The sequence below is a fragment of the Lampetra planeri genome, chromosome 13 (genome assembly GCF_965212315.1).
Source record: "Lampetra planeri chromosome 13, kcLamPlan1.2.h2, whole genome shotgun sequence".
Classification (NCBI taxonomy): Eukaryota; Metazoa; Chordata; class Hyperoartia; order Petromyzontiformes; family Petromyzontidae; genus Lampetra; species Lampetra planeri.
In genome coordinates, this window is record NC_136119.1 from 14,303,536 (window position 1) to 14,436,805 (window position 133,270).

A 133,270-nucleotide genomic window follows, 5' to 3' on the forward strand; every position below is an offset into this window, starting at 1 on the left:
TTCAGCAGTGGACATTGGCTGCTGATGTATAAGGCACAACAGCAAACTATGAACAAACTTGACTAATTGTACCAGTTTGTTAAATTAGTGTGTTGATATCTATTGGCATTGAGTTATATAAATGGAGTTATAGTGCCCAATTCATTTCTGAGCAGCCAATGTTAACTTGGAAAACAGATTGGCAGAAGAATGGAAATTTGGCCATTGTATTTACCCGATATTGAAAAAATAAGTTTCTGACAACACAGTGAAGGCTTTGTCATAATCTTCTTACAATCGGATGCACATGGAATGTTTTGCATCAGTCACATTGTGAGCAGCCCATGTGCGGTCGAGCGTCAATTATTTACCTTCACACTCACTGCGCACGCACAGCTCAATGACTGGCGGCTGCATTGCAGAGGTCAGGCGCCTTGCAGCTCACCGCCCATGTAATCGTCACTGAACATTGTCATTAGCCATCAGGGCAGCCCATTTCATTGAGGTGAAGGTTACCAACAATAACACTTGACTCGCAAAAGGTGCAGTGGTCAGTTTTAATAGGGTTTTCTTTCTTGGTGAAAATAAGGTGCAAGATAAATCTGATGATGAGTTTAACTCTGCTGAGCTTGCAACCGTGATCCAGTGGGACAGTGAGCGGGGAATCCCAGGAATATCAAAACAAAACGGCGTATCGCTTCGTCTCACTTAGGGCATAGCGGTGACCCCCAGGCAGGGAACCAGGTCAGCCACCACCAACGCGTCCCCCACGCCGGCGGCTCCCAGCCGCAGGCGCTGAGACAGCGCGACTCCCCGTGGCGGAGTCCATCCGCCCCCTGCCAACACCGCACGTCCGTGACCTCGCCCCGGCGTGGAGTTCACGGCCATTGTGGACTCCACGAGACACGTGCCCTGGCGTCTCGCGTTCTCCAGGGCGAAGCACCGTAAGGACCGAGGACTCGGACCTATTCTGGTTTGTGGATTGGCGTGGCGGGTACATATACAACCGTGGGGCGTGTTGTGGGAAAGTTGTGTTGAGAGCGACTCCTAAACACTGCTTGGAGATGCCTCCAACGTGGGAGACGAAACGTCGTGGAGGAGGAGAAAGGAGCGGCGCTCGCCACGGCTATCCTGAAAACGCAGCTTTTCTGAGCGATTCTCACTCATCGAGCAGCGAAAACCTATACATCAATACAATTGTTGTTTTAATTGTTACCCTGATGCATCTTGCCATTCAAAATGAAAGAGACGTGCTTGTAGCCGAGCGTGCCGTGGCCGGCCTCCGTGTTTCGTGCGAGGCGGGGAGTCGCAGGAGCCGCGGAAGTGGAGGCTGCGGAGGGGAGAGACCGCCACCACCTCCACCACCATCTCCACCACCTCCACCATCACCACCTCCACCACCATCACCACCTCCACCACCATCACCACCTCCACCATCACCACTACCATCACCACCTCCACCACCACCATCACCACCACCACCATCACCACCATCTCCACCACCATCAACACCACCATCACCACCACCATCACCTAACGCAAATACAACCCGCTCAAACATAATTACATCATAAATTTCCACACGTGATAAGCCACTTTGTAAAGGGGCCGTCCATAAATGACGTCACACACCTACGGGGGGGGGGGGGGGTCAGACATTTATGACGATGTGACGAGGGGGGGGGGGTTGAAAAATGTGACGTCACATCAAAATGCGCAACTTTAAATATAGACAACACGTTCTACTTAATTAGACTTTTAAATAAATGTTTTATCCTACAACATCAGAGTGCAGCGCCACATTAAATACGCACTATAATGACAATAGTTTAAAGCGATTTGAAGCATGTTATATATTTTGGGGGGGGGGGGGGGGCAGAGCTATGTGACGTCATATTTGAGGGGGGGTCTGACTTTTTGTGACGCCGTGTGACGAAGGGGGGGGGGGGGGCAAAAATCATCCAAAATCGCGTGACGTCATATATGGACGGCCCCAAAGCTATCATTTGTGGCCAGGTAGCTTCTGAAAAATAAATGTTTATCTCAGTAGGCTTTAACTGGTAAGATAAAAAAATAGTTCAAATGTATTTATATATTTGCTTAAGTTATCTGTTTATCTTTCCTATACTTTGCACTCCTTTCGTGTTTGTATTGTAACTTTCTGACCCGCCCCGACTGGACATGTGACAAGGATTCATCTTCAATAAAACATAATAAAACAATTCTCACTAGAGAGAATTGTTTTATTATGTTTTATTTTTGTTATTTTATTACTTCCCTTCTACGTGACTTTACCGAAAGAACCAAGAAGATGAATCCCTGCAGTCACGAAAACTTTAAATCGAAATGTGACAAGGAGCTTCATAGCTCATCGGATTCCTGCTGCACTACCAACAAACAAGTTCATGTATTAGATGTAGCCCTGTGAGCCATTCGGCTCTTGAATCGGGTGCAACCGCAACAAACAAAAACATGAACAAAAAAAACATCTTAAAGTGAATGTGACTGAGTGCAAACAGAAAATACAAGAAAAGACAGCAAAATATTGCAGAAAAAGCACCGTACACCAACGCTGTGTGCAAAAATCCCAGTGGGATGCAAGTCAAACAACAACAATCTCAAGACAACTTAGATTAAGGCCATCAGTCTTAACTCTGTACTACAACAAACAAACATGGCTAAACCAATACACTTTTCGAAATAACCAAAATAAAGCCATGAAAGCAATGAAACAGTGATCATAGGAACTGTAACCGAATTTTCACAATAAATGGCATAAACAACATGTACCACCAAACCCTGCAGCCATAAGCTGGCTACATGAGTCACTCCACAACAGCAGGAGCATCAGTCGGAGTATTATAATTTTTCAAAACTCCGTCCTACCCACAAACTCCACTCTACCAACAAACTCCATCCTAAATTTCGATTTAAAGCTTTCGTGACTGCAGGGATTCATATTCTTGGTTCTTTCTGTAAAGGCACGTAGAAGGGAAATAATACAATAAAAATTAAACAATAAAATAAACTCCATCCCACCAACAAACTCGGCGGCCGCGTGACGTCACCGCGCGAGGGGAAGCGGAAGCGAGGCCCGAGAGGGCGTGGCCGTCTCCCAGCCCCTCCCCCCGGAGTGCGGGTCGCGCACGAGGGACCCCCCCCCCGCACCCCCCTTTAGAGCGCCCCCCCTCACCCCCCACCCCGCCGAGAAGGCGCCACGTGATCTCAGCAGCAGCGGCGCTCAGGTGAGAGGCCCCGTGTGGGCCGCTGTCACGGGCAGCCCGAGCGGTCGACGGTCCCCCAACTCTGCCGCGTGGCCCTGCGCCCTGACGCAGGGCGAGGGCTTGTAGTGGAGCGTCAATGAAAGCCGGCGTGGCACACGAGAGGAGTAGGGGGGGGGAGCGTGGCGAGCAGGACCGCGCTGATGTTTACACACCGCGCCGGGTACTCATTTAAGGCCGAGTCGACCTAGAAGCCGCTTCGAATATTCGCTGTAAGCGGGAAGCGAAGCAAGGGGTGCGGGACATGCGACCAGTGGGCTCGCACGGTTCACGCGGCTGCATCCCCGTGACGCCTGGGAGTTCGCGCCGCCGGTCCCCTCAACGATGTGGATGGGTCACCCCCCGTAACCCCCGTAGCCCGGGCTTGCGAGTCCACTCCCATTGCCGCTAGGAGGAGAGAGCTGAAGAGTTGATGATGATGATGATGACTTTTGGAACATTCCCTCACCACAACACTCGAGCGCCACTATTCAACGTTTGTAACGAGAGGCCATGGGGTATATTCGGGTGACGTTTTCACACAATGGCCTTGCGACCTGTGCTAAATATTTCTATCAAGAATCTCGCCCAGATCCGGAAGACGTCCAGAATAAACACCCCATTCGAGAGCAAAACATCGCATCTCCTCCTAGCTCTTTGCCTTTAGTCAATGACACCGCTGTAGCCGCCAATCACATCATAATATCAACAGGGCGATATGCACATCTTCATGACTGGAAATTTCAAAAAAAGACCCACAGTAGAGAGATGATGGAATTTGAACCAAAATATAGTAAACCATTGAAGTCTGCGCTCCTTCAATGGAAGAGGAACAGCAAACCTCGCCAACTCTCCTGAAGCCCTCTCGTCGTGGCTGGCAGACCTCGACATTGGCATTTCGCTGCTGAACATATTGTCACAACAGACTAGAATCAATCCTGTTCCTTGTCATAGTGTGGAACCGGCCTTACGCTGAGATGTTCGATGCATCTCGTTTAATGTGTTTCACGTTCCTTCCATGCCCAAGGTGAGTGGCCGCACTTCCACTGGCAAAGATGGAGGAGCTGAAGAAGCGCCTGGATTTCCAAAACGTGATCGTACAGGCACAGGTATTGTATGCGCCTCTGCCTCTGCATACCAACATTTGCACTGCATGGCATTTGCAGTCCCGCATGCATGAATGCCTTTGTCTGAAGCCACGGGCAGGTCTTTAATCGAATATTTACTGAGGACCTTTGTATGACAACTCCGTCACAAAGAGTCATGGATAATGAATAAATGTAATTAATATAGGTACTGTTTTAACTCTAATTTGGCGAATTAAGTTGACGATTAAAATATAGTTCTTTGCAAGATTCTTGCTAATTTATTGATTTTCAATGCAAATATTCATGCATCTGAATGAGACCGAGGCGAGGATGGGTTTTTTCTCACTTTGAAGCAGTTTTTGTCAATTTGTAATGTTTTTATTTTATTTATAACATTTCACATGCAGACATTTGAAAAAGCTTTAACAATGCTATTCATTGTATGTGCAACGTGTATTTTGTTGAAAAGTGTTTGACCTTATGTTCCCTGTTTCCATAATTGTAGGCAGTGGATAAGCTGGTGGCTGAGGTGCTGAAAGAAGTAAAGGGCACTGGTGTGATTGACAAGACATCGCATGAGGTATGATTGGCATGTGTCGAACTTGGGTCTGTACGGCTGCATACCTTGCATGCGTGTCTCATTAAGCCTGCCCCCATTGTAAGTGTGCTGCTGAGTGCGTTTGGGTCTCCAGGAAGGCCAGGCATTCATTATTTTATGAACGGTGCTTTTTGCAGTGAGATTGAAGCTGGCAGCTGGGTTCCCTTGGACTTAATCCACAGCATATGAACATCTTATAAATATCTTCACATCCTTTTTAATGTTACTACAGCCTCGCTACCAGTGCACTTGATCGTAGGCATGCACAACACGAATACGGTACTGAACATATAAAGTATTTCTGAAAATACCGATACTGGGACGTCTTCCAGCTTCTGTTGAGGCAAAATGCGTCCTCGTCCTCTTTTGTATTTTTCACATTTCATTTGTGCTTTCGCATCATGCTCATTAGAAGAATGCATTTACATTTGGATATCTCGCATGAAGCAGTGCACAACAAAATGGTATGAGAGCAGTCTTTGGAAGGTGACATCACAGAATTGTTTCCGAGGTCCCTTCACCTGCTTATTGACACTAGGTGGAACGCCACACTTGCTCTGTTGTCTTTGTCACATGATAAAAACAAATTCAAGCCATTAGCTGGATTATGCAAAATTAAGCAAAAAGAAATTCATATTTTTTGTGTGTGCAGTCATTGGTGACTGTGTTGAGACCATGAATATTTGAAAACACGGTTTTAATGATGAGTGGCTGAGACCCAAATTCGAATGCAAGATTCATCTCAGTGGAGTGGGCGCAGTGCTGTGAGCCACCAGTATATATCGCACTTTGAATTAGTTTGCCGCTGCACCCGAGGCTACTTATTGTCTTGTCGTGATTGGCGGTGCACATGCTGAATGTTCTGTGCCAGAACCCGGCCCTGCAGCTTCTGTGGGAGAGGGCCTGCGGGGGTGACGTGTTGGTACGCAGCTGCTGCTGCCAGGCCCTGGTGGCCCTGGCACGCAGCGGCGTCGCAGACCCGACCTACGTCCTCAACACCTTCCTGAACATGGTGCCCTCCGCCTCGTGAGTGCCTGGCACTGCCAACACAGCTGTCATCTGGTGGCACTAAACTGGGGATTGCTTTATTACATGTGAACTACGAAGCATAATAATTTATGTTATTATTATGCTTATTTTTATTGATGATTTTTAGACTGATCATTGTACAGTTGCAATTAAATTCCAGAAACATTAAGCTGTTACTGGGTGACTAACGAATATGTAAACACACAAGGATAAGAGTTAACACTTGTCTTGAATTGAGCAAGGTTATATTAGCTTTGGAAAAGAGATATTTGTAGGGAATTCTGAAGTGGGTCAGTGCAAGAGAAGAAGCAGAAAGAGAAGTGTTGTGAGCTGCAGTGTGGTGGTTGAATGCAGTGTGGGTGAGAAGCAACAGTCAGTCCGGTTGACCGAGTCCTCAACACGGGTGGAGGAATCAACGAGTGAAGTTCACAAGAACAGTAACCACAGTCGTAGCGATAAAAAATCAACTGCTGGTGAGCGAGCAACTGGAGTGAATCAGTGAGTGCTGGATCATCAATCAATCTGACGTTCAATGCTGTACGTTCAACACCCTTGTGGTGTGGCCGTGTTGTGTTGGCAGGCATCTGCACGGGGTGGTGAGCAGCCTTGGGGAGTTGCTGCTGCTGCCTGTGCGGCAACTCCTGGCCAAGGATCCAGGCTGCACTCACTTCAAGAGCCCCTTCACCATCAGGTGAGCGCTGGCGGGTTTTGGTTCCACGCAAGCTGCCACTATTAATACCATGATTTACAATCGGTTATTGGGTGAGGTTCATATTATGTGTATGGTCTATATGCATTGAGCATACCCAAAACGCACCAAGGATCATGAGGTAGCCAGAGTACGTGTAAATGGAGGTGCACGGCCTGCATGGACTGCAGAGAGTATCAGACCTTTTCAGATTGATTGGATGCCATGCCTATCAGCTGTAAGTTTCAACAACAGCAGAGGACTCAGGGTTGTAAATGTATCAAGGATAGTGTGGTTTTCTCAGTTATTTCTTGATGACTTCCTTTTCCACAACTCTCTACAATAGTTGTACCTCGGTGTGTGAAGATTGTAGCAAGCGTCAGCCTTGGTGTTCCACTCTTCAGAGTGGACTGCTCTCGGTAACAATGCTTTAGCCCAGAATTGCTTTTTTGGTAAGGCCACGCTGACGTCACGCGCAATGGACATGCCGCGACGCGTGTAGGCAATAACACACATGTGCATAGGGCAGTGGGGAAGCGGCGCTGTGACACGTGGTTTCAATTGGGGGCCACCATACCATATATGTTGAGAACCACTGTTGCAATGAGCATGTGTGTGATGTCTCGTAGGAGCCGACCGCACCCCTTCATTAGTGTACTCACGAACCGGCCTGACAGCTGGCCTGTCCTCCTACAAAACATCTCCACCATGCTTTGCATACAAGAAGAGAGGTATTCACTTGGCACCTGTCCCTCACACGCGCCCACGGCCAACTGCCCACACAGCCATGAGTAGAATGTCACTGATTTGTCCAGATATAAAACTGATGTTTAGAGGTTGCGAAATGTCAATAAACCAATAGAGAGCAACTTAATGTTTTTCCATTTCAATAGAGTTTAGTACAATTTAAATTTTTTTTGTCTCTTATTACTCCTGTTTGTATGTGTGTCAGGATGTGTGCATATATATAGTATTTATATATATATATATTTTAGTTCAGCCAGATGGTTAGAGCGCGCATGACTCACAATTAAAAGGTTCAGAGTTCATATTCCTGTCGGGGTTTGACTAAGCCCATAATTTCTTCAGAATCGATAAATTAACTGCTACTTAGTGGGAAGTCAATAGCGGTTGTCCTGAGGAGAGATTGGTCCCTACCATGGGAATGTGAAATATCCTCTGCTGACTCAAGACCACCAACGGAGATGAGCTTTTCATGTTTATCTTCCTTGGTTCACTTTACTCTCAGGGAGCCAGGTCACTGAGATTGCAGGGAGAAGGTAGTTGGCCTGCTGCTGTCCTGTGGCCCGGCTGTGCTTTGCTGTGCCGCGTGACGAGAGTAACTCCGCTGCGTTGCAGCCTCGCTGGCTTTGTGGTGGCCGCGCTGGAGCCGTTCGTGCGGTTCGTACTTTGCGAGCCGGACGAAGGCCACGCCAACGCCACCCTGCGGCTGGGCCTGCTGCAGGCCCTGCTGCAGACGGAAGGCATCGGCGGCGGTCGGCGCAGGCCCACGCACCGGCACGCGCTCCTGCTCCTGCACAACCTTGTGCCACACCTGCAGGTCTACAGCGACTCTGCCTTTCACCTGTTCACCTGCTCATTAAGGGACGGCTACTGCTTGCGTAGCACAAGTGATTGGTTATTGTGCCTTTTAGGAAGTGCAACCCAAAAACAAATGATTGTTAATTTGTTAAACTTTAAATCTACTCGCTTGTAAAATAGACTTATGTTATAGGAGAGATGGTGTTTTACCTCTCAAAATATAACTTTTGTGATGCCGCCCAGCGGAAGCACATTCTCCGCTTGTTGCAGAGGGTCTCGGTTTGACCTTGGCTGGCCGCCCAGGTTAATACTGCTGTGGTGTGGACTAACCTTAAAAATATGTCGTCTGCTTCACGTTGGATGGTAAAGATCCCCTCGCTGGTTCAATTTCTACACAGGGACAGCTGCTCTGAAACACCCTGTTGTGATAAAAAATAAACCATCATTATTCTAAGAACAAAGATGTTGTTTCACCTCTCAGAATAAAACTCTGTTGGTCCATGTGCATCAAGTGTACCCAATATACACCACGGATCAGAATCCAAATATGTATTTATACTGGAGGAATCCGATGAGTTATAAAGCTCTTTTTCACAGATGTCTAGTAGGGGGGCGGGTCAGAATATACGAGAGCTGGGGTACAGGAGTTCTGACTGTGTGAACGGAGGTGCAGGAACTGCAGATAGTTTCAGAGCTTTTGATGTGGACACAGTTTGAGATTGAATGGATGCTGTACCAACCAGCTATAAGTTTCAACAACAGCAGAGGGGTCGGTTGTAAATGTGTCGAGGAGAGTGTGGTTTTCTTAGTTCCCTCTCGATCACTTCCCTTTCATAAACTGTCTACAACAGTCGTACCATAGGATGCAAAGATTGTAGCAACCGTCAGCCTCGGGGTTCCACTCTCGGTAACAATGCTCAGACTTGTAATTTAATTTAGGGTTTGGCCACGTAATTATCTAGCCAAATGTGTGTCATTAATACCCTCCACCACCCGACATAGCCAAACAAATTAAGTTGCCCCGTTTACATGCATTTGATGCACAAATAATTATTTCAGCTGTTCGTAAATTTTAAGAACAATTTTCACAACTTGAACAATAGATATTACGTTTTCCTTGAAATGACATAAAACATCTTCATGAGAATCCAAAATCCTTTCAAGTCACTTCACTGCTGAGCTTGAACACGTGACAATTTAAATTGTTTGGTTATGTCAGGTGGTCGAGGGTCTTAACTATACAAATTTGGCCACACAATTCTGTGGCCTAACCCAACAATCAATTATGAATAGGAGTATTGGCTGCCAAAACCTACATGTTAGGGTAATGCTCCTACTTGAATGTCAAGGATACCAACACACAGCCCAGGCATGTGTCCAACATGGTACACACTCTTTGGGTGGTATTTCTCTTTATTGACCCTTCTACTTAACGTGGCTGTAGAGTTGACACAACACCATTTTATACGACAAATGCATTTTATGACATTCCTGTGCATTAAATGTTTGAATATAAATCTGATGTATTTTTTCACCTGAGCAACATAATTCCGCATTTATATCTCATGCCACTTTACGGCTTTGACCACATATGTGTGTGTGCTAGGCATGGGACGCAGCACGTCTCTGTGAATGTCAGCTGATCATGGAGTTTCTGGCCAGGGCCATGCTAAAGCAACCCGAGCTCTGGCAGTCCCAGCTCCCACAGATGGCCCTGCAGTTACTGTGCCTTGCCGAGTTGGTCGTGCGCATCACAGGGGACTGCCAGACCGTCGTGTCACTGCTGCAAGCCATCCAGGCCGCAGTCCCTGAGGTACCTTGCAGTGTTGTGTAGGACAGCAGACGCCTACGGTTGCTGCTGCTGCTGCGTCCACGGTTGTGACGCTGCAGCACAACCTCCGTTTGCGTCTCTTGACCGGTCTATTAAATGTACAGAATTTTGATTACATTTAGTTTTACGTGAAGCAAGCGTGGTGCATCTTGTGTAATTGCTCGCGAGCGAGTGCTGATATCCACGTGAATGCGCTGCCTTTGGCTGCCTCGTGCTGATAATGCCATCATCTACAAGCAGAATTGGGAAGCATGGTGAGTGTCGTGAGCAGTGCCCGTGCCCAAGTATGTGGGTGGGCTGGCGTGTGCTTGCCTTCGACACTTCACGTGGCCTCAATGTGCACATGGCCTGGCACAAGCGTCGTGGTGACGTCACCGCCACTTAGTTGCGAATGGCGGTTGTTGCTTGCCTTTAGAGGTACAGCAGTCACTGTCAAATCTGCTGTGTGCTCAACTGAGCATTGGGTGGTGCCGATGTCTGTTGTCCATCTTGAGCCAGTGGTGTAAATTCTGCATTTCTTTGGTGGCGACCAGCATGTCTGTAGTAGGGCTGAACGATTAATCGATTTCAAATCGAAATCGCAATTTGAAACAATGCGATTAGCAAATCGCAAAGACTGCGATTTTTAGCGATTTCAAAAGTCCCATTACTTTCTTATTGGAATTGTTACATTTTTATTATTATAACTTTATTTAACTGAACAATTGTTCTATGTTTGATTGTTCAATTTCAATTAAAACATTTTAATAAATACATGTTGGAAGCAATTCATATCTTTAAAGTTCTCATCCTTGCATTACAATATATAGAGCAGTTAATATTTTGATGGTATCATGTGGTAATGCTCCATCACATATTTTAAATCTATTACACGGTGAATATTGAACTGAAGCTTGAAATTAATCACAAATCAAATCGCAATATCTGTCAGAAAAATCGCAATGAGATATTTTCCCCAAATCGTTCAGCCCTAGTCTATAGCACAACCACTACTGAATTGGAGTTGACCCACAACTTGAGATTTGAACCTGCAGCCTTGTGATTTGTAACTATTTCTCTGACCACAGCGTCACAATGTAAAGAAAAAATCCAGTTCTGGGAATTTGCATTAGTTTCCCTTGAAGGGACATAAGTGTTAAACCATTGATACTACACTTGAAGGAATTTCATGGACTTGCACTTGTATGCCACCAACCAGGCGGATAGAGGCACAGTGACCACCTCCATTAAGATTACCATGCAATGTGCTTCAGTAGATGTGTGAGCAAGGCCACTTGAGTCGCAGCAATGAGGGAGGGCCCTGAGTAATATAAGAGGGAGGAGGAGGAGGCGCAAGGGAACTGTGGGTGTGCTGGATTTCTTTTGTGCGACAGGGCTTGTGAGAGGCTTGTACCAGTCCTCAACACAATACATTTTTACTTGTTCTTATATATATCATGCAACATAGATCCTCATTTACTGGCTGGCTTTCCTGCATTTTAGTTTGTAAATAAGCGCCGTTTTCTTTCCATAATAACTGTAAACATCTGTCTTTGTAATCTGTATCCTGCTCGTCTTCCCGTAAGAATTGGCCATTCTGATGGGATCATTGACTTTCACATGTGGGATTTATTCTGTGTTTGTGAAGAGATTTGTATGTATATTCTATGGTTCTTTCGGTAAAGTCACATACATATAACAAATAATAACAATAAAATAATTTTTAAAAAGTGAATAAAAAAATAATAAAAATATCACGACGTTTCGATGGCAACACAAGCAATCGTCATCACGAGAATTTTCTTAATTATTTTATTGTTATTTTTTTTTTCTATCTACGTGACTTTACCGAAAGGACCATAGAATAATTCCTGCAGTCACGAAAGTTAAGTCAAGATTTATGGGTATTCTCATTGTCTGTGATGCCACGCTGTGATGCCCCTTCCTAAATGCCCTCCCCTCTGGGCTGCTGTTGCTGTCTGCAGAGTTTCCCACACCAGCAGGTGCTGGCAGGCATCAGTCTGCTCCTGCTACTTTCCCCCGCCAGCCAGAGTGAGGTGGCAATGCTGTCCTTGGGTAAGCCTGGCAATCTTCATTACAAACGTTTGCGCCGGTAGTCTGCAGCCTGCGTGCTTAATTGCCTGTAATGGAGGCCTGCAATTACGTGTGTAATTAAACAAGCTTTTAACAATACATGTCTTGGTTGATCCATTGCAGTTAAGAAGTTGCTTGCAACCTGTGTTTTTATTGTTTTTCTGGATTTAAAAAAATATATATTTTCCCATTATTATAAAAGACAGAATCTCGTTTGTGTTTTATTGAAACTTGTTGAAAATGGACTGTTTTTCCATTGAAAAGTACTGGCATTCTCGTCCGCTTTCCAGGTGCTTGTGTGCGCAGTTGTTTGTTTTTTAGATACAGCTCACGGACACCACAGACGCCATGTGTTCTAACGGCACTGAACACTGAATACTGATGTGGAGTATGTTGTTACTTGTTCACCAGTGTGTGATAAGCCATCTTGTTCATAACGTCAGTTATTCTTTTACATAAACGCCTTATTGAGTCTCTTTCTGCAGAATCACTGGTTGAGATCTTTGGCCACTCCCTTTATATAGGGAGCGTTTTTCTAGACGGATAAAATGGGAGGATCCAGACGAAACTTATACAATGACACAAATGAGGGAATAACACTCAAAGGTTGGCAGAGTTGGGCTCACGAGTCAACCTGCTGTGTTGCTATCTCCTGGCCACCTTGCAGCACGGCAGCAGTTTCACTGCCCCGAAAGCGCTGGACTCCCAGGTGCGCGCACCACTGCACGGGGCACGTGATGCGCTGACCCTGACCGTGATGTCTGATCTCACAGTGGAGAGCGTGCTGTGCCGAGGAGATGCGTGCGGCCCTGTCACCGAGGTGCTGCTCATGCCGCTCCTGCACATTGCGTCGTCAGCTCCACGTGCCAGCACGGGCATCGGCTGCCAGGCTTGTGCCGCTCAGCTGCTGGACAAACTAGAGCGGCTACAGGAGGATCGCACGGAGCACACACAGGTGGGGTCGCTGTTCCCTGCATTTGTGTCCTGCTGGTGGCAGACCTGTTCTTTTGGTAGAAGATTTATTTGGGGTGGCTACATGGCCCAGCGGTAGCACGTTCACCGCTTGTCCCAGAGATTTGTGGTTTGAATGCAGCAGTCAGCCCTAGTGAATGAAATAACCGTAAAATACTACGTCCTGTTTGCTTCACAGTGGATGTTAAAGATCCCGTGCGACATTGTTGGTGTAATGTTTAAAAATTACCTACGAGTTACTCAATTGGGATTACACATAGAAACATTGCCCTCATACCGCAATACTGCAGGCTACACCTGTGAAATGTAGTGCTTTTGTGACGATAGCTTTGCGCTATAAGAATGACGTGAATACCGAACGCACCGATGATAAAACTTGATTTGTCAAGAGTGAACGTGACAATGGTAGTGCGTGCTCCATGCAGGAGGAGTGCGAGCTGGACTTCCCCCTCACGGGTTGGTACGCCGTGGTGCGCTCCGTGTGGAGGGCCGTGCTGCGCTTCTCCCTCGACGCCGGCCAGGCGGAGCGACACTGGCTGCAGGCAGTGCGGGGAGCCCTGCTAGTGCAGGACAGAGTCCCCTTGCACGTGACCTTGCTGGTGTCCTTTCTACTGGCCACCAGCGGCAAAGAGAACCTGCAGGAGGTTCTCGTAGGCTGCAGTTCACTCGCCCGAGCTGACCCCACGCAGGTGATGGCGCATTTGTTGTCGAGTTGCATAGTTACGCAGGTTACACTCGTCATGAAGATTTCAATTAAGTCATTTGCGTAAACCATGTGATAACCATATTCTAATATCCGCATGGGGCACCGTGTCAGCAGGTTGGCATAGTGGTAATATGCCTAACAACATTAAGTGCCTGGGTTTGATTCCTGATGAGAATATCTTTCTGTGTGGAGTTTGTATCTTCTCTGCATGTTCTACATGGGTTTCCTCTGGTTCTCTCCCATAGCTAAAACCTGTACAATTTAACTGGTATTGCCCAAACGTCGCTGAAAAGTTGTCTGCCAATTGCTCAATGAGTCTTGACAGTCAGTGAGGCTTCCCTGCGTTAACAAGCATAATAGTCATCATACTAACTTGCAGGGTTCTCACTGTGTGTGTCGTGTGGATGGGTGTTCTGCATGCCACAGGCCCCGTACCTCATCCCTGTGCTCATGTACAGGCTGGGCAAGCCACTGGAACCAGAGATATACCACAGCCTCCTGTACAGCCTGCCCACACTGGGGACCCACAAGGTCAAACCACTTCCTCACACATGCTCCACTCAATTCCCTTGCAAAGTGACCTCGTGTACTTGTGTGGCATTGAGTACCGGACATAAAACATCTCTGTCCTTTTGTCTGTGAAGCTTTGGACTAAATTGTTCTCTCACCACTGCCCTCTGCTGCAATCTTAAACCGACCTATTGCTGCACAAAAATTCAACACGTTTGTCAATAGCATAACGTGATGTGTGTGTGTAATATGTGTGCTGGGTGTGCTGTACGTGTGCGCTGTGTGTGCTGTGTCCTGTGCATGTGTGCTGTGCGTGCTGTGCATGCATGCGTGTGTGTGTGTTTACTATGTTGTGTGCGCTGTGCTGTGTGTGCTGTAGGCTTGCGTGGCCCAGGTCCTGCGCACTGTGCGGCTCCTCAGCACCTGTCCCATGATGCGTCCAGTTGCTCTCCGCTTGCTGTCTAAGCTGTGGCAAACACAGGTACACATTCAAACGTGCACCCATACAACAGCAACAAGCGCCATTCACCACTAAGTGGCGGTGACGAGACCACGGCGCTTGTGCCAGGCTATGTGCACGTTAAGGCCACATGAAGTGTCGAACACCCACTGGCAGGAGGTCATGGGGCAGACCCAGGTGCCATGGGTTAACTGACTGAGATGACTAGCCGATGCATCACCTGTGCCCCCTACTATGCCAACTTGCTATGATTTAGCCGCCCGGCGCTCCACTCGTTTTGAGCGACGCTCCTCTGCTCTCCGTTGTTGCTGGAGGGCGACTGCCTCCAACTGCCCAGTAGCGACCTTCATGAGCCTCCTCCACAGAGGCCGATCTTAACACCGCTGGTACCAGTCATCGACAAGTCTCCTCAGCTCCACATCCTCTCGCACCACATCAGCTCATCTCTTCTCTTCTCTAGCCTGTGCTGTGCCCGTTTAGCCCCCTCTATCCAGCGAGACAGAAGCTGCTTGGGCACACAAACGCATCCATATACACACCCATATACACACACATACCCATATGCACACACCCATACACGCCCATACAAAGGCAGCTGGGCATGGTGCTAGCCACACCACACCCCCTCGTGTGCCATGTTAGCCTTCATAGGTGCTTGTTAACAGCACTTGCCCCAGCAGTCGGTTAAAGCTATCGGGGGATCTTTGTCCTTGTGCGCGTCTATGTGGGGATGCGTGTGCAGGATCGTGTGTACCCAGAGCTTCAGAAGGCAATGGCGGCCCTCGATGGGAAGGCTGGGAGCTTGGGCTGTGAAGGGCTGTGGGACTGCGTGTTGTCCAGAGCTGCCACAGTACGCGACATATGTCGCAGCAGGTGGGTGGAGGGTCCAAATGCATTTTGGACGGCATAGTGGGGCAGTGAAAAACACTTGGCTCTCACAGCAAGAAATACCTGGGTTCTATTCCATACTCAGATGCCTTTCTGCGTGGAGTTTCTATGTTTGTGTTCTGCATAGGTACCCTCCCGGTTCTCGGGTTTCCTCTTAGGCCTTAAACAAATCACATCACATATCTGGTATTGGCCAAATATATCAATGATAAAAATGTACCTGCAAATTACTCAATTTAGATGGTGTTTAATAATAACAACATCGTCCCCTCCTGTGAAAATGTGTAAGGACCCTCCTGACAAAGAGTCCTGACATTTGGTGAGGTTTTCCTCGGTAAACAAGCATTATAATGCAATTTAATATTAATTGCCATATTCTTCGGTTCTTTCGGTAAAGTCACATAGATATAAAAATATAAATAAAGTGACTAAAAAAATAAACAAAACACTAATACTCTTTGGTTCTTTCGGTAAAGTCACGTAGGTAGAAAAACAATAGATCACGACGTTGCGATTGCAACACAAGCAATCGTCATCAGGTGGGACAACCACAGCAAAAAAAAACTATTGAAGCAGGCGAGAGATCTGCCGTGGCTCGAGGTTATATAGTAGGCCTCAGCAGTAGGGGGGGAGAGAGAAGCGGGGGGGGGGAGGAGGCGGGGAAAAAAGTGAGGATAGTTATAAACTCAGCAAGAATAAGTCTACATTATAGACTGCCAGTACACTCACTGAGGTTATAACCAGGCTACAGTCTACATTATAGACTGCCAGTACACTCACTGAGGTTAGAACCAGGCTACAGTCTACATTATAGACTGCCAGTACACTCACTCAGGTTAGAACCAGGCTACAGTCTACATTATAGACTGCCAGTACGCTCACCCAGCTTAATAACCAGGCTATTATAGACTGTCAGTACACTCACTCCGATTAAGAACCAGGCCACAGTCGACATTAATGTTTTTTTATAATTTGTATTTGCATTTTTATTTATTTATTATTTTTCTTTTCTATTCACTTTATTTTTATTTTTCTATCTATGTGACGTTACCAACAAGAACCAAATAATATGAATTCCTGCAGTCACAAACGTTTTAAGTAAAAATGTAATTGCCATACTTAGAAACAGCTATGTGTGTGCATTTATGTCTATTTACATATCAGTATGTGGAGAATTTTCAGTGACAATCCAGGAAGTAAAAATTCTGACTCGCTGGAGTTTATTTTGACTCCCTGGGTTCTCCTGTTGGATGTTTGGGCGTAGTTCCAAGTGGAAGGTCATGTCTAATTTCTGACCGCTGCTGTGTGATGAAGAGCGGGTCATGGTGTTAGCTGAGTGTGTGATCGAAGTTGGGGTCATGGAACACGACCTCGGCGACTATCCCCCAGCTCTGACGGTGATGGTGCACCCCGCAGGCCCTACCAGCACGGGGCGGACATGGTGGCGGCCGTGTCGCGCCTGCTGGACGAGTGCCGCAGCGACGAGCAGGCGTCTGCGGCGGCGCTGGCCGTGCAGGGCCTCTACGCCCTGTGCGACGCCGAGGTGACGCCGCCGCCGCTGCTGCCGCTCCTGATCTCCCGGGGCCATGGCTGGGCCCGCTGTCTCAGCAGCCGTGTTCCTTACAGATGCGCTGTGCCGGCACTAATAGGCGCTACTCGCTAATAGCACTTGCCCCAACAATTTGTTAAAGGCTGTACGGGGTGGCGAGGGGGGAAAGAGTCTTCATATTTTTGTGCATATGTCAAATTGTGTTTATGGATGTGTGTATTTGTGTCTTGTTTGTGTGTATTGCTCGATATATGTATATTTGTTTATATTTGTGTATGTCGGCATGTATTTATGTAGCTGTGTGTGTGGGTATTGCTTGGAGAGCAGAAGTGTAATGGATAGCTCACTGCGCTACAAACCCAGTGAACCAAGTTCAATTCCACCTCACTCTGCCAATATCGGTGATGTACGTATATCCGAATCGCTCCTGGACCTCCCCTAGGGTGACTTGGCCTTAAATTAGTGTTTGGTGTGGTGTGTAAACATTAGCATGAGGGAGATAAAGGCCACAGGACGTTTGTTAAATGTGTAGTGTAGCACAAGTCTGAGACGAGGTAGTTGCAGGAGGCACCTTCTTTATTAACACTGCTTAGGTTCACAGGTTCGCCTCGTTCCTTCTCGAGGTCGTGCAGCCCAGCTTAGACACAACCCTAACCGCGTTACACTGACGGCGTCGACCGAGACAGCTAACTACTGTCCAGCCGTGCAATTATCGAGTGAAGGCGGCAGCGACGAAGGCGGCGAAGACGACGGCGACGCCGAGACGAGTCCAGTCCCAGGACCGGCAGCCCTGAGCTCTCCGCTGCTTTCATCCTACTCGGTGCGGCCTGGCTCCGCCCTGGCCGCGCCTCCCTTCTCTAACCCACGAGCGGGTTCCAGGGGCTTCCCGATGAGGTCTTCCGTGACCCTTGCCCCAGTTCCTCCGCCCTGCCGGCACTCACACCGTGTATATGCTCAACGGTGTCTGCGCTCACTGTCCACCACAGTTGCCGTTGCTGGACAGCAGTCGGCGCTGCATCACTACAAATGCAATACTTTGTGTATTGCTTGGTATATATCGGTGTATGTTTGTGTATGTAGATGGGGAGCGGTAGTGTTACCAACTTGGCAATCTGAGTTCGATTTCAGCTCATGGCCACCAACATCAGTGACGATTATCTGAACCGGTCCTCGGCCTCCCCTAGGTCGACGCGGCTTCAAAATAAGTACTTTGTGCATTGGGTCAACATTGCCACTCGGGAGACAAAGACGTGGTGCTGGTCACTGACACAAACTTGTGCCGTGCCGGCATTCATAGGTACTCGCTAACAGCACTTGCCCCAAAATTCCGTGAGGGATATACAGGGGATCTTTGTTTTTGTATGTAGCTGTGTGTAGCGATGTGTTTGTTGCTTGGTATATATATGTGTGTGTGTTTGTGGATGTAGGCCATCTGTGTACAGCTGCCAGCGCTGTCTCTCTTGCAGGTGGTGGACGTGCATTCCGCATGGTCTGCGCTCTCTTCGCGGCTGCTGGCCGACCGTCGGCCGCTCGTGCTGAAGAACCTGAGCGAGCTGTTTGCTCTGGTGCCCTTCCTGGCTATCAAGACACCAGAGTATGAGGTACGCCACACAGGCCAACTCTACACCCTTTGTAACGCATTTTGGCGGCAGGCGAGGTGGCGCAGGGGAACCGCTCGTCCCTCACAGCAACAGGCGCCAGTCTTCGATTCCCACTCGGGCACCTTTCTGTGTGGAGTTTGAACGTGTTCGCCCCCCTGTTCTCTGCAGTTTGAGTGAGTGCGTGGAATGAGAAAGTGGAGTTAGAATGTTCTTCACCCTATGTTTGGCATGACTTTCCACTAGTATATGGGGTTAATGTAGACATGATTCCTTGTAAAAGGTTTCAGTTTGGTGTTTTAATATCTTAACACCTGTTTTGTTGCTAGAAAAAAGGGGAAAACCTATTCTCATATTTTGATACTGGCAAAGGAGGTTCCATGATGTAAAACTGAACTTAGGCTATTTAGGGTTCAACTTGAGACTTGGTTTATGTCAGCACTGCCCCAGGCTAGGATGTCTGCTCGGGTGTCACTGTACTTACATTTCTCGACTCTCATTGCAAGTTGCAAGTTCGAATCACCAGTCAGGGGCTAACTCAGATGATCATTCCCCAAGGGTTGATAAAATCCGTGGGAAATTAATCGTACTTGTACAGTACAAGACTAGCGCCCACTATTAGTGCGTGACATTTTACACCATTTGCTGTGAACTGCCAGTGGCGATGGCACCTTCCTTCAATTGAACGGGATGACAACTTGACCTGAATCTCGGACGGACGTGAAGATTGAAGTGACGATCAACAGTGGATCAGAGAGAGTATGGGGTTGTGGTTTCCAGCTGCGATTGGTGGAGGGCATAGATGACACTTCATGCCATGCACTGTCTGAAGGTTCTCCTGTCTCCGTGTCAGAGATTTCAGGTTGATGTGCTGAACCTTCTGTGGAGCTACAGCCAGGACCAGGTGAGAGCACAAGGCCTTGAGTGCTTGGCATTCTAATTAGAGCAATCGGTTATTGGAGGAATTCAGATTATCTTGAAAGGAACACGACGTTTTGGTGCATGAACTCCAAAATACAACTAATGACTAAAGTAGTTATATTAAAATGTCCATGTAAGTGCTAGATAAACCAGGGTAGAGGCTTTGTATCTTGCATATCGACTAATTTTGACGTGGTCATTTCAGACATATTTGAACAGTTACTAAATGTAACCTTTAACATGCTTGTACTTTTTTGAGTTGATATCGTTAGCGCTGCATCTTGAGTATTGGTGACCAATGGGAGCTTTGCTACAGGATGCGGTGACGGCGGGGGCTGCGTACAGGGCCCTGGCCGCCTTCTCCCCCACCCAGCACACAGTGCTGCACCTCCCTGAGCAGGTACCGTGTCCAGCCTCGACAATACTTCACCACTCCCACCATCAACCATACCTGGGCGGCAGGGTTGTGGCGAAGTGACAACACTTGTGCCTCGCAGCAAGAAGGGCCTCGGTTCCTTTCCTAACTCGGGTGCCTTTCTGAGTGGAGTTTGTACATTCTCCCCGTGTTCTGCATGGGTTTCCTTGGGTTCTTTGGTTTCCTCCCACAGCTAAAACACACACCCAGTGGAAATTGTATCCGACCAAACATCACAACGCTGAAAAGTTACCTGCAAATTGCTCAATTGTGTTTATAGATAGCAACATCACCTCCTCCAGGTCGACTATCGTGTTTTTGTACTGTTTGTTGTTGTAATGTTCTCTTACCCACCCCTACTGTGAAAAAGAGCTTTATAGCTCATCGGATTCCTCCAGTATAAATAAATATTCTGAATCCTATGAAACATCGCACCTCTGTGAGAGCCCTGCACTATAAGATTGGCTAGTTTGCCAAATGTACTAAATCAATATTGTTATTAAATTAGATATTCAACAGAGCAGACACATCTCGTACGTTTATGTATTGAGATCATACATTGGTCCAGCTATTAGATGGAGTGATTTTCGCTGCACTGAAGTGTGTGATTGCGTGTAACGGTGCTGGGTGTGACAACTCCCCATTCCTGCTTTGACTTTGCCAACAGGTGAGGCCAGAGCGACAAGTGGCAACCGAGGAGGAGGGGGAGCAGGAGGTGGATCTGACTGTCCCTGGAGACTCCTACATCAAGCTGCTGCTACTCGTTCCGGCACAGGTCTTGACAGGTGCCACTACTCCCCCTCCTCTCCCATCTCAGTGCAGTTTTTCTAATGCACATACACAATCCACTTGCCTTCCAGTGCTCTGCCTGCTACATTCCACATAGGTTCCATAACAGTCATTATGATGTTTCTACTTCTGTATGTTCTCTGCTCCGTATATTTCTCCCTTTGTCTCTCACTGTAATTATAAGCATTCACCATTCTTATTTGGACACTTTTAATCTCATGTTATCACATCACCACTGTCCTCACATCACCTCCACTGGCTCTCAATCTAGTCCCGCGTCATTTACAAGATCGTCCTCACAATATTCAAGATCTTCTATGCAATCGCCCTTGCCTACCTGTCCCCTCTCATCATTTTACCCGACTCCATAATTTGCCCTTCACTCGAGCAGCCACGGCCTCCTGCCAGGGCCCCCAGATGATCTCGGGAGACCCGGCGTACGCACGGCGTCGGTGCGAGTATCTGCCCGGTGTGTGTCCCTGTCCCCCAAGATGCGGGGGAGTTGCTGAAGGCGCTGGCGGAGCACGAGCTGAGCGTGATGCCGCGCGGGGTGCAGCACGCCGCCATGCGTGGCGCCGCCAGCCGCTTAGCGCACGGCAAGCCCGGCGCCGCCGTGCCGGCGTTCATGCTCAGGAGCTATGAGAAGAACAAGCAGCCAGGGCTGAGGCCGGGCCTGGCTGGTGGGGCTTGCTCACACAGGGTTCTGCACGCAGTTGTGAACTTAACCTAGTTTAGGCCACGCCTAGGCTGACTCAACCCTGATTTTGCGTGTGAACATTGGCGTTTAGGGAGACAATGCAGTGAGGTGGGGTTCTAGCCACAGCAGTCCTCTTGTATCAAATTGGTTTTATTCTCTCTCTCCCTTGTTCCTTTGGGTTCGAGGGTGACAGCGGCGATCATTGGCTGTTGGTGCTGGGTCTCCACGTGGTTCCACAGACCAACGTGGAAGCGACAGTGCTGGCCACATTCGGTGCGCGGAGTCACTCGCCTGGCTTTAATAATTGAGCTGAATGCTGATTTCCCAGCTGCGCGACGCAGTTTTTTTCTAAACCTCGTGCGCCCACTTTAACGATCGCGGTGCCATGCGCTACTGTCAGCTCTCAGGTGCTCGGAATTTGAGTCGGGGATGTTAGCTTTGTGCATATTCTCCTATTCAGGGAATCTTCATCTGGCCATTGACATTTTAGCAAGTGCTTGCTAACACCACATGCCACTGCAGTTGAAAGGGCTATAGAGAGCCTCTGTCTCCGTGTGTGCGCTCCTCTCAGCTGGGTTGCTGCTGAGCTATGACCTGCCCATGCAAGTGGACAAGGAGGGCCGCCCTGTGGCCCGCTTCCTTGTGAGCCGTGGCCGCAGTTTCCAGCAAATGCTGTCGGCACTCATACAAGAGGTGCCGTGAGTGCACGAGGAGCACCCTGACACTCACAACGATGTGCATTGCATCTACATAACCTTTCAGCCTTATCCAGAGCACCAGCTCAAAAAAACTGAATGTGGCAATTTTATAATTTAGACCACCAATCCAAAGAGTTTAGAATGTGGCCATCCAAGCAGGCAGTAGTGAAAGACACAACTGCAGACCGGTTTCATCCTCATTAGGACTCATCAGGAGAGCACACCCACACTGCGCAAAACGCCTACAACACTTTCGTCAATCTACATACATCTTGGCGACGGCCTCCCCGGGTCGTGGAGGGCTGTTTGGAGATTTTTCGCTATGGTGGTCAGTACTGATTGGTGAAGGAGGGGAGAATAGATGTTGGAGCATAGTATAGTACAACAATGAATGTTGCTGCACTGCCCTCTGCAGTCCACACCATAACGCCAAAGCAGCCTATAACACCTGTTTACTCATATGAGCACCTTTGAATGCTTCTCTAAAATAACTTAATTGTCTGGTTATACTCAACACAGTGTATATCGCGGTTGATGAAGTGAATAGCCTGTTTGGGCTTAGCAATGCATGCATCCAGTCATTGCAAGTGATTAGGTCACTTGAGGCAATTAATTGTGAAATTGATTTTATTTGGGTTCACGCTCTCCCTGCGAGGTCCTTGTGAGGGTGCGGTGTTGCTGGGTGACCGACGCGTACTGTCAGGGTGAGAAGCGTCAGTGCTGTGTCGCACGCGTCATTAACAATGGAGCGTGATTAAAGCCATGAATTCCAACCTTTTCATCTTACAGTGCCGTGTGTGATGCTCTCGTTAGTTTCCTTCGGTTTTTTTTATTCTCGTGAATAAAATGATCACGTTTTAACACGAAGTAGAGCAATTAAAAAATCAGTGGTGCAACAATTCCGCAATTATTTTGATACTTTTAACAATTTAATTACTGAAGTTTGGAGTGTTTTTGCTATATACACACATACGAATAAGACAACACAGAAATATAATGTAACCAAATGTGCAATTTGTGAGCTATTATTATTTAATTGATTCGTACGTGATTTTGGGTTCGACTCCAATGATCTGGCAGAACTTCTGTCGCATGACCCTCCACCACCTGACATAGTCAACAGATTGTCACGCGTTTAACGCGTTTAACACGCCAATTATTGTTTCAGCCCCCTGGTAAGTTAAAGAATAAAGTATATATATATGATAAATATGATTGTAAGAATTGTTCTTAAACTTCCCGGTTTATGAAGCTGAAATAACATGTATAATAATTGGTGCGTTAAACGCTCGTACACGTAAATATTCTTGTATTACTGTGGGGGCAGCAGGCTGAGGTCCTGAGGTCTCAGCCGTGCTCAGGACTTGCACGAACTGAACCTGAGCTGTGGCTGAGCTGCTCGTGCATTTTTTATAAGCAAGCTCAAGTGCGAGCTGAGGCGTGTTAGAGACCGAGCCAGAGCCGTGACTAGGACTGTGGCCCGAAGTGTGACTGTCTCTGCTGCAGGTCCCAGTGCAGCCGTCCGAGTGGCACCGCAGCGTGCTGCTGCCCCTTGGCTGGCAGGGCTTTGTGGAGCGAACGTACCACGCCGTGCTGCAGGTGAGTGCCCGGTCTCAGCACCAGCCTCGCAGCAGCAGCAGCAGCACCAGCAGCACCAGCAGCACATACCTGATCGTGTTGAGGACTCGGTGGCGAGTTGTTATCTCCCTTGCTTGGTACACAGGAGGTTGTGGGTTCGATCCCGAACCCTCACGATGCCTGTTGTATATTTGTAGTTTGCGTGTTCTCTCTCCTCTGAAACAAAGCTAATATCTCAGTGGGCTTTACCTGGTAAATTCAAATAATTTTAGTTTAGACTATGTCGTCTGATGCGCATTGTGTACAACTACCACCGTACTACTACTACACGTCACAACAACACACTCACAGACTCACTCACTCGCCCACTCACAGACTCACCCACTCACCACACTAGGCGCAACACTCCTCTTTCTGTTTCTTTCCTTGCACTACGCTCTCATCGTCTCTCTTATCAGTTCATCGCTCAACTCAAGACATTTGTGATCTCTTTTAGATCCCAACTTTGTTACTGCTCTTTGTTGGTGGTCGTTTCACGCTTTTCAGTGATGAAATGGATGCCTTCGCTATTATTTTTGTGATTACCCACAAACCACCGTGACAACATATAATAATGCAATACATCATTCGAATCTAGTTTCAACGCAGTACATTTCAGAGTGGGCGTTCCTTGCCACCAATGTGTGCGGAGCTGTGTCAGACCTGTGGGTTTGTGGTGTGATGTGGTGTGGCTCGTGCCGTTGAAGGGACGACTCGGGGAGCTGGAAATTCAGCAGAGGCAGGGAAAGGAGGACCCACAGGAGCTCCAGTACCGGCAGTTCCTGGCTTGGATCTGGTGTGGCCGGTCGGCACATTCTCACACGCCACCCTAGCCGAATCAGTCATTCGTACACTCATTCCCTTTCGTTGAGACTGATGCCAATTTCAATAAATATCCTCTGAAAATCCTTCTGTGCTATTCAGAACCGGTTAGGAGGGATACGGGGAGTAAATCTAGACTGCAACAGAAAATAAACGAAGCTCTCTTGGTCGTGCACTGTCATGTTTTATTTGTAGTTGAACAGTTGCAGACCACAGGCCTAAAGACCTAACATGCTAAGTGGCCAGCAATAAACAAGCACATTCAAAGTTGTAACAGATAAGGGTGAACATGTTTATCAATTGAGAAAGGTTATAAGACCATGGGAAAATAGGCAGAATTCTAACATTATTTCAACACAAGTTAAAATATTCCTCATTGACGCGTGCATCCCTACGTTTTCACACGGGACGCGTGTCTGTGTGCGCTACCTGTCTGTGCATCTTGTGGTTGCGTGTGACTGCCTGTGTGTGGATATTACATCTTTTCCATGCGTGACTTTATGCGTGGTGGCAACACTGTGGATGTACTGCTGTGCGCGCTTAGGTAACTAGGAGACAGCTTAATTCGATGTAAAATCTCAATCATGGGTTTTGTGGCAAGAACTGAGATGAACTTCCAATGGTGTGGTGTCAGCAAACGCATTTTAAGTATAATATGGACCTCGGGCTGTTTTACATATCAGAATGAGAATCTTTATTTGGATTGGAGGAGTTCGTAATCAGTGTGCATGAAGATGTATGTGATTGTGTGCCGCTTAAAAAGCCACCGCTGGACGGTTTGGTATGAATTATGTTTCCTCTGTGTCCCTCAGGGCACGCGACACGCTTACAGAAGTGCTGAAGTCCGCAGCCAAGTGCGTCCTCCTTTCCCATGCTCCACACATCTCTCACTTCACCAACTCACAACAGACTTGTTGGTTAAGCCTCGAAATGATTTGGCCAATTAGATACTGTTCAATAACTCACCGGTGGATGGAACAATAATAATTGGCGTATTAAAATGATCGTTCTCCCGACAACTTACCTTGTTTGGTCTGTTGGGTAGTGGAGGGTCTCACGACAGAAATTTGGTCAGATCATTCATTACGTGGCCTAACCCAAAAAAAAATTAATCATAACATTGTCTGTGAAAACCTATGCGTTAAAGATAAAAATAAATCTTCATTGCTGAAGAAGCAATACTTCTTGAACACCTTTTTATTTAATGTTATTTTTGGAATGGTTTATTTCCTTTATTTTTGTTAATGCACAGCTAATTGCCGAATGGAATGTGTACTCTATGGTGTTTGCTTTAATTTAGTTTATTTGCGTTAAGACACCGCCACGAATGTGCTGGCCTCACCTTCCCCTTGTGAACGGTGCTGGACTTGAGGCAGCTTAGCGGTTAGCGTGCTGCACAATGGACCTGGCAACGCGAGTTCGATTCCAAATCACTGCCAACACCAACGACGGATATCTGAACCAGTCCTCGGCCTCCCTACCTAATGCGATGTGTAAACATCACCTCTGGGGAGACAAAGGCGGCCAGGCGTGGTGCTGGCCACCCTCCCCCTTGTATACCGTTCCCACCTTCATAGGTGCTCACTAACAACACTTGCCTCAAGAGTTTGTTAAGGCTATATGGGGAATCTTTGTCTTTGTGGCAGGGAGAGCCCTGTTGTGCAGGCCAACACCATCCTAGCACTTGCCTCTCTCGCTGCCACCGTCGTCAAGCACGAGAGCAGCCTGCCCAGCAGGCCCGAGGGCAGCACGCAGGTGGAGCACAGTGACACATGCGGCACAACACCTCCATTGCCACAGTGGTGGTTGTCCTTTCAGATGCATTCTCTATTTGACTGCTATTCCCGCTTTGTACGTGTATATTTCCCTCAGTAAAATAAAAAAACGAGTGCCACGATGGAGCTGTTTTTGCTGGCCGCAGGGCCTCTTAAGGGGTCACCAAGAGGCTCTTGTTAATGGTGAAAGTGTTGTCTCTGATTTATGTTTGGTCCCTGGTCATGCATTCCTTTTTCTATCTCTTGGTGTATTTCTGAGCATGCAAATCTCTCCATGCTTTCTTGTATGTGCACTTTTTGGGTTTCTTTCCATTTGTCAGTATCCTTGTTTGTGATCCATATGTCATGGCTACGCAAAATATGCCACTTGATGCTCGAGGTGGCCAGGCAACCGAGGGGTGTGTGGTGATCGCAGATCGGTGCCGACGTTCTGCCGACACAAACCTGGCTGGAGATGGTCCTGGAGACGCTGCTGAGCGTGGTAGATGGAGGCTACCTCCCCAAGGGCCGCACCTACAACTGGTTCCACCAGGTATCTCTCGTGAGCATACGCAGTGTCCACCAGGGCACACGGCCTCGCCTGCCATTCTCACATTGTGCCTGTGAAATGGGGATCCCTGTGACCCGTCATGGGTTCGTGACTCACACGAGCGATATCCAAACAAGGAGATCCGTGGTGTGTGAGCACAGCAGCAACAACACAAAGAGAAAAGCGCCAATATGGCAGAGGAGTACAGAGAATGAGTACAGTGCTGGATGGTCATGGCGCGCCCACTCATGTGCACCCCACCTACCCTAGAGGACCCAGTCTCGGGAGAACACGTGCAGCGCCCTGGCGCGCAGCTGCGCCGCACTGGCCCTGTCGCTGCTGGTGCCCGCGCTGGCCATGAGTCTCAAGGACGGCGTGGCTCGGGCACTGGAGGTGCTCATCAGGGCCCTGCCGGGGGCGCCCGGGGCCGACGAGACGCCCGTGCTGCTCTTCCACTGCGGCCTAGCGCTGGGGCTGTTCCTCGCACGCCTGCACGAAGAGCGCCTCGCGTGAGCAGCCATGTCGGCACGGCCGCACGTCACACAGGGCGTCGAGACGTTACAGGGGAGTGACCACCATGGTTTATGCAGTGCCACTTGATTCGGTGGTCCCGTACCGCTGCCCCGTAATGTCCGAAACTGAAATATAGTTTTGGGCACAGCTGCAGTCCGCCTCGATCATTCCCCCAGAAAACCATTTTTTTATATTCTCTAGATCTGCTTCCCAGGTGAATATATTTCTCTGGAAGCGAATTTATGTCAGTTTGTGTTTTTCAATAATTCAAAGGTCCCAGTCAATCGGGGTTAGGACTGGGGCAGTACAGAAAGGGACGTTATAGTCCGCCTTTTATGAGATTTATCAGTGTTTGAATAGTGGTAAAGTGATTGACCACTTAATAAAAATCACCTGAGCTCACGTGAATTATTTAAACTTTATTTGTGTTACTTTGCCAATGAATGGTGTTCACTGGTGCCATCGTGTTGTTTTGTGGCTTTGTGTTCTGCATAGCGAGGTTAGTGAACAGAAGCTGTCATTGCTGCTGATGAGGGCGCTGGATAGCCTGGAGACGAGCTGCTTCCAGCCCCAGCTTGAGCACACGTATGTAACAACAACAACCGCCATTCGCCACGAAGTGCAGTGACAACACCACGGCGCTTGTGCCAGGCTTTGTGCACGTTAAAGCCGCGTCAAGTGTAGAACGCCAGCTGGCAGGAGATCATGGGACAGACCCAGGTGCCATGGGTTGACTGATTGAAATGATTGGCTAATGCACCACCTGTACGTAGCGCACGAACATGCGTACGTAGTGCACACACACACACGTGCGTAGCGTGCACGCACACGTACGTGGTGCACATACACATATGTAGCGCACGCACACATACGTAGCGCACACAGACTCGTGTACGTAGTGCGTGTACACGCACGCACCCTCTCCTCGCAGGCCATACGCACACCACACCCCATTGTGCACCACCCCATCGTGACACATCCAGCGTTCAACATTGTGTTTGATAGATGTTTTAGCACATTCATTGGTGGCAGAGCTGAGACCTTCAGCTCGTGACACTTGGGAACCTGGAACTCGGCTTACAAACTAGAATCTCGGCTGTACCGTCTCCGGGGTCTTATGAATCCCCTCTGCCTCCGGGCCACCCCAAGTAGCAGCAGCAGGACTTCATGAGTCGTGGTGTGCCGTGTGGGGGGTGCAGGGCAGGCTGTGTGCTCGGCCTGGGCCTCGTGCTGGCCGTCATGAGCCAGAGCAGTCAGACGGAGAGCCACGTGCACGTGCGTGCCACGCGAGACAAGCTCACGGCGGCGGCGGCGTGCGAGCAGACCGGCCGCCAGCAACAGGAGGTACGGGACCTGTGCTGCTGCTGCTGCTACGCTGGGACTCGAGACAGATTAAACTACAAACCAGGATAGCTAGAGAATAGGACCACTACAGGTGGACCACAATTCAAAATCTCCAGTTTGTAATTATAACACCGAATCTTGCCATTCCTTTAAATCGCGAGGGGGTGAGTTGCTCCATGCCTATGATACCTACGGTATGGGATCCTCACAATGCAGCGGCGTGTGTTAGCTCACAGTGATCCTATCCCTGTATCTATAAGGGCAATACCTATAAATATACTGCCAATTTAAACCAATTTGTGGACTACCCTGAAGCTGAAATTTGGCTTTTAACATGGTGAGAAACTGATGCATGTTCTATTCGTGCACCTACTTTGTTGGCTAACGTATGACTGCACAAATAATGGCCACAACATCTTGCCCCTGGATGTGAATGATACATTTAGGGTTAGAGGCCTATTTCATATGAGAAATGGCACGGAGTGTGCTGTGCTGTTGAAATGCCCCTCCAGTGTTATCTAACTTTTCCCTACAATGTTACATTGTTGCCATTATTTGTTTCCACAAGCATCCCACATAAAATAGCTGACCACAGGGTTGATTAGGTCACATGAATCATGGATTGTTCATTACACGTGCCTAAACGTGGAACTGTAGAATACTTCATGCCTATCACTCATAAAGTGAATACACGCTTCTAGAGAACATCATTCGTACATGGAACAACTCAAAAGTATTACGTGCCAACAGCAAATCTGCCCACCACAAGTCCCAGCAGCTGTGTCCACATCCGCGTAGCGGTCGTGCCCCGTGGCTTGAGTGTCGCCCTCGTGGGCGCCGTTGCCGTTGACCAGATCCCCCCGTGCTCGGGTGGCGTGCGTGTCCTGCCTCTCACAGGCGCTGAGCTACGCCGTGGCCTGCGTGACCGTGGCAGCATTCAACAGCGGCATCCTGCAGGCCTCAGAGGCAGAGCAGGCCATGAACCAACTACGCATCCTCGTGGAGCAGAACCAGCAGGTGTGTGTACGTGGGGAGCGGTGGCGCAATGGTTAGCGCACTGCGCTATGAACCCGGCGACACGACTTCAATTCCCGTTGATGGCCAACATTAATGAAAGATATCTGAACTGATCCTGGCCCTCCCCTAGGTCGATTCGGTATCAAATGAGTACTCGGGAGACAAATGCAGTTGAGCATGGTGCCAGGTACCCACCCCCTCATGTGCCGTGCACGCCTTCGTACGTGCTCGCTAACAGCACTTGTCCCAACAGTCTGTTAAGACTATACGGGGGGTATTTGTGGACTCTCTCCAGTGCCTTAGTTTGCGAAATTAGAAACGTGCGTGTTCCACTACTGCAAAGACCTCTTCTTTCTCGAGGCCCTGCCAGGGAAGAGTTACACTTTACTATTCGTATTATGGTACATTCATTTTTTTTTATACCTGGAATTGAAGATGCGTGACAGAGAAACGTGATATTTTAGAGCTATTGTTGGCAGTAACCTCCCAATGTCTCCATTGTCTGTGTGTCTCCTCACGTCAGAGTGCCGGCTTTGCCCTGGCGCTGGGCGTCGTGGTCTGTGGGCTGGCGTCGTGCGGGCATGGCGGCGCCGACCAACTGTGCACACGCCTCATGGCCGCTTGGACCAAAATCCTCCATGCCGAGGTCAGGGCTCCTTCCGCTGCTGTGCTGTTTCCCGTACCCTCACCTGACCCCACCCATACCCTCACCTGACCCCCCACCCTATTTCCTCACCTGTCCCACTCCATGTCCTCACTTAGTGCCACATGTGTCTGGAGTTGCGTTAAGTGGTTGCTGTCTGACTTGCACATTATCATTAAACCTTTTAATGTTCATAGAGGTGTTTTTTTTTATTCTGGCTTCCTGACCCTAGGACATTACCACTAAAACAAATAACATCGACGTGCCACTTCATCCGGCTGTCTGGACCTCGGGCATTAACAGTGAAACCACGTAATCCTCACCGTCTCTTATTTTTCGATTTAAAGCTTTCGTGACTGCAGGGATTCATCTTCTTGGTTCTTTCGGTAAAGTCACGTAGAAGGGAAGTAATAAAATAATAAAAATAAAACATAATAAAACAATTCTCACGACGTTTCGGCCACAACGCAAGCAGCCGTCCTGAGGACGGTTTTAACGACACATTTATATATATATTACTTCCCTTCTACGTGACTTTACCGAAAGAACCAAGAAGATGAGTCTCTTATTTTGCCTCTTTTGGCCTTGGGCGATACTGTGAAGCCTAGGATTCCTTTTTGTTTTTTTTTCATCTGGCTCGGAGTTCATCCATTAAACATGTAAACCTCAGAATCCTAAAGGTGCTTTATTCTGGCTTCCTACACTCTTGCCTTTTGGCTATTGAAATTAGAATAATTTAAATAAAATTATATTAATAAATATACTGCGTGTGGTGATGTCACGTGAGCTGTGACTTCACAACACCCCTCACGCCCTTTACTTTATGTTGAGATCATAACCTAATTTAACGTCCATGCGCTATGAAGAAGGGCCATTGCCTGAAACGTCGCCGAGTACCGTAAAATACGGTATGTATTTTTCCCTTTTAAGCTCACGATGTTTTTGAGGAACGTGTTGAGTTTTAGTTTCTTGGACAGCCCATGCACGAATGTGAATGTGTGTCCCGCGAATGTGAATGTGTGTCCTGCGAATGTGAATGTGTGTCCCGCGAATGTGAATGTGTGTCCCGCGAATGTGCGTAGCGATGCGCTCACGTTCACTCTGCTTGTGCTGCTGGCCCCACAGGGCTGCCCCACCACGCAGAGGCTGGCTGCAGCCAGCGGACTCGCTGCGCTGTCTGGCTCCGAAAGTCCTCTCATCGCGGTCAGTCGGCACAAGTCTCTTGCTTTATGCCTCACTAAAGATCCCTGGTATACTTTGGGTTCCGATTAGCAGGTTTTCCATTGAAATAAATGTTAAAAGCACACACCGGTGTGCTGTACTCGTGACGAATTGGCCACGTTCTGTTTACGTGACAACCCTTACTAGTTGGCTGTGTCGGGTGGTGACAGTTTTAACGACACATTTATATATTTACGCTATCGAACCCAAAAAACCTCTTATGGATGAAGCTTCTTCATATGACCTCATAGACTTCTGTGATTTGAGTCGATCTTACCACAGCATCACCGGTATCAGATAGACAAATATCCCAAAACCACCAGCCCAGCCTTATATGTTGCAGTGTGTAGACGCATCTCTCAATGCGTTTACACACAATGCGTGTTCACTGTAACACGGTTCTTTTATCACGCGGTTTCTCAGCGGTCGACGATGAACTGCTTTCGTGAGTTGCGCAGCTGAGCAGTTTGGGAATTCTGGGTATTCGGGTGGAATTCTGAAAACCGCGGCGTGCCCTCACCCTGGTTCTTTGTCCCGCCATATTACATTCCTCGCTTAACGCTTGCAGCGTCGAACCAAAGCCTCTCTTTCATCAGTGGATTAGTTAATGAGTAAAACTCTAGTTGTTCAGCCAGATGGCTGTTGGATGCATCACCAGAGCTGGTTCTGTAATGTTTACAACAACATTTTCACTTCCACAGCTGAAGACGGATGCGCTGGAGTCACCGCAGTGCCAAGCGAGGCTTGTTGGGGCCATCAAATCGCTCACTCAGGTCCGGGGATAACGGCACAGCAGTGCTACATAAAGACCACACGTATTGCCTTGTGTTTCTTCATGGTCAAGAGTTAAAGGATCAGCTCAAATGAGTATAGGGTACTCGTGTCCATTGAACGTTCCACGAGTGGAAAATTCCACATTCTTATGGCACGAAGCGATCTTCATTGTAATGCCGACAAAGGGATGGCTGATGGGTTGAGGAAACCCCTCACTGGGATTTGACCTCACAGCTTTGTGGATTGTGAGTAGATCAATCTAGCCAGTTACCTAGCCAGATCAGGGAAGCAGCATTCAATACATGTTTATGAAAACGTAAATATAGAGATGTAATTGGGAATTGTTGTTTTATTATCAACCCAAAACTCCATGACTGCCTTTTAGTGTGTGCTGTACTCGTGTTTGTGGTTATTTCCATGCATAGCGCCCTGAGAACGACTGTTTAAGGGTGCTTTATACATTTAAATTGTTATTATAGTGCCGTGCTTTGCTCGTTTTGTGTGGTTATTGTGTCTTTGCTGTGCTGTTGTGTGTGGTTATTGTGTCTCTACTGTACTCTTGTGTGGTTATTGTGTCTGTGCTGTGCTTGTGTGTAGTTATCGTGTCTGTGCTGTTTGTATGTTTGTGCTTATCGTGTCTGTACTGTCCTCGTGTGTGTGGCTAGTGTCTGTGCTTTCTAGTAGGCATCATAGGTTCTGTGACGTGTCCGTCTACAGGTGGTGAGTGCGTCTGATGCTGTGGGGCTTCAGAGCAACGCTGCGTGGCTCCTGGGTCATCTGTACCTCTCGTCTAGCGCCACCATGCACGGCCGTGCGTCTGGTACGTCCTCTCCCAGTACCTTGGGCAGGCTCTCGCTCGCAGCTCCGCGTCAGGTCAACTGTCCTCTGCGTCCCTGCTTACCAGTGGGGTTTACTTTTGTCCCCGCTGTGCATCTCTGCGTGTGCCTCTTCCATCCGCAGTGCCACCGGACTTTGACTACCTGCCCAGCAGTAGCGTCATCAAGGCTGCGACGGCGTTCCTGATTGAAGCCGGCCGTAGAGGTATGGATTGGCTGTGTGATCAGCGCTCTGCATACACAACTGCCCCGACAGCGACTCTCCTCCTCCTCACATATGACCTGTGCAGAGCACATATTAGAGATTAAGCTGTAAGTAACTTAGCTTTGTTGCTTTGTCTGAGAACTGAACAGCAGATATTTGTAAATTTGGGCAGTACAACGTTCTATGGTCCATGGAGTTGGTAGGCGCAGTCACACACAGACAGGAGCTGTGTGCGTGTGAACCAAGTGTGTGTAGCTTTGTGTGTGTAGCTTTGTGTGTGTGAGCCAGGTGTGTGTGTTTTATTCACACTCACAGTTAACATTGGTGATGCATATCTAAATCGGTTCTGGGCCTCCCCTTGGTCGACTAAGCCTTAAATGAGGTGCAGTGTTTTAACATCAGCAATGGGGATACAAAGGCGGCCAGGCGTGGTGCTTTCCACCCACCGCCTTGTGTGCTATGTCGGCCTTAATATTGTTTGCTAATAGCACTTGCCTCAACAGTCTGGAAAGGGTATATGGGGGATCTTTGTGTTTGTTTTGCCCAGGTGTGTGTAGCTGTGTGTGTGGCCTCTTGTGTGGTAGGTCCCGAGGCTGTGTCTGCTAGCTTGGTTGCTGTAGTGCTGGGGGCTCTGGCGGCTGCTGCCTCCAACCATCAGTTCCCCCCTGTGAACTGGCCGGGGCTGCTGACTCCACTGCTGCGCCTGGCCTTTGGTGAGAACCCTGTATCGCCGGTGACCCCTTAGCGACAAGCACGCGACCACTTGCCAGCATGCAGGGCACCGAGCTACATTTGGTTGTGATAATTGTTCTTTAACTTACCTTTTGAGCCAAAACAATAATTGTTAAATGCTTGTAGACATGACTACTTAATTTGTTTGGCTGTGTCGAGGGGTTGTATCTTAAAGTTGTTCAAATCATTTTGGCCTAACCCAAACATCTATTATGAATCATGTGTATGCGTGTATGATGTTTAGAGTTTATATGTGAACATGCATGTAAATATGTATGTTTGCATGTGGGGAGTGGTGGCAGAGTGGTTAGTGTCCTGCGCCTCAAACCCGGTGACCCAAATTCGATTCTCACTCACGGCTAATACCAGTGATGATTATCTGAACCGATCCTGGGCCTACCCTAGGTTGAATCGGCCTCAAATGAGTAGCTGGTGTGGTGTGTGAACATCGCCACTCGGGAAACAAAGGAGGCCAGGCGTGGTGCTGGCCACCCACCCCCTCGTGTGCCATTCCTGCCTTCATAGATGCTCGCGAACAGCACTTTCCCCAACAGTGTGTTAAGGCTATTGGAGAATGTTTGTCTTTGTGTGCGCACACCTGCGTGTGAATATTTGTGTTCACAGGAGAGGTCGTGCAGCACTTGGCCATCCAGCTGGCAGTGGCACAGGCGCACGCCTCCCAGAGTGCATCGGTGTTCCTGGCTGTGTGGGTGGCAGCTCCACTGCTGCACAGCCTTGCGGTGCGCTCGTACGACTGTGAATCATCACACGCTCACTCGCTCGCTCATTGTCTGCTTTGGGCCTTTGTCTTCCTTTTTACTTGACAATACATCAAATAATATGGTCACCTCCTGACCAGTATAATTAATGATACATTTGGTATTCGCACCATTCTTAGCGCAAGGCTATAACGAAGAAAGGTGCTGTGTTTTACAGTCTCCAGTAGTTTCACAGTACGGGCGATGTTGCTGTTTGTGGTCACATTTTAATAGTTTGTAGGTGATTTTACTAACTTGGACCACGACTCTGGCACACAATGTTTTACATTTTTACAGTTACATTTTTACACCCACAGTAAAAACCAGGACGGCCTGCCGGATTCAAACCGTGAACCCCTGCAACAAGTGGCGAACGCCCGACCGATGGGCCCCCAGTGTAGGAATCAACCGTTGTGTCCAGTTTGCTGAAAAAAAGTTGCACAGCAAAGGATATACGTCTGGGTTTGTCCTTTTGGCCACTGGCACTGCCTGGGTGACGAGCCACTCCGCTTGGCAGCGGGGCCCCTCCCCATCGCCCGTTATGGATTATCCCGGCCCAGATCAGCGTGTGGAACGTCCTCATGCAACCACCGGCAAATTATGTATTAAAACCTCTCTCTTGATGTAATGGGAATGACGCAGTCTTTAATCGCTGTTGTATTTATTTTTATTTGCCGAGTATGGCACCTTTGACGGGAGGTTGTGGGTCACTGAGCAAGAGAGGTCAGTCACTTTGACTCAACCGCCTTCCCCCAGACGTACTGCAGAGAGACTCCGGAGTCCAGGAATTGTGTTTCTCCACAAACAAATGATTTTCTGCACCCAATTTACAACGACTGCAGCCCTGCTCTCTCTTGCTGTCTGTGTGTGTCACTACAGCCTCGCTTTCACCTGGCCGTCTGTGTGTGACACTGTAGCCTCGCTCTCTCATCATGCCGCCTGTGTGTGTCACTGTAGCCTCGCTTTCACATGGCTGTCTGTGTGTGCGTGTGTCACTACAGCCCTGCACGCTGTCCTTCCTGTGCTCCTCCTTGCCGCTGTGGATGAGGCACGTGCCACAGGACAAGATGGAGGCATTCCTGGACAGTGTCTGCACGCAGGCTGGCGGAGACCAACTCGCCCTGCTGCAGGGCCTCCACGACGCCCTGCGGCTGCCCAATCTCCCACATTACTGCTGGTCGGCACTCAGTGCCGCCACCGAGAGGGCCTACGCCGGTCTCCCTGCGGAAATCCAGGTGCGGTGCCCGGCTGTGAGCTCACGTACGGCCTTCGAACAAAGCCGTAAATGGTGGAAGGTCATCGAGGTCAAGGTGAAGAGGTCATCATGGTCATGTTAACACGTGGGCTTTCACGACCAATATTATCCATAAGAAATAATTTTTTTGGGTTAGATTCCATGCTAGATCCCATGTTCAACTCGATGAGCGTCATGCACATGCATAGTCCCTCCATATTTCATGGACTCATTCTCTTGTGCCACAGCACTCTTATCAATGTATGGATGTATGTTGAACTTCTTTCGCACCATACGTAGCCAACCATGCTCATCGGAGTTGCGGGGAAAGGACAACAAACTAAACACAAAAAACTATTCTCAAGAAATGAGTTTTCAACACAAAAACAAGTCCTTATCACCACCTGAAAGTAAAGAACTGCATCAGTTGGAAAAAACCTCCATGTGCTTGAGCTGCCGCACGTATTACGAGCGTGAGAATGAATATTAACCGGCGAATCATTGCGCGGCTGTGAAAACGATGCTGGCGCACGCGCTTTCCTGCTGTGCGACGACAGGAGTGCCGGCTGGAGCAGTACCGGCTCACGGCTCACTGCCTGTCTCAGCTGCCTGACGCAGACATCGACCGCATCACTCACGTGGGCACGGTGAGCACCGCACTTGCTTCACGGGTGGCTCCGCTCCAATCGCTGCCCTCGTCTCAAGGACCCTCGCAAAAGATGTTTCGCCCCATGGCTCGTCGTGTGTTTCAGCCCAGTAAATGTTTCTGAAGTTACTATGATAACTTTTAAATGGCCTTTCCAATGCAAATGAACTCTCTCCAGATCATACGTCATTAAATCGGGAACAATTGGAGTTGTTTACTTCCTCTTCTATTCCTTCTTACATTTAAATATAATTTACATTTATTTAATCATAATTATATTTTATTAGCCCAAAAGCCCTTGCTGAGTCTCAAGGACATTTTTTTGAGCCATGCTCTCCACAGAAAGTCCATGAATTATATAGAATATAAATGATTATATATATTCCACTAGTTCACAAGAGCACTTCCTGCTTTTTTCTGATAACCGTGTAGCTCAGCAGGGATGGGAGTCTCTCACGTGCATGATGATCCTTGTGTGATTCACCAACTCTACCTCCAAGGCACTGTATCCTCAGCATGCTGACCCACACCCTGCGAAATCAGGTTATGGCTTTTGAGCCACCCTTCAGCCATTCACTTCCCCTCCCAGCCTGCCCCCTTGTTCAGCATCATTCCCGCCCCCTGCCCTGCCCTTCTGATTTCTCACTCAACCGCCCACTCGCTCGCTCACTTGGCCACTCGCTCGCCCACCCGCCGGTCCGCCCACTCCCTCACCCGCCCGCTCGCTCACTCACGTACCCACCGCTCACTTACTCAGGAGGGCCTGCTCAAGGCCACGCTGCTGCGGGTCCTGCTGGTGGCCGAGGGCCGGGTGCCTCTGGTTGGACTCAACGACAGCATCAACTGTGCCGTCGGGCACCCGCAGCACCGAGCCGTGCTGTGGCTCCTGCTTCAGGGCCTGCACCAGGCTCGCTTCACGCAACACGAGCACACGGGTACGCACACGCACATACGTGCGTACTCGTTTGTTATCGATGTTAGGGTTAGGCCACTTAATGATCTGGCCAAATGTCTGTCGTTAAGACCCTCCACCAGCCGACACAGCCAGACAGACGTGCGAGCGTTAGCGTGCCGATTCTTCTTGTTGCAGGAGTGCAGAACCGGCTGGAGTGGCTGCTGGAGCTGATGGGTCACATGAGGAACACGGCGGCTGGGCCCGGCACCGAGGACAACGCCACGCAGCAGCAGGTACCACAGTTCCCTGCGGAACTTCCCCATACCCACTCACCCATGGCACCCCAGCATACGATCACAGCCACTGTATGCCGTGGCACGCTCGTTCCCACGGAATATGGTCGCCCACGATACTCCGCCATACCCTCGCAATGCTGATACCCTGACAGCCATCATATTCTGATACCCATGGTAACTTTATGGTCTCCGAAATTCACATGGCCCTGATGCTCCTTGGTACGGTCCTGACACAAGTGGTTCTCAGAAACCCATGGAACCGGGAAACTGATGGTATCCTGACATCACAAGGTAGACAACCATGACACTTTAAGGTACCCTAATAACCACGATATCTTAACATCCACGATACCCTCACACCCATGGTACCTAACAACCACGGTACTCTGACGGTAGTGTTACCCTGACACCCACAGTCCATCGATAGTCACGGTAGCTTGACTTTGCATGGTACGCAGACACCCATTGTACGCGGGTATACGCTGCTCATGGTAAGCATCTCAACAGCCTGACATTGGAGATGGGGGGGTCCCTTTGTTGCTGTCCTGAGCGCTCACGCGAAGCCTCTCGCCCTCCGCCGCCACCGCACAGGCGGTGGAGTTGCTGCTGCGCGTGTTTGCAGCGGCGGCGCTGGCCTGGGCCGACCTCTCCTCGTGCCTCCTTGCCGCCGCGTCTCCCTCTTGGGGCCCCGACACCACCACCGAAGAGCCCCCCCCCGGCCCGGGGGCGGCCCCCTCGGGGTCGCCGGGGTCGGCTCTGGGTTCTAGGGACGAGGACGGGTGGACGGTGGAAGACTGCCTCCGGCTGTTGCCGCTCACCCTCCCGCAACTAATGCAGAAGGAACCCTGGAAGCAGCAAGCGGACACGGTGAATGGCGGCAGGGCGGCGCGGGACGATGCTCGTGCCTCGCGGCAATAAGGGCCAGCCGGTCGGCCGATGTCTCATGCAATATGCTGATCTCTTTGTGTCCACTAACCCCACCACTGAAGCGCTTGGGTAATGGAGCTCCCGACACATTAATCACAAAAGAAAGGGCCATTGTCCCAGACATCAGCCTACTGCACACACATGTCCATTACCAAGCTGTGTTATTGAGCGATGCGTTGAGTGTTCCTAGGTCGTATGTCTGAACACCACTGTCAACAGTCCCTGCACTTTTTCTGTTGATTTTGTTTTTTTGTCTGCTGGCTAATGGAGTTTGTTTAATCACTTAAGAGAAAAAAACATTGAACCCATTGGCTCATGGCTGGTGGGCCAGAGGGCCCATCTGGATGGACGTTGCCCAATGGTTCACACATTTTTATTTCAGCAGTTGAACACATTGTAAGGCGTGCTGTGCGGTGACGACGATGTTTATAGGCAGCACATGGGATCAAGTAAGGCCGCCAGTCTTTCCTCATGACAACTGGTAACTTTCGACCAAAGGGGCGTCATTTATCTTTTTAATCCCTGACGGACGGAGGGACCAAGTCAGTCTCTGATGGGATGATCACTTCTAATCTTACCAGCTCATTGCCAGCCAAGTACGCATCGTGTGACCCTTGACATTTTTCTCTTGCTGCCCTATTCTGACTTTTAAGGCGCACAGCATCCGCTCACTCTCAAAGAGAGACTGACTCACGTTGTTTGCCTTACTTTGTGAAAATATGGTAAAGAACCGGTTAATATAATTTTGCTATACATAGACAAACGTCTAGAACAATAAAGACAATGCGTCTTCGCAACTGGGAAACTAGGGCAAATGTCGCACGTGGTGACGTGAGCCACCGTGGGGTTTGTGTGTTCCAGGCATTTACTATTGTGACGTTCAACTGGGAACAGTTTCCAGTTCCTGATGTTTTTTAAGCGGTGACGAATTCATAAAATGGTTACCGGTTATCGTTGAACAAAGCTGAGTAAGAATGTATTACATTACATTTCGATATTTTACTAGGTTATTTAATTTTAGTGTGTCCTTCTCCTGATTTTCAGGCTTGCTTGCCGTGTCATCGCACTTGCAGCACCACGTTTTGTTGTCCACTCATTGATATGATAATTTTTTCTCTAACCCCCCTCCCTCTCTCTGCGTCCGCCCTCCTCTGTCTATTTAAGGCCACCCCACAGAGACGACCACCTCTCTCTGTTACCTGTGTTGCTCTCTCTATGTATCTTGGTGATATCTGTCTGCTAATATGTCTCTATAGTTTTCTGGTTAGATTTTATGTCGCTATTTCATTATACCTGATGATGATTGCTTGTGTTGCAATCGAAACGTCGTATTCTATTATTTAATTTAATTTATTATTTTATCTTTAGACGTGACTTAACCGAAAGAACCAAATAATAATTCCTGCAGTCACGAAAGTTCTAAAATTAAGATTGAAGCTCGCTTGCTCTGCTCCATTTTGACTTTCAGTTCATCGAGTGGTTGGTGGCCATAGACGAGAGCCCGGCAGGGACCATGGCAGCCGCGACGCGCACCCAGGTCACAGGTACGCCGGGCCCTCGGGGGGCGGGGCTGCCCCTGTGGTGTTGGCAACACGGCGTGAATTATCCATCCATCCATATTTGGCCGGCTGGCCGGTGTCGTTGTAACACTCGTGTCTCGCAAGTACATAACTACGTGGTAAAGTTACTTTTATTTTATCTTGGAAAGCTCCACTTAGTCAAAACACATTTGTCAACAGCATCTTGCCTGGGTTGTACGGATGGCCAAATTCCCCATTGAGAATTTAGTGTGCATGAGAAAAGTGCAATACCCAGAGAATGCACAGAACCTTGAGGAGAAAACACCCGTACATCTTTACAAATGGATTAGCAACCTACTTTGTGCTCCATCTCCTGGCCACACCTAGTCTTGCAATATGGAAGTCCCAGTAATCTCTGTGATAGCGATCAAGACCGCCTCCAGAGCACTGAATCACACGTAGATACGCACATACTCTCCATTAAATCCAGCGTTAGTTCGGCTCCACTGGGAGGAACACAGATGTCGAGCCACAGGATTCAGCACTAATCCCAAAATGTTGGAACGCGAGCTGATACTTAAAAGAGGTAAATCTGTGCAGCATTCCCATGAAAATGAACGCACGTGCAATTGCCAATTATTGTTAAAAGCAGGCGTGTGGTACCCTAAGTCATGCTTTCCATGAGGCAGGACGAGGAGTGTTTAACACGGCTCGTGTCTGGCTTCCGGCAGCGTGTCTGCTAGCGCTGCGCACCCTGCCAGCGTACCGCAAGCTCTCTGTGTGGACCAGGGCCTACCACTGGTGATGCCAAGTGACCAACTGCCGACTCGCCAACGCCGATACGAGCAGGGACGCATGGGTAATGAATGTGATGGCTTCAAACAAACTGAAACTGGCTCAATGCAGCTGGAAGACTCCAGGTGACTACCTGGCCGTGCTCAAGATATTTATTTTCAATATCAAGAAGTAGCCAGCGCTGTTGATGCCACTGCATTTATGGCAGATCTTAGAACTGTAATGCAGTCAACACCCAACATCCGAGGTCTTCTCCTGCAGTCTTCACATCTGGAAACACCTGACCTCTCCTCCTTGCTACACACGTGCGACTACAACGTCTGCTTATCATGGATGCATTGGGCTGTTTTCGCATGCACGCACGCTTTAATGCACCTACTCAGCAGTTGGTAAGTGCACAGTGCCTTAGTATCTGGCATCTATACGCATCGCATAATGCCAAAACTCAAGGTGTGAGATTGCGCAGTAACAAATGATGTACATCGGTATGGGTGACAGAAAATAAAATGCAACTACACTAAAATGCTACATATTAAGTGCATTTGTCTGCTCTGTCCACTGAGTGTTTCCAAATGACTTTTGTTTCTGTCCTGACAACCTGTCGGCACACGGGGAAGTGTCGTGTGCCAGGGGATACTCAGGGATGTTGACAAGAGGATGAAGTGTTGTTTCCTTGGGCCCCAGTTGGGGACATGTTGTTGTGTCCGAGTTCTGTGTCGTTGGCTTTGATGCCAGGAGGGACTGGGTCAAGCAAACTCCCGTGTCCCCGAGTGTATGGAGGGCAGCGGCCGAGTTGTCCGTGTGGGTTCCAGCAGCCAGGGTTTGTGTGAATACTGTACAAGACAGAAGTTATGAAAGTTGTAGAGGGAGATATCAGGTAAGAGGCCTGTGTGGCAGGAGCCAAGTATGGTGAGATATAATTAAATAAACCCCCCTTACACGCAGTGTGGGGAATCCGTTGCCCAGCGCTGGATTGCCCCAAGGCAGGGGGGTGCCGGTCCGCGGCCTGTTAGGACCCGGGCCGCACACCAACAGCAGGCGAGAGAGGTGAGTCCGCAGGTGGAACCCGCCCCCATTGTTTTATTGACCACTTCCGTCGGCGCCTCTTCCCCGCACTGCGCAGTGTCTCAGTCACAGTGTTGGTAAGCCCACAAGCTCTAACCCCTAGTAGCCACAATGAGTAAAAAAACAAACGTCGCTGGAGAGCTTCTTTGAAAAGGGGAAAAGACCCAATAATGAACACCCCCCCCCCGGTCCGTGCGCTACTGGTGCCAAAAAGGTTGGAGACCGCTGCCCTAAGGGCTGTGCATGTCCATTGGCAAAAGCGTCGCCTCGGTATGAACTGGCAATTCTGGGAAAGCAATTAATTGGAATTGGTTACCTTGAGGCGTCGCTCAACAGACCAACGACGCTATTTATGCAAGATACACTTCATGAAAGTCACAGGAATGCTCTTTGCAATTTATACATTGTAAATATGACATTTCACTCGCAGTAACAAATCCCTGCTATAATCACCCAGGAATGTCTGTCCTGAACGCTCGTGACGTCACTGCACATCGACCAGCCCCCATCATTAATAATCATGAGCAAGTGACGTCCTCCAAATGGACCCCCCCCCAATTGACCTATAATGAGCCAATGTGTGTGCAATCATTATAAGGTGACGTCCTCCAAATGTACACCCCCCCCTCCCATTAATAATAATTAGCGGCTGACGTCACCCCACATGGGGGGCCGAGGCGTCTCCTCCTCGGCGTCAACTCACAACCCTCACTACAAAGGCAGAACCCTGACGTCACACGATCTCCATAATGCTGTTGAGACATCGAAGTAAAAAGGACGTCGTTATGAACAAGGGATTATAACCTTTACATGAAATAGGTCTGCGTCACCGCGCCCTTACAAATTACACACGCATTGATGCAATGAATATATCACGTCGCGCTCTGCTTTTCGCTTGCAAGTTTCAGATTTACTGCAATACACCCGTCCTTGCACAGGCAAAAGTCAAGTTTGTAATATTTTCCAAAATTGTAAAATGAACATAATTTAATCTAAAACACATTGGTATGTACTTCAATTAACATGATATTTATTCCATTGACCTGCAAGCCAAGCTTTGGAGGTAAAAATCTCTAATGTATAATAATGCAAATGCAGACCTCTGGTGCACCCAGAGGAAACCTCTTACAATCTTCTCTATAGTTCTAGAAATTATCACCAGGCCTGCAATCATCCCCCTGACTAAGGCAAGAGTTGGGCATAGTTACAACAGTAGACTAACTTTAAAATCCACTGAGATCTGATAAATCTTCTAATCCAGCTTAAACAACAGACTCTTGTACAACAGACTCTTGTAACCTGGAGGCCTTTGAAATGAATTGCTCTGAAAAGTAGCCCTGCTTATTACGATGTGATTGCGATTGGCGGTGGTGTAGAAGCCCACGCTGTACACTATCACCGCCATCCTCACTGCCTCGAGTACAACAATGTATAATCTCATCAGTCTTTAAACTTAACATTACCCTGGCACACACATATACACCACGTTACAAGTGTGACATGTTCCCATAGGATGCCAATGGATCTTTAGTGTCCACTACACAGCAGGTGCCACACCTTGGTAATTCCCTGCAGGAAACGCCACACAACAGCTGCTAGTCCATCCATTGGCCTGGTTCAGTGCAGAGCACACTGACGACTGGGCTACCCAGTCACCAATAAATACATCTCAGACTCCATAAACAGAGCACACCAGCACAAGGCGGCACCATCAAGGTATCGTCTCGCAATTACGAGGCACTGTGATATCATTTACCAAAGCGGTGCTCTGGCTATAAAGTGTTTGACAATTGGATAGTTTTAAGTTAAATCCCTTCAGGGTTGATAAAATGAGTACCACTCTTTGGGAGTCAACAGTGGTTATGGGGAGACTGGTCCTCACCACAGGAATGTGGAATTACCATCACTGGCTCAGAGCTTCCCCACCTTCATGAAAAAAATCATCCGTTTGGGCTGCCTGGATGCTTTTTGACTGCAGTAGCGCCGCTGCGTCACATTGCGCAAGAGAAGCGCAGCCCGTGCAGCGCGATCACCAATCCTGCATGGGCAAGCGATCCATTCCACGTGGAGGGTCCCACGGAGCCAGCCGGGCCACAAACAAATCACGGTTGTAGCCCACGGCGCTGCTCGCGGGGCGCATTTGTGCTGCTGCTGCTGCAGGACGCGGCTCACTCATCGAGATCCTTCACGCAGTTCTCCACAATTTCACGCAGGTTGGGGTTCTCCATGGCGGCTGCGATCCGCTCCTTGTCGTTGATCTGTTTGTTAACTGCGCAGAGACCACAAGGGGACACAGGATTTACTCGTTCCACCGGGGCCCTACAGTAGCGCATCCAAAGCTGAGTGTGTCAAAGACTTAAGAGAGCGTTCTTTGCATTTGGAGATTTGTGCATTCCTCAGTGTGGATAGGAGTTCCGCTATGGGAACATTTTAACTCATTGACTTTCCCATGGGAAGATCGGACTCACTCTCGTGTTCCGTGGCGTGCGTTCCCTTTGCAATGTAGATCTCCAGCTGGAAAAATAATAAACATCACAGGTGACTTCCAAAATCTATAAACACTACAACAGTGCTTTAACATTAAACTACACGTATGCAACAATTACATTCTTAGTGATTTTTTCCCCAGGATTAGCTCCACATGTGAGTCTAAGCACAGGTGACACTTCACACGTCGATGGGTCTGCACTGAAGCCCCACCTTGTGTTTGAACGGTAAGCATCTTTCCAGCTTCACGCGTAAACAGAGACCTGAAAATACAACATACACATGTAAGCACGAGACAATGATATGTCGCAAAGTCTTTTACATAAAAACACGATGACACTGCATACACAGTATTAAATCATCTCAAGCAGTACATGCGCAGCTATTAGATTTGATGGGCATGTGTGCATTATTTTGTCATGCAATTTTGACCAGTTTGTCCTGGGTGTGCGATTCACATTGTCCTGAACGTTTTTATAAATAGACATTAACGTTTTTGTAACAGCCCTGATGAAAATCATCCTGAGAAGGAGAACACGAGACGTTGCCACCACATACACCCTCAGCAGCCGCTTGCCATTGTAGATTCCACCGCACAATTCACGCAGCTGAACTTCTCAGCCTCCAAATAATCGAACCACTGCATGCCCACCTCGATCCTTGCCACGCCCTCCTGCTCCACAAGGCATGCTGGGACATTGCCAGACACTACACAGCCACACGCAGTTCACGCTACAGAAGTAGGACTGCACACTCCTCGGCACGTCCGTCAGCATTTAAATGCGGTCACATTTACGTTCACATTGTACGTCTAGCAAGAGGAGTTTTACACAAAAAAACTCTTTCATGCAACACCGAATGCCACCATCCCATGTAACACCCACAAGCATCAAGTGAGTAAGCACAGCTGGCACCACTCTACCAGCTGTAGCCGTTTCTCAGTCTCAGTGTGGAAACCCTCCGATTGCGAGTCAAGTTGCACTGAATACAGCAACCCGGCCAGATGATGTTCTTTATTCGGTGTGAATTTCCAATGCAAGTGCTCTCGCTGCAATGTACTTTGCACCACTAATCGCTGTAGCCCGGATGGCCGCATCTTAACAAGGTAGCCATTCATGAATCGGGAGAAGAACACTCCTCCTCCTCCTCGAGGCTCTTCGTGGTGCCCTCAGTGTCTTCGTGAATGCTTCAAGAGCCATGGACAATCCACCAGGCAAGGATCACGAACCACAAACGCCAGTTGCCACTCGCAAATCTCCGACTCTTGGGATGAGCTCGAAACGTCGAAACGGTGGTTGTAGAGATTTGTGTCATGGGCGCAACCCTCTGATCTCTTGCTCTGCCCACGTGCACAAGGCTTGTATTTAGCCTGAAGTTGTGATGCTTACGTGAGCAATAATGGCCGCTGGCTAAAGCACTGGCCGCTGTATAACCCGAGATGCACCGGCCAGATGGATTCACACCAGGCCAGGTGCACACGGCGGACAGATGGCCAAGTCTTTAAAGAGAGAGAGAAGGTTATCATCGGGGCCTTGACGGGGGCAACACTGTGGCAGTAACTGCAAACCCACAGCTCGGGACTGACGATAGAGTTATTTATTATTTCCAAAACACACAACCTAACAAAACCCCCATTTCCAACTCACAAATGCGTACACAGCTTATTTAGCGTCCACACGCTGTTACCCCGTGTACTTTTATTAAAAACATCTCTTACGTGCGGTTTTGTCCATAAATTAGATCTCGTATTACAGTGTTTTTAACGTGGTTGTTTTTTGCGAACACAGCAGTTACGGAGGTGTCACCTTGAAACCGTTAAATAGACCGGAGCTTCTGATACCACGCGATGTCAGGTGGCGCACGACAGACACACCGTGTCCCGGAGTTGACGTCAGTCCAGCCCTCGCTGGCAGAAGCTCTCTGGCCACACGGCCCACACGGCAACATGCTGCCACCGCAGTTCAGGAACTTCCTTTTCTACGGGCTGTTGGCGCTGGGCGGTTTGTTGGGGAACACAACCGTCATGGCAGTGACTCTGCAGAGCCTCTCCAAGCTACCCACGGCCGACCTGCTCTTCGTGCTGCTCGCCACGTGCAACCTCGTCAACAACCTCCTGCGCCTCGGCACCTCCCTGTCGGAGGCGACGGGAACGTGCCTGCTGACGCGCGCCGGCTGCCCGCTCTACTACTTCACCGTCCGCTTCACCGAGGTGCTGGCCATCTGGATCACGCTGCTCGTCAGCGTGTTCCGCCTCGCCAAGGTGCGCAGCCCCTTCGGCGTCAACGCCGTCCTGAGCCGCATGATGGAGCAGCGCCGCTGCGCCGCGGCTATCGGTTCCGTGTCCGCCGTGCTTGGCGCGCTGCTGCACCCGCTGCTCCAGTTCACGAGACCGTCTGACGGAAACGGCAGCGTGCCCTGGTGCCAGTGCATCATAGAACCCTCCAGCTACTACATCAGATACTCCATGTCCACCGTCCTGCTGATCTTTCTGGAGGTTTTGCCCACGGTCTTGATGGTGGTCACCAACGTGAGGACCATCTGCTTCCTGCGTGCCACCAAAGTGCAGTGGCAGCAGGGCGGCTGGGCCACGAGCCGGCCGTTCTGTCAGGAGGTGCGAGCCGTGAAGCTGCTCTCCGCCCTGGTCTGCGTCTTCTTGTTCAGCTGGGGCAGCCACGCCACCAGCATCGTGTTAGTCACAAGCAACCCGGCCCAAGTGAACCCCCAGTTGGTGCAAGCAGTCCGCATTCTCTCCACCATGTACGCTTCCCTGAGCCCGTACATCATCGGCTTGGGCAACCAGAAGTTTCGAGATCGAGTTTTTGGCTGCACCCAAAACTGCCTCAAGTGTCGCGCTCCGAAGCGCACGGTTGCTGCCGTCCAGTACGACCTAACTCACCTCTGATGCGGTCTTTCGCGCAGCGAAAAGGAATACAATGATGGTAACTAATGCAGCGTCGGTGCATTGTGGACCTCTGTTAAACTGTGTTGATGGTGATCAACCTCACTTGGCGGATGCGGCAGCGACATGACACGATAAGTTAAGGAAAAAAATATTTTCTGTTACCGACACATCAGTTTGCTGACAATGAAATGGGAGTTATGAAGCCTCTCGCTGTGACCGACAGGTTTCCTGAACAGTGCTTAGAATGTGACTGCAGACTATAAGCATGACGTGTTTGGCACACTGTCGAGCATGCTGGCTAACCGAGGTCACACTTGCCAATAAGACAATCCTTGTCTCTTTATGCTCTCACCTGGTTAAACAAAATCAACAGAAACACCTTCGAGTGGTCCACAATATTACGGACTACAGGAAGATTCCATGCTACAGATGTGTATGGATAACATCGCTTCATATAATCTACAAGTGACATGCTGTGGTTTTTCCGCATAAGGATACAGTTATCACAGTTTTTGCAGAGTGACTGCTCAGCCAAAGAAATTACAGCAATTTCAGCCCAGGTGCTGCTCCAAGCTCAAGCTGGGTTCAATCTGCGAAGGATATTTAAGTGGTGTCCCTTTGTCAATAAACCTGAAGATTCACTTCTGAACAGTGCTTTGTGTCAATGTAACACACTTTAACATGAATAGTAAAGTATTTGGGTTCAAATAAAAGAGTCTCCCTGCTCCGTTGGTAGTCCTGGGTAGAAATGTAACATTTCCATGGTGGGACCAGTCTCTCTAATTGATGACCATTTGTGGCCTCCCACAAGGTACGACTTTCTTTACTCACCCGCATGGATTTTAGGCTGGATCACAATATTCATATTATAAGTTAGGTTACCCTTGTAAAAAAATTGTGTTTCACTTGTATAAGAAGCATGCACTGCTGGTGTTATGTTGTGTAACTGGTAGTGATAATTAAAGAGTGGCGACATGCATTCTGGTTCAATATGTGATACTGCATCGCTGTACGTTCCGAACAGCACCGGCTCCACCCTTCATGAGTGCGCAGTGAACCCCCTTAATCGTGCATGAGACACCTACCCTAACGATATCATGGCAGCAGTTTGCAGTTTGAAACTTGCGTAGCACTTGAGCGGTTCTAGTCTGGTCGATGTTTCACAATCACTCATTCACTGAGAATTACGAGACTGTTGACCCTTGTGGTAGCTAACTTGTGGTGTGGACTGTGCAAAATGAGTTTGATTGTTAGTGAGACAGTCCGTGGGGTACATTATGGGACCTCCTTTGCCAGTACCAAAATATGAGAATAGGTTTTCTCCTTTTTTCTGGCAACAAAACAGTTGTGTTAAGATGTTAAAACACCAAAATGAAACCTTTTACAAGGAATCATGTCTGCATTCACCACAAATACTACGTAAAAGTACGCCTTTTGGCATCCTCTGGTCTAACACCGTTTGAGACAAGGCTCAAAGGAAAGCTGTCTGGTGTGGACCAATCAGTTTCAAAGACAATGCATATACTACCAGAGTGTGTTTTTGTTTGCATTCTGACCACTAGTATATGTGGTTAATGCAGACATGATTCCTTGTAAAAGGTTTCAGTTTGGTGTTTTAACATCTTAATACCTGTTTTGTTGCCAGAAAAAAGGGGAAACCCTATTCTCAGTCCGTAGGGGTTCAGGAGGCTTTATTCCTGCCACAGCCGATAAAAAGAACCACAACGCCCTCTAACAAGTGGGAATCAAAGGTCGTGTCAGGTCACCCACAAGACGAGGCCGGTGTTACCCGTGCTTGAATTAAACTGAGCGTCTCCCTGCTCCAATTTGTGTGGCAACACTCACCTCTGTTGGTAGCCCTTACCAAGTGGTAGAAATTCCACATTTGTGTGGAAGGGGCCATTCCATCTACAGTGCAATCTCGAGTGGTATAAGTGTTTATCAACTCCAGTGATGATGGCCCGAGTTGATTCCCAACCAGAATTCAACTGAAAAAAAAATCTCCCGTTAGCTTGGGAGTTGCTTCAAAAATAAATTCCCAAGCTGATGATTGCAAGTGTTTCATCAGTGCCACGCAGCCAGATTGACAGATTGGTAGGGGCTGGTGGCCACGTGTACGCAACCCTGCCGCTCCTAGGACTGCGTTTGCTTTCCGTACCTATGAGCGTGGCGAGAGAGCAGTGCGGCACGGTTGGCGTGAAGCGGATGACGACCAGATGCTCCTCCTCGTCCTCCCCGCGCCGCGCCTCCGTGAGGGCCTGCACCTCCACACAGCCCTCGCTCACCACGCCCAGCTCCTCCAGCGAGCTCGGCTTCTCGGGGTCTTGGATGGTGCGGATGACGTCTGCAGGAGCGTGTCAGGGTCACACGGATATCATGGCTTAGTAGGCCTCTATGCATATATTACCACTCCAGCCTTACATCCACAATGCAGGCATCCAATCGTCGTTCAAACTTAAAATGAAATTTGTATAAATAATTTTTGGTTTCGGCCACATAAATTATTTGGGCAGAATTCTGGTGGTGGAGGGTCAGGGTGTTAGAACATGAATTTGGTCAGATCATTCTGTGGCCCAATACAAAAATACTTTATGGATCGTGTTGGCTGCAAAATCTTCTTTGATCCATAATAATTGTGCATGTCTATGTTCTTTTACAAATGTGGTTTATTTCCTTGTGAATGCACAGATAATTACAGAATGAAAAATGTACTCGTTATATTGTTTGCTTGAATCCGATTTATTAAGAGTTAAAACATCTCCACTAAAGTTTCCCTCAAGGAAAATCTCTACAATTTTAAGTCCACATATGCAGACACCATTCCCTCAATCTTACACTGAACCTGTCACCCAACTCTTCGTTTTACGAATCAGAAAACTGTGCACAACGCGACGTGATATTGCAGTTTTCTCTCCCAGAATCTGATATGCCTGCGGTCAATGGTAGAAACCATGTTTCCGAATACAACTAGCAGGGTGATGGTCAGTGGGAGGAGGGCCAGTAGTAGTGGCTGGGTGGCTCGTATCGTGAAGGGCGACTTATCTCGCAAGCGTCACTCGACATCTGCGTGCCGCAGCTCCTCATTGAGACACGCTGCCCCTTGTCTCTGTGGCCACGTTTCTCTCTTTGCTTTGAGAATCAATACTGCCCCAAACACAACCAACCGCATTGTGTGCCAGGCCAGGTTCGCCTGCACCAGGGGGCACAGCCGTCGCGGGCAGCGGGGATGGAAGGGGGCAACGCAAGAGGAGCGGAGAGGAGCCCACGGCGGGAGGGGCAGGAGGCCGAGCGTCCTCCTGGCAGTGAGAGCTCGAACCCGCAGCCAGGCAGGGCCTGCTCCTTTCTAGAAGCGTCACGCATTTAAACGCGAGTTTGTGCTTTTTGCACAGTGAGACAGCGACTCCCGATGATGGTGACAGTGAAGATGCCGGTGGTGGTGTAAGTGTGATGACGGTGATGTGGTGTTATTGTGATGACGGTGTGGTGACGGTGGCGGCTCGTCAAAGACGCTGCTACAGGTCAGATGGGGGCAGTCGCCCTCCAACAACAACAGAGCAGAGGAGCGATGCTCACAACAAGGAACGATCGCCGGGCGACTAAAATGAAGCGAGTTGGCACAGTCGGGGAACAGCCGGTGGCGCATCTGGCGGTCATCTCAGTCATCTCAGTCAGTCATCTCAGTCAGTCATCTCAGTCAGTCATCTCAGTCAGTCATCTCAGTCAATCATCTGAGTCAATCATCTGAGTCAATCATCTCAGTCAATCATCTCAGTCAATCATCTCAGTCAGTCATCTCAGTCAGTCATCTCAGTCAATAATCTGAGTCAATCATCTCAGTCAATCATCTCGGTCAGTCATCTCGGTCATCTCAGTCAGTCATCTCAGTCATCTCAGTAAGTCATCTCAGTCAATCATCTCAGTCAATCATCTCAGTCAATCATCTCGGTCAGTCATCTCGGTCATCTCAGTCAGTCATCTCAGTCAGTCATCTCAGTCAATCATCTCAGTCAATCATCTCAGTCAATCATCTCAGTCAATCATCTCAGTCAAGTCATCTCGGTCATCTCAGTCAGTCATCTCAGTCATCTCAGTAAGTCATCTCATGGCACCTGCTGGGTCTGCCCCGTGCCCATGACCTTGAGGCGGCGCTAGACTCTTCACGTGGCCTCGAAGCGTACGTCGCCTGGTACAGGCGCCGTGATAACATCACCGGCACTTGGTGGCGAATGGCGGTTGTTGTTTTTGTGTTGTGTGGTAGTGTAGGTGTGGTAGTGTGGTTGTGATAGTGTAGTTGTGATAGTTAGTTGTGGTAGTGTAGTTGTGGTAGTGTAGTTGTGGTAGTGTGATAGTGTAGCTGTGGTTGTGTGATAGTGTAGCTGTGGTTGTGGTAGTGTGGTTGTGTAGTTGTGGTAGTGTGATAGTGTAGTTGTGGTAGTGTAGCTGTGGTAGTTAGTTGTGGTACTGTGATAGTGTGCTTGTGGCAGCGTGGTTGTGATAGTGTGGTTGTGATAGTGTGGTTGTGGTACTGTGGTTGTGGTAGTGTGGTTGTGGTACTGTGGTTGTGGTACTGTGGTTGTGGTACTGTGGTAGTGGTTGTGTGGTTGTGGTACTGTGGTTGTGGTGTTGTAGTTGTGGTAGTGTGGTTGTGGTACTGGTAGTGTGGTTGTGGTGTTGTGGTAGTGTGGTACTGTGGTTGTGGTACTGTGGTTGTGGTGTTGTAGTTGTGGTAGTGTGGTTGTGGTACTGCTAGTGTGGTTGTGGTGTTGTGGTAGTGGTGTTGTGGTAGTGTGGTGGTGGTGTTGTGGTAGTGTGGTACTGTGGTTGTGGTACTGTGGTTGTGGTGTTGTAGTTGTGGTAGTGTGGTTGTGGTACTGCTAGTGTGGTAGTGGTGTTGTGGTAGTGTGGTGGTGGTGTTGTGGTAGTGTGGTACTGTGGTTGTGGTACTGTGGTTGTGGTGTTGTAGTTGTGGTAGTGTGGTTGTGGTACTGCTAGTGTGGTTGTGGTGTTGTGGTAGTGGTGTTGTGGTAGTGTGGTGGTGGTGTTGTGGCTGTGGTGTTGTGGTAGTGGTTGTGGTGTTGTGGTGTTGTGGTTGTGGTGTTGTGGTGTTGTGGTTGTGGTGTTGTGGTAGTGTGGTTGTGGTGTTGTGGCTGTGGTGTTGTGGTAGTGGTTGTGGTGTTGTGGTTGTGGTGTTGTGGTTGTGGTGTTGTGGTTGTGGTGTTGTGGTAGTGGTTGTGGTTGTGGTAGTGGTTGTGGTGTTGTGGTGTTGTGGTAGTGGTGTGGTTGTGGTAGTGGTGTTGTGGTTGTGGTGTTGTGGTTGTGGTGTTGTGGTTGTGGTGTTGTGGTTGTGGTGTTGTGGTGTTGTGGTAGTGGTTGTGGTGTTGTGGTGTTGTGGTTGTGTTGTGGTGGTGTTGTGGTAGTGGTGTTGTGGTAGTGGTGTTGTGGTAGTGGTGTTGTGGTTGTGGTGTTGTGGTAGTGGTTGTGGTAGTGGTGTTGTGGTTGTGGTGTTGTGGTAGTGTGGTTGTGGTGTTGTGGTAGTGGTTGTGGTAGTGGTGTTGTGGTGTTGTGGTCGTGGTTGTGGTGTTGTGGTGTTGTGGTTGTGGTGGTGGTTGTGGTGTTGTGGTAGTGGTTGTGGTAGTGGTGTTGTGGTAGTGTGGTTGTGGTGTTGTGGTAGTGGTTGTGGTGTTGTGGTAGTGGTTGTGGTGTTGTGGTTGTGGTGTTGTAGCTGTGGTGTTGTGGTAGTGGTTGTGGTGTTGTGGTGTTGTGGTAGTGGTGTTGTGGTAGTGGTGTTGTGGTAGTGGTGTTGTGGTAGTGGTTGTGGTGTTGTGGTTGTGGTGTTGTGGTTGTGGTGTTGTGGTGGTGTTGTGGTAGTGGTGTTGTGGTAGTGGTGTTGTGGTTGTGGTGTTGTGGTAGTGGTTGTGGTAGTGGTGTTGTGGTAGTGTGGTTGTGGTGTTGTGGTAGTGGTGTTGTGGTAGTGGTTGTGGTAGTGGTTGTGGTGTTGTGGTAGTGGTTGTGGTAGTGGTTGTGGTGTTGTGGTAGTGTGGTAGTGGTGTTGTGGTAGTGGTTGTGGTGTTGTGGTAGTGGCTGTGGTGTTGTGGTAGTGTGGTTGTGGTAGTGGTTGTGGTGGTGTTGTGGTAGTGGTTGTGGTGTTGTGGTAGTGGTTGTGGTGTTGTGGTAGTGGTTGTGGTGTTGTGGTAGTGGTTTTGGTGTTGTGGTAGTGTGGTTGTGGTAGTGGTTGTGGTAGTGGTGTTGTGGTAGTGTGGTTGTGGTGTTGTGGTAGTGGTTGTGGTGTTGTGGTAGTGGTTGTGGTGTTGTGGTAGTGGTGTTGTGGTAGTGGTTGTGGTAGTGGTTGTGGTGGTGTTGTGGTTGTGGTGGTGTTGTGGTAGTGGTTGTGGTGTTGTGGTAGTGGTTGTGGTGTTGTGGTTGAGGTCACTGCCGGGCGATTTACCGTAGACCTCCAGCGCCTTCTCGCCGTCCATGCCGCGACCCCTGACCCCCGCCCCTCTCACTCCGATCCCGCCCCTTTATGACGTCATCCTCCAGCCCCGCCCTCACTGCGTCATCCTCAGCCCCCGCCCATCGTATATGGTCCCTCCCACTCCGTACTAACCCCGCCCCTCGACCTCATAAGCCCCGCCCCCTCGGCGCCCCCGGCGACTGAACACAACGTGCGGTTCTTCTCCATTTCCATCGCGCGTGGCGGCAGCAGCGAGCGACTTGTCAGGAGATCGACACCGACCCCTGTCGGGGGCGTGCTCGTCACGGCGTCAGGAGAGAGGGCGCACACTGCGATATGGTTCATAGTTTTGGGTGCATGGCCACAATCGCACTTTTCATAAAATGTTCCATTTATGAAGATGTTCCCATCGGCCTGTTGACGTTCTGATGCGGTTGATGGTCAAATCAGTGTGTTCGAGGAGGAATGCCAAAGCCAGGAGGTGCGGTGACGTTTGGGTCCCCACCGAGGTCATTATTCTGGACTTCGTCAATGTGATGGGCGAGATGCTCCCGGCTCAGCAGCACCACCACCACCAAAGCCACGTGTTAAATTGAAAACTGCGAAACCTCTTTACAAGGTGGCTGTTATAAAGACTCCCAATGCTACTGAGAAATGTGGTTGTGCTGTCAACTTCCCCATTTCTCTTCAGACGTCGTAATCTGGAAGAGCCAGCGGAGCTGTGAAGCTCCTTCCAGAAGCCAGGCCGCCACCGCTCGTGTCTCGTGCTGCTTAAACCGATGCCGCTCATGACAACTCGCGGTGTGAGCCATACACAACCTTTATTTATACAACTCTGATACAGAGCCATTGGCAGAAACGTGCCTATTATTTCCTTTTAAAGCCATTAAACTGAGTAAATAATCAATCTGCCCCCTCCATAACACATCTGTCGCTGCACATACAATACAGTAAACGTTAACACATCCCATCAGTCACACGTGCCCATCTATGAGTGGATAAGGGCTCAGTTGAAGAGTTCAATTGAAAATCTGGACGTGGCACTGGTTGACCCACTCCATGTCTCTTACATGGCCCGTGTGAATACGACGACGGTCAAGTGACAAGTGGGTCATCGGCACCGATGTCAGAAACAAGCAGCCGACTGACCCGGGGTCATCCCGCTTACTTTCCACTCCAGCGAGGCCAACCAAACGGCATCCAAAACAAGGTCAGATATATGTGACATTGCCACATGTGAAGCTCAGCGAGATTATTTACGAGTTAGAATACCCGAAATCCAACAAGGCACAAATCCGCAAAAGTAAACATGGCTATAGAAGCAAATGCTGGCTGTGGGATACCACCAGGCAGGGCCCCGCACGACGAGCTGGCATAAACCACGACCAGTTAGCAGCACACAAAACAGGCTTCCAGCTGGACTTTTTAATTCGAAGGCAAAACATATAAACTTCTCAAGATCTCGTTTAAGTGGATTAAATTAGTTAATTGGAAAATTATCTAACCTCGGTATTCCAAAGCTCAAGTTTAACAATAAGTTTAACAATTTGCAATACGAACTGAAGGAGTTATGCAAACAAACGAACTCGACAGTTTTATTCATTTAATACATATTTTGATACCGTAGAATTCATATTATCTGTGATGTGGGAATGTGGGGCTTTGCTGCCCATCAGTGTTTGACCCGACTGTGCCCAGGTGGCAGGATATAATTTGTACCAAGATTTGTTACCAGTATTGTGTTGAACTTTATCACGGTACAATGCGGTTTCGATATAAATAGGCTACCGAAGACATATGTCCGGGTTTAGGCTGTGGAAGAGGTGGAAATCAGTGGGAAGTGCGTCGTGGATAAGACGGTTTGGGTAGGATGGGTCCTCCTTGCATTGAGGCCTGGCTGCCTGTGCTCTCTTGCAAGATGGCCACGTCACACGCGGAATGCACGATACTACCACATATACCATTTAATCATGAGCGGTCATTTGCCCAACTCTTGCAAGCTTCTATGGGAGATGAAAACTCAAATCTGGGGAAACCAGGGAGAGTCACGGCCTCCATTAGGCAATGCCCAACAAGGTGTGGCAGCAAACCGTGAGTTTAGGTTCCTTTCGTTTCTCCCACAAAGCCGCAAGGGGGGAGATATGTCCAGTCGTGGGCGATGCACCCGTCTTTTTAGTATTTATTTCGCCGGCATACCTGGCGCCACATGTGCAACGCGGTGCAGCGCACAGCAGAATAAAGCAGGGACCCGTGCCACAGAATGGAAAATTCAAGCTCCTTATAACATCACATTCCCAACGTTTTTTAATCCCCCATTTTCACTTTATCTGTAAATTCCCCAAGAGGAAATATGGATACGCTGCCTTTTTTTTCCCAAGAGGATTCACGGATAAAGAGGATCCACAGATAAGAGGAATCCCATAGTTAACAGTAAACAGTAGACAGGGGGGTGAGCAACGTGCATGTCTGCTGCAGGAATGGGTTGTGATACAATTAAGGCTCAGTTAAGAATCATTTGGACTCCAGCTTGACTTCCTTCAGTATGGCGACGGCGGCCTGGTACTCTTCCGTGTCCGCCAGGTCTTGCTCGTTCTCCTGCACCATGCAGAGCACACACGCACGTTTGCTCTGCCTCTCTCCGCTGGCACAATTCACCCCACAGACAGCCCATGAATTTTCACGATTCGCGGTCACAATAATCAGAATCGGTTTTTACAGTCTCACTTATATTGGGTCCCATTTTTTTTGTTTTATTTGTAGTTATACCCACTTTTGAAGTTAAACGTAATGTTAACATATTTGCATATAATCTGCCTAAATATCACAATGCTAAGCTGGTGAATCGATGATTCGTTACATGCAAAGTATCTGTGTTCTCATGTAACCAATATACGATTGAGCGGATCTGATGTAATTCTAGATTTGAAGCTTTCGTGACTGCAAGGATTCATACTCTTAGGTTTTTTCGGTAAAGTCACGTAGGTAAAAAAATGTTTTAATTAATAAAATAATAGAAATAAAATTATAAATCACGACGTTTCGGAAGCAACACAAGTCTCCGTCATCAGATGGGACCGTCACAGCTAGATGTACTGTATCAAGTGATACGTAACTTTACCGAAAAAACCTAAGAGTATCTGATGTAATGTTCACGGTTATAGAATTTAGGAGAAATTCACATGTAAATTAAATATATACAAAGACACACATTTACTAAATATATGGTGAATGGAATATATGGGTTCTGACAAAACCTTGCTCTATGCGTGCGTCCTACACGTGTGGGAGACAGTGTCATGCTGCACATATCCTATTCCGGCCAGGTGGTTCAGCGTTAGAGCGAGCGGCTTGCAAGCGTAAGGTTGCGATTACAAATCCTGGTTTGGGGTCTAACTCTGCCCATTATCCCTCTAGGGTCGTTACAATGGGAAAGTCACCCAGTGGCTGTTCTTTAGTTAGACTCACCCCCGTCATAGGAATGTGGAAGTTCCAACTTTGGCTCATGGCTATAAACATGAGATGGGCACCGCCTCAGTGCTCATTAGAGCAGGAAATAATTTTCCCTTTGACATTCCACAAGAGATTTATGCTGCAGCAACATCAACAACAACGTACCACAAGCTGAGAGAGGTCCCCGTGGGCAGCAGCCAGACGCCGCTCACAGTCAGGGATCATCATCTTGGCCTCCTGAAGAACCTCAATCTGATGACCAACACGACGCAGCCATTGGTTACTTTTCAAGCTGTCGGCGCATATACTGAATGTATGAACAGTTCTCAATGAGCACAACCCTGATGCAGCATTCTTTCCAGCCGATTTTTGCATAAAACCCACATTAATTTATATACATTTTAATGTTTGCAATGCAACCCGAGTTCTATGTGACAGGTTTCCCAATGTATTTGTCCACCTCTGTTGTCAATATTTGAACCTCCACACAGAATGCCAAGCTGCCCGTCAGACAGCTGAAGAGCAGATGTTCCGTGTTCAGCCCCCAGGAAGTCTGCTTCTTGAATTCTCTGATCAATAAGCCATTTCCCATGGTGATTCACTCAATGTAATTTAGAGTGGTATATTTCAAAGCAGCCTCCACCGTACCATGCTCTTCAGTAATTGCGCGAGCGTGTGTGGCACTAATAGTCCCCAGTGTAACAGGCCATTGATGTCAATAGTTTTCATTTCTGAATATTTTCACGTGAATTTTTTCCAGAATCGGATTGGTTATGTGGTCAATGGAAGATAAGAACCCTTTCCTAAACCTAGCTTGTGTATGTGATTGATTAGTCTTTATATGTTACATTATTCTGTTCCCAATGGCCTCCATAAACATTTTATATAAACATAAGAGGCAGTTTTGTAATCCTAGCTCAATAGAACTATGCCTTGTGTATGGTTTACACGATTTATGTGTATTCCATGGTTACATGATGATGTGTGTGTGGTCTATAGGTGCATGACTTGTCTCACTCCCTGTTTTTCACGCTCTCATGACTTGTGATTATATTTAAGTTATTGTGGATAAAAGGCAATTGCATGAACTGTGAGGTCAGTCAGCCTCCAGCAATTCACATCACCATTGATTTGATTAATTTTCATGATTTTGGGTTACACTTTGATTTAGACTATTGTTTTAAAGTGTACCGTCTCCTTTGTATTCTCTAATTTATGCCTTATTTTCCAGTTTTTTCACCCATTAATGGCATATAATTTGCGTTTATTACATAATGCAAGGAGCGTTTTGTAAATGGCATCATTCTTAATCGATAAACTGATACATCGTGGAACTGATGTGTAATAGAAAATGAGACAGCCCGACAATTGCTTTCTTACATCACTGCTGCCAAATGGGCATCCACTGGAGGAAACTCTAGAGGACATAATGTCTACTCTTACACACTGGCCAGACATGTTGGAAGAGGTGGGTGTACCCACACTTTACCCCACCATAAAATCTCTTGATTGACTGCAGTGTACTCATTTATACTGCTGGGTGGACGGAGGCAGTGGGTGGGGGGGACTTTAAAAAAAGTTCACCATTGTTTCACCTGCCGAGCCGGAAGGTGGAATCCAACCGGCAATCTCTGGATTTTAACTCCAGTGCGCTAACCATCAAACCACGGCAGCTCACACGTGCAGTGGACCATCAACGCTGCTACAGTGGGACACACACAGCATGCACACCTGCTTCTTGAGCATGTACTCGTCTCCCCCCGTCTTCATCTTTTCCACTTTCTCCTCCTGCTGCGTCAACTCCAACTTGTACATCGTCGTTTCCTTGGCAATACTACACACACACAACACACATGGGAGCACACGCCATTACAGCTCTGGTACATGGACACAATAACGCAGACTATTAATACGGCCACACCTACTGCCTACATCCTTCAGACGTGGCAACTACCACACCCCACTCGGCACCACTGGATCTGTGTGAACTTTAAATTGCATTTTCCTTCTGACAAGTGGATTTTATCTGCAGCCTTGCCACCCTGACCTATAACTTGCTCGCAATCCGACACGCCACCAAGTGTTGTGGGCAGCCATGTCAATATGGGTCGTGGCATGCTGTTCGTGCCACACCTGGATTCATTGAGGGTGTTTAGGCTGCAAAGGAAATGAGAAAATGTGGCTATACCAACAGGCAGCAGTTTGTCTACTCCTGTCTGATGGGATGGTCACATTTGAATGATTTGAATCGGTGGCATTAATCGATAAAGTGGTCACATTAAATCATTCCGAGCTGGTGGTCTGGAGAAGCTTTTGTGCATGCAATGCACAATTTCGTACGTTGTTAAATGAATTCAACAACTTCGAATAAAGATTTCGTGTAATCAGAAAATACATGTTTAGCAGGCTTCTAAGCGCAACCGAAATAGATTTCTCAACCGCAGATTTGAGTTGCTTCAGTCAGACGCATCCCATCTTGTCTGCTGTACAGAGCAGCATTGCGGACTTCACAGGGAACACCAAACAAGACCTCAGCAATGAGCTCGATGCCAATCCCAAATCCCGATTCCTCTTCTGAGATCGTGCCATCACCATCCGAGAATTTCACTCCGATTCGGAAGAACGCGGGTGAACAGTGGACCAATGCAGATGTCCAGACTAAACTCCTCATGCGAGACCTAAACATCACACCTCCTGGCTTTGACATTGCTCAAAGGCACGGCTGTAACCACCATCCCCATCAGAACATCAGCAGGACGATGCGCACATCTCCTTCATAAATGGAAACGTAAAGATAAGCCGCAATACGAGTGTGGCCATGCAGCCCAAACGATGGACTATACAGTCGAGTAAACCACGGTTATCCGCGCCCCTTCAATGGAGGAACATAAACACGACCCCAACTCTCTCCTGAAGCCCTCTCTTCGTGGCTGGCTCACTCGACATGAGCATATTGCCATATACAAGAACAGTAGTGCGACTGTGGCCATGACACATCGAGACTCAGAGATACATAGAGACCCAAAGAGATATTAAACACGAGTCACAGTACGATTATGGCCGCATAACCCACAGACTGTAGCCCACGTGGTGTAGCCTACTGCGGTCTGTGTGCTCCTACTGAGAAGGAACAACAACACGACGCCAAGTCTCTCTGTCTGCGACAGCCCTCTCGGCGTGGCTGGCACGCCTCGACATTGGCATGGAGCTGATGAATGAATCACCGCGCACGCAAGGGCGGGGAGCTGGGGGGGCGGGGGGCTGGGGGGGGAGCTGGGGGGCTGGGGGGGAGCTGGGGGGAGGGCTGGGGCGGGGAGCTGGGGGGGGGCGCTGGGGGGGGGCGCTGGGGGGGGGTCTTTTGCCGCCCCTGGCTGCCGCCACCACCACCACCACGCGGGCCCCATCGTGGCGAGCGAGCGGTTGGGTGAATGAATAGTCGCGTGATGCAATTCGTGATGAAGAAAGAGTGAAGGAATGACTGACGAGGGAAGGAGCAGACGAGTTAACCGATGAGTGTAACGAGCGGGTGTGTGAATGAGTAAAGGGTGGACAGAGTGAATAGATTACAACGTGAATAGGCGTAAAAATGGAAAGAGGATGGAGATGAATGAAAAGCTGAGTAAACGAAGAGGAATGAATGGTGGGTGAAGGAATGAGTGTAGAATGAGGTGCAATGCGATGTTTAGTGAGCGAATGAGTCTCACGCCGCAGAGGCGACGCCTCGGGCCCAGTGGGCAGGCCTCGCACAACTGGCGCAGTCCCCCCCGTCTCACTCCCCCCGTGTCTGTCTCGGTGTCTCACTCCCCGTGTCTCGGTGTCTCACTCCCCGTGTCTCGGTGTCTCACTCCCCGTGTCTCGGTGTCTCACTCCCCGTGTCTCACTCCCCGTGTCTCGGTGTCTCACTCCCCGTGTCTCGGTGTCTCACTCCCCGTGTCTCGGTGTCTCACTCCCCGTGTCTCGGTGTCTCACTCCCCGTGTCTTACTCCCCGTGTCTCGGTGTCTCACTCCCCGTGTCTCGGTGTCTCACTCCCCGTGTCTCGGTGTCTCACTCCCCGTGTCTCGGTGTCTCACTCCCCGCGTCTCACTCCCTGTGTCTCGGTGTCTCACTCCCTGGGTCTCACTCCCCGTGTCGCAGTGTTTCAACTCGCTCCCTGTGTCGCAGTGTCTCACTCCCCGTGACTCACTCCCTGTGTTTCACTCCCCGTGTCTGCGTCTCACTCCCTCTGTATCCCTCCCTGTGTATCACTCCGTGCGTCTCACGCTCTCACCGCTTGACCACCCCTGCCTTTATCTTGAGCTGCCGCTGCCGTGGGTCCGCCATCTCCGCCTCTCGTCTGGGGACGTTCGCTGCTGTCGACTCGGCGGTCTCCTCTCGACTCTCGCTCCAAGCCGCTCTCCTCGTGTCACGGGTGGGCGTGGTCTCAGCGCTGGCGACGTCGCGGGTGGGCGTGGTCTCAGCGCTGGCGACGTCACGGGTGGGCGTGGTCTCAGCGCTGGCGACGTCACGGGTGGGCGTGGTCTCAGCGGTGGTGACGTCACGGGCCGGCGTGGTCTCTGCGCTGGTGGCGTCACGGGTGGGCGTGGCTGGGGGAGGTCTCAGCTGATGCTCGTGCAGAGTTGTCTCGCTGCAATGTGGCCGTGATGCCGATGCGACGACGATGTCACGAGGACGTTGGAGATGTTGACGGGCGATGAAGCCCGGAGTAAATTGTGATAAGAGTTGAACACAGCAATACTGGTATGAGATCTCGGTACAAATCAATTCCAGCCCGTTGACACTTCTAATATTGTCACTGCCATAACATGAAGATCTGTGATATAGGCCAAACGGTGCGCAGTAATTTGCAACTTTGTTGCAGTACATTGTCAACAATAATTCTAACTTACACACAAAATTCAACCATTGTGACCAGTGCCAGATTTAGCTAGTGCGGGGCCTCTAGCATATGTTATAAGGGGGCCCTCAATTAAAAAAAAAACACTATACAGCCAGATAATACGACAAATCGCTAACCTTAAACACCCAGTTCATAAAAGTTGAAGGCGGTATAGTACTATAGTAATAGAGCAAGTGCAGAATCACTGAACCTGAATTGATAGTTTGAAAGCATTTAGCGCGGGGCCCTTGAAAGTGCGGAGCCTGTAGCATTTGCTACGTTTGCTACAATGATAATCCGGCAATGATTGTGACAAACAGGGGTCTAAACTCCCTGAGGTCGGCTTCAGTTTATAAGAGTTTGAAGAGATACATTTGTCCTCGTTTTTCAAGGACTCTATCACTTGGTAAAGACCACGGGTGTTTGACCGTACACCTTATCCACTGGCATTACACTGCCAGAGGATGCAAATCGTTGGTGGTCATTGACCCCGAGGTCTCGTTCTCTTCTAAATAATTCTAATCTATCTCAATTCTGCAGGACCTCCTACCTCCCCCATCGGCTGCAGTAAGCCATGTAGTTGTGCGTCATGTTATGCCATGGCTTCTAACAATCTTCATGTATGTTGCCGTGTTCACACAGGCTATGGCGACTCGGGGGAAATCAACTTTCTAGGACTGCAACTCAAAAAACACTTCCTTGCCACGCAGTTCGGGTTGATTTTGTTTCAACCAGTAGAGATCCCTGGAGGCGAGGAGAGTCTCAAGAGTGATCTGCAACAGCGCTGCAACAGGGTGGGCGTGAGGTCACGTTCGTCACCGTGCCAACGCAGATGAACAATCAACATGGCGGAATACTTGTTACTCGAGAGGCATGGGTATATTTAAGACGTGTCTGTGTTAAGTTAATGAGTTCACAGGAGGATGGCCTGCTGCCAGATCCTACTGCCTCAATCGGTGAGCCAGAGACCATCAGCTTACGAAATGTGTGGGCCTTGAGTGCACTACCTGATGGGACAAAGCAAATTAGGTAACAATACGATTATTACAAATGTACTTTATTGTCAAGTGTGAAGCAAAAACTATTCTGATTCCAGCCAGATCTATGCAGACCCAAGTGCCTTTCAGCAATGCCATCCTGTTTGCGCTCATACAAAAAATACGGTATGCAATAACAGCAAGTTACGTAAGCAACACCGACTGAAGAAACTCCAACACATCCGTGCTCAAATTCTCCCCCATCTTGGGTTCTTCACATCATCTTCGTATAATCTAAACTCCAAGTTCACAAATATCGTTTTGTGGCTGAGTTTGACGGCATTTGATAACAGCATCAACAAAAATAGGCACCTTATGTACGGCAGGTTTATGGACTGGCATCATTCACGCACGTGATGATCTTAAAAGAGACAATCCACCACAATACATATCGCTTCCAGTAGATCTGTACTTAGACGCTGGTCGTAACAATTTTTAAGCTTCATTAAAAATAAAATAGACGTGAAAGTGAAGGTCTAGCACTCTTGTGACACCCCCTAAACAATTTAACAGCAATAAATTCCCTTAACTATAGCACAGAAAGCCATGATTTTATTTTCTTATTGATGAAGGTTTAAACTCAGCCCATGACACACAGCATAGGTACGAATTGACAAGATACACACGGTTTTATTTTGGGCTGTCGTCTATCTGAAAAGTGTACAAGTCCGAACACGTTGCCATCTACGACTGGCCAGGCAGAGTCTCTCCACCGCCACCTTTGTGCCAACTCAGCTGCTGCTTCCTCTCCTCCCAGGCCATCTTCCTCTTCATCCCCTTATTCTTCTTTTTCTTCTTTTTCTTGCTCCCCGGGGCACCGGCTGCCGTGCTGCTCTGACTGGAAGCCTGGTGACCGCTGCTATCACCGTGGCTGCCTCCATGGGCACTGCCGGCTTTGAAGTTATTTCTCTGTTGGCACATGTGCAGCATCTTGAGTAACGTGAAGATGCCATTGTGCGTGATCGGATAAGCTCTGCACTTGGCTACATTGCACAAATAAATCCACGTAAAACTGTAACTGGCTGATGTTGCAATACTAAAAAGAAAGGTTTAGGCCTTAGCTATAAAATACAGACTCAACACAGACTCACATTTCAAAAGGCTTAGTAACTTCCACAGATTTGAAAAGCCAAAGGGGCCATCCATTTAGTACGTACGCAAAAATCTGTCAAAACTTGACTCCCCCCACCTGCGTACGTATGCTTGGCGCACCCCCCCCCCCCCCCCGAATCCTATAGAATGGCCGATATTTAATCCATGCAGAAACGATCAAGGATTAATAATATTAACGTGTTAAAGCAAACAGATAGTCTACCGCCAGACTATCTAACTAATTTGAAGGCCAATGTAGACAAATTATTATCGAGGCTTCACCCCCCCCTCCCCCCGTTTCCTATGCATACGTACATTGTCAGTAGACCCCCCATACGCAAGCGTACGCATTTGGGTTAACCCCCCTCCATGCATACGTACTAAATGGATGGCCCCAAATCAAACTACATTACAAAGGAAACTGCTCAATAATTTTACACATAAAAAAAACATTTTCATTTTTGGCAAGTTGAGCACTCATGGTCAAAACGTGAGAGTTAGAATTCACACAAATCCAGGTGAACCAGTGAGGCACCTTTTCAGGGTGTCATTCTACAAATTCCTTACTTCTTAGAAAACAGCCGACCTCCACCCTTGACATATACAATTATAAATAAACACTTTTCCAGCTAGCTCATAAAAAACAATAATTGGTCCACGTATTATCCAACTCTGTGATGTCTCCAGTGCACGGTGCTTAACATTACAGCGGCAATCCAGTGCATGAGGGTTCGTAGATCACTCTTGCAAATGAGTTCTCACCTGATTAAACAAAATAAACTTTAAAATAAAATAAATTATTTTGGCAGCTGTGTGTTACCCCTTGCACCACACCGACAGCCACCCCTCACCTTGTTTGCGGTGCCACGGCATTGAGGCGAGGGGGGGAACGTTCCCGGGACACGGCCATACTGCGAGTGGAAGGGCAGCAGTAGGCAGGTGTTGATGGGCACCCAGGGCACGCAGGGCGAGCAGGCCGCCTTGGGGAGCTGCCCGTGGGCCGAGTGCAGGTTGTACGCGCTGCGAGCGCTGGACACGCTGCCGGACAGAGCGCCGGACACGTCTCCTGCCACGTGGCTCAGCAGGTAGTGTCCTGCAGGCAGGCTGCACACACGAACAAGAAACATGAATCACTAGATTTACCATAGATCGTTGGGTTTGCTCAACACATAACAATGCTGTGCTGCTACTAGGCTTCTATATTTACCAGTAGTTATACTTAATGCAATATTAATCATTATTCTAGGTAAATGATAATTAAATTAGAATACATTTTCAGTGGTTACGAATTTTAATCTGGTTAGTAATGCCTATGAGGTCAAGATGACACCTATATCTCACGTCCCACACTCTCCCATGGGCACACTCTAAGCCTTGTCATCTCTAACACCAAGTCCATCTCGCTCACCGCCATTTCACTTGTCACTTTTAGCGACCACCAAAGCAACTTCTCGTTTTTTCTCCCTCGGCCACCACCGACCAGGTCCCAGATCTCCTTTCCCCCCACTGAACATCTCTGCTCCCACGTGCAATCGATCACTGCTTCACGGGCCCTGACGGTCCTCCTATTTATCACTATAACTAAGACTCTCTCTCTCTCTGCATCGGTGACATGAAAACAGATTAAAAATAATACATAGAGAAGTCTAGAGAACGGACCTGTACAGCCTCTTCATTATCCTGTGAAGCAACTTCAGAGGCTCAGTGGGGCTGGAAAACAAACACAGTAACTCCATGAGATCATGACCAGCAGTGTGCACTTCACACATTGCAGTGGACTAATGCAATGGAATTTTGTGTATCTCTTATCTCATAGCTTAGTGTGATGTTATCTCTTTAGCTCCTAGAGAGCTCAGAGTGGTGCTGCACTTACTTGTAGTGCAGGCTGCGGCGCAGATCGGAGGAAGAGAACTCCTCCAAGAGGAGCGGCTCAGCGGTCAGCACGTCCACTCGCCCTGCACACGGCCACATTCGCACGGCGACGTCACTCGCGCAGCAGCGCCCAGCACACGCTTCGGCAGCCACCAGCAATTCTACATTTACACCTGGAGGCCCCAAAAGTGTTTTTCATTTGAATGATGATTACAAACAACTTTACACATCAGCTGCTGCCAATTCACCTGTGCAACCCCGTTTAACGTGCCGCAAAGATTGGCATGGCCAATTCGCTTTCCAAATTCCCTTTCGAGCACCGACCTCCATTGGCCGAACGTGGCGGCTCCCAGCGAGCACCTCGCATCGCGCAAAAATACAGCGGTGCCGAGTCGTCAAGCAGTGCCAGTTAAAAATACAGTGGTGCCGAGTCGTCAAGCAGTGCCAGTTAAATCAAAGGGCCGGCGCAGCCCAGTGAAGTAAAGCGCAGGCACCGTTCGTGTCAGTCACGTTACAATCTCGTTAGCGAAGCCTTACACTCGTGCGGGAGAGCCCAACTGAGCCTGGGTGCTTATGGCATATTTATGTTTGGACTGCGTCTTCCTTTGCGCTACAGCCGTGATGTAGGGGTGTGTCTCGTGCTGCGTGCGACCTTACCCCTGTAGAACCAACTGTTACTGTTGAGCGTCGCCTCCAGCCAGAGTGCGCAGTCCTCCGCCAGGGTGTTTGCCTCGAGCCCGTAGCAGGCCTGGTACTCGGTCTTGGCAAACACGCGCACTGGCACTTGCTGTCGGCACCATGCACAGGACACACGCAATGCATACAAGGGCCTCGTGCCCACTGTGCATTTGCTGCTTTTCATGCAAACCAATACGAAGCTACAATTCCTCACTGTTCTGGTCGAGTCACAAGTGATTTGCTGCTCAAATGAGCATTTGGGCATCGGTGCTCATCTCCTGTTTACGCCCCTGCAGAACCAGTGATGAAAACTCAACATTCCTATGGCAGGGAGAAGTGTATGCAGGGTTGACTTTTGCACAAAGTGGTACTCATTTGATCGACTCTGGAGGAATGATAGGCAAAGTCAACCCCCAAGCAGGTTTTAAACTCTCAACCTTCTGATTGCGAGCCACCAGCATTAGGGTTAAGTTACTGCTGCAGTATCTTGTTTAACTTATAAAATCACTTCCTATAGACACGTGAATAGCCTTTGCACCCCGCTAAGACAGTGGATATCAAGATAGAGCATCACCATGCCTCGCTGCTGTGGTGCCACAGTGCACCGTGGTGCCCTGGGTGCCCATCGCTGACTACCGAACCGTCATCACCAACCGCACCTCGGATTAGCATGGTTGGCTACGTGCAGTGCGAAAGAAGTTCAACATACATACATCATCGTCAACTCATTCCCACACCGCTTTCCACAGCCTTCAGCACTCCCCTCCTCCACGTCCTTTCACCACTTCTTGCCGCCCTGTGTGGATGTGCAGACCGTGCGGTTGTGTGGCTCCTGTGTGAGCGCTGATGAGCCTCACCTTCTTCGTGGCTGTGCGCGAGGCCTTCCTGGGCCTGGTCTGGGCCCTGTGCACGTGCGTGCGCACCAGCAGGGGCAAGTCAGCCAGGCTGAGCAGCTTGTAGGCAACGTTCCCTGTGGCTGGAGGCACAAACTCCGACGCGTGCTCCTCCTCCTGCAGCAGTTCCTTAGAAAAGAGCTCTGTGGGACAGAATCGTCACCGCCGTGTGGGGGAGCGTGGAATGGGTGTGTAGGATCGTCGCCACCTTTTCCACAAACCAAACAAGGACGTATTCGCAGGGCTCTTATGCAAATACAAAATTTTTCCCATGACTTTTCCATGGCAAATTTCAGATTTTCCATGACCGCTACGGCAAGGGCACTGAATATGCAGTGGCAGAGTGCCGGCGTGTGGGCACCAACGTGATGGATTACACACCTCTGCTTAGAGGCGCTGTCTCTACAGCGGTGGTGACTCCGAATGGGAGCAGCGTTCTCTAGGAGCTGGAGCTCGGCTGCCCTGCCCCATGGTTTTCATGGGTAAACAAGAGTAATAATAATACATAAAGTGCACTTCTCTACTCACCGGCACCCTGCACCTCCGGTGCAGGCATCGCCTCCCCTCTTCCCAGGCAGATGTCACGGCTGCTCCCACCGGGCCAAGCACGGGGGGAGGTCGGAGGTCGCTGCTCACTGCCACCGAGCTCTATCGCCAGCGGTGCCATTGGTGCAGCAGGCACAGCCGTGCCGTGTAACGCAGGGGGCGGGGGGGGTAGCCTCCTGACGTGCGCCTCCATTAGCTTCGTTTGCATCTTGAGGATGTGTCCGAGAGGGCCCGTGTCTACAGATGCACTCCTCCTCTTCTGAGCGGCTTTGGTCGCCCTCGTGTGAGGGCTGCTCTGGGCCTTATCAGAGCCGGGCTCCTGGCACGAACCCTGTGGGGCCAAGGGTGCTGTTCGGCCAGAGCTCGCGAGGCACTCAGAAGTGAACGGCGCACATGGCCCCTCCTTATCGCCCCCCTTCTCCCCGCACACGAGCCGTTCGGGGCACCCGGCGGCGAGCAACCTTCGCTTCCTGCCGGCAGCGGTGGCGTTGTCTCCTTCATCAATGACGAGTTCTGTGTCACTCGACTCCGCGCCGCTCTCACTCGGCCGGGGCTCCGTCTCCGCTGTTCCGTCCGCGCCAGAAGAACTCAAGTTGTCGAGCTCAGTCTCCCTCGGCGACGCTTCCTCCGAGTCCAAACCAAACAAGGTCAGCGTGGACTTACTAGCAGCGGCGTGACCGCAATTGGTGGATTGAGCAGCCAGAAGGCTGGTGCTAGTTGCTGCCAGGGTCGCGGTGAGCCCCAGTGGAGGCCGCCTATGCTCCTCCGTGGCTCCGCTTGAGCCGCCGCCCTTCACACCGGCGCAATGGAACCCGCTCCGTGTTTCTCCGAGTTGCCCTACAACGGGGGACAGATCTTTGCCCGGCTGCTGGCAAGGGATGGGCATCTCATTGCCAAATGTCTCCATCTCCGTGTAGTCGCTCATTAGGTCCAGGCCAGCGTTGACCGCTCTGCTGAGTGGCATCTCCATGCGTCCGACGGGACACTCCTGCGTGGAAACACATGCACGAATTTACAACCGTACATACGCACACAGACATAAAAGCGTATGCCTGCGCTCATGCATACACACGCACACCACTATACAGCCCTGCAGATTAGCAAGTGCTGTTTGAAATATCTATAGAGGCTGGTATTGAACTCGAGGTGGTCATGGGGCTAGCATTAGGCCTAACCACATTTACCTTCTTCGTGCTGATGTTTACATAATCTGCCAGATACTTATTTAGACTGAGTTACCATACAGGATGCCAAGGTGGGACTGCTTTCCACTGAATGGGCAATACCATATTAAGGTGGGTACTGGTGATACTCCATCTCTACCCAAGGGTGTTGAGCTCACTATCTTCTGGTTTACCATCCTAGGTCTCTCATGCCTCAGATTGAAATGTGACCACCAGCCATCGACATCATTAACCAGTGACAGCCATCTCTTGAACGCATCCAGATATCGATCAGCCTCCCACTGGTATAGAATTATTTCAAAGCTTCTTGAACAATGTGGTCAAAAAAAGTTAAATATTACAGGGGCTTGAGGACATCCCAAGGTGAACTGGGAGTGATTCTGACTCCAGGTCATACAGCTTACCTGGTGCTGCCCATCATCATTAAAATCCGTAATGACTGAGATGCGGATCTGCCTGGGTGCACGATTTGTGTTCGTGACTTTATTTGCGTATGGCAGTCGGGCTCACCGGGACTGACGTCAGCTGCTCCAGCGTCATGGCCTGAAGGGCCACGTTGCTTGTGGGGTTCATCATGGCTGCCTCCAGGGCAGCCTGGAAGAATATCTCATTTCTCTTACGCACAGTCCACTCCTTGGGAGGCAGGGGCGACTCTATGAACACCAAGCTGTCCGTCTGCTGCCCTGCACGGCACGCACACACACGCACACTACGCCAGTGGCAGCAAGAATACACGCTCTACAGCTTCTCAGCACAGTGCACTCCAGCACAATTATTTACACAAATCCGCGGAGCAGTTTATAGATACAAGGATATTTTTTAAATACACAGTGTTTTGCAGCCCATTGCACAACTTGGATTATTCACTGAAAAGTAGGTTCATAATTTTTATATGAACATTTTAAGGCGCTTTTAGAGTAGCTTTCATTTAGAAACATTTTATTGGGGCTTGGTGATCTGCAAAACACGTGTGAGGGTTAATAGAGATCTGCATGTCCAGGAAGCTCGGGACCACTGCTTGGAGCAGCTGCAATGAACGGTGTTGCTTCTCTAGTCTGCCTGCACCAGGGCTACAACCTGCGCTCCGCAGAGCTCCCACAGTCTGCAAGGCTGTGGGGTAAGTGCTCCTGGGGACTCATACATATAGTACAATTTTCACAAAGCACAAGATTCCGTGGCAGTCTGCAATTTTAGTTTTCAGTGTTGACAGTGATCCGCAGCACTGGGAAGGTTGGGAATCGCCGCTGTTAGCGGTCGCATTAAAAGCGTTGTTGCTCCTCGACTACGACGACTCGCGATGCGGCGCCAGTGCTGACCTGCGCGGGCCGGCAGTTGCCGCACACACACGGGGACCTCCCACGCATCCTGGAAGCTCGGGCCGTGATTGTTAAGCAGCGTGAACAAGGCTTGAGCTGTGATGCAGACCCTCACGCCATACTTCACCGCCAGTTTCTCCACATTCACGTCTTCACTCAGCTCCTGCCGATTGCGCGCACACACACAATGCGCTTCAGCCACGTGGTGCAGAGCAGTGTTTGGCACAGTTCAGCCCACTCAGGCTGGTAGCAGCTTTGTCTATTTAAAAAAGTGCAATAATAATCATGAACCTCGTTTGATGTTTCTGTAACTCCATTTTAATTTGAATGATTTTTTAAGTAATTTGCCCAAACCATTGTTTGTAATGGGAAATGTATTGTATTTAATATTATGTTCGTGAGTCGACGTTTCGCCAGTAATTACAACTCGCTTCATCAGGCGACAGCCAGATTTGTGGCTGTCGCCTGATGAAGCTAGTTGTAATTACTGGCGAAACGTCGTACTCAGATTGCAAATGGTGTGGCTAGCGCTCTCCAACACACCGGTGTGCTGTACTAGCGACGAATTGGCACGTTCTGTTTACGTGACAACCCTTACTAGTTGGCTGTGTCGGGTGGTGGCAGGTTTTAATGACACATTTATATATGTTTACGCGATCTAACTAAAAAAATCTCTTTTATGGAGGATCCCTCATAACCATGAAGGCGAGAAGCCCGCCAGAAAAAATGTAGGCTTGAGTAACAATTATTCTTCCGCTAACGTGGCTAAACAGCTCTCTCAATCAATGGAGTGAAACACAAATTGCAAGCGTCACCGTAAAACTCATCCCTTCAGAAACCAGAGGGAGCAGAGCCTCAGCGCTGCTGGGCAATGTCAGCATGTTGACACGCAGGCCTGAAGGCACCTTTACAAACGGAACCTTTCCCTGCACACAGCGCGACACACACAGCATCACTCAAAGCACTTACACAGTATTACATGCAATATGACGCACACAAACAGAACATTACACACAGCGCCACACACGTAATACACACAGCACTCACAGCACTCGCACAACACACACACAGGCGGTGTGGCGTGAAGCAGCGTGCGATACGAGGCTGTCACGTGGTGGTGCCCACCAGGGCCAGCAGCGTTTTGTGGTGGGTGAGGGTGAGGGGTGGCAGGGATGTGGCACCCGCGCCCGTCAGCATCAGCGTCTCCATCACCGAGTAGAACGGAGGCAGGAGCTGCACTCTCCGCACGCTCGCCTCAAAATGCTTCTGTTGACACACGGCCCAACACACATTCACGCTGCTATACTTTGGAACATTTCACACTTCGCTTTTACATCTAAATTTGTAATTGCCATTGAACTCCTCCTATCCATCATCCTTCATCCACTAAGTCTGTTACCCACAGAGGCTAAGTTATCAGATTTCAACACAATTTGCAATTTTTTTCAATAAAAAACATCATCACGGATATAGAGCTTATGAACAGGGTGGCCCACACGGCTACTGCTTGCCTTTATAAAAACATATCCGGGTGGCGGTGGCGATACACGTGGTCTGTAAACCAGTGCTGTGGAGGTGAGGGTTGGTGGATTACAAAAATGTGAAACTCCCTTCCCATGGGCTTCAAGTTGCCATATCCTGGCTGGGCCAGAGAAGCAGTACAGCAAGTGGACTAATCGCTATCTGTTTTCATCCTGACGGGGATATAATGTTGTCCCCTTGCACGTACGGGGTTTCTCCGAATGCTCTGGTTTCCTTCCACAAGTATAGTCAACACTCATCGTTCATTAGCTGAAAACATTTTAACGTAAAAAAATATTCCTATTACTCTGTGTGGCTCTCCTGGATGTATTAGTAAAAGTAGGTAAAAGTAAAGATGCAATTACATTTTCTGCTGAATGTGATTGTGTTCTCTGATGGCAGCGTTCCGCAGATAGAGTGCCATGCGTAGCGAGTGCAGCGCACCTGTGTGTAGAGCGCAGCGGCCGGACTCATGTGGTCGTAGTCGCCGTGGTTCTGCTTGGCCGCATTGTGCACGAATCTCAGGAACTCCGGGACCTCCTCAGCCACGCGCTGCTTCAAGTGCTGGGTGTCCATGCCGATGGAGACCATCAACAAGACTGGCTGAACACTTCTCCACTTCGGTAACAAGGTGGGAGCTCCACAACTTAACTTTATGGTAATCTTTTTCATATTCTTTAATTTTACATCGCGTCATTTGTGCAAATTGAACCTCAAATCGCTGTAGAATTTGGAATGCGTACAGTTTTCACACGGAGGAGCGGGAAACCACATGCGGTGGGAAGGCAGCCAGAACTGGCGTAAACAATTTCCCAAGCTGTGTGATCTTATATAGGGATGTTTTAACCAACTCCTGCTGATTTTACTTGAGGCAACATACCTTTGAAGCTTCATCTTAAAGTGTTTTGAGATGTGCTTTGAGACTTAATGTGGAAGTTACTCTACGCAAAATGGTACTGACGATGACTGGTGGTAAAAATTATGCTAAAACCGAGATGGAGTGGGTAACTGGCCCACTGCACACCAACGCCTGTTAGCCCCCCACAGCAGAGCTCTCGGAGACCACGACACCCAGACACAGCACGGCTGTCATGGACCACAACGACCACTGTACCAGTGGCAAATGTGGCATCACAAAAAAAGCACAGAGGTGAAGCAGAACAGCGCTACCTTTCTGCAATGCATTTGCCCTTCAATGTTGAATTTTCCTTGTTTTGTCTCACATGGACTGCATTTGGTTTGTTACAAATTGTAAGTGATGTGAGCTGTATTTGGTTTTGTTGAAAAGCAGTTTGAATGTGATCTCAAATACACCACAGTTCTGATAGGTTGGAATTGGGTCACATGGGTTAAATGGCATTGTCAAAGACAGTCTCTCGAATGAAAAACAATGGTGGTTTACTTTTATATGGCAATGAGTTCACAAAAAAGATCTTCAATGTAATAATGTATTGGGCTTGTTACTTTTCAAAGTTATATTAATGTTGTTCTACAATGTTTGGATCTTATAACTTCACAGCTAGATAGGGGCATACAGCTCTTACTGATTTCATGAAGCAACTCAACTCTTAAGTGAATCCCCAGTGCCAGTGCATCTATTCTGGCTGAAGTCACCATCCCTCCAGTCCCTTACAGTCCTCCCCTCCGGTGTGCCCTGTCACACCTCGCTGGTGCATGTGTGTGTGTAGATGCGTCTGAAACTGGCCTTGTTGTCACCTAAACACAGAGCTGCCAGCTCTGAAGGCGTTTCCTGAAAACGGATTCAATGAAACGCACCGCAGCTTCCGCAGCCACCGATTCAGCTGGGAACGTGTTTGTGCCAATGCGACATAGCGCCCAGCACCCAGCGGGGAGCAAGACACCGACCTGGAACTCGAGTCGCTGGCTCCATCCTCCCCTGAAGCCGTCGGGCCCAGCCGCACCACCGGCGAGGCTGCACTTCAGCAGGTACAAGTATTGCTTCTGCTCAGTTTCAGTGAGGGCCGAGTAGCATGGGTAGGGGACCCTGGGCTGGGGCAGGGCCACGGCTCGCACCGCCTGTCCCTGCGGGGGACTCGCCGCCGGCCCAGCATGCGCCGCCGTCCCGGGTCGCGCGGGGCCCCGGGCCGTGTGGGCCGCGTCCTTCCGGGCGGCCGCCGGCTCCTCCGCTTTCCTCGGGCTCTGAACCGTGGCGCCGGTCACCTTTGCTCCGTGGACGTCCGTGTCCCTCCCCCGCTTGTGGGCATCTCCACTCGCTCTGCGGATTCACAGGCGGCGTAGAGGAGCACTCTTCATCAATAACACTACACGCGTTCTCGTCCAAGCTGCTGCAGAAGGAGCTCTCCTGCCTTGGCGCGATATTCAAACAACTTTACATGATATAACACTCATAATTATGAAAATAAATACTTTGCTGTGTATTACTTAAAAGTCAACTCCTTTAAAAGAGACTTCTGGTCTCAATGGAAAATCATCTAATTATAAAGGACGTTTATGCACAGTGTAGATAAGCAGCAGCTAACAGCAAGTCAGCTTTGCCTTTAAATGTTCTTGCATCAATGCATCATGACATTGCTGCTTGCCAATACTTGAACCCGTGTTTTCAAGCGCCAAGTGACAACTGTGCATCACTAGATAGTAAAGCGAATTACTACTTATCTGAGGAACTCGACTGATTAAATAGGGAGAGGCAACTCAGCCTTGCACGACGCTGTCAACACGAGGCCATCACCTGCGAACTGCCTCCCACTGCCGCTCCAACGCTGGGATGAATGAAAGCTCCTCGTAGAGGTAGTTTGAGAAGAAGACCCCGACCCCATTGCTGGGATCCACGTCCCTAGACACAGACAAAGATCCCCCGTCTAGCCTCAACAGACTGTTGGGGCAAGTGCTGTTAGCGAGCACCTATGAAGGCCGGAAGGGTACGCGAGGGGGTGGGTGGCCAGCACCACGTCCCGAGAGACCACGTGGTCACACGCACCACGAACACGGCGGTGATGAACACAAAACCGTCGTGGGCCGGGCACCGTGAGCACTTCAGCACCCACGTCTGGGTGGACAGGGGACTCGCTCTGGAGGCTGTCAGCTGTCACTCACACGCCACTCGCATCGACCTTACCCCCGTCACTCACATCACTCGCATACCACACACATCCCACTTTGTCCACAAACAGTTTTCAGTTTCATTTATTAGGTGTAGCCCTGTGAGCCATTCGGCTCTTGAATCGTGTGCAACCGCAACAAACAAAAAACATGAACAAGAAAACATCTTAAAGTGACTATGTGACTAAGTACTAACAGAAAATCCAAGAAGAGACAGAAAAATATTGCAGAAAAAGCACCGTACACCAACGCTGTGTGCAAAAATCCCAGTGGGATGCAAGTCAAACAACAACAACCACAAGCCAACTTCGGTTAAGGCCATCAGTCTAACTCCGTACTACAACAAACAAACATGGCCAAACCAAAAAACTTACCGAAACCACCAAAATAAAGCCATAATATCAATGTAACCGTTATCATAGGAACTGGCCGAATTTTCACAATAAACGACATAAACAACATGTACTACCAAACCCTGCAGCCATAAGCTGGCTACATGAGTCACTCCACAACAGCAGGAGCATCAGTCGGGAGTATTAACAATTTTCAATGCACTTGCTGGTACCGATGAGCATGGTTGGCTACGGACGGTGCGAAAGAAGTTCAATATACATACAACATAACTGAGGGGGCATAACTTTAGCAGTTACAGTACTTTACTTTGCGAGTTCAACAAAAGTGACTTATGCGATAACCACCTGAAATGAGTAACTGTCCTCAAGTAACCGTGACGAGGCGACGCGTTCAACAACCACTCACTGGCAATGTTGCCTCCACATCGCCCAGCGTGGTGAAGCTAAGCAGTGGCTGCGCCTGCATGTCGCTGGGATGCATAACAGGTGCTCTAGGCTGCTGGCTCTAGGCTGCTGGCTCTAGGCTGCTGGCTCTAGGCTGCTGGCTCTAGGCTGCTGGCTCTAGGCTGCTGGCTCTAGGCTGCTGGCTCTAGGCTGCTGGCTCTAGGCTGCTGGCTCTAGGCTGCTGGCTCTAGGCTGCTGGCTCTAGGCTGCTGGCTCTAGGCTGCTGGCTCTAGGCTGCTGGCTCTAGGCTGCTGGCTCTAGGCTGCTGGCTCTAGGCTGCTGGCTCTAGGCTGCTGGCTCTAGGCTGCTGGCTCTAGGCTGCTGGCTCTAGGCTGCTGCGACAGAGAGCCGAGCCCATGATGTCTGGACTGAACTCTTCCCCGACATCGGTGCTCACGGCCTTCACAATGCAAACCGCACTGGCTGGAGTGGTGAAGTATGGCCACACGACTCACGGGGGGCAAAACGCCACCCCCCCCCCCGGGGTCACGCGAGGTCACGGTCACGGTGACCCCGGCGCGCGACTCCACCCACCAATCAATGTCCATGCTCGTGCCTCTTCCGGGTCGTGGGTCACGCCGGCGGAAATGGCGCGGGCCCCACGTTGTCGCGTTGGGCCCACGTGGAGGCGGCAGTGGTCGCAGCAGCAGCGGTAGGAGGAGGCTCACCCAGCAACACGGAGCAGCTCCGCCTGGCCCACGACCCACACACACACAAGGGGCGGCAGCCCACCACCGTCACGCCACAGCCGGGAAGCAGTGGTTCGCGCATTGCGCTAAAAACCCGGCCACCCAAGTTGGATTCCCGTGTCTCTATCCTGCACTTGACCGTCACGGCGAAGTGCAGTACAGTCCGCTCTACAACAAACTCTGCCCATAGCCGGTAGCGCCTTTAGCAGTGGATTGACAGAATTGAATGCGACAATAAAAGCAAGTTTACAATAACAATGCAGTACCATTGTGTATTAACTCGATTGCACCACCACAAACAATAACAAGCCCGGGCTTCGGACGACAGCCGTTCCAGTTAATGGATGTTCGGCGTACTGCAAATAAATACAAAATAAAAACGTTATTCCAATTACCAGCTAACGTTTAATTCAATATTTACTGTTTTATAATGAAAGCACTCCACGTCCTGTATTTTTATCTGAGTCGGCGTGAAGCAAGATTTGGAAGGTTAAAGCTAATCCTGACGCCCTTGAAATGTCACGACTGTAGCTTCTCGAAGACGTCCGAGAAACGAGGGAACACGAGCGGCATTAACAACGTGGAGCCGTTCAAGCGCACGGCTCACCGAATTCCATAGACAAAAAGAGCATCCAGCTTCAGAGTTGCTAGTGCACATAGAATGAGAGCAGATTCCAACCCCTCTCCCCGAGCCCCCCCCACCTCCCTCCCCGCCGCTCGCATCTGCAGGGAGGCGGCAGTGCGCGTGCGCGCCCCGTGCTGCTGCTGCTGCTGCGGGAGAAGCGCCGCGCCGCGTCTCGTGTCGCCGCGCGCGCTCCGCCTGTGCGTGCGCTCGCCGAGTGGTATCTTATTAAATATCCACACGAGAGACAAAGGCGGACGGGAGTGCCGTGGTAGTGGCCGTGTTGGCCTACACCGCTCCTCTACCACCACCCCGTAACAGCACTTTCCCCGACAGCTTGCGTAGCGCTACACGGGGGACCTTTGTTTCTACACGCGAGTCCGTGCGCGCCCCCCCACCCCTCGCGATGTGCGCGCGCTTCGAGGCGGGGGACGCGCGCGCGTGGTACGCGGGGCCGCTGTCGCGGCGCGAGGCGCACGCGCGGCTCGCGGCGCGGCGCGCGGGAACCTTCCTGGTGCGCGACAGCGTCACGAGCCCCGGCGACTTCGTGCTGTCCGTGCGCGAGGCGGGCGCGCGCGTCTCGCACTACATCGTGAGCCGCCTCCCCGCCGCGCGCGCCTTCCGCATCGGGGACCGCCACTTCCGAGACCTCCCCTCGCTGCTGCTCTTCTACGCGGCGCACCACCTCGACACCACGACGCTGCGCGAGCCCGCGGGCGGCGGAGCACCGCCCCCATGTCAGCAGGTGCCGCGGGGGGTGCGCTCGGTCGAAGGGGGTTGCCGAAGGCGCGGCGAGAGACGCCGGGTAACCCAGGGGCAGGGGGGGCAAGCCAGGGGCAGCCGTGGGACAAGCCAGGGGCAGGGGGGGGCAAGCCAGGGGCAGGGGGGGCAAGCCAGGGGCAGCCGTGGGGCAAGCCAGGGGCAGGGGGGGCAAGCCAGGGGCAGGGGGGCAAGCCAGGGGCAGGGGGGGCAAGCCAGGGGCAGGGGGGGCAAGCCAGGGGCAGGGGGGGCAAGCCAGGGGCAGCCGTGGGGCAAGCCAGGGGCAGGGGGGCAAGCCAGGGGCAGGGGGGCAAGCCAGGGGCAGCCGTGGGGCAAGCCAGGGGCAGGTGGGGCAAGCCAGGGGCAGATGGGGCAAGCCAGGGGCAGGGGGGCAAGCCAGGGGCAGGGGGGGCAAGCCAGGGGCAGGTGGGGCAAGCCAGGGGCAGGTGGGGCAAGCCAGGGGCAGGGGGGGCAAGCCAGTTGGCAGGTGGGGCAAGCCAGTTGGCAGGTGGGGCAAGCCAGGGGCAGGTGGGGCAAGCCAGGGGCAGGGGGGCAAGCCAGGGCAGGGGGGGGTAAGCCAGGGGCAGGGGGGGGGCAAGCCGAGCTGAGAGTCGTGCAGGGCGAGGGGCGCAGCTGCCCCCCAACCCCGTGTTGTCAGGACGTGTGAATTCATGGACTTCATGGGCCCTGGACTGCTTCACATGAGTCCCCACGACCCCCAACTTCATTGTTCCACTCGCCTGTTGCTGCCTTCCCCACTTGGATGTTGCCCTTTGGGGGGGGGGGCGGCTGGCACGGGTTTCGAGCGGGCTGGTCTGATGTCTTCTCGTGGTTACCTTTGTTTCCACGGTGACTAATGTGGGTCATTATTCATGCTGGCAGAGATGAAGGTGGAACATCTTACCTAGCACAGTGGCTATTCGAACCTCCGATTGGCATGATTGGCTACGTACGGTGTGAAAGACGTTCAAGATTTTAGGTTGGTATAGTTGCAAATATTTACAATGGTCCTGACCAGATGTGTGATTCTATAAATGTAAAGAACAATAATGCGATGTAGCCAGGAAACCCTGATTAAGTCTAAAGACTTTCCTGCCCGAGGGTGGTTGGCAGATTCCTTTTCGAGGAGCTATTCACCTGCCGGATGATTGAGGAGTCCGTGGCGCTGAGTTTGCGGTCCGTGCCGTGTTGCGCAGGTGCCCCCGGCGTTGGCGAGCGCCCCCATGGACTACGTGCAGGCGCTGTACGACTTTGCCGGGAGCGACGCTGAGGACTTGCCGTTCCAGCGCGGGGAGGTGCTGCTGGTGCTGGACAGGCCCGAGGAGCAGTGGTGGACGGCGCGCAATCGCGCGGGGCGCGCGGGCATGATCCCCGTGCCGTACGTGGAGCGCTGGGCGCCTCCCCTGCCGCCGGCGCCCACCCCCCAGCCTCACCGGGGCGGCCGCGGGCCCCCGGAGCCGGTCCGCTGCACCCCCCCGACGCTCGCGGGCCCCCCGCCCGCCAACGGATCGCCGCCCACCTCCGCGCCGCTGGGCGACGAGGCTCCCGCGGAGCTGTCCGGGGACGCCGGGATCGGGAAGGCGGGCAACGGCGCGGTGGCGTCGCGGCTCTCGCAGGACGCTTAGCGCCAGGGCTCGGCGGGATTCGCCGGCGTGGACGCGTGCACTGGGCCGTCACGCTGGCTGTGCCCGGAGCGCGTCACTCGACCGAGAGCCTGTCCAAACGTCGGTGCTCTCTTGGAAAAAACTGTCAAAGTTATTTCCTGCTGCTCCAATGAGCCATGTTGAAGCATTGGTGCTCATTTCTTGTTTACAGGCCTGAGCCAGTGGTGGAAATTCCCTATTCCTATGGTGGGGGTGAGTCTTATCCGTAGGACAACCATTGTTGACTTCCCCACGGAGTTGTACTTGTTATAACCACCCTGAAAGAATGATGGGCTTAGTCAATTGCCCACCCAGGATATCATCTCGCGACCTTCCGCTCACTCTACCACTCCGAGCCACCGAGCTGGGGTAAAATACAAGGGAGAAAAAGTGAACAACCGTCATCGTGGAAGTGGCAAAGTATCACCGCAAAAATCGGGATTGAATATTGAAACTCGGAGCTCGGTAGCACATGCCTGTACCACGGCAGTTGTGCTGTGATGTCACAGAGCAACGGTGCCGCCACACGCGATGTACATCGTGTTGATTCAGGTTTCGCGTAAGCGTTCTCCCTGTGTGTGTGTGTAGGGTTATTGAGTTGCAATCGCAACATTCTCGAGAAAGTCACTGTCCACAGAAGGATCCTCCTGAAGAGAGTCTCGAGGCTTGGCGAGGCCTTTCCTGATTGACTTGAGGACTGTTGTCAATGCAACAATCTTAATGTTTCATATAAAACGTGTAAATTACGCAGAAACAGTGGACAGTTGTGTGCCGCAGTAATGGCCGTGAAATGTTTTGGTTGAGACCTCGGTGAATGAAGTGGTGGTTTTGGAACCCAGTTAACAGGGGCCACCAGGGGGGCCCCGCCTGCCTTGGAGTGGCACGCACATCCACACCCTCCGCGTACAGCGGCATGAGTAGGGTGAGACAGCGAAGCGCAGACCTTGGGGCCATGTGTTGACTGCAGCTGCTGCCGCTGCTGCACGATTTAGAAGGATGAAACGATGACGAGGTGTGGTGGCATCACCTACGCTGTCCGTGACGACCTGAACGTCAACTTGAGTGAATCCCAGCCACTCCGAGGGGGGCACACGGGGCCGTGTGGGGCTCTGTCGTTCATTAGCGTGGCATCGAATGCCCTTCTGGGTGTGCGCGGGTGGTTCTTGCATACACATTAGTGAATGGAAACTTAAAGATCGATGTCCAAGTTTCAAATCTACACGACGGCTTCGGGTGATGCCGAATGAATTGCTGCTGCCTCCGTTGTATTTGCGAGGTGGGTGGTGTGGAGTTGATTTGGCGTGAGAGGCACCGAAGTTGATCGTATGCGCTCACAACCACGGTCTCGCAGGGAGTGGTGGCACGAGCTCGGCTCCATGGTACAGACGGTGACGAAGCGCAACATCGCCCCGCATGAGGCCCCAGCTTAGCAAGGCATAGCCCATGCTACAGTCACCATTAAACTACAGAGGAGGGATGCACGGTAGAGGTATTTAAGAGGGGTGGTTTGGGTGTGTTTGGGATGTTGTAGTGGTGATGGTAGAGATGTAGTGATAGCAGGGTGTGGTGGTAGTGGTAGGTTGTGGTAGTGGTTGCAGGGTGTGGTAATGATGGTATGGTGTAGTGTGGTAATAGTGGTAGTGATGGTAGGATGTGGTAGTGATAGGGTGTGGTAGTGGTGGTAGCGGTGGTTAAAGAGGCTCGTGCCCTGGTGGTGAGGCGGTGTTGTGATCTATAGCACGCGGGAGTTAGTCCCTTAAAATGACTGCCTGTGAGAGAAGCTGTCGGCTACAAAGCCTGGGAGAGCCCGGTCTGTGTTGACACGGGATCGTCCCACCACAGCAGCATTCCCACACTGCCGTCTGTAACGCCGTCAGACAGCTGTCCCGATAACCTTTCGTGGACTGTGACACGCGGCCCCTCGAAGCATCGTAGTTCCAGGTGCTCTGCCTGGGGATGGTGGCCCAACCCACTTCAGCTGAATAGGGCGCAGTTGTGATTGTAGTTCTTGTATCAATAGCCGGTTCATGAGGGAGAGAGAGGGAATGCATTCCGCATCTCCTGAATCGGACCACAACGCAGCTCCTGGCATCAGCGAGCGGCGGGCGTGCGCGGTGCAGTGCGTGCAGGACACGCGGAGAGCGGGTGCAGTGCCTGGAAAGAAGCTGCACATCGCAGTCCTCGCTGGCCGGATGAGATCGGGGCGCCGTGGTTTGGCGATTTGAAGCCCGGTTCTCCCTGAGCTGCCCCTCTACCCTCCCTGTAATTTAATCTCCAACATCTCCCTTCCTCCCTCCCCACTTCCACTGCCCCCATTCACTCTGACACGAATTCCCTCCCCGCCCCCAGCCAACCCCCATGCCCTTCCTGTTGCCTTCTCTCTCCATGTCTCTCTGTTAGATCCATATCTGACAGAGAGGGTCCTTGCCTATAAACATCCGGCAATTCACCATTATTGGTTCAAGCAAGCCTATGCTGATGAAACACTGAATGTTGAAACCTGTTTGTAGTTTGTGTTGAACCAATGCTGCCGTGTGGCTGATGGGATGTTTGAGAAATACTTTTATATTTTACGTACAGGGGCAGATATTTTAAAGAGGTGAATCGTCTGCTTATTTATTCTGTTACTTATATTTAGAACAACAATGGCAAATTCTGATTTTGTGGCCTGGGTCAGGTTTAGTCTGGACCAGGTATCACATCTGTCGATGTAAGTAGCATAGAATATCTCCAGGGCGCCACACAGAGCTGTGAAGCATTCATCTTGTTTACATTATTTAGCACGTGCAATTTAACACGTGGCGCTGGAGTCTTGAGTTGGTAGCTTGTAATGCAAATGGCATTAAGAGCTGTGACTTAACATGGAGTCTCGTATTTAAGTACTTTGTGACTTGTGCAATGGAATTAGTGTGTTCCCTGCGGTTGCCATGACTTGGATTTTACTTGTGTTCGTGCTCCACCAGTTGTGGTCTCTGAAATTACGTTTAGACGCGGCTTCTCTGAGCCATAGGTTGGGCATCGTTTTGGAGGTGTGGATTCTGCGCAGGGGAGCTCAGTCTACAATGTGATTCACGTTTGAAGGGGCAACCACTTTTCATAGATTACCAGCAGCTACAAAAACATGAAAACTGGTAGAAAATTGAGGATTTTCAGTGATTGCTTTATATACGTGAATCGGCCCAAGGTTTGTGTATGAGCGGTTAGTTGTGTGTGGTTTATACAATGTTGTTGTTTTGGCGAAACATCCCGATGCAGGACCCTCCTGAAAAATAGTCTCTGACTCAGTGTGGCTTTCCTGGGTCAATCAGTAATTATATTAATTATTGTGATGGTTTGTACAAGGGTGGGGTGTGGTTTGTGTGTGGTGGAGTGCATAGTCTGTGGTTCGGAGTATTTTGTGTAGATTCAGGTTGTGGGTTTGTATGAGGATGGCATGTGGTGTGTGGTGTGTGTGGCTTGTAAGAGGGTTGTTAAACGATAACGGGTAAAACTGGTAATCGTTTTCAGAATCGGTTACAAAATCCGAAAGTCAGGATCCGATAGCCATTCCAAATGGAGTTTCAGTAATAAATGGACCGATTGGGACGCGCGAACGTTCAATCGACACGGTCGACTGAGTCACGGAGGTGTGTTGTGTGTGCCCTCGTTTTTCAGTTCAAAGTTGACCAGATTCCCTGGCCCTGCTGGTGGCAGGGCCAGGGAATTTGGTCAACTCCTCCACGCTGACTGTACGTGTTGGAATATGTGAGCGCACCGACACTTTACTCCATCGCACGTGAGCTGGCGATCGACGAATTGTGGTCTTACCCATTTATGAAACTTCAACCGCTGCACCAGGAGGTTGAATTGAACCGGCGACCTTTGGATTAAAAGTTTAGTGTGCGAACCATAACACGATGGCAGCTCTCCGTCCGTACATATGTTGTTTTTTTTCCAGGCACTCGTTTCCTACCAGAAATACAAATATTACAGGAGGAATTTGCCTGTGGGACCCTCCTTAAAAGGAATATTGAAAATCAAACATTGATGGGCAAATTAATCCCATTTTGCGACAAAAGAATATAAAGTTATTGACTTATCGATCCAAGAAAACGTCACCGTTTCTCAAGGCTCGTTTTCAGGTGGGCCCTTCATGGCAACGTTTAACCAATTCTATGATGAGGTATGCGTTTGTACGTGGGAGGAAACTGGAGTACCCAGATTAAATCCCACGTGTATAAGGGAAAACAAAGATCCACACAGATGGGTTCACAGGCTCATCTGTGCTGCAAACTCATGGCCACCATGTAGCCCAGTGAGTTTGGGAGTTTTACAAAGCTACATGACCCACCAACCCCTTCCCTCCAGAGCGCGAGATGAGAAGTAGTTGAACATAGTTTTATTTATGTATTTATTGCTTTGTGTTGAAACCGTGAGTGATTGATGTTGGATGTTCCGTGCACTGTGTAAAAACTGCTTTCACTTTTTTAATGTGGATGGAAGGATGTGTGAAAGACGACGCGGATCATCTGCTTAATTATTTTGCAATTATATTCTCCACAATGACGCTCATGATTATTTCGTGTTTCGTTTACAAATTATGGCAGTGGCCTAAGTATTATTCTAGTGTTGTCCGAAGCACTCTTTATTTTTGCAAGAGTGACTCGCACTGAATGAACCATTGCCAATTGGTCCTAAGTCGTGTCATCATTTCTCTCCCAGTGCTGCAAGAGCTGCACTGCCTCTATGACATCAAAACTTGTTTCTGAAGGTGGCAAGGGTGAACGTGTGCAGCTTCCTGGACAAACTCGCAAACAAGCCAGAGCCCTCCAGCTGTACTCCAGCCCTCCTGCACAGATCCAATGGCTGTGGTGACGTTAGGTGAAGAAGTCCCGCGTGGCCAAGAATATCGCGAGCTCGTGTGGAGCATAATGCCGAAGGGGTTTTGGACCTGAATCATTACACACAAAACATAATTCTCGACCTTGATCTTCATGACTAAACTCTTGGGACGTGGCACTGCGGTGCCAACATTCAGCACACGCTTTGCCACATGGTCGTCAAGTATCTCACAGTGAAGTCACACCAGGTGCTGCATCATAGCAATCTCTTCGTGTCTTTTCGAGAAGTGATCACATAAAAATGCGCGTGTTGTGTTCAAACCGCGATGGAAATACAGGGTTATTACCGCTCCTCTGACTTGCGTTAGTGACTCGCTGAGCGAATTTTGTGCGTTATAAATCGAACTCCTCATCACTGTATTATTATCTCAAGCACCAGCACAGGACTGGGCTCTCTAAATGCTTAATGGCATGAAGCTATGCTCGTGTTCCGGGTGCATCTCTGCTCCTTGGCTTAGAGGCCTCAGAGCCGTAGATAGCAGTAGGCAGCAGCTTCCGATATCATGGCCCAGCCCTTGGAAGATCCCATTATGACATTGTGTGAACTAAAGCCCAAGGCACAAGTGAAGCCAGAATTCCAAACCGTGGCCTCTGGTGAGGGCAGCTTCAGTGCAGACGATGTCCATGGGAGGCGAGGGCAGCGTGTACATGTGCGGTGCCGCTAATGCTGCGTCTGCAATGTTTCCAGATCTGTCCTCTGGACATGCAGTCTGGGCACCATGACTGCCAAGGATCATCGGAGCTGCTATGTACCGTGAGGTCACCGCAGGCTAGGGCGTGTAGCTGAAGCATCCACCACCTTTGTTTTTAAGAGAACTCTCCATTGTGCCGTAGGCTGCAATGATATTTTATTCAAGGGTATTGGTGTTCATGTGGATCGTGGATCTGCTAGTATGAAATGCATGCCATCTCGAGTCATGGTAAATCTGTTGTTGTAAATGAAGGGGAAAACTCCCTTGTATTTTCAATTGCAGTGTAATTTGACCGTGCATCCAAGTTTTGCGATCAATCAATTTGTCCATTTCACTTAATTTTTGCGCGTTACAAATCGTATTATGATCATGAAGATATTACACTTTGTCGTGTGGATATCCTGTGTTCACGTATAAATTGACGGCAAATAAAATGACCACATGGCAAGAAGTGCAGTTTGTGTGTTCCCCCTGAGACACGTTGACCAGCCTCAAGGCTCCTGGTGTCCCATCTCCTTCAGCCCCTCGGCGTGCGCTTCAGTCTCCCGTAGCTCCTACCGCCTCCACGATCCGTGTCACCGGTCTGCTGGTGTTCACTTTCATCTACAGACGACATCATTCGAGACCCAAACACCACATCTCCTGGCTTTGACATTCCTCCTAGAAGACAACTGATGTGTCCATCAACCGCATCAAAATATCAACAGGCCAATGCACACATCTCCTTCATAAATGGAAAAGCTCAGGGGCGGTTTCTTCATTAGGGCGATTGGGCGACGCACCACCAATGTCATTCAACCACAGTCACGCTAGCCGTCACTGTGCCTCTGGATATAGTCCAATCAGCGTCATGCTACGTTCTGTGGAGTACCGCCTCTTTTTGGGCGATTTCCCTCCAGCTGAGAATCGCCCCGAGTGGCCCCATAGACTTACATTCAAAGATGTTTTTTTTCGAACGGGGGCGCTGCAATGCATTCTCTATGGCTTCCGGGAGGGCTCGCCCTAACGTGCTTACGTCATCATACGTGCTTACGTCATCATACGTAAGCACGTTTCATCCAACAATATAATTTGTCGCCACCTAGTGGAATCTTTAATAAAAGAAACTTGAGTGGTTTGTTTTAATAGTGAGTATAGAAACAAACAAGATGTATTGTAAGAGTCACTTTATTTTCCATTAATATTAAAGAAGTGAAGTTGCCTTTACATGCTTAAGCTGTTAATTTATCCATTGCATGGGTGGACCTTATCCTTATCAATCATCCAGACATTTGCCCCCCCCTGAGAGATTTTGCAGGAGCCGCCACTGGAAAAGCCAAAGTAGTGCGGTTATAGCCGTTCCATCCAAACTGTAGACGGTAAAGTAAACCACGAGTCTGCGCGCCTTCTAGGAAGGAGGGATAGAACAGCTACCTACACAAACTCCTGAAGCCCTCTCGTCGTGGTACCAGCAGACCTCGACATTGGCATTAAACTACCGAACATATTGCTGCCATATGCAAGAATAGAACCTCGCTCTACCCCATACCTAAAACCCTTTTAAAAAACCCACCGCCCCACGATACAACACGGCCAACGCCGTTCCCGATCCGAGTTGGCGGTCTGCGGAGGCTTCCGTGGTGGGGCGCCAGGCTGGCTGGGTGTGGGAAGTGACCCACAGCTTGAAGCGGCGCCCAGGCGCGCGCGTGGCGCAGCGATCACGAGAAGTCCCCCGACAGGGGCAGCGCTGCGCTGCACGTGGAAGTGCGACGTAGAACTGTTACAGGCGCTAGGATTTAGAATCGTTTTCATTTAGAAAAATGCGTTGAACGTTTTTGAGGGTTGAGAGTGATGCGCGGGTCCAGAGACTGGTGACCTCTGAGTTGAATGCGCTGTAAGGTGGGTTCACACACACAGGGAGGGAGGAGGACCGATGCAAGTTAACATTCCGCTGGTGGGCAAAGACATCCCCAACGTTTCCACTCTGTCACCTCCATCCACCACTCCTTCAAATCGTCTCTATGGAATCCCGGCCGGGTTCTTACGGATCGGGATTCCCAGCGCGGGTCTCACGGATCGGGATCGAAAATCCTGGCGTGGAGCTCACGAATTGGGGTCAGGAATCACGGCCTGGATCTCACGGATCGAGATCGGGAATCCCAGCCTGGATTTCACGGATCGGGATCTAAAATCCCGACCTGGATTTTCCGGATTGCGATCGAAAATCACGGCCTGGATATCATGACACGGGAATCCCGGTATGGATTTCACGGATCGGGAATCCTGGTGTGGATCTCGGTTCAGGGTTATGTCGGCCTGGGTCCAATTACATAAAACAACGTAAGTAAATGTCCGCCCATAACTCACGTACTGTTAGTAGCAAACTGAAGAGAGACTTTTTACGGCACCGGTGGGCGTCTGCATTCCGGACTTCACAGATGGAATGTCACTCCGGTCCAGCTAGAAGAGACTCCACTCCACTATTTCCTGTGCCGCGTCCTCGCGCCCACAAAGAGTTTGGTGCAGAGATGGAGGCGCAGTGAGAGGGACGCGGGGAGGAGAAGCAGCACGACGACATCGGAGACACGGGGGAGACACGGGGAGGCACGGGGGAGACACGGGGAGACGGACGGCACGGGGGAGACACGGGGAGACGGACGGCACGGGGGAGACACGGGGAGACGGGCACTCGCGTCGGTACGGACAGAGGCCACTCTCTCCCCCCCTCCTCCTCCTCTGTGTCTCGTGTGTTTGTATCCCATGGTCTCGTGTTTGTGTCTCATTGTGCAAGTGTGTGTATGTGCACCTGTGTGTGCATCGTTATGTATGTACGCGTGTAAGTTTGTGGGTCTTTGTGTCCTATATGTGCGCGTGTGTGTGGGTCTCTCCGCGTGTGTTGTTGTTGTGTGGGGCACCATTCTTTGTGCCCGTGTGGGGATCGGACTGCGATTCCCGCTCACAACCAACATTGCACCGGTCCTGGGCCTCCCCTCGATCGACTCAACCTTAAATGAGTACGTCTTGGCGATATGTAAACATGGCCATTAGGGAGACAAAGGCGGCCGAGCGTGGTGCCATCCACCCCCTCGTGTGCTATTTCGATCCGGCCTTAATAGGTGCTCGCTAACAGAACTTGCCCCGACTGTGTTAAAGGCCACACGGGGGGTGGGGGGTCTTTGTGTCTCTGTGCTGCGGTGTTCTACTCTTGGACCCCTCTAATGGAACATCTGTGCCGGTCAGAATCATTCAGGCTGGCCTGCCTACGATCCATCCTGGGCTTAACCTGCAGGCTGGATTGTGTGAGGAGCTCACAAATCCTTGCAAGATGTGGACACAATCCCATCGGTGAGCTCCTCCGGCAGGCAAGGCTGCGTTGGCAGGGTCATGTAGCCCGCATGCCCAGCCACCGCATGCCCAAGTAGCTTCTGTTCGGCCGGATCGAGGGGGCTAAACGGGCGCGGCACGGGCTAGAGAAGAGATGGAGTGATGTGGTACGGGAGGACGTGGAGCTGAGTGGACTTGCCGATGACTGGTACCAGCGGTGTCAAGATCGGCCTCTGTGGAGGAGGAGGCTCGTGAAGGACGCTACTGGGCAGTTGGAGGCAGTCGCCCTCCAACAACAACGGAGGGCAGAGGAGCGATGCTCACAACAACGAGCGGAGCACCGGCAGGATAAAATAAAGCAAGTTGGTACAGCAGGGGATACAGCTGGTGCATCCGCCAATCATTTCAGTCAGCCAACCTATGGTACCTGGATCTGTCCTGTAACATGCTGTCAGGGAGCCTTCGGCACTTCACCTGGCCTCAAGGTGCACCTGGCCTGGCACAGGCGCCGTGGTGACGTCACCGTCACTTAATAGCAGGTCTTGGTCTCTTCTTGACGTGCAGCACTCGTGCTACAGCCACGGGCATCTCCACGTGCCATGGACCTCTGTGGTCATCTCGGCCTCAGCTTGGTGGTGTTAGGTGTAAACAGCCACAGTGCGGCGAGGATGATGATGTGTGTTTTCTGTGGCCAGCATCATGATCTGTGCATTTACATGGCGCTTATATAATAATTTATCTTGGAGAGCCACACTGAGTCGTGTGACCATTCTTCAGGAGGATTCGGCATTGTTTTTTTTATTTTAAGATGTTTTTAGCCAACTAATGGTGAGTGGTTATTATATAAGTCGGAGGTAACCGGAGCACCCGGAGAAAACCCACGTCTGAAGAGGCAACTCTCCCTCCCCGTACACCCACGGGAAGGGAGTTTACAACATTTGTGCCGAGATCCACCAACCCTCACCTCCACGGTGCTTATCACAGGTCACGTGCGTAGCCACCGCCGCCCGGCACAAATGCCTCGACAACTCAAAGTGACTTACGTCAACATGTTGTCTCGCACATGCTAAGGGCACGCACCCCACTTGATCTCTCCGTTTTGGTACATTATGCTGTGTGACACGCACCTGTAGTTGTGTTTCTCGATGTTGCATACATTAATAATAGGTTATAGTTGTTGTGTATTGGTCTGAGAGCTGTGTAAACATTAAACCACAGAGGTTGCGTTTCACAATTGATGTGCTGGGTGCGTCATTGCATCGCGGTGGCTGGAGATATTTTCATCCAGCGGTGGATTCACAGACGACCAAAACAATATTGCGATGTATACAGACAGCCATTATGCAACTGCACTGAGCAGAGTTGTACAGTGCTTCAACTTCTTATTTCGGTTTTAAGTTGCTGTGAAGAACAGACGCGTCCGGCTGACCTGGGCAGGCTGCTGTGTGCAGCTCCCACGGTGCTCACACTCAGGGGACTGGGATTCCTCTGGCTCGTCGTCAACAAGACGCGCCTCTCTTGTGCACGCCAGCCACACAGCCGGATCACAATCAGCACGCCCTGCTTAATTATTAATTATTAAGAGAATCTTCGTATGTTCAAATTATTTCGTTGACAACCGTGCTAATCGTAGGAAGAGCCTCCTATTTTTCTGTTTCATGTGCACAGTATTCGTGGTTTCCCTATTTGTGGTTTTCCTATTCGCGGTGAATTGGCAGATACCAACCTCACGAGCTGATCTACAGAAAACAGAATTATTTCTCACAGATTGGCCTCCTTCAATGCGCAACAAGTTGTGTTTAACATGGGCTTGACTCGCAAGACTAAGTAAGTCATAATTAATACATATACACAATACTATTACGTCATCAGTCTCTTCGTCGCCTGGTCACGTTCCACCAAAAAAACACTTGGTCTGACAATATCGTTGAGCGTTGCTGACGATGAGGCTGCGAGTAGCAGAGACGAGGGACAAGAGCCACGGTGGATCTGCAGTCGATGCCTGAGCCGGCCCATGCAGGCGTCAGCTGCTGCAGAGCAAACCTCCACACGTCGGGCCATCTCGACCTGCAACAGGGCCAGGGAACGAGCTACGTCTGCAGTGAAGTGAAAAGAGGACTATCCCTTGTCGGTCCTCTGCTCCAGTGGCATCTGGTGTAGAAACCGTGCACAGCCGACGGTGGTCTAAGCACCAACACTGAGCGTGCATAGGGAGGCCCGTGCCCCTCACAAAATTAACGCATTGGCGATGTTTGTGTCCGTGCAGGTGCCATGGCGACAGTGGTGCTGGTGCCGCTGGTGCTGCTGCTGTGCATGACGAGGGTGTGCATGGGTGCGGGGGTGGCTGAGAGGTGCGTGCGACCTGCCGCGTGCGAGTCCCTCGCCTACAACTCGTGTCTGGGCGCCGCTCTGCCCTACCCGCAAACGGCGCTCGTCCTCGCCAGCGATTCGCGCTCGCAACACGACGCACAGGCCAACCTGCAGCTCTGGGCAGGTATGTGTGTGCGGCGCCATGTACACAACGCACACAGAATGTAAATGACACGCACAACGTACACCGGTGCACGCAACAAGCACACTCGTGCGCCACACACGTGTGCCACACTAGTGTGCCACACAACGTACACCATGTAGAGAACGCACGTGCACGACGCACGTGCACGTATGCAACCCGCACGCAACTTATAAGTGCAATGTACGCAAACGACACGCGTGCGCAAAGCGCGCACGACACGCACGTGGCCGGTTGTTGCCGTGCGAGTGACGCGGCGTGGCCATGTGTTACAGAGCTGCGGAGGGTGCCGCGCTGCTGGGAGGTGGTGCAGCCGCTGCTGTGCGCCGTCTATATGCCGCGCTGCAGCGCCGGCGTCGTGGAGCTGCCGAGCCGCGCTCTCTGCCACGCGACGCGTGCGCCGTGCGCCGTGGTGGCGCGCACGCCGCACGGTTGGCCCGACTTCCTGTCCTGCCAGCCCGAGCGCTTCCCCGACGGATGCCCGGTGAGTCGCGAGCGACGAGTGCCTGACCCAACTCGCTGGCCTCCCTCTCACCCCTTGCTCCCGTCCTCACCTGCCTGCGCGCTAGTGGATGGCAACTTAAAGATCTACATCAGTGTGAATGCCCAGCGACAGCTTCAGCTGAGTGAATGGCTGCTGCTGCTGCCTCTGTGACACTGGCGGGAGAAAGCACAACTCGCTGTCGGCTCGTGCCATGGTTACTCTGCCATCTAAATCACCAGTTGATGCTGAGCTGTCAATTTTGTGCGGTAACTTGACTTGCGATTGTATTGATATATCCTCGTCTGTTTACATTTGGATGTTTCTGGAACTTAATGTCACTGTGAATAGTATCCAAATGTAATTTGTTCAATATGTATTACTTAATGTTTGTGTGAACTACTTTAGATTCCTTCTGTAATGTGATTGTTTTGCTCTAGTTGTTGCCCTCTGATTGCTCTGTTGCTCTGCTTTGTTTGCATGTTATTGCTCTTGTCATTTTGGTGACACAGGTCACTCTTCTTAAGCAGTCTCTTGAATTCTCACTTGGTCGAACAAAATTAAAGCTCACCATGTAATCTCTGCACAGTAGGGGGAGCACTTTACCATGTGCCCTGTAATGAGACTTACTTGCAAGCCTGGCTGTGTGTTGCTTCTCGGTGTTGTGCCCTTGCTAGTGACCGGGTGTTGTGTCCGTGTGTTGTGGCCGAGCGTTGTTTCCCTGTGTTGACTCTCCCTGTCTCGTTGAGTCCCCACCTGGTGAAGCAAACCAGAGTTGAACATGAGCGCGTGGTGGCGGTACCGCTGGGCGTGTCTGGCGTCTGCAGAACACGGTGCAGAGCGTGCACTTCAACACGACGTCGAGCTGCGCCGCTCCGCTCGTGCGCACCGACAACCCCGCCAGCTGGGTGCGCGACGTGGAGGGCTGCGGCCTTCCCTGCAGCAGCCCCCTGTACACGGCCGAGGAGCATGCCGCCATGCGCACGGCCACCGCGGCCATGGGCGCCCTCGCCCTCGTCTCGGAGATCTTTACCCTGGTGCGGGCGGATGCATTGCGCAGCGCACAGCACGTAGCACACAATGCACAGCATGCAGCGCACCGCACACAGCACGCAGCACACAACGTGCAGTGCAAAGGGCGCAGCACACAGCAGACAGTACGCAAACGCACAGCTGTTGTTTTCATGGAAGTTGTTCATGTTAAATAGATTAAAAAACAAATAATGCGCGAAGAATTTTTGTGGTGGAGTCCTGTGGACATTTTTTGTGGGCCCCTCTATGGCACGTGGGGCAGCATCCTGCTGAGTGAGATTTCTGAATTGATTCTCGAAACAGAGATATCGCGCCAAAAATACGCCTCGGCATAATTTGGGAAAAGACTTAAAAAAAGATACATTCCAAATACAAATTAGGGTGAAATCAATGGCAGTTTTCATAGCAATGTGAAATTTACAGGTTTGAGTTTGCAAATGGAGATGAGCACTGCCCCACACCCATGTCAGCAGGGAGACTTTGACTTAAATAAGATTGGAGTGGTCTTCACGAGTCTAGCGACTAATCAGAAACAAGAACTGAGAGATTTTGATTTAAAACTTTCGTGACTGGTTTTTTCGGTAAAGTCACGTAGAAGGGAAATAATAAAATAATATTAATATAAAACAATAAAAATTCTCACGACGTTTCGACTGCAACACAAGTAATCATCATCAGCTGTGAAATCCACAGCAAGAAAATTTGATAATTTGTGTTATATTTATATTATTTTATTATTTCCCTTCTACGTGACTTTACCGAAAGAACCAAGATTATGACTGAGAGATTGTTAGTACAGACCTTGGAGGTCACTGTTAGCATCGACTGTGCAGCAGTTGCTGGATCTGGCGGAGGTGAGAAGGCGTCGTTATCGAGGTGCGGCGGTAGCTTCAAAGGCTGTGGCCACGACGACGTCGCAGTGTTGATTAAGAATTGACTGGAGTGTTGATTAAGAATTGACTGGAGATTCACGTGAGAATGTCCCACGTCTTACACTCGAGTGCTGCGTTGTGTTGCCCCATGGACTCGGCGTTAAGGAGAGGAGTGAGATGTTGGATGCGAGTGGAGAGCGAGCGGTGCGTGGTTGCCCGCGGTTGTGGCGTGCCGAGGAGAACGAGGTGGTGGTGGTGACCGCTGTTTGCGCAGGCGACGTTTGTTGGCGACTGGCAGCGCTCACGGCGTTACCCGGCCGTCGTGATTTGCTATATCAACGCCTGCTTCCTGGTGGCGAGCGCCGGGTGGCTCGCTCAGTTCCTCAGCGACGCTCGGCAGGACATCACATGCCGGCACGACGGCACACCTCGCTTGGGAGAGCCCACGTATGGCCCGCCCCTCTCGCTTGCTCGCCACGCACACACACACGGCCATCGTCACTTGCACACTCATTAATTCTATAACGCAAGGCTCCATGCATGCATGTAGACTCATTGTATCATATCGACACAAACGCTCTCATATTATAACCGGCTGGGTGGCTAAGTGGTAGAGGGGAGCAGTCCATCATCCATCTCTCCGCGTCAAGAGTGGTTTCCCTAATGGATAGACCTGATCTACCATATTAATGTGTCATTTCTACCAAGAGATGAGCACTGCCTCAGTACTCAATTGGGCAGGATGTCACTGTGACCCGTGCGTGTGTGCGCAGGTCAAGCGAGACGCTGTCGTGCGTCATCATCTTCGTGCTCATCTACTATCCGCTCATGGCGGCCGTGTGCTGGTTCGTGTGTCTGGCGTACGCGTGGAACGCGTCGTTCCGGGCCCTGGGCACGCCGCAGCGGCCCTTGGCTCGCAAGACATCCTACTTCCACCTGGCGTGCTGGTCGCTGCCCTTCGTGTTGACGGTCGCCATACTGGCACTGCAGCAGGTGCCACCCCGATGCTCGATCTTGTCGCTGTGGCGCCCCGGGTCGCTCTTGCAAATGAGGCTCATCCTGGTCTCTGGGGTTATTGTCTGATGACGCAAAATCAACTTGAGAACTAAAACAATCCGCTGTTCTGCAGAGAGTATGTGATAGCGAGTGTGTGTGTGTGAGAGCGAGCGTGTTCGCCTGGGGAGAGGTAGTGTCGCGGTCAGCAAGCTGCGCTACGAACCCGGGGACCCGAGTTCTATTCCTGATCATGGCCAACACCAGTGACGGTTATCTGAACCGGTCCTGGGCCTCCCCTAGGTCGACTCGGCCTAAAATGAGTACCTGGTGCGGTGTGTAAACATCACCACGAGGGAGACAAAGGCGGCTGGCCATGGTGCTGGCCACCCACCCCCCTCATGTGCCGTGCCGGCCTTCATAGGAGCTAACAGCACTTTCCCTAACAGTTTGTGAAGGCTATATGGGGGATCTTTGTGTTAGCCTGCGCGAGTGAGTGGAGTTTGCATCATCTCTCTCCCGCTGGTCGCATGGATTGTTCTGTAGGTCCTCCTTGTTTTTCCCTCCATGTTTAGACACATGCGCTAAGATTTGTTGGCTGCTACTATAAATTCCCACGTGTGATGATTGAGCCACTTCGATCAACGATCATGTGCGACCAGCTTGCCTCTGAAAAAGAGCTCATATCTCAGTGGGCTTCACCTGGTAAAATAAAAGTTAGTTTAGTTAATAGTTTAGTCGAAACTGCTCCACTGGTTCAGTCGCTGGCTCGCTCACCGGCGGTCATTCGACTCCTTTTCACTCTTCTGTCGCTACTACTGTGGTTACTGTCGTCGTCAATTTCACTCATTGACTCCAACATCATTGTCGAGGACTCAGCCCGACACTGAAGGGTCACCTCACTTTGCTTAGATTTGAGATTCCCTCGCACCATCTCTTTTGCAAGCTTTCATAACAATCTTGCCCATTTCAAGAAACATGGTAACTCTTAGGTGCTTGCGAAACAGCACTTGCTCGAGCAGTCTGTTAAGGCTATGGGGGGGGGGGGGGGGGGGTTCAGAAGTGAGTGTAGCACGAGCACCTGTGAGTGCAGTGAGTCGAGGAGTGAATGTGTGTGTGGTGCGAGTCGAGGAGTGAATGTGTGTGTGGTGCGAGTCGAGGAGTGAATGTGTGTGTGGTGCAAAGTCGAGTGAGCGCATCACGAGTGCGTTGTGTGCGTGTGTTCCTACATGTTTCCATGTGCAGGTGGATGGAGACTCCATGTCTGGCGTGTGCTTCGTGGGATATCGCGACCCCCACTTTCGCGCCGGCTTTGTGCTGGCGCCGGTCGGTGTGGCCACCGTCGCCGGGGGCTACTACCTCGCGCGTGGTGAGTTGACGTCGCTCCGGCTCTCGCTGTGCAGCCAACTTTGATCAATGCGCTAATTTATCCAGGAAAGCCTCACCGATTCTCAAGGGTCCAGCTATGTTTTTTGCATTATAATAATGATCTTTGCATTTATACGGCGCTTGCTTACATGCCGCGGCAACTCGAAGCGCCATACATCGCAGTTCATCTCAAACGCTCGAAGGGGGGCACCCCGAGTGGCAGCTGTCCCCGTGCGGTACAAAGTGACTCCACACTGCCCTGCACTCAGGCATTCGCCTCCTCGTAGGGAGCGATGATCATGACACTGGTACACAATGGCCTACTCTTCTTTGAATGACATCACGGAATCTTTCATGTCCACTGTGAAGTGGACTGCACAGAGTATTTTATGGTTGATATACATCGTGGTATTAACCACGGCAGCCTTCCGAATTTGAACCATGAACCTCTTCAACAAGCGACGAATGTGCTGCCGCTGGGACAAGTCTCTTAGCTGCACGAGTCTGAAATGCCGCGTGGTTACCCGGGAGATGGGTGTTGCCAGTGTGCGGGGCGTAAAATATCACCACTGGGAAGACAAAGGGGGTCGAGTACTGTGCAGGCCTCATTTCTAAAGTGAAAACTAATTTCTTTAGAACTGCTCTGTTTAGTTTGCTGTCCTTCACCCGCACCTCCGATTAGCGCGGTTCGCTGCGTACGGAGTGAAAGAAGCTCAGCGTGCATACAGGCCTTTGCAGGTGCTCGCTAACAGCGCTTGCCGCAGCAGTCTGTTAAGGCTATACAGGGGAACTTTGTATTTTTTAAAGGTGTAGACATGTGGATGCGTTCGTGCGTCTACACTTTTTTGCACGTGGGTTGTTTCAGTTGTTTATGCACTATATTATTATGCACCCAGTTACATTCCTGGCCACTTCTAACATCAGTGGCAAATGATATTGGAACTTGTCCCCGAGTCTCCCCTGGTGGTTACAACCGTCAGTGATTATCTCACGCGGTGTATAAACATGGAAAATGGGGGCACAGGTGACTGGTTATGTATGCTGGCCACTTCACCGCCTCGTGCGCCATGCCAGCTTTACCGCATTCTCGCCAAGACCATTCGCCCCAACAGTTTGCGTGGCTACAAGGGTGATCTCTGCGCTCGTGTGTTCAGGGATGTTTACGCTGTTTCGCATAAGAAGATCCCACCCCGGGCTGCTCAGCCAGAAAGCGTCAACCAAGATCCAGGAGACGATCGTGCGGCTCGGTGAGACGATCACACAGCCTCGCCGAGCACATGCCGGGTGATGAATGTGCGATGCGGCTACGAGTCTCCGAGTCCCTGTGTCCCCTCGTCCCTTCGTCCCCATGTCCTGCAGTCCCCATGTCCCCATGTCCCCGAGTCCTCCAGTACCCGAGTCCCTGTGTCCCCTCGTCCCCATGTCCGGCAGTCCCCCAGTCTCCGTGTCCCTGAATCCTCCAGTCCGCATGTCCCCATGTCCCCGAGTCCTCCAGTACCCGAGTCCCTGTGTGCTCGAGTCTTCACCAGCTCATGTCACGGTCGGTCCGGGTGCAGTGAGGTCGTCTCATGGGTCACGCCATGAACACCAATACCTCAGTGGTCGGAGGATTGTTCTGTGAGGAGCAGGCTCATGTAAGTCACCACTGAGCAGGTGGAGGTATCGAGAATAAGACAGAAAGTTGGGTGAATGATGGTGGTGGTAATTGTGAAATGCATTAAAGAGGCTGGAACACACGATCCAGAAATACAACAATTCTACAAATAAATTGAACGCTGCTCTGTTATGCACGCACATTGATGAACTACACTGACGAGGGTGACTGTATGCTATGTCACGTGATGTTTATTCTCACGGGTAATGCAGTTTCAATATGAAATAACTGTTTTAAATTTCCTCTGCAAGCATTCATCTGGAGGGTGTAACGGTAAGTAGTGTGTATCCGCCACGGAGCCATGTGAGTATCGCATGGATGCATGACGTGCCCGCTCATGTGTGTTCTCACCAGCGTGGTGCACAGCTGTCGTGCAACTGTCAGCGTGGCTGTAGGTGCGGCTGTGAGTGTGGCTGTCAGTGTGGCTGTAGGTGTGGCTGTGAGTGTGGTTATAGTGCGGCTGTAGGTGTGGCTGTAGGTGTGGCTGTAGGTGCGGCTGTAGGTGCGGCTGTAGGTGCGGCTGTAGGTGCGGCTGTAGGTGCGGCTGTAGGTGCGACTGGGAGTGTGGTTGTCAGTGTGGCTGTAGGTGCGGCTGTGAGTGTGGCTGTAGTGCGGCTGGAGCTCGGCTGTCAGTGTGGGCTGTAATTGCGACTGGGTTTGCGCTCCACTGCTGCCCTACGTTACGCGTCGGTATCTTCCCTTTGAGACAATGGCACAAAATGAAGTCTTTCCACCGGTTACTGTCCCGTCCCAGCTGTGGAGATCGTTTTTCACCGAGCCAATTCTACACCCATGTTGAGGATTCTGTCAACCATACACAACCATTTCGTCTCGTACACCACACCGTGTTTGGCCAGCACACTGGAGGTCACAATAACTCGCTCAACCACTCACCCATCCACTCACCCAACCACTCACCCAACCACTCACCCATCCACCCACTCACCAACTCCAGGTCATATTACTTCTCTTGTTGCTTCTTTCCTTGCACTGCTGCACTGAAATTCCCTCCCACTTTCTCTTCTACCCAAGCTCTCATCATAACCTCGCTCACTTCAAGATACCTGTTGACTCTTATCAATTACAACTTTGATGGTGCTGTTTGTTGCTGGCCACTTGACGTTTTGATCCTTTGGGCCTGTGCTCGGCAACTGTCTAAAAAAGTATCCAGCGCATCTTTGGCCTTCCCCTTCTGTCTTGCTCTGTGTTAGGCTGGAGCTCTCTCTGTCGGATCTTCTTTGTCAGTGTCATGTCTTGGCTTAGTTATTTCCTTGGTGCTTCTGTTCCTGCTGCTCTTTTCTGCAGTTTCATTTGCACTGTTTATATCACGTGATTGTTTCCGTGTCCTGTCTCGTACAGACGATCAGCGTAGAGGTAACAGCATTTTACTCACCTTGCATTTTACACAAATCGTGAAGGATTGCATCCGCAGTTGGACGTGCGGCGTGAGTGGCACTGGTTGACTGTGATTGAGGAATGGTCCCGTGCCCAGTAGCACGTGTGAGCGAGTGAGCGAGTGAAGTTCTGTGCGCTGCTGCTGCTACTCAGCAGATGCCTCCATCGGAACCCAGAGCGCTGGTCCTCTGTGCCATCCCCATCGGAGCCTCTGCTCACCCGCACGGGACTCAGCAGGCGCTTCTCTACGCGCCTGTTCCCGCCGCAGTAGATTAGATTATTACTGTTGTTGTTGTTGGAGTTGCTAATCTAGTTGTTCCTGTGGTTGTTTCAAATGTGTAAATGAAGAGAATACCCACCGCAACAGATGTGATAGTGGGCAAGGCCGAGAGCTCTTGTACATGCTATACACGCCTTTGTGGTGTTAAATCCAGTTGTGGTTGATAACCCTAATTGTGGTGGTAGTTACGGTTGTTATGTTCATTGTTGTGATTGTGGTGGTGCTTATTGTTTTGATTGGTATGGAAGACGTGGTGGGTTGTTGTTGCGGCGATATTATTGTTGCGGTTGTCATGAGTGGCGCTGCGCATGTGTGCTTGCATGTGTAGGGGTGTTCGGCGTGCTGGCCTGGGGCTTCGTGCTGCTCACGTTCGGCTGCCACATCTACGACTTCCTGCACCGTGAGCAGTGGCAGCGCAGCCTCCGCGAGTACATCCTGTACGTATCTCCTCCTCGACACCTGCTGCTGCTGCCGCCGCTGACGCCACAACCGCCGTCTTGAAGAGTGACGCTGCTCCCGTGTCGTCCCACGCAGGTGCCGCTCCAACGTGGACCTGGGTTTCGTGAACGCGAGCGCGGGTTCGGGCACCGGCCCGGGCTCGCCACGTAAGTGCGAGCTGGGGGCACGGCCCGGCCTGCTGCTCGCCGTGGGGAACGTAGCGTGCGTGTTTGGCACCGGCATCACCATGAGCAGCTGGGTGTGGACGCGTGCCACGCTGCACACCTGGCGGCACACCTGGCTCCGGTACGTGGCTCAACCGGAACATGGCGCGCGCGGTGCGCGGTGCGGTGCTGCCGTGTTGTGCACGTTGTGCCGTGTAACTCCGGGCCGTGTCTGCGCCTGCCGTCCTCCGCCCTCAGGATCCTGGGCCGGAAGGACGATCGCCTGAAGCGGCTGCACCGGAGTCACATGATCGCGAAGGCGTTTGCGCGGCGTGGTGACATCCTGCACGACGCGCACGCACGCATCTCGCTCAGCCTGCAGAGCGAGCTCCCCGGGGGGGCCGTGGGTACGCACACAAACACAAAGATCCACCCTGTAGCATTTTACTGACTGTTGAGGCAGGTGCTGTAAGTGAGCACCTATGAAGGCCGGCACGGCACACGTGGGGGTGACTGGCTTTGTCTCCCCAACGCCGATGTTTACATCAGCATTGCCCTCCCTTCTCTCTACTCCTGCGAGACATGGACCTCTTTTGAAGAAACGTTTGCGCAGGCTTCAAACATTCAAGCTGGCCCTGTCGACGATCCATCCTGGGTTTAACCAGGCTGGATTTTGTGCTCATAGATGTTGGAAAGATCTGGACACAGTCCCATCGGTAAGCTTCTCTGGCAAGCAAGGCTGCACATGTCCAGCCACTACATGCCTCAAAAGCTTTTATTTGGCCGGATAGTGGGCTAAACAGGCGTGGCACAGGCTATAAAGGAGATGGACTGATGTGGTACAGAAGGATGTGGAGCTGATTGGACTCACCGATGACTGCTACCAGTGGTGTTAAGACTGGGCCCTGTGGTGAGGCTCGTGAAGGATGCTTATGGGCAGTTGGAGGCAGTCGCCCTCCAGAAACAGCAGAGCACAGAGGAGTGACGGTCACAACAACGAGCGGAGCGACGGTCGAATTAAATGCAGCGAGGTGGTACAGTGAGGGGCACAGATGGTGCGTCTGCCAGCCATCTCAGTCAGTCAACCCATAACACCTGGGTCTGTCACGTGACTTCCTGTCAGCGAGCCTTCGTCACCTCACGTGGCCTCAAAGTGCACCTAGCCTGGCACAAGCACTGTGGTGGGACTCCTGCCATTTAGTGGCGAATGGCATCTGTTGTGTATATGTGAGGTGTCTCTGTGTGTGGAATCTGTGAGTGTGTACATACTTTCTGTTTATTTTGTGGCAGTTGGGATGGATCTGGACCTGGATGATTCTGGGAGCGACTCGTCATCCTGGATCAATCACGTTACCAAGATGGTGGCACGAAGAGGAGCCATTTTACCCAACGTGTCACGCACACCCACACCCGGTACCATACACGAGACACATGCTAAGCACACACTATACACACACACTATACACACACTACACATACACGCTATGCACACACATTATACACATGTTACACATACATGCTACACACGCACATTACACACTTGCTGCGCACACATTACACACATAATACATACACACGCTACACACCTCGCACATAATACGCAGGAACACAACACACATCCCGTACACACGGTACATAGCAACACGCAATAGTTGGACCTTATTGTTGTTCGTTGTTGCTGGAACGGATACTTGGCTCTGTATCAGCGATTGCCACAGCCGCACGCGATTCCCTGTGTGCGGAGCATGGGAGTAACAGCCGAGTCTGCACGTTCATTGTCTGTGAGCAGAGCCCTCGGATGTGAAGGCGCCGGTCGCGCATTCCAAGCCACATCACCGCTCTGGCACTCACCACCACAAGAAGAAGCGACGCAAGAAGCACAGGCCCCGAGACCTCGGCTCTGACCACGACCTCCTCCCTCACGACCTCGGCGCCGACCTCCCGGCCCCCGACGCGACCCCAAGGGTGCCGTGGCCCACAGGCGGCGTCCCCCGTCTCCCCAAGCTCCCGAGCAGGCCGTTCCTGGTGGCGGCCTACCCCGGGCCCGGGCATCCGAGTTCATTCTGGGAGGAGGGCGAGGCCAGGCAGGAGGAGGAGGGTGGCAGGAAGATGTGCTGGGGACAGCCGACGGCCGGCGCCACGGCCGGCGCGCCCCCTTGGGAGCAGCTCGTGAGCGCGACGCGACCGCGGCACCAGCCCGGGGCGTTCTGGGAAGGCCGGAGGGAGGCGGGGGTTCGCGACGCGCCGCCGGGTATCCCTCGCGCGCCGCGCAGCCTCAGCCCGCGGCGTGATCGCCGCGGCGAGGCCTTCCGCGCGGGGAGGCGGTGGTTGCCGGCGCAGAGCGATGTGCCGCCTCCCGATCCCCCCCCTTACTCGGCGGGTCTCCTGCCCGGCACGCTGCACGAGCACGGAGGCGGCGAGCCTCGCGCCGATCGTCGGCACCACCACCACCACTCGCAGCAGAGGGAGGAGAGCCTCTTCTGAGGCAACGGGGGCGGCTCGCTCGCTCGGACGCCTCCGGTCGCCGCTGTCGACCTCGAGTCGGATCCCCGGTCCGGTGTCAGACGCGGGGAGTCCCACATCTTACAAAAAAATTACATCATCCGTTTTCATTATACGTTCAGCGGTTTAAATACTCGTATTTAACAGGACGTGAAAAGCAAAGTTCAAACGATTTCCTGCTCATGAGCATTGAGGCATTGGTGCTCATCTCCTGTTTACAGCCCTGAGCCAGTGGTTTAAATTCCATATTGTTTTGGTAGGGGTGAGTCCATCTGCATAAAGTGGTACTCATTTGATCGAAAATGAAGGGGTGATGGGCCGCGTCAACCCCCAACCAAGATTTGAACTTGCAACTTTCCGAATGCGAGCCACTCTCACTGGCATTGGGCCACGAGAAGCATATACCCACGTCTTAATATTGAAATCACTGCGCCATCACATCCAGAAAGCGCCATAGGTCTTGTAGATGTATCGATTGCGTGGCAAGGATCGTGTTAATGAGTTGAACGTGTGTCCTACTCTTTGGGTTTTTCGGTAAAGTCACGTAGATAGAAATAATAATAAAATAATAATAAATCACGACGTTTCGATCGCAACACAAGCAATCATCTTCAGGTGAAAAAATACAGCAGGCGGACTGCTGAGGCAGGAAGAAATGTAGCGAGAGAGCTGCTACTGCAGCCAAAGGTTATAAAGATTTGAGATGGGTACAACCCAAGGGTAAGTGGGCGGGGCTAGAGATGGAATTTGCAAGTAAGATCGCAGAGCGAGGTACACCTCGGCCATTGTGTTGCTCGAGATTAGTCTGCTGATAGAGAACAAGGGAATTTGTCCCATGTGGGATGAGAAGCTTCACTTAAAGCGACTCCACTAGTAGCTGTGATGGCACAACCTGGGAGCTGTTCCCTGGAACAGTGGTGCTCTACTCACCGGGAGCCACTTTGGAAAGCTGATTCATCTCGTGATTTGCCACTAACCATAACACAATTGGAATATAAAATATACAAAATAAATTCTGAACGGGTTGGACACATGGATGGGGCTGTCGGGCTGGGGGCAGCATTCAGGGTAGGAGATGAAGGAGTTGGTGATGAGGTAAGACACTGTAGTAGGGACTTGTCGCAAATGTTAACTTCATGGAATTATTAATACCTTTCATAGAGATTCTGGTTAATTTTATTTTGAGAAGGAAGCTTTCTGACTTTGATTCAAGTTGTGGGTGTAACTGGGGACGACGCGTGCCCTAGCGCGGAGCTCAAGGTCTCGTGGTCTCGTCTCTCACCACAGCCTGCCGGCCTTTGCCCGTCTCCTCGAGCGGTGCCGTGGAGGCCGCTGTTTGTCTCGACTCGCTCGTGGCCGTGATGGTGCCGCGTCCCGTTCACCAGGCACTGCAACCGACTCTTGCGCGTTTGGTAGGATTTCATAGTCGTGCGGATGCCGTTGCGTAGACGGACGCCTGCGCACAGTGAGTGTTGCGGTACGACTGGAGGTGGGACTGCTAAAGGACGTAAAAGTATAAGGCTTTGTGCACTGAGCGGCGATGCGTACGCGTACAAGCCAGTAACGGCTGGTCATTAGTGACCTTTGAGGTCTGGCGTCACTAGAGAAACAGGAAAATTGCAAAAACAAAACTTGTACATTGTAAAGTTTATAATAACACGTTTATCTGATGTTTTACACTCCAGAGTGTATAGATCAGCAAGGGTGGCTGTAGTAACGGAATAAAGCAAAGCCGACTGCGCACTGGCCTCTGGCCCACACGGAGGCCGTGAGCATGGCGCGTGTTTAGGCCCGGCGACACTCGCTGCCGTCACCGCTCCAACGACTCCTCTCCAACGCGTGTTTCTGCTCTTACTCGTGCAGTTAAACTTTTTGCCTTTCATTCAAAATAACGCTGTTAAATGTTTCATTGTAGAATTTGCATGGAAAATTACTGTGAAATATTATGAATTGCTACTTAGCCAACGATGGGAAACGGTTGTTGTTGGACGTTAAAAGCCGTCTTCTTTCCAGGGTGGATACTGATGAAGTGTGTAGACGGTACTCTTTTTTATTTTTGCTTCCGCATGCAGCGGTGCACTGGCAAGCGGATGAGCGGTGTCACCGTGCGAGCCTTTACTTGCATATCCACGGCGCTGACAGATCAGGGAGTTGGGGCTGGGGGCACAAGGGAGATCGATGATGCCCGTGGTAGGGATTCGCGATAGGGACTTGTGGTACAGAGTTGTGGTCCGAAGTCACGGTCTGGAGTCATGGAACGGTATCACAGGAGGGAGTCCACGGTAGGGAGTGGCACGCTGTGTGTGGCATGGGCGAGTAAAGCGCTATTGGGGAGTCTATGGTCTCCCAGGTGCGGAGTGTTTCTGGTTGGCAGAGGTCACTGGCATTAGGTTCATGATGGGTCCTCAGTTGACTGAGCGTGAGCTACGGTCGCCAACTGTCTGGTTTTGACCCAGGTTTTCAGGTGGCAGGAATTGATTTGAACCGAGCTCTGCTTCCAGTATTATGTTGCAACTGTATCACAACAGACTGCACAGTTTTAATAGACCCAGACCGAATGAGAAATGTCTGGGTCTGATCGACAGTGGGAAAGGCAGCCATCCTCGTGTGAGCTGCGCAGCGCTTCCCTTCTTCCCAATCACCTTCACCTGAAATGTGTTGGCTCGTAATAATGACCCAGTTTCGTTTTTCCCGGTTTGTGACGTTCAGAACAAAGAGGTTTCTTGTAAATACATGTCCTTCCGTCATGAAATATATATCTGTGTATATGTAGTATTGTTTAAAATGAAGTTACCATACATTTCTGGTAATGTTAATGCATTAAGACTTGTGCTTAAAGGAACAATTTTAGAAACTGTAATTCGCAGGCGGCCCTGCTAGGGCCAGCCGTGCAGCAAAGGTCTGTTACGATCGCGTGGCATTCCGCGTGCGTTTATAACATTGTATAGATAGAAGTGTTCCGCTGATGAAGGAAAGTGATGCTTATCTGCTTCACATTCTCCATGTATCTGGTGGTACAAGTTAGATGTTTCAAAGTTAATCGGTACATGAGTAAAAACCATCACCATCAGGATGGTTCGTGACAAATCTTCCCAGATTTTATGAATGTTCATGCCGTGTGATGAATCTAATGTTATCATCTTCAAAAACTTCAATATTGCTGCCTCATCATAAGCACACATTTTCCGAGATTAAGGTACATGCTGTAAAACCGGTCCCCAGCCTTTTTGTACTGCGGATCGCCGTCAGCCCTCAACGTATTTGCACAGAACACGGCGCAGTAAAGCAATCCGGTGATTTGTGAAAATGACCGTGTCTGCAGCACCTCCACGGAGCACTCCTCGCACGGTCTGGTTGGAGCCTGCACCAGTGCCGTGCAGACCACAGCTTGGGAACCACCGCTGTCAAATGTTCTAACTATGCCTGCGTCGTTCACGACCACGGTAGCTAAAGCGTTTCATTGCAGCGATACAAGAACATTCGACTATTTGTACGTATATAGGGATGAGGCTCGCACAGATGAGAGCAAATGCAAGCACTGCTAGGCGAGGGAGACTTCATGGATTCGTGCGAGTTCGATTGTAGTACTTGGCTGCCCTGGGCAACTTTTACAAAGATATGTTTTTAATTAGTTTTTTTACCAATGCATCTTGTTTGGGACTTCGCCAATGCAGTAATGTTCAACTGTCCTCATATGTGCATTTTTTTAGATCTGTTTTGTTACATGGTCCAATAAACCAATTTTTTTTAATACGTGGAATTTGCAGACCTGCCTCAGCGCACAGTCAACGTTCACTGCAGAATTTACATTCACTGCGACTTACAGGGGCTCACGCGTGAAACATGCTGTGGGAGGATTGGGACGAAACCAGAGCACCCGGGACAAGCTCATGCACAACAGGGAGATAACATACAGCACAAAGTCGAGTCGCCAATCGAACCCAGGTCCCCTCTTGCCGAGTCGCACGCGTCACCACTGCGCTGCCACCTCCCTGTCGCTCATGATGCTCGGAGTAGAGCCCTTCAGTGCTTTGGCAACAGTCGCGAGCTCCAAGTCAGATTCACGATGCGTGGTTGGTGGTTGTTCAGGTGAAGATGCGGCACTGGAGTTGGTGGTGCTGGCTGCGTCTCTTAAGCCACTCGTGGATGTCTTGCACGTGTTGGAGTTGTACGGCTTCATGGGACAGCTGGCTCTCGTAGATGCTTCGGGATAACTCTCAATTATTGTGTTGTAGTCTTCGGGGTAATGTTGTAGAGAGTCTTGGTCCAAAGGTTCAGTCGGTAGAGGAGATTGATATGCACTCACAAAGGCATCAACAGGAGCGGCGGTTGTATCGGTGGCGGTTGTGGCCCGCACAGACGCTGCAGTGGTGATATCGGTCACGCAAACCATTCTGTCGACCTTTCTGGCCACCTGCAGTTCCCAGAGCAAACACACGCATGCATCATCAAACACCTCTCGCACATGCAGCGGACACGTCTGTTCACAGGGTAGAAATGTTGGTTTCCATGAAGTGCGCACGTTTTCCTACTTCACTAACTACGTGCGACGCGGGACCCTGCCTGGGTGAGAATCTTGAGCGCGGGACCCAGACGGAGGCCCAGGGTGGACAGGAGATGTGTCTCTGTGAGAAGGGGCAGCGTCTCTCCGTCAATGGCGTGGTGGCGGAACGCCTGCAGGCCACACACGCGCGCACACAAAGACTTAGCAGACTGTTGGGGCAAGTGCTGTTGGCGAGTTGCGCCTATGAATGCTGACACGGCACACCTTTGTCTTCCCAGTGGCGATGTGTACACACACCTCACCAGGTATGAATTTAAGGCCTGGTCTGCTGAGGGGAGGCCCAGGACTGGTTTAGATATTCGTGACCAATGTTGACCATGAGTTGGAAACGATCTTGGGTCGCTGGGTTCGTAGCGCACGTCCACCAAGGAGATGAGTTCAAGTTGAGTGAGATGGAGCGATGAGATCGGTTCATGTGCACGTGCAGAATGGCTCTTCGCATCGCCGGATTGTGAGAGGTGGCGGTGGTTCAATGAAGATGGTGGTGATGGTAGTGGTGTCGGGGAATGGCGATGTGGTGCCCTCCTTTAATCCAGCGTTGTCGAGGCGAGGGCTGGTGGATCGCTCCACAATTGCTGTGAAACTCCCTTCCTATGCGTGTCGAGGAGTTGCTCATACCCTGGCTTTCCAGACGGTAGTACAGCGAGTGGACTAATCGCCATTATTTTCCCATCTGCCTTGCCCCCTCCCTTCCCATGGGAAACCGCCTTGCCCCCTCGTGCAAGGCGGTTTACTCCCACTTGTATAAACACTCAACCTTGATTGAGTGTAAACATTTGAAAATAAAAAACAAATGCAGGACCCAATGTGGCTCTCCTGGATAAGTGAGTAAATCATTATTAATAATGAAATTATTATTATTATTGACGAGCTTTACTACCCAGTTTCGCCCGAGACTTGGATTCTTGTCTTGGATTAATACACGGCCTACGTTGAGGGTGGGCACGCACACTGCGTGACGCTGCCGCATGCGGGTGACATCACAGATGTGACGTCACCACTCACTTGCCGTGCAAAATATATCCATTATTGCGCCCCCCCCTCCCCAAAAATTCAAAAGTCTATTGTTATACTTTTTGCATTGTGTACATTCTGAAGCTACCCACATGCCAAATGTCAAGTTTGTTGCATGTTTGGAAGTATGCTAAACATTTCGAACAGACACATTCACAAATTTCCCTTTTATATATATAGATAAAGCTGCCCATTGGGGAGGCGTCGCGCACCTGCGCAGACTCCGCACACCCAGGCATCGCAGCAACAAAGGTGCAGACGTTGTCCACGCTCCACGCCCTCATGTCTTCCTCCTCCTCCGTGGCGCTCATAGTGCCAGGCTCGCCGTCTTCCGCCATCTCCTCGCCCGGCCCTTTCCCGGGCCGCGCCGGCCTCGCGTGGCTCAACGGGGACAGCGCGGATGGAAACCCTGGTGAGGATGTCGCGATACGGTCACTCCTCGCGTAACCCACGTGCCGGGGAAGGCCCGTGTTTGGCAGAGGCGCCGACGTGGTTCCGTGTCTCAGGGGGGGCGTTGAAGAGTGTGCCGGTGAGGTTGACGGCCCGGGTATCGAGGGCAGCAGCAGAAACTGCGAGGCTGCCGGCAAGCGGGTCGTGCCGCTTGCGGTGGCCACAGCTATCACTGCGGGGTTCCTTGCTGCCTCCATGGCGTCCGGCGCCGAGTGATGCAGATCCACGGATGGCAGGCGAGGGGAGCTGGGCCGGGAAGAGGGGCACGGACACACTGAGGTCTGCGGCGATGGGGACAAGGAGGTGAGCAGAGGAGCGGCTGAGGGTTTTGACAAACTCTCCTGGGAGCTCTTGTCCGCGGCCTCAGCGCGCCGTGAACCGACGTCGCTTGAGTCGCCGCCCTGTGCCGCCATCGAGGCATCCGAGAGGTCGCGGCCGTGCCGCGCGTCGCCCCGATCGCTCCGCTGCTCCTTCCCTTCACGTCCGTCTCCATCCGAGTCACAGCTGCCGTTGTCGCTGTTGTTCTCCAGCGAGCGAGGCTCTCTCTTCATCACTGCCATCGGCGCAGCATCTTGGGTCACGTACGCCGTGACTTTTTGGCCAGATGACTTTCGCGCTACACCTCTTCTTCCCAAGGGGTGTGAAGCGCGGCTGGCCAGCAGCAGCCCGCGAGCATGGCTCACGCTCAGCTGGTGCGTCAGGAGGTGCGGCTGATGCCGATGGCTCAGCTGATGCTGCAAGTGCCGCTGCTGCAGTAGCATCAGCGCGCTGTGACGCGCGGTCTCTGCTGAGTTCCCACCGATGACATGGTGAGTGTGCTGGTGAGGGTATGGGTTGGAGAGGGGTGGAGGGAATGAGTGAGGGTGGGGCTGCAGGTGTGAGTGAGCCTCGAGCAGCCTCTGGTGATTGTGCAGGCTCTCGAGCTCCTTCTGCCGTAGGATATCGGCCGACATTTCCAACCTGAAGTGAGAAAAACAATGAAGTTACTTGTATGAAATAAACACTCATGTCAACATCACTTGTTGATTTACACATGTGTACAGGAGTATTGTAAGAAACCAATGAGTCGGCGAGCCTAAGGAGGTGCGAGCGTGTTGAGAGTCATGCGGGGCCAAGGATGACGTAACGTCACGGGTTACGTAAGGGGCTTTCGGAAAGCACTTTTGGGAAAGTGGATGGAGGCGTGGTCGTCGTTGGGGGCCAGGGTAAGGACCGGTTGGAGTGGGGTCTCTCTCCTCGTCGCGGAGCGGTGTTGGCTGATCCCCCGCTCCAGGCAGACGAGTGAGAGAGCCAAAGGGATAGCCGGGGTAGGGTCCAAATAGTTATCAGTGTTCGGGTGAAGGACCGAGAAAGAGTGCACCTACACTGGTGTGAGTGTGGATGCTGAGTGTGGAAGTGTTTTAATAAACGGCAACAGCCCTTATAGTAATCCTCGTCTCCGAGTGGTGTTATTGCACAACACATGCATAGCAAGCACATAAACGACATGCAAACAATCACTTGAATAAACAAATATCGTAATGTTAACATTGTACAACATGGGTTTGATCAGTTGAAATACATGAAAAGGGTTGAAAATGTATTAGAAATTGTACAATTATGCTGCTGATTTAACTTTAGGGTTTTTTAAAATAGTTGGTTATATTAATGAACGTTTTTTAAGGGTTAATTGATTGCATTAATACATAATTCATATCATATAGAAGTTGTTTATGTTGTCAAGCGCATGCTCACCGGGCCAGGCTGTGCTTGCGCAGGATCCCATGTTGCTGCTGCTGTTGCTGCTGGGAGAGGAGTAGATCGGCTGAGCTGGGTGGGAGAAACCCATAGCCCCCGACTGAGGGACACACACAGAGACGCCAGTCACGCAGGCGAATTAAGATCGAGTCATTGGCCTCCTTGGCAAGGGCCGTCCAACCCTTGGGCTGGCTCACGGCCATAGACCTCAAGGATGCCTACCTGCATGTCTCCATTCTCGCTAATCACCACTGATTTCTCTGCTTCTGCATTATGGATCATCACTGGCAGTTCCGTGTCTTTCACTTTACCTTACTCTGGGTTTTTTTTTACCAAAGTCCTGATGGTCCTTGTGGTCATGCTAAGGCGGTGGGCCCACCACATCTATGCCTACCTGGACGACTTAATAATTTGGGAGATCACCAAGTAGCTCCTGGAGTCCTCGGTGTGGGTGGTGATCTTGGCTCTATAGGCCCATGGCTTTGTCTTCAATGGGGCCAAGTGTCATCTGTCCCCCTCGCAACGCCTATGTTATCCTCAACACTGTCCAGGCTTGGGCTTTCTTCATGTTGGGTTGGGTTGATTCTCTGTTGACCACTCGTGGTGGCTCGGCCCGGTCTTTTCTGATGCTCCTTGGCCACCTGTCTGCCACAATCAATGTCCTCCCTTGGACCTGCCTACGCATGCGAGTCCTGCAGTGGTGTCTTCTGGCTCCATGGGACCCAGGCTCAGGCACTATAGGCCTCTCTCCGGACAGTCAGGGACCTCCACTGGTGAGCCCTTCCAGCCAATGTCAATCAGGGGAAGCCTCTGGGCTTCTTCAACGAGCAGCTTGTGGTCGAGATGGACCTGATCTCCTGCTGACAATCCCTCCAGTATCAACGTCATCGACCTCCGCGCGATTCATCTGGCACTGTTCCATCTGTGCGCAATAGCCTCAGACAAGCGGGTCCTCGGCTGTGACGTGACAGCTGTTGCCATGGTGAACAGGCATGGGTCTTCCCATCACCATGCTCTCATGAGGGAGTCCTCCATAGCTGGGTCAAGGCCCACAGGGTTCATCTAATGGCCAGGCATCTGACTTAAACCGAGATCCTCACCGCCGAATGACTAAGCAGTGAGACCTTAGCTTCCGGCGCGTGGTCTCTACACCAGGTGGTTTTTGATCAGCTTATGCAGCGCTTTGGCTTGCCTGCCGCCAACTGATTTGCATCCGTGGTTGAACTACCGTCAGCCCGCGGCTTTCACCATAGATGCCCTGACATGTCCATGGGACCAGGGTCTTGCCTATCTGTTCCCGCCATTTCCCCTGATACCCCGGGTGCACTGGGATGGGGTCAGGGCGGTTCACGTCACTCCCAACTGGGCTAGGAGGTACTGCTTCTCTGACTTCTTGACACTGGTGGACAGCGACCCTTGGCCACTGCCTTCGCGCTTAAACCTTCTGTCTTAGCGGGGCGTGTGCTACCAAGACTTGTGGGTGTGCTGAAGTAGTAACTAATTGGCACGTTTTGTTTACGTGACAAACCTTACTAATTGGCTGTGTCTGGTGGTGTTGGGATAATGACACATTTATATTTACGCGATTTAACCCAAAAAACATAGATATTGGTCGCGAAAGCTTACGTGTTAAACTGAAGCAAACAGAAATCAAGCAAAAACAGCCGCAATGCAGAAGAAATCAACAAATGAAAAAGTTGGCTCATTCAAATTCACTTTTTTTTTACATTTATCGTAAAATTGTAATTAAGACACTCGCCTGCTGCTGCTGCAGATGTGGGGCACAACGGTGACCCGGGCAGAAAGGGAGAGTGCAGCTGCGCAGCGCCCAGCGCGGAGCGGACGACCGCCGGCGGGGACAGCGAGAGCGCCGCGTGCGCCATCTGCCTGCTCGGCGCGGAGACGCGGGGACACGGGGGACACGAGGATACAGGGACGTGATGGCACAGAGACACAGGGACGGGAAGACAGGAAGACGGGGACACGGGGGACACGAGGATACAGGAACGTGATGGCACAGAGACACGGGGACGGGACGACAGGGAGACGGGGACATGGCGACATGTGGATACAGGGACGTGATGGCACAGAGACACAGGGACGGGACGACAGGGAGACGGGGACACGGGGGACACGAGGATACAGGGACGTGATGGCACAGAGACACAGGGACGGGAAGACAGGAAGACGGGGACACGGGGGACACGAGGATACAGGAACGTGATGGCACAGAGACACGGGGACGGGACGACAGGGAGACGGGGACATGGCGACATGTGGATACAGGGACGTGATGGCACAGAGACACAGGGACGGGACGACAGGGAGACGGGGACACGGGGGACACGAGGATACAGGGACGTGATGGCACAGAGACACAGGGACGGGAAGACAGGGAGACGGGGACATGGCGACATGAGGATACAGGGACGTGATGGCACAGAGACACGGGGACAGGACGACAGGGAGACGGGGACACGGGGGACACGAGGATACAGGGACGTGATGGCACAGAGACACAGGGACGGGAAGACAGGAAGACGGGGACATGGGGACATGAGGATACAGGGACGTGATGGCACAGAGACACAGGGACGGGAAGACAGGAAGACGGGGACATGGGGACATGAGGATACAGGGACGTGATGGCACAGAGACACAGGGACGGGAAGACAGGAAGACGGGGACACGGGGGACACGAGGATACAGGGACGTGATGCAGAGGTGGGACAAAGTCATTGTTATGCAAGTCCAAGTCGAGTCGCAAGTCATCAAATTCATGACTCGAGTCTGACTCGAGTCCAAGTCACATGACTCGAGTCCACATCTCATAGGTGGGACAAAGTCATTGTTATGCAAGTCCAAGTCGAGTCGCAAGTCATCAAATTCATGACTCGAGTCTGACTCGAGTCCAAGTCACATGACTCGAGTCCACACCTCTGACGTGATGGCACAGAGACACGGGGACGGGAAGACAGGGAGACGGGGACACGGGGACATGAGGATACAGGGACGTGATGGCACAGAGACACAGGGACGGGAAGACAGAGAGACGGGGACACGGGGACATGAGGATACAGGGACGTGATGGCACAGAGACACAGGGACGGGAAGACAGGAAGACGGGGACATGGGGACACGAGGATACAGGGACGTGATGGCACAGAGACACGGGGACGGGACGACAGGGAGACGGGGACATGGGGACATGAGGATACAGGGACGTGATGGCACAGAGACACGGGGACGGGACGACAGGGAGACGGGGACACGGGGACATGAGGATACAGGGACGTGATGGCACAGAGACACGGGGACGGGAAGACAGGGAGACGGGGACACGGGGACATGAGGATACAGGGACGTGATGGCACAGAGACACGGGGACGGGAAGACAGGGAGACGGGGACATGAGGATACAGGGACGTGATGGCACAGAGACACGGGGACGGGACGACAGGGAGACGGGGACATGGGGACGCGCAGTGGCGGCTCCTGCAAAATCTCTCAGGGGGGGCAAATGTCTGGATGATTGATAAGGATAAGGTCCACCCATGCAATGAATAAATTAACAGCTTAATATTAATGAAAAATAAAGTGACTCTTACAATACATCTTGTTTGTTTATATACTCACTATTAAAACAAACCACTCAAGTTTATTTTATTAAAGATTCCACTAGGTGGCGACAAATTATATTGTTGGATGAAACGTACTTACGTATGATGACGTAAGCACGTATGATGACGTAAGCACGTTAGTGCATGCCCTCCCGGAAGCCATAGAGAATGCATTGCAGCGCCCCCGTTCGAAAAAAAACATCTTTGAATGTAAGTCTATGGGGCCACTCGGGGCGATTCTCAGCCGGAGTGAAATCGCCCAAAAAGAGGCGGTACTCCACAGAACGTGACATGACGCTGATTGGACTATATCCAGAGGCACAGTGACGGCTAGCGTGACTCTGTGGTTGAATGACATTGGTGGTGCGTCGCCCAATCGCCCTAATGAAGAAACCGCCCCTGGGGACGCGGCTAAATGGGGAACGCGGAATATGGGGGACATGGGGGATGCGGGGACATGGGGACACAGCGACGCTGATGAAACGAGGATGCAGCGAGTCGGGGGCAACCAGCGAGCGGGGTACTACCACAACCTCTGCTAATTCTTGACTGAGAGTTCGTTATGGAGGCACAGCCCCTCTGACCTCTCCCATTGAAGTATCGATGGTTAAACCTCAATCCGGGTGCCATGAAGCACGAGTGGTCGGGTTGGTGAGGGAAATAATAAAACGAGCAACGTTTCGGGCAATGGTCCTTCTGAATAGCACATGCTATATATTTTTAAAGTATGTGCTATGAAGAAGGGCCATTTCCATTTTAAGATGGTGTTATTTTCTCTGCATCCTCACGCCGTGGCTACCTTTCCACAAACAGCCCATGCGGATGCTGATGCAGCTGCTGATGAAGTTGGTGCCTCAGCTGGAGTTGCTGCTGCTGAATTAGACTGGGCTGCGGCAGGAACTGCTGCTGCTCTTGCTGCTGTAGAGGCAGGGGCCCCAGTCTCCTCCGGGCCCCCACTGGCCCCGTCGCTAGGACCTCCTGCACGTCGTGGCCGTGGGGGTCGTGGGCCCACGCAAGAGAGGACGGCGCCGACGAAGAACACGACCGCTCCAAATCTGGAAATGCTAAACAGCGGCGAAGCCCGGAGTCAGCGTCAAGTCACCAATGTCGCTGCTACCGCTCGCGGCACGTGCATATGGTGGCACGTGCATATGGTGGCGCGTGTAAGAATCATTTGTGTACCGTTTATTCTTTTACATTGTCATTTATACGTTACATAAACATCTCAGCAAATTAAACCGCCTTCCATTGCATCTCATACTTAACATTCAAAGGGTACACCCAGTGGAAGCCTTCCAGTGGCCATGAGGGGTGGGCATTCGTCTGCCAGCAGTGCATTCATGACTGCTGCTGTGTGTAATCGCAATTGAGTAATTGGGGGTGCAATTAAAAAAATGTGGACCAGGACACCGGCATACAATGGCCGAGCCCTCTTTGGATGACGTCACGGGATCTTTAATGCCCACAGGTGAAGCAAACGGCGCGCAGTATTTCCACAGTCTTAGCCGGGCTGGGCTGCCTTATTCGAAGGTGCGACCGCTGAGCCACGTCACCCCCCCCCTTCCCCCCAGTAGTAGATGCGCCGCGTGAGGAGGGGGCGAACGCACCTTGCTCGTGCAGGCGAGGTAGCCCGTGGTGGTCGCGTCCGTGGTAGGAGGCGGTGCGGCCCAGGGCCGAGGCGCAGCGAGAGAAGCGCTGCCCCGGGGGGAGTTCGTGGCCGTCTCTCGGCGGGCCCTCAGCCAGGCCCTCTGAGCGCCGCACACACGACGAGCATGCGGCAACATCCATTGCGTGTGTCACTAAACATGGAGCAGAGCAATTGTCTGCTGCTCAAATGAGCATTGAGGCGTCCGTGCTCATCTCAGTGTATAGCCTTGCAGAGTCAGTGGTGCAAATGTCACATTCCTACGGCGGGGGCGAGTTTATCCAGAGAACAACCACTGACTTTCCCACAAGCGCTACTCATTTTGTGGCCTCCGGGGCGTTGATGATGATGATGATGGGCCGAGTCAACCCCCAACCAGGATCTGAACTGGCAGCCTTCCGACTGCGATTGCCTCGTATTGGAGTGAGTGGCAGTGGGGGCCGTTCACCTGTGGGGGAGCCGATGCCTCGGGCCCTCTTCGACGTGGATTCAATCGCCTCCCTTCCTCGGCGCCGGCCCAGTGCAGCACCTGGCCCGAAGGCACGGACGGCAAGAGTCGCGTTGTGGGGCTTTCACTCGGGGCTGGCGTGAGCCGCGTCGCTGCGTGTGCCACCCCACCATCTGGCGGGACTCGCCGCGATCACCTCTTGTGATCGATACATTTTTGGAATTTAGGGTCGTTATTATTATCAGTATTTTTTAAAATCTCTCTCATTTTCTGCATCGTTTATTTCACGTTTATTCTTTTTCTTCTACACATCTCTACGTGCTCCGTAACCCTATATCAAACATTCGTTTAATAATTTATATGAATCAGAAGCAATTTACTTTCACATTCACAACTTGATACATGTATTATGAGCGCAGAAATCGAGAGAGATCCTTGTGGATCTCTCCCACAGTGATGCAACCATCCGTGTTAGAGTACGAGCCACGTACTCTAACACGGAAGATCTCGGAGGAAGTTGGATATCACCGACTTACCATCGGATGTTGGCAGTCCTGCACCAAGAGATAAAATCCACACAAAATGGACACCAATTTGATTTAAAAAGGGCCCGAGCATCATCGATTCAACGCGACTGAGTTTTTAAGGCACTGGCATCGAAACTATCCAAAGGAGACATTTGGGACGTGTGGGGTTAGGGCAACTGAAATAACGGATGAGAAAGGTGACAAATCTGACAGTCTGGATATCACGGCTAATCCCTGAGCATGATCCCAGCCTTAACCTGCAAACGCGCCGCTTCGTGCGTGGAGCACTGGGGGGGGGGGGGGGGGGGCACACGAGGAGCGTCGAGCAGCACCACCACGGGCGCCGCTCGCGGGATCGGCGCGCGCCGCCCAGCTCTGTTCGCAGTGTCAGCCCTCGTGGCCATCAATCTGCAGATTTATCATCGCTGCCACCAAGGGTGGCAAATGCTCGCAATTGCCATCTCGACGCATTTTACTTCTAGATCGCAGGCATGCATGGGCCACGATGCTGCCATACAATGGCCTGTTCTTTGCTTAATAACATCATGAGACCTTCACCGACTGCTGTGAAGCAGACGGCGCATGTTGTATCGGTTAATGTGCCCACCGTATTGACCGGAGCGGCGGCCGGACTCGAACTGCAAGCCTTCGCAGCAGCACTGGGCTGTGTCACCACCCCAATTGTAACCAGGTGATCGTCACGTGGGACGTGAATCGTGCTGTTTGTTGCTGACAGCTTGGCGGTTTGGGCATTTGAGCCTCTGCTCAGCCACCATGATTTAAAAAAAGACCGAATACATTGATTTAATAAAGTGCAGCATTGCCTGTGAAAAAGCTCAGCCTTATCCAGACCACCAGTTCAAGAGAACTGAATGCGTGGCCAATTTGTCGTCGTAGTCCATCAACTCAAGGGGTTGAGAACCAGCGGCGATGGCCATCTCTCCGTGTATATTCAGCCGCTTGCACTCGTGTTTCTGTTGTGATGGGGCTGTTTCGTCATTTACAGACGGGAATTACCGAATGCATGCGACAGATTGAAAATGCCAGTTACAATCTTCGTCTGCGTAGGTGAGCTTGTATTTGTCAATTAATTAACGACATGGCCACTGCATAGAGACCACGAGCAAAACTAGACCTGAAAAGACGCCCAGGAGTGACACGGCCATTCAGCATAAGCAGAATACCAGATGAGTGAGATGCAACAAATCGGATGCCCTGGATATCACGGCTAAGCCTTCGGCATAATCCCGTCCTTAAACTGCAAACATGGAGATTAATGCAGACGGAGAACAAGCCACGCACACGCATACACACATGCAGTCGGGCACCCATATGCACAGACAATAATGGAAAAACATTAAAAACATCAACAACACTGGTGCAACCAAGCCTCACCAGGAAGCCCGTTCTGGCCCACAACGTGAGCCTGGTCTGACATCTGCTCATGCGTTGGGGGCTGCTGATGATTCTTGTCCGTTTGGCTGTTCCGAAATTAACGTTTCTGCTGAAATCAAACACAGCGGATGCAAACAGTGCTTTTGATTCTCAGAGTCATGTGCATTGAGAACAGTGGCTCAGTACAACTGCTAATGTACAAAGGACAGATTCAGCCAAAGCCGGAATCCTGCTGCTGTCCCACATCTGGGGTGGAGTACCCAATTCCGACTTCACTGCACCTGATAGAATTCAGAGTGAAACAGTTGGGGTGATTTCTGGTCCACGAACTCACGATTTCACTCCGATCGCTCACAATACTTGTGGTGAACGTGAAATAAAAAAGCATGCTCCGGCAGGAAGTATATTCATCGTCCTTGCATGTTTTTTGTTTGCATGTTCACCACCAGTATATGTGGTCAATGCAGACACGAATCCTTGCAAGGGTTTATGTTTGGTGTTTTAACATCTTAACACAACTGTTTTATTTTGCCAGAAAGGGTAAACCCGATTCGTATTGAATGTGACTGTCCCAACAACCGCGCAGCGACTGCCCATCGCCGCCTGGACACCCGCAGGGCGGCCCGGGGCCCCTCCCTGCAGGGGCGCCCCCGGGAGAGATGAGCCGGGAGAGATGAGCCGGGAGAGATGAGCCGGCGGGCCCCACCGCCTGTGAGGAGGCGGCGTGGGGCAAAGGTGCGGCCAGGCTCGACACGCCAAGCCAGGCGCATCGAGTGTTTTCTGTTATGATTGGAGTAGGAATTAGAGGATTAGACGTGGGATTAAAGCAGCAAAATATATGTCCTACTACCCTTAGCCACTTTGAGGTTCAGTTTTGATTTCACGCCGTGGTGTTACGGGATTCAACCGTTGTCATTGGCTTTGCTTCATGGAGCTCATCTCCCACTCACGTGATGATTATATAATTTTTGCAGTCGATAATTGGCACAAAAGTAGAGGCAGCAAGTTGGGGGTGAGTGGTTTTGCCCAATTTAACTTGATTCTGCGTTGGGCGTCTCTTGATGAATCGCCCATTCAGACTGCACGTGACTTCTGCTCGTATTTAGCCTGAACCCAACTGGGAAGCCTTTGTCTTCCTTCTCTACTCGCTGCCGGTAACATTTCCTGATGCTCATTGCCATTGGGAGTCACAGTGACGGTGTCATCCGCAAATCTGAGATGAATCACGTGCTCTCAATATTCATGCCTTTGTTTCTCCAATCCAATATTTTGGAAAACATTCTCATTTTATTGTGAACAACTGTGGCGCAGGTGTGTCACACTGTCAGCATATTGGTTCTTCATGTAATCTCAGTGTGGCTGCTCTGTGCTTTTATTTATTATTTATATGCTATATTTAGTCCTGGGTTTGTGCAAACCTGGATGACTGAATCAATGCTCTTTCATCGAGCACAATGGTAAATGACAATCATTCGTTTATTCAAGAAAATATGTCAAGAGATTGACAAACGTCTCAATGACATCAAAACGCACGACGCCAATGCCATGGGACACTTCAGTGCAAATATCAGCAAGAGGAACCGAGACGAGATAATGGGTTGTGCGTTTGGGATCGGGTAGAGGGTTGAGAATGCATACGAGACATGAAGATGCGAACACCGACAAGTCCAGAACGCGTACGTGAGGAAGCCCAAATGGTGGGATTAGGAACGACGTTAAGTTTATTCTCACAAACAACAACCGCCATTCGCCACTAAGTGGCGGTGACGTCACAATGGCGCTTGTGCCAGGCGATGTGCACTTTAAGGCCACGTAAAGTATCGAACGCCCGCTGGCAGGAGGTCACGACACAGAACCAGGTGCTATGGGTTGACTGAGATGAGCGGCAGATGCACCGCCTGGTCCCCTGCTGTGCCAGGCGTGTCTGCCCCCAACTGACTCAATGCAGGCAGTGATTATATAGATGGTTGCAACAAGTTGCACTTCCACAAATCCAGAGAGGGAGGCAACACTGATTGGAGGCGCAACCAAGATTGTGCACATAAAAACATTGATGTCAATCGGTAGTTCACTCTCACCAACAGAATCAAATTGATGAAACTGGTGTCACCACTTAAATCATTAATTAAATACCAAAGTAGCGATTGACAGAGAATGAAGTTAGAAAGCAAGCGGAGAACAAATGGTATGAAACCGTAAAGAACGCATAAAGCGGAGAATTGTAGAGTCGTCTATGCAAAACTAGAGATGGAATGCACAGCACGAAGTAAAGCGATGGGGAAACGAACGAGAAAACAACTCAGAGAACACAACACAAAGCATCTTTGGCAAGGGTCACATTTTGAGCAATGGGGGGGGGGGGGGGAATCTGAAAAAGGTCGATGATTGGTAAGTCACAAATGTTCGCACACAGAAAATGATGACACCGTAACCCGCGATAAATATACATTAGTGGAAGTACTTCGGCAATCCGAGCAACACTGAGGACGAGGAGGATGTTCAACTTGGAGAAGTCAACTCCGCCCTTTGCAGGATGACAAAGGTGAAATCCTCTGAACCAGGTGGTATTTCTGTCGACGTGCTCACAATCAGCGGCCATGTTCACAATCATGGAGAGCGAGCGGCTCAATCATTGCGTTGCTCAGGGCTGAAACGAGATATGAGAGCACCGCCTCAATGCTCATTTGAGCAAGATATCACTCTTATTCGCCAGCGCAGGCGGCACCAATGTCTGCTCTGGTGCAAGGACTGTCACCCAGAGTGTTGACACCCACAAGCACTCGATGGCCGTGAGTGTGGCGCACAATGCCGTGATCGTGATGATGACGCAGGTTCCCAACTCACCACGCAGCTCCACGCAGACAAGAGGCGCCTCTCAACAGATGGGCCGGTGCCGAGTAGCGGATCCGGTCGCGACAGCGTTGTTACAAAAACCGCGTTCAGTTAAAATGCCTGATGAGGGCTGACAACGCCGAGCCTTAAGTGATGACCAGAGGAGCGAGGAGGGAGGAGGGAGCCTGGAGGGCGACTCTGAGCAGACTCCGAGGGTGACGATTAGCGGAGCATTAGCTACAGGTTCGGCGTGTGAGATTAGCAGCTGGGTATTTAGGGGGCAAGGGATGCTGTACTGTATTTAAGATGGATCATCTGGCGGTGGATAAGCACAAACACGAAGAGCCGAGGCGTGCGCAGAGCCCTGGTGCTGTCCGTGCGTCCCACGCTGCACAAACCGCACATCAGGCAGGGCCTGGAGCGGCTGCAAGGTGCAGCAGGCCGTGGTCATTGTGCAGCTTTTGTGTGTCTGTTACCCACGAGTATTTCGTGAATTTACTTGTCAGCATATAATTTGCATACAGTTTATGAAACAAATACTGAAACGTGCGATTCAGTGCGTGCAGCACGGGGAATAGATATTGATCTGCGTGTGGTTATAAGAACGCCTGAAATCCGATGCATGTATCACGTTTTGGAATTTGTATTAAACGGCGGATCACGACATCACTGCCACGTTCGTCTTCACACTGCACCTCGATCTCTCAATGCGGGGGCCAAAGCTGAGCAGGCCACTCCAAGAAGCTCGCTGGGCCACATATATCACCACCCATGGGTCTGAATGAATCTGTTAAAATATTAAAATCAGATGTCACATTCTTGTACTCTGAAACACATTCGCCTGATTGTACTGTTTACACGAGTAATTGTATGTATGTTGATTTAACTTATTTCGCACCGTACGTAGCCAACCGTGCTAATCAGAGGTGCGGGGGGTGGACAACACACTAAACACAAAAATAAATTCTAAACAAATTAGTTTTCAATCTAGGAAGAGCATTCCAAACGTCCGCGGGAAGCGCATCCGAATGCGCGCGATGTAGTAACCGTCTTTGTATTGTGTAGCTTAGACAGGATCATGCTCATCCTGTGAAGAATATAATCTCACTGCACCTGTGATTAGCACAGTTGGTTACGAACGGTAAGAAAGAAGCTCAACATATATACCCTGGGTATTGAAGGTAGCTGGAGCAGCCATGTGGAGCTGATGCGGAGCCAGTCTTGAGCTGGGTTGAGCTACCAGACTCACTGCAGAGCCGCAGTCAGCAAAACGGAAACATTTTCCCCTTAAAAGTCTCACACGCAAATGTAGCAATACAAAGCACACACATAATCTGTAACATATTTTATTTATGGACGAGGCCCAGAGTCCTGCTCTAGCCCGGGTTCGAGGCAGCAGCACGCCCGTGGGAGTGAAACCGTGCAGTTCAGCAGATTCCTCTGCAGGTTTATCTGGAGCGCCGAAGGGTACAGCTGTAGAATTTCACACATCCCACTCGTCGCTCCGCTGTGCTAGAATGCCATTCTTTATCTATGCATCTGTTTAAAACCATTGCAAAGCAGTATCACAATATCACCCTAAACTCTCTGCGCAAAGAATAGGCCTCTGACCATTTGTCTTGTTCCCACAGGTGGTCACTTGGAGAGCAACAATACGGAATTATGGAGCCGAGAATTTTCATATTTCATCCGGCTCTATGTTGTTTACATAAAGTTAGTTTTTTCAGGTTTAATGACACGATGCTTGAATTTTCAGGGGTTTTTAGCTACTTTAATGTTTCATTCCCATCCCAAAAGCTACCCAGAGCTGAGCGTTAAGCTAATGACGGCTTTGTGAGTTGGCAAGGCGGTTGGTAAGCGATCAGAGCTCGTGATGATGCACCGGAACCTTCAGCTTTACCTCCACGGGGTAGTGATCACTCACCTCCAGGGCCTGAGCACACAGCACCACCACAAAGTACACAACATGACAGTCTAGAGTTCGGTATCACAGTGGCGAGTTCCACATAACACAACAACAACAACAGCCGCATTCTCCACTAAGCGTGCCGAAGGTGTGGTATAATTTAAGGCCATCACGTGAAGTATCAACGATCGCTGGGAGGTCACGGGACAGACCCAGATGTGATGGGTTCAGTGCCTCAGGTGACTGGCAGGTGAACCACCTGCCCTCTCCCCACTGTGCCACTTTGCTGGGTTTTAGCTGCTCTGATCATTGTTGTGTCATTCCTCTGCCTCTCATTATTGCTGAACAGTGGCAGCCTCCATCTGCCCATGAGCAAATTTCAAGAACCTCCTGCACAGAGTTGCGGCCACTACGTCTGCAAATTTGCGCGCGTTACAAATTGAACTATTATTATTATTAGAGGCTGATCTTTACACCTCTGGTACCAAATTTCTGTAAGTTCATTCAGCCCCATGTCCCTCTATACCACATCAGCCTATCTCTTTTTTAGCCCATACCACACCTGTTTAGCCGTCTGATCATCCTAACCTTTCGAGCTGCTGCGACACATGGGCTACATGGCCCAGCCAACACAGACTCACCTTTTGGAGAAATCCACTGATGGGACTTTCATCCTAATTTGCATTGTGCCATCAGCGTCGTATCACGCATTACAAACATCTCCACTCCGAACTCTCATAAGTAGCAGAGAATGGCTCAATACGTGGCACCGCATAATGACTTTTGAGCTACTTTAATCGACCACTGTACCCACACCAGGGGCCCACCTTTTATATACTGTAGTTTATATCTTCTGCAAAAGAGTTCGTCGCATATAAAATCTAAATTTGATTCTTAATATTAGTTTAGAAAAAAAAACGTGTGCAGTCAATGGTGACCATGGTGAGACCCCCAACTCGCTACTCTTGAGAACCCAGTCCAATTTTGGACGGCTGCCCGAATGGAACCCGGCGTCTCGGAGCTGTCGACTTGGCAATGACGCAGCGTTAAATCCCTTCATCCACCCAGCCGTCGCTCAGCAGGGGGTCTCCGGAGACGGTATAGAGCCGTGGTACACCACGACATTGCTGGCGAGGGGAAGCCCCTTTGTGCTTTGCCCTTGCTCGCAAGGGCAAGCGACCCGCATTGGATGCCAACCTTCTCATTGCTGAGCCCATACGTCTTCTGGAAGTTGAACGCCCTCGCAGATCCAGCAACCAGCGCACTGCGTAACTCCGTCCCGTGCACCACGATTCTGTCATTGAATACGCAAAACGAAAACAGCGCTACCCACCGAATTACCGATAGCACACAAGTGTTGATTCCTCCGCACAGCGTGAGTCTGAAGGCAGACAAATAGCGGGGGACACGGAGGTGAAGCCTCTGGACAGTGTCAGTTTGGTGTCTGCAGATGTAAGGCTCCATTTGTTATTCTGCCTCTTTGATCTGAATTTGTTATTTACAGTGGTCGTCAATTTGCTGTAAATGCTTTCAATTAACAACCGTGCCCTGAGTGTAACCCTGACGAGATCTCCACAATCAGCATCACCATGCACTGTTCCCTCACACAGGGATGCCTTCATAAGGCTTACATCTACATCTCTTTAGTCTCTCTCCCTTGTACCTCTGCCGTCTGTTCTGTATCCAACTCGCTCTTCTCTTGCTCCTGTCTCTCTTCTGTCTCCCTGTCTCATACGCTAAGCTGGGCAACTGAACAATGTTGAAAATGTTATGAACATTACAATTATTCAAATGCCTAAGGCTCAAAATCTGAAACCTGCATTTGCAACTGCAACTAACCGATGCAATCCGTCCACTACTGTGGGTGGGGGTGGGAGGGGTGGGGCTGAATGGAGAGGGGCTGGTCACCCCGTGGTGCCCTTATAAAACTCAACGTTTAACCTACTCATGCCGGCTTGTGCCCGCCCTCACAGTCGAGCATATTTGCGGAATACACCACGCCGCCGTTGACCCTGGCCATTGACCGAGCAACCCAACGTCCCTAACAGCTCCCTCCGCAGGAATGTGTTTATGGGTGCACCCATACAGAACATAGCAGGCGTCAATCTGCCACGCGCTGTCTCTGTGACAGATGGAAATCGTGTTGGTCCATCCGTGGAAGGGCTCTAAAACATCGCCGCTTGACGACTTGGGCCTGTGCTCAGCCCCTGTGTTTCACAAAAACACAGCCTCCTCCTCCTCCCCCTGCTCTGTCTGCGGGAGGAGGCCCACGGTCCGTGCCGCCGTGGGCCGAGGCGCCGCGCGTACCGGTCGTAGGCGCAATCCGTGTTCTTGTTCACCGTGGTGTCCACATCGTCCCCGATCGCCCAGTGAAACGACGGGCCCCGAATGCGCACGTGGGACCAGTTGGTGGCCGAGACGTAGCCGCAGGCGGCGTTGAAGTCTCCCAGCAGCATCACGTTCTGCGGGCCGGTCATCGCGCCAAGGCAGCGGCACCGTCACAAGGGCAATAACAATGCCCTGTGTAGCCATCTGCCAATCCACTACTGGATGAGGACCTCCCCATGCCGTGCGAATCGCGGGGATTATTTGACCATACTTCGTCACGCTGGTCAGTGCTGGTTGGTAAAGGCTGGGAGCATAGACGTGGGAGCAAAGAAGTATAGTACAACCCACCGTGTGGCCTAAGCCCACCCAACACGCGTGGTGGCTTCCCATCCAACCACTGTCGGTGAATACCGCTCCTCATATTGTCTCTGTGTAATGGTGTCGTCTGTGTAATGGTTGAGTAGGAGAGTGAGCATGACCGCATGTTGAGTATCCTCTGGGTAGGTGAGTTGAGAGTGGGCCGACAGGGCGTGCGTGTCCTGTGTAAGGGTTGTGTGTTGGTGTGCCCGACCGTCGATCCGTGTGTGTTAGACGTGACCTGGTTTCCCCAGAGCTGCACCACTTCCTCAAACACGGTGTGCAGCTGCTGCAGTTCCGACACGGCGCTCTTTGGCGAGGTGTGCTGGCCCACCAGGATCAGATCCTGCACCGCTGACACAACAAGAAGGGCGGCGGGCACGGCCCAGCCGGAATGTGTTCACCGCTTGGCTGCAGGGGCTTGCGGTACATATCCGGAAGGTTGCCCTGGTTAACGGTGTGGTGTATTCACCATACATACGTGCCATCTGCTTCACAGTGAAAGATACAGGCCCCGTGACTCCATTTGAATACAATTAGGATACCACAGCTCCGATTAGCACGGTTGGCAACATATGATGTGAATTAAGTTCAAAATGCATACAATTCACCGTACATATATATCGGTGTGTTGGTGTCACTGTACACATTTGACAAATTACTTAATTGGGAAACACCTAGCAATCATCGCCCCCTACTGCCAATTACAGGACTTATGTGAAAAAAGAGTCCACTCAGTGAGGCTTTCCTGTGTGAAGACGCGTAATTATAGTATTTACATGCGGCCATACACACGTGGGAGCTTCTCAATTGCAGGCCAGGTGCAGGTCAGGTGCAGGTCTGGTCACGCTGCGCTGCGACACTGCATTACAGAGGCGTGCGCTGAAGGTGACCCCGTGTGCCCTGATAACCCCGCGGGGTCATTACCTGTGCTGGGTGAGTGGAAACGCACCGAGAAGGGCTCGCGGAGAAACACGCAGGGCCCCTGCGCGTCGTTCTCCTTGTACTGGTGGGAGTCGCGCAGCTTTACCAGGTTGCTCCTGGACAACGAGAGAGCACACGCGGGCTGCGTGTGGTTCTCGTCCTCTATCCACGGCTCCCCACGCCGTCTCCATGCATCACAATCCGACTCGCTCTCACTACGCGTAAACGCCACGAAGCTTGATAACTTATTGACCAGCGTGCACACGTGTACCATTGCACGCTGATACAGACAAAGAAGACATCCGTGAATAACACTCGGGCCTTAAAAAAACACAAAGAGATAGGCGACGATTTTGTCAGTGGCCCTTCTTCCGCAGAGCACGCACTGATTACGATGGCTTCTTGTACATGTGGAGTTGTTTTGTTGAGTGTACGTCATGTGTTTTTGACAGCCAAGCTGGGGGCACATTACACAACAACGGCTAAGTGTCGTAGTGGCGGGGCGAGTGCGGTTCCATTGATGCCAAACGAGCGAGTGGCTGAGTCAGCGCCGCGTGGCGCTGGCTCCGCCACCTCCAACGCGTTCACAAGAGGCAGCTGTGGCTTGACCCTGCAGAAGATGCCAATGGCACCTCAACATTGTGGGGTAGCGCCGCATGACTCGAGAGAAGCCGCGCTTCGGGCATGGCACACCCTGCCACGGAATACACTTCGGGTCCGTTAGTTATCTCATAAAGGGGAACACATCAATGATAGTTTTGCAAATGGAAACTAACCCGATTTAGGTGAGTTCAGAGCTGGATTACGCTGACATATCCTTGTGTGAGCTTTACATAAAGAAAGAACAGATGTCGTCTATATCTGCTTTTAAATCCGCCACACGCTCGGTCTCGCCGCCACTCACCGGTACACGAACGCGTACTGCTCCCTGTACGAGCCCCGTCCCAGGCGCTTGCTCGCCACGTAGGAGTAGCGATGCCCCCCGGGCTGGCTGCAATCAGATCCGCACATTGAGGGCACCCGCAGTGGACACAGTGCCAGTCCACCCACCTCACGAGCACCGCGCGGGGGCCGCGCCGCTCGCCGCTGTACGAACCTCGGCGGTGCCGAGACCAGCAAGGATGTACAGGATGTATATGTGGGGCCAGTGGCGCGTGAGGAAGATACCACGACGAGCTCATGGGTCTAACTGTGAATGTGACAATCAACATAACTCAAACTGTGAAGTATTCACACGACGTATGCCCTCCCGACACCGCGCAGTAACTCTACTCACACCATGTCAGCCTTGTCTCCTCATTCCCCCCCCTCCCCCAAGTGAGGTCTTACACTCACCCCCCAACAGCAATCGTCCTGAGCAGGTTTCGAACTTGTAAAATTTTAACCATGACGCAGGCACACAATTGCCTACTCGTTTGGAATGCCGTTGGGCGATCTTTAACCGCCATTGTGAAGCAGACTGTGTATGTTCTGGTTTGTACAACCGAGGTATGAACTGGGGCGGCCTGCCAGATTCGAACCGCGAACCTCTTCAACAAGCGGCTACCGCTGGGCCTTGTCACGGCCCCAGAGTGCGTTGTGTAACAAACACTCGAGAGAGAGAGAGAACAGAGAGACATCACTTGTTGAGTTGCTCCACAAGGCGAGGGAGTGTACAGTTCTTGCAGTCCCGGATCTCCATCACGAGTGTGACGTCACACCGAGATATGATCTATCACAGACATGGAGAGAGGGGAATGGGCTCCACGTTTGCTCACCCATTCCTCAACAACATCTTCACCCATTCCTCAACAACATCTTCACCCATTCCTCAAAAACATCTTCACCCATTACTCAACAACATCTTCACCCATTCCTCAAAAACATCTTCACCCATTCCTCAACAACATCTTCACCCATTCCTCAACAACATCTTCACCCATTCCTCAACAACATCTTCACCCATTCCTCAACAACATCTTCACCCATTCCTCAACAACATCTTCACCCATTTCTCAACAACATCTTCACCCATTCCTCAAAAACATCTTCACCCATTCCTCAACAACATCTTCACCCATTCCTCAACAACATCTTCACCCATTCCTCAACAACATCTTCACCCATTCCTCAACAACATCTTCACCCATTCCTCAACAACATCTTCACCCATTCCTCAACAACATCTTCACCCATTCCTCAACAACATCTTCACCCATTCCTCAACAACATCTTCACCCATTCCTCAAAAACATCTTCACCCATTCCTCAACAACATCTTCACCCGTTCCTCAACAACATCTTCACCCATTCCTCAACAACATCTTCACCCATTCCTCAACAACATCTTCACCCATTCCTCAACAACATCTTCACCCATTCCTCAACAACATCTTCACCCATTCCTCAACAACATCTTCACCCATTCCTCAACAACATCTTCACCCATTCCTCAACAACATCTTCACCCATTCCTCAACAACATCTTCACCCATTCCTCAACAACATCTTCAGGGCTCCACGAGCACTGGGGCAGCGACCATCTCTCTTGGTGGCCCTGAGCAAGGGGTGGAAATTTCGCGTTTCCATCTCATATCGCGTCTTTTGACTGCGGCGCCCAATCGCCACAACACAGAGTGGAGGCGCTGGAGCAAGAGAATGAGTCCTTGCAGTCATGAGGCCTATTTATGATCATGTAAAGTAGATGTGTCATGCCCAAATATAGGTTATCCAGAGCGTTCCCTTGCACATATAAGGAGTTGTAAAAATAAATAATTGCGATTCCAGTTCCATGCTAGATCCTATACTCAAACCCTCGCTCAAACACATCATCGCGAACCCATGCTCGAGCCCATAATAGCTCGATTGCATGAAGAATCCCTCCACATTGCACAGACTTATGTTGTCACGCCTCAGCGCACACCAGGGCTGGGGGCACTGCACGATGCAAGCGATTCCTTCCTCTGCTCCCAGTGCATCATGCCACCGAGTTTTACTCAAATGTTACGCGACAAGTTAGTTTAGCAAATGCACACATTTTATCCTCATCTACCGTGTTACAATGCCTTTTTTAATGAAATATGAAATTTTTGCTGCTCAAACGAGCATTGAGGGATTGGAGCTCATCTCCTATTTAAAGCCCTGGACCCAGTAGTAGAAATTCCACAAAGCAGTATACATTTTATCGACCACAGAGAAACAATAAGCCTAAGAGTTGAGTATTTTAACCATTATGCCACTCTTGGGTCTGACCTTTACGATGATCTCCATCACGTGGGGCTTGGATGCCTTGGCTTGGCCGAACGTCTGAATGTTGAAGGAGCAGATCTTGAGGTCCGATGATGCCCCACCACACACGAGGGACAGCAGCAGCGGTAGCCACAGAGCACCGGCACGGCCCCGCGGGGTCCTCCTCTCGCACATCTCGGTGACACACGCGGGCCCTGCGCTCCCGAGTCCCACCTCCACACGAGTCCCACAGCAGCAGCAGCCGCCACACAGACTGCCTCCGTGCTGAGCTATTGGGAAACACTTCCCGTTCCATGCGCGTGCAGTGTCTGTGCGGCCACTCGGCCACTTATCTTCAGGAAGTGTGTGGCTTCCTCGTGTGAGTGGGGCAGCACTCGTGCAGATGGCACGAGTGGGTTCTGCGACACTGGCAGTATGGACTATGCCATTTGAGACTGTCCAGAGTAATTATTACATACATTTACATACAAATTCACTTTGTAACAAACATTCAGGTCCATTTATATCCCTGACTTGTTATATCATATATATATTTAGTTTCACACATTATTTTCATGCTATATTAAAAAACCGCTTGTTTTGTCCCTGCATCGTAGACAATGATCATAATGCACGACAACCCCATTTAAAAGACATTTGTTGCCAGTTTCAAGGACAATGGACACTGGAGACGTTGGAGAGGCCACGCTCCTCGCTGGGAGTACAGGCACAGCATCGTGGTGTCTCGTGAGCCAGTGAAGTGAGAAACTGGAGGTCACCAGATCATGTAAACACCCTTTAGCATCAACGCCACTCTTATTTAGAGATGCATACGTTAATTCACGTGCAAGGCTCTTTTATAAATACTGACAATTTCCACGGTGGTGGCAACCCGCGGCACCCACAGGGCGATGTCATGGCTCTAGATTAGCACGGTTGGCGACTACAGTGCGAAAGAAGTTCAAAATGCATACACGCATTGCTTCCAGAAACAGCGCACTGGCCCTTGAAACATTTCCTCGGAAGCCTGTACCAGCTGCCAAGGAGTGAAGAAGCAGTGTCCATGTCTCCATTCCAATATATCCGGCCAAACGTCCACCCAGTTTTCTAAAGATGGCCTTCCCCATAAGTCTTAAACCGGCTCTTTACTCAACTTGCCTTCCTTTCCCACCGTTTCATCTTGGTTTGTTTCTCACTCTCGACTCACTTGCCCTGCCCTGCCAATCTCTGTACGACCCAGCGAAGAGGCCGTAGGGAAGAAATTGATTTGCCTTCCTTTCCATATACTTTGCACTTTGATGTGTTTTGTATTGTTTGTTGTAACTTTCTGACCCGTCCCGACTGGACATCTGTGAGAAAGAGCTCCATAGCTCATCGGATTTCTCCAGGATAAATAAAACCCTCTGTTGCCAACAAGTCTTGCCTCTAAGTTGACACGCAGATGCCCTCACCCACCCTTCTTACCTTGACTTGCGTTGTTGTTGTTGGACTCTCGGTGTGTCTCGTATGAGTCCCAGTGCTCAGTGTGGGATCTCAGTCTCACTCTGGACTACTGGGTGCACCCTGCTCATGCTTACGCGCTCGCTGCAATTTTCCTCATTAACACAGCCCCTGGGCGTAGTCAAACATTATCCTCATGGTAATTAACACCCAATTACAGTACTTGCATATGACAAGAGGAACTGAGAATGTCATCAAACAGCATAAAAACAAAACGTTTGTCTTGTTTTATTGTGAACCACGTAGCAACGGGCGGACGGTAAGTCACAATGTATATTGCAATAGTGAGACCACTTGTTTAATCGTGCAAGAGGCTGTGGGAACTTTACGAGTAACACATGGATTCAGATTTGTAAGAAAAACGAATGATTCCGGGCAGCGAGGTGTCCGCCCGGCGGTGACGGAGACAGTGACAGCACAGGGCAAGCCTCACGTGGTGGCTGCAGGTATGGGAGGTCTCGCTGGGAAACCCTGGAATCAGGCGCTGTACACGATGGCTTAAAGCACAAGTGTTCACTCAGTAAAAATTCATTTATTTCACAACCGTTAGTTAATTGGGTTAGTGGAGCGTGTGTCGTGACGGGTAATATGTGGATGAGTGATGTGTTGAGTATGAAGGCTGATTTTATGCAAACACGACTTCAATGCCAGTGTCATGCACGAGACGCAATACGAATGTCACCAACATGACTGTGTCTGCCCCCTCCATACCTCCACGACTGTCACTCCCTACCCCTATCGGTGTTCCTTGTGTCGATACTCACTCCCTACAGCTCCTCCGGCGCCAATCTAGCTACCTCCAAATCAATATTATCTGATCACCACCCCAGTCTCCAGTAAATATTCATCTTCTTAACATCTGCCCAATGTCCAATTATTTTTCCATGCTCGATGCTCAGCTTCGATGGGGAATTGGAATCCTGTGTCTCTGAAGCCCTGGCACACCGCGTCTGACCTGAGCACACGACGGTACTTTCCTACGACGAGCCCTCCGCTGGGTTCGTCACGAAGACGCTCACTGCTCTGTCAATGGTTGCAGGCATCCCATCATTTCCTAAACCGATTTAAAAATTGCTTCTCTAAAAAAGATGCTCTTGTACACTCCCACCCTTAATTCACGCCTCTAATCCTTAAACTCCCAGCCTCCTAAAGTCAATCCCTTTTGGAATAACATCCTCCTTCCTGAGTGGTTTTTACGTCACCGTCCTGCCAAGCTTCCCCTCCACCACCCCTCACACTTTACACATCCCGTCATCCACACAGCCTTCTGGAAGTCCATACTTTAATTATTCATGGCCCCTGCCTCTCCATTACAAACTTGACCTTGTTTCAAACATCTGCAATGCACTCCTTAAAAACGTCATCCTCGGTTTACACAGTCATCAAATCCTCATCTTATTCTTCCTCTGAAGCCCCACATCGGTAAAGGTCGCATTATCACACGCTCGATTGGACATAAACCCCCACCATGAGAGGATATGTAATTAATATGTAATTAAAATAAAATGTAATTAAAGCACACACATGTGATAACATACCTGGTTCAATACTGACAGTAGCGAGTCCCTGGCACAGTGAAACCTGTACTACAAACAGCACCGTAGTTCTGAGTGCGCAATGCGTGTAGATTTGGCCATTTGACATATCGCACAAAGGCCGTCGTGATGACCCGGGCTGACTGCTGACAGAACAACAACACCGCTGCATCGCCGCGTTTTTCGTTCTGATGAGCCAGCACGGTTAAGCCCAATTTGCTGCCTTGCACGACCACGGCCCATAACAGAACAGAGCCCTGCATGTGCCGGCTCAGAGGAACTCCGTGCAAACAAGCGCTGTGCGGTGCTTATCTCTGTTCGCAATGTGCATTCCACGTTCCTATGGTGAGAGCCTGTCTA

At 50.6% G+C, this 133,270-nt stretch overlaps 9 protein-coding genes and 1 long non-coding RNA gene across 13 annotated transcripts; 5 read left to right on the plus strand and 5 right to left on the minus strand.

Annotated features, from left to right (window-relative positions):
• The first annotated feature begins 3,148 nt into the window (after positions 1 to 3,148).
• Positions 3,149 to 41,918, plus strand: LOC144722117 (focadhesin-like). Of its 3 annotated transcripts, none has more exons than XM_078600275.1 (44): positions 3,149 to 3,224; positions 4,267 to 4,348; positions 4,833 to 4,907; positions 5,797 to 5,951; positions 6,535 to 6,645; positions 7,272 to 7,373; positions 8,002 to 8,203; positions 9,791 to 9,997; positions 11,980 to 12,070; positions 12,862 to 13,043; positions 13,486 to 13,749; positions 14,193 to 14,297; positions 14,656 to 14,757; positions 15,479 to 15,609; positions 17,041 to 17,167; positions 18,640 to 18,774; positions 19,625 to 19,675; positions 20,009 to 20,092; positions 20,775 to 20,892; positions 21,388 to 21,576; positions 22,165 to 22,286; positions 23,798 to 23,890; positions 24,616 to 24,713; positions 25,543 to 25,584; positions 26,377 to 26,485; positions 26,921 to 27,037; positions 27,305 to 27,543; positions 28,043 to 28,132; positions 28,747 to 28,891; positions 29,789 to 29,908; positions 30,432 to 30,554; positions 31,677 to 31,754; positions 32,474 to 32,545; positions 33,264 to 33,366; positions 33,507 to 33,587; positions 34,172 to 34,300; positions 34,944 to 35,059; positions 36,079 to 36,312; positions 36,869 to 36,958; positions 37,715 to 37,892; positions 38,048 to 38,145; positions 38,740 to 39,015; positions 40,544 to 40,619; positions 41,327 to 41,918. In XM_078600275.1, the coding sequence occupies exons 2-44, from the start codon at positions 4,295 to 4,297 to the stop codon at positions 41,398 to 41,400; spliced, it is 5,388 nt and encodes a 1,795-aa protein (XP_078456401.1). In that variant the 5' UTR covers positions 3,149 to 3,224; positions 4,267 to 4,294; the 3' UTR covers positions 41,401 to 41,918. The 3 variants fall into 3 exon arrangements, with proteins under 3 accessions (XP_078456401.1, XP_078456402.1, XP_078456403.1); XM_078600276.1 differs by having other exon boundaries at positions 24,616 to 24,704; XM_078600277.1 differs by lacking the exons at positions 3,149 to 3,224; positions 4,267 to 4,348; positions 4,833 to 4,907; ... (4 more) ...; positions 9,791 to 9,997; positions 11,980 to 12,070 and adding an exon at positions 12,291 to 12,476.
• Positions 41,919 to 42,767: 849 nt separating this feature from the next.
• Positions 42,768 to 54,350, minus strand: CIAO2A (cytosolic iron-sulfur assembly component 2A). Its single transcript, XM_078600280.1, has 5 exons — positions 54,290 to 54,350; positions 50,003 to 50,188; positions 45,156 to 45,205; positions 44,924 to 44,969; positions 42,768 to 44,724 (listed from the first exon to the last, which is right to left on the minus strand). The coding sequence occupies exons 1-5, from the start codon at positions 54,318 to 54,320 to the stop codon at positions 44,624 to 44,626; spliced, it is 414 nt and encodes a 137-aa protein (XP_078456406.1). The 5' UTR covers positions 54,321 to 54,350; the 3' UTR covers positions 42,768 to 44,623.
• Positions 44,592 to 48,806, plus strand: LOC144722118 (olfactory receptor class A-like protein 4). The gene has a single exon (XM_078600279.1). The coding sequence runs from the start codon at positions 46,789 to 46,791 to the stop codon at positions 47,842 to 47,844; it is 1,056 nt and encodes a 351-aa protein (XP_078456405.1). The 5' UTR covers positions 44,592 to 46,788; the 3' UTR covers positions 47,845 to 48,806.
• Positions 54,351 to 55,708: 1,358 nt separating the features above from the next.
• TBCA (tubulin folding cofactor A) lies at positions 55,709 to 62,225 on the minus strand. The gene is made up of 4 exons (XM_078600283.1): positions 62,017 to 62,225; positions 59,480 to 59,582; positions 57,914 to 58,000; positions 55,709 to 56,893 (listed from the first exon to the last, which is right to left on the minus strand). The coding sequence occupies exons 1-4, from the start codon at positions 62,067 to 62,069 to the stop codon at positions 56,810 to 56,812; spliced, it is 327 nt and encodes a 108-aa protein (XP_078456409.1). The 5' UTR covers positions 62,070 to 62,225; the 3' UTR covers positions 55,709 to 56,809.
• Positions 62,226 to 62,308: 83 nt separating this feature from the next.
• LOC144722123 (uncharacterized) lies at positions 62,309 to 64,410 on the plus strand. Its single transcript, XR_013586017.1, has 2 exons — positions 62,309 to 62,486; positions 63,268 to 64,410. It is a non-coding gene; the product is annotated as an uncharacterized LOC144722123 (long non-coding RNA).
• LOC144722120 (little elongation complex subunit 2-like) lies at positions 63,667 to 78,618 on the minus strand. 2 transcript variants are annotated; one of them, XM_078600281.1, is made up of 16 exons: positions 78,461 to 78,618; positions 77,177 to 77,333; positions 75,475 to 75,579; positions 74,631 to 75,000; positions 73,209 to 73,328; positions 72,369 to 72,509; positions 72,059 to 72,169; positions 71,244 to 71,406; positions 70,438 to 70,610; positions 68,726 to 69,731; positions 68,162 to 68,340; positions 67,284 to 67,413; positions 66,628 to 66,709; positions 66,414 to 66,464; positions 65,606 to 65,858; positions 63,667 to 64,571 (listed from the first exon to the last, which is right to left on the minus strand). In XM_078600281.1, exons 2-16 carry the CDS (start codon positions 77,188 to 77,190, stop codon positions 64,347 to 64,349), a joined length of 3,123 nt encoding a protein of 1,040 aa, XP_078456407.1. In that variant the 5' UTR covers positions 77,191 to 77,333; positions 78,461 to 78,618; the 3' UTR covers positions 63,667 to 64,346. The 2 variants fall into 2 exon arrangements, with proteins under 2 accessions (XP_078456407.1, XP_078456408.1); XM_078600282.1 differs by lacking the exon at positions 78,461 to 78,618 and having other exon boundaries at positions 72,369 to 72,506; positions 77,177 to 78,030.
• Positions 77,260 to 86,378, plus strand: LOC144722122 (crk-like protein). Its single transcript, XM_078600284.1, has 2 exons — positions 77,260 to 78,698; positions 79,909 to 86,378. Exons 1-2 carry the CDS (start codon positions 78,360 to 78,362, stop codon positions 80,335 to 80,337), a joined length of 768 nt encoding a protein of 255 aa, XP_078456410.1. The 5' UTR covers positions 77,260 to 78,359; the 3' UTR covers positions 80,338 to 86,378.
• Positions 86,379 to 88,515: 2,137 nt separating this feature from the next.
• SMO (smoothened, frizzled class receptor) lies at positions 88,516 to 106,674 on the plus strand. Its single transcript, XM_078600285.1, has 13 exons — positions 88,516 to 88,603; positions 91,497 to 91,724; positions 92,018 to 92,226; positions 93,051 to 93,260; positions 94,402 to 94,574; positions 94,901 to 95,120; positions 96,366 to 96,489; positions 97,643 to 97,735; positions 100,146 to 100,254; positions 100,352 to 100,561; positions 100,678 to 100,826; positions 101,710 to 101,832; positions 102,209 to 106,674. The coding sequence occupies exons 2-13, from the start codon at positions 91,502 to 91,504 to the stop codon at positions 102,901 to 102,903; spliced, it is 2,538 nt and encodes an 845-aa protein (XP_078456411.1). The 5' UTR covers positions 88,516 to 88,603; positions 91,497 to 91,501; the 3' UTR covers positions 102,904 to 106,674.
• LOC144722158 (uncharacterized) lies at positions 104,556 to 118,364 on the minus strand. Its single transcript, XM_078600332.1, has 9 exons — positions 118,322 to 118,364; positions 116,936 to 116,953; positions 116,400 to 116,480; positions 115,914 to 116,054; positions 115,106 to 115,361; positions 112,446 to 112,573; positions 110,684 to 110,786; positions 108,712 to 109,909; positions 104,556 to 107,595 (listed from the first exon to the last, which is right to left on the minus strand). The coding sequence occupies exons 1-9, from the start codon at positions 118,362 to 118,364 to the stop codon at positions 107,458 to 107,460; spliced, it is 2,106 nt and encodes a 701-aa protein (XP_078456458.1). The 3' UTR covers positions 104,556 to 107,457.
• Positions 118,365 to 122,485: 4,121 nt separating this feature from the next.
• Positions 122,486 to 130,215, minus strand: LOC144722126 (deoxyribonuclease-1-like). Its single transcript, XM_078600286.1, has 8 exons — positions 129,900 to 130,215; positions 128,291 to 128,379; positions 127,573 to 127,659; positions 126,672 to 126,784; positions 125,986 to 126,098; positions 125,367 to 125,521; positions 124,257 to 124,353; positions 122,486 to 123,086 (listed from the first exon to the last, which is right to left on the minus strand). Exons 1-8 carry the CDS (start codon positions 130,068 to 130,070, stop codon positions 123,015 to 123,017), a joined length of 897 nt encoding a protein of 298 aa, XP_078456412.1. The 5' UTR covers positions 130,071 to 130,215; the 3' UTR covers positions 122,486 to 123,014.
• Between the last annotated feature and the right edge of the window lie 3,055 nt (positions 130,216 to 133,270).

Excerpts from the sequence above, each read along its gene's own strand:
- SMO (XM_078600285.1), top strand. The coding sequence starts at position 91,502 with ATGGCGACAGTGGTGCTGGTGCCGCTGGTGCTGCTGCTGTGCATGACG. Across the intron at positions 97,736-100,145 it reads GGAGACGATCGTGCGGCTCG|GGGTGTTCGGCGTGCTGGCC; the intron begins GTGAGACGATCA and ends TTGCATGTGTAG. Across the intron at positions 101,833-102,208 it reads GTCACGCACACCCACACCCG|AGCCCTCGGATGTGAAGGCG; the intron begins GTACCATACACG and ends GTCTGTGAGCAG.
- CIAO2A (XM_078600280.1), bottom strand. The coding sequence starts at position 54,320 with ATGGACGGCGAGAAGGCGCTGGAGGTCTACG. Across the intron at positions 45,206-50,002 it reads CTCTCTCGCCACGCTCATAG|GTCTCTGTTTACGCGTGAAG; the intron begins GTACGGAAAGCA and ends TTGTATTTTCAG. Across the intron at positions 44,970-45,155 it reads GCTTACCGTTCAAACACAAG|CTGGAGATCTACATTGCAAA; the intron begins GTGGGGCTTCAG and ends TTATTTTTCCAG.
- LOC144722118 (XM_078600279.1), top strand. The coding sequence starts at position 46,789 with ATGTCAGGTGGCGCACGACAGACACACCGTGTCCCGGAGTTGACGTCA.
- LOC144722117 (XM_078600275.1), top strand. The coding sequence starts at position 4,295 with ATGGAGGAGCTGAAGAAGCGCCTGGATTTCCAAAACGTGATCGTACAG. Across the intron at positions 34,301-34,943 it reads ACTGCTGCGCCTGGCCTTTG|GAGAGGTCGTGCAGCACTTG; the intron begins GTGAGAACCCTG and ends TTGTGTTCACAG. Across the intron at positions 39,016-40,543 it reads GGAAGCAGCAAGCGGACACG|TTCATCGAGTGGTTGGTGGC; the intron begins GTGAATGGCGGC and ends TTTGACTTTCAG.
- TBCA (XM_078600283.1), bottom strand. The coding sequence starts at position 62,069 with ATGGCGGACCCACGGCAGCGGCAGCTCAAGATAAAGGCAGGGGTGGTC. Across the intron at positions 59,583-62,016 it reads AAGGCAGGGGTGGTCAAGCG|TATTGCCAAGGAAACGACGA; the intron begins GTGAGAGCGTGA and ends GTGTGTGTGTAG. Across the intron at positions 58,001-59,479 it reads AGTACATGCTCAAGAAGCAG|ATTGAGGTTCTTCAGGAGGC; the intron begins GTGTGCATGCTG and ends GTTGGTCATCAG.
- LOC144722122 (XM_078600284.1), top strand. The coding sequence starts at position 78,360 with ATGTGCGCGCGCTTCGAGGCGGGGGACGCGCGCGCGTGGTACGCGGGG. Across the intron at positions 78,699-79,908 it reads CACCGCCCCCATGTCAGCAG|GTGCCCCCGGCGTTGGCGAG; the intron begins GTGCCGCGGGGG and ends CGTGTTGCGCAG.
- LOC144722126 (XM_078600286.1), bottom strand. The coding sequence starts at position 130,070 with ATGTGCGAGAGGAGGACCCCGCGGGGCCGTGCCGGTGCTCTGTGGCTA. Across the intron at positions 126,785-127,572 it reads CAGTACGCGTTCGTGTACCG|GAGCAACCTGGTAAAGCTGC; the intron begins GTGAGTGGCGGC and ends CTCGTTGTCCAG. Across the intron at positions 124,354-125,366 it reads ACGGATTGCGCCTACGACCG|AATCGTGGTGCACGGGACGG; the intron begins GTACGCGCGGCG and ends ATTCAATGACAG.
- LOC144722120 (XM_078600281.1), bottom strand. Across the intron at positions 72,170-72,368 it reads ACAAAACGCTGCTGGCCCTG|GGAAAGGTTCCGTTTGTAAA; the intron begins GTGGGCACCACC and ends CGCTGTGTGCAG. Across the intron at positions 70,611-71,243 it reads GCAACTGCCGGCCCGCGCAG|GGCAGCAGACGGACAGCTTG; the intron begins GTCAGCACTGGC and ends CGTGCCGTGCAG.
- LOC144722158 (XM_078600332.1), bottom strand. The coding sequence starts at position 118,364 with ATGTCAGACCAGGCTCACGTTGTGGGCCAGAACGGGCTTCCTG. Across the intron at positions 112,574-115,105 it reads CATGGGCTGTTTGTGGAAAG|GCAGATGGCGCACGCGGCGC; the intron begins GTAGCCACGGCG and ends CGCGCCGAGCAG. Across the intron at positions 110,787-112,445 it reads CACATCTGCAGCAGCAGCAG|TCGGGGGCTATGGGTTTCTC; the intron begins GCGAGTGTCTTA and ends TGTGTCCCTCAG.